The sequence below is a fragment of the Labrus mixtus genome, chromosome 4 (genome assembly GCF_963584025.1).
Source record: "Labrus mixtus chromosome 4, fLabMix1.1, whole genome shotgun sequence".
In the NCBI taxonomy this organism is placed as follows: Eukaryota; Metazoa; Chordata; class Actinopteri; order Labriformes; family Labridae; genus Labrus; species Labrus mixtus.
The window spans coordinates 22009402-22131297 of NC_083615.1; the positions used below are offsets into that span (position 1 = coordinate 22009402).

The 121896-nt window shown below is 40.1% G+C and overlaps 7 protein-coding genes across 7 annotated transcripts in view; 3 read left to right on the plus strand and 4 right to left on the minus strand.

Annotated features, from left to right (window-relative positions):
- LOC132973121 (cytosolic sulfotransferase 3-like) overlaps nucleotides 1-3541 on the minus strand; it is a 5108-nt gene extending 1567 nt beyond the window's left edge. Inside the window, exons 1-4 of the mRNA XM_061036379.1 lie at nucleotides 3349-3541; nucleotides 1704-1858; nucleotides 1467-1595; nucleotides 736-836 (exon numbers count right to left, since the gene is read on the minus strand). Coding sequence (XP_060892362.1) covers nucleotides 736-836; nucleotides 1467-1595; nucleotides 1704-1839 — 366 coding nt within the window. The 5' untranslated portion in view covers nucleotides 1840-1858; nucleotides 3349-3541. The remainder of the gene's footprint in view (nucleotides 1-735; nucleotides 837-1466; nucleotides 1596-1703; nucleotides 1859-3348) is intronic.
- An 8874-nt stretch (nucleotides 3542-12415) lies between these two features.
- On the minus strand, nucleotides 12416-13392 carry LOC132973606 (uncharacterized). The gene is made up of 3 exons (XM_061037152.1): nucleotides 13255-13392; nucleotides 13132-13187; nucleotides 12416-13054 (listed from the first exon to the last, which is right to left on the minus strand). Exons 1-3 carry the CDS (start codon nucleotides 13257-13259, stop codon nucleotides 12417-12419), a joined length of 699 nt encoding a protein of 232 aa, XP_060893135.1. The 5' UTR covers nucleotides 13260-13392; the 3' UTR covers nucleotide 12416.
- Nucleotides 13393-14278: 886 nt separating this feature from the next.
- On the plus strand, nucleotides 14279-38910 carry LOC132973122 (cryptochrome-2-like). The gene is made up of 14 exons (XM_061036380.1): nucleotides 14279-14591; nucleotides 17494-17602; nucleotides 24695-24837; nucleotides 29455-29639; nucleotides 30689-30777; nucleotides 31403-31543; nucleotides 31673-31798; nucleotides 32549-32734; nucleotides 32863-33014; nucleotides 33169-33371; nucleotides 34279-34359; nucleotides 34473-35008; nucleotides 36708-37274; nucleotides 37311-38910. The coding sequence occupies exons 1-12, from the start codon at nucleotides 14434-14436 to the stop codon at nucleotides 35000-35002; spliced, it is 2103 nt and encodes a 700-aa protein (XP_060892363.1). The 5' UTR covers nucleotides 14279-14433; the 3' UTR covers nucleotides 35003-35008; nucleotides 36708-37274; nucleotides 37311-38910.
- A 2383-nt stretch (nucleotides 38911-41293) lies between these two features.
- cmip (c-Maf inducing protein) lies at nucleotides 41294-83263 on the minus strand. Its single transcript, XM_061036382.1, has 21 exons — nucleotides 82262-83263; nucleotides 63450-63575; nucleotides 59989-60039; nucleotides 59189-59350; nucleotides 58476-58517; nucleotides 58046-58108; nucleotides 57847-57927; nucleotides 56424-56527; nucleotides 56034-56138; nucleotides 54527-54979; nucleotides 53004-53069; nucleotides 50607-50633; nucleotides 50461-50509; nucleotides 50233-50340; nucleotides 50005-50121; nucleotides 49016-49156; nucleotides 46816-46863; nucleotides 46534-46680; nucleotides 46326-46431; nucleotides 45605-45675; nucleotides 41294-45304 (listed from the first exon to the last, which is right to left on the minus strand). The coding sequence occupies exons 1-21, from the start codon at nucleotides 82580-82582 to the stop codon at nucleotides 45251-45253; spliced, it is 2442 nt and encodes an 813-aa protein (XP_060892365.1). The 5' UTR covers nucleotides 82583-83263; the 3' UTR covers nucleotides 41294-45250.
- A 9240-nt stretch (nucleotides 83264-92503) lies between these two features.
- gan (gigaxonin) lies at nucleotides 92504-106538 on the minus strand. The gene is made up of 13 exons (XM_061036383.1): nucleotides 105771-106538; nucleotides 104979-105165; nucleotides 104636-104750; nucleotides 102657-103007; nucleotides 102370-102438; nucleotides 102028-102179; nucleotides 101357-101478; nucleotides 100901-101013; nucleotides 99688-99837; nucleotides 98377-98513; nucleotides 96919-97053; nucleotides 94445-94554; nucleotides 92504-94344 (listed from the first exon to the last, which is right to left on the minus strand). The coding sequence occupies exons 1-13, from the start codon at nucleotides 105772-105774 to the stop codon at nucleotides 94172-94174; spliced, it is 1818 nt and encodes a 605-aa protein (XP_060892366.1). The 5' UTR covers nucleotides 105775-106538; the 3' UTR covers nucleotides 92504-94171.
- Nucleotides 106539-106591: 53 nt separating this feature from the next.
- acd (ACD shelterin complex subunit and telomerase recruitment factor) lies at nucleotides 106592-109278 on the plus strand. Its single transcript, XM_061036384.1, has 2 exons — nucleotides 106592-106675; nucleotides 106937-109278. Exon 2 carries the CDS (start codon nucleotides 106994-106996, stop codon nucleotides 108776-108778), a length of 1785 nt encoding a protein of 594 aa, XP_060892367.1. The 5' UTR covers nucleotides 106592-106675; nucleotides 106937-106993; the 3' UTR covers nucleotides 108779-109278.
- Nucleotides 109279-115024: 5746 nt separating this feature from the next.
- Nucleotides 115025-117285, plus strand: foxl1 (forkhead box L1). Its single transcript, XM_061036385.1, has one exon. It carries the CDS (start codon nucleotides 115238-115240, stop codon nucleotides 116402-116404), a length of 1167 nt encoding a protein of 388 aa, XP_060892368.1. The 5' UTR covers nucleotides 115025-115237; the 3' UTR covers nucleotides 116405-117285.
- The last annotated feature ends 4611 nt before the right edge of the window (nucleotides 117286-121896 follow it).

Here is a 121896-nt window from a genome sequence, read left to right on the forward strand (position 1 = left end):
CAGCACAGAGAGGGAGCGGGCTGTGCTAATGTGGCAAAGAGGAGAAGGAGGGGGATTATGGCCTGAAGTCATCAAGTAATAAAAAACTTGGTTTGATCATGAAGTCTGATGTTCCTCTACAGCTCTCTGATTATCGGAGAATATAAGGACTACGCTGCTGACTGGATTCTCTGTTAACACTGACATAAAGATCTGCGTGATTATCACCCAGATGCACATTACTAAACATCTGTCTCATTACTGCATTACATAATCATAAACTGTCATTAACTGGTCGCAGATCACAACTCCGCTGCACACAGCATGTGCAGACATGGATCATGCTTTACATTTGGATGTGCAGGGAACTTTAGATTGCATCCCATATGGATTCAGGGATGAAGTACAGACAGACAGATCCGGGTTATATCTCTTCTTCTCCTTTGCGATTCATCTGTATCTTTTCTTCACTGAATTATTGTAAAGAAAAACGGTTTGTGGATTACAGTACGACCCACTGTGTGATTGTTCCGTATTGATATATTTCGTATACACTACCTTACTGAATAATAACAGGCATTATCTATTATTTCCCTGCACACCTTACTTTATTCAATATACTACATCTTCACTTGTTGGAATGAAACAAGATTTTTTTTGTGGGATTGTTTTTTCACATTTCACCCTCATTTCACCCTTCTTCCAAAACTTTGCTAAGTCAGAACTTTGTGTTTCTGTGGCTGAAGATGTACTGACCCTGCAGTTCTGCTCCCAAAAAGACTTTGGCACAAACTGGATGGGGCAATGAGTTTTAATGAGCCGAGGAGAGGTTGGCAGCTGGTCTACTAGGTCTTTTCCTGTGACAAACAGAAAAAATGGAGCAGGCAAAATTCTTAAACTTTAAGATGCTCAAGAAGTATTTTTTGACTCATACAGCGTGATAAACATGATACCATGTTAGAAACATGGCACTAATAAGGGCCTGTGTCCACTAACTGCTTTTTTTTGCACTGGCAACACCTACAGCCTGAATTTCAATAGCACTTCTCACAAAATAGACTCATACACATCGTCATAGCCAGACTCCAGACTGACTAAGTGCCCCAAGCAAGGAAAATGTTGGGAGAATATCAAAAAGTTGACATTGGAAGTGCTGCATTTTTTAAAATTTTGATTGGTCAAAAAGGGAGAAGAAGAGATATTGATGAGCCTGTATTTAAAAAGTAAAAAAAAAAAAAAAATCAATCTGAGAGCGCTGTGATAAAAGAATAAAATTTACCCTAAAGGCATTTTTGGTTTAGGAGTTTTGTGCTAACAGCGTTGGTTTTGTGAAGAAAATGAGGCTGCCAGTGCAAAAAAGAGAAGAAAAGCACACTGGAAATAGGCTCTAAGAGAGACATGAAACCGTTTCATAAAATTATAAAGTGCATTTCCAACATCATATTTGAAAGCTATAAAATGCAAACGTGTTTGATTATTAGTTATACCTTTCTTTGAAGCCAGGCGGGCTATCTCCAGGAAAGGCACTCTTTCATAGATTGGGATGGATGTCTGACGCTCTGGAGCTGTTTGACCAAAAAACAGCAGGTCGAGGATGTAAGAGACCCATGTTGTTCCTGAAAGAAAGATGGAGGAGAGAGAGGAGAGTAAAACCCCATTTCCCCAAACCCTGTAAACTCATGTCATCTGATTCATAAAACACTTTCTGTCATTTGTGTACTGACCAGCTTTAGGATAAGTTGCAATAACTATGTCATCTGGCCTGGCCTGGAAGTTTTGAACGTTCTCCCAGTTGTTTGTGAAATAGTGGCTCATTGAGACTCCATGGAAATCAAACAGTTCTGGCCGAGGTGAATCCATCTTTTGTGTAAAGAGTAAACTATGTATACAAAAACATAAAATCAGAGAGTGGGAGAACTGATGAATGTAGCATGTTCAGTTTCAGACGCTGATTGTCTTAAAAGTAAGTAAGTATTCTTAGGAGTTTCATGCAAAGAATCTCACTCTAAAGATAAACACACTGTTCTGCCCTACAAAGGCAAACGGCAGTAACTTCAATTTTTTTTTAAATGAGTTTTTGTCATTTTTGGAACATTACAGATGTGCTTTATTATGTGGACAGATATCTTGAGTCAATTGTGTTGTTTTTTAGAAAATAGTAGGTTGTATTTGCCTTAACTTCCAAAAGCCCTGGAGAAACCAAGGCAGAGTCCAGTAACTTCACTCATCAGGGTCTTTGCCTTTGAACTGCAGCATTCTGGAATGCTCAAACTGAGTTAAGGTCTTCTGCCTTTGTTTTACTGCAGATCAAAGTGAAGTTACTGTTTTATTGCAGTGGAGTTAAGGTGTTATGCCTTTGTTTTAATATCTTCTGACACACACGGTAGCTTGACTAAAGTGTAGCAAAGAAATAGTGTTGGTTGTGTTATTTTAACCATGCAACCAAGTGAAATACAGTAACAAATGGAAGTTAATGCCTTTTGCCTTGGCATGACCCCGTATTATTGTACAGGCAATGCAAAGGCAGAGTACCTTAACTTTCAAATAAGGGTCAAAGGTCATGTTTGAGCTAAAGATTTTTATGAACATTAATAACCTCATTAAAAAGACAAAGAACTGCCACATTTCCAATATTCTGGCTGCAACTCATTTGGCTGGACAACAAAAAGATTTTAAAGTCATTTTTCTCAGTTCTACACTCTGGCGAGTTAAGGTCTTTTGCCTTTGTAGAGCCGTTGTTTTCACATATGCACTCTGGATAATATCTAGATATTTACAGGAGGACTTCTCCGGAGATTCTCCCGACCTAGCCATTCACGTATGCTCCTCACAGCGGGGGACTTTCCCTGTCAGAGGGGAGGGGGCGCGGGGGACAACGCGGAAGTAGCGGCCGAAGCAACAGAGTCCGCTACACACCGTTATAATGAGAATATTTGCCTTTATATCAATGCTATGTGTAGTCCAATGGAATGACAACATCAACAAAAGAGTGGAGAACAATATACTGACGAACAGAAAACAGAATGCAGCCGTTTAATTACGTGCACAGAGATCGTAGTGGTCGCGTGCAGACACTTTAGCCGGTCACTGTATATAAACGTCACTCTCTTTCTATTGGCTCAAGTTGAAATCTCCGGAGAATATGCTGCCGCGTTCAGACATCAGCTCCTCCGGATTATCTGTGGAAAAAATACTAGGGGTCTGGCCGGATAAACTCCGGGTAATATCGGAATAAAAAATTTGGCTGTTGCGTTCACACATACAGCTCCTCCTGGAAATCTCCGGAGTTTTTCAGGAGATTTCCATATGTGTGAAAAGGGTTTAGGGCAGTGTTGCTCTAAAAATTAATAGAAGAACTTAGAAACATACCTTGTGTGTGGATCAGACTGTCTGATCACTTGGGTCCCCTGAAAGGTCGCTGTATGAATCCAATCTATTATTATTATTATTATTTGTATTTCAGCAGACACTATTACGCTCTTCTCTTGCTCTTTTCCTGGAAAAAGCTGTCGTCCTTTCTCTCTCAACTCATTGCATAACCCTGGTTACACTGTAACTGTTGACTCAATTAGGCAACACTTTAGAAGAGTTGGGATATGGTCATGTTCACCACTCTGTGGAATCACCACCACCTCTTCTTTTAACAAATATCTGTTGGTGTTTTGGGAACTGAGGATACCTGCGAGTCATTTCAGAAAGAAGGGCCCTCTCCGAAAAGCCATAGTTCAGTATGTGGGAAATTTTCAGTAGGGGTTTTCAGTTGATTGAACCCTGGTGGTCATTTAGTGGGCATTTTTTGGGTCCAACTCAGTAAACTGAACATTTCAGCATGGATACTAACTTCCGGGTTTTGTGCAGTATGGTTTGGATGCATCCTTTCTGTTATGATCTTAAAAGGTTTTTACGTGGACCCAAAAGGAAGACCGGAAAACAGGGTGGTGGGTAAAAGGGGGTGTTTATTGAGGTGAGGCTGGTGAAGGCTGGTGAGGCTTGAATGACAGGCTTGAAAGAGAGGCTGGGTGGTGAGGCGCTGGAGCTCGTTGGTTGGAGGCACATGGTGTAGGCGGAAATAATCTGGCATCTTGGGAGACCAGGGTCTAAATGCTGCAGCTGGTGATTACAGATGATGATCAGGTGAGTGACTGCAGAGAGCTCCAGCAGCCAATAAGCCATGCCCAGCCTCTGAAAGAAAAAACATAGCACCAACCAAAAGCAGACCAGGAAAAATACACAAAAAATGTCCAATCAACACACTGGCTGCATCCGAATTGCCAAGTAGCTACTCAATCTGTCAGTAGGCAGTACCTACTGTCCGTGCTGTATACTGTTTAGTACCTACTGTTCAGTAGGCGTGCACAGTAGGCAGATATTTGTTCCTACTTCATCTGATTCATTCAGTCTGGAAGTGGCGTCAGGTGTTGGACAATTTGACAATGAGAAAAAATGTATCATATTTCTGCTCTATTTTCAGCTTAGTCTTTCACAGAGCAGTGATCCCCTTCCCATCTTTACTTCAGATCAACTCAGCCTGTGGGATGCTCTTTTAGCACCTAATCATGTGTACTGTTAATCTTATTGTGAGAGGGGCTTTCTTATAGCATTTCACAGCTTTTTCAGGCTGTTGTTGCTCCAGTCACAACTTTTTTGAAAGGTAGAGCTGGCAATTAATTCATAATGCATATTCATAATGTATTTTTATAGAAAATTTCATTTTCAGCATTTCATATGTTGTCTTTGTGCTATTTTTTATCAAATATGGGAATTTGATGGTCTACAAATCATCAAATTTTTTCTATTTATTTATTACACAACATCTCAACTTTTTAGGAAATGCAGTTGTAGATTTGAAGGTCTGTTCTTGCAATTTAAGAAAATATTTGTAAAAAATTTGTAAAGTAACCTACTTTTGCACAGATACATGAATATATAACAATATTTTTTATTCCATACCAGATTTGATGATAGTTAATTCCAACCAATCTAAATGTATTAGTTAGGACAGTAAGCATTTCACGAGGGCTGATGTTTAACAGCACTGGGACTGTGCTATGTGGCACTTCACCTCAGACACATTTTATGAAATTGCACGATCAGCACTCTCTTCCATCCTTCTTCTGCGCAGGTATCTCCCCAATCACTTGTTTGATCATGCTGCCATCTCCTGGACAAACCCAGGACAATAATGTGTCCAGAAATGTAAAAATTTTAAACTCAATGTCAGCCTCCTCATTTAACCCCAAATAACAACATGCTGTGTGCCCTGTGGCAGGCACTGATCAATAATTGGGAATTGTCCAGCAGTTTGCTTGGTTTGAACTAAAGCCATCTGGCATTATTTTTCTTTTTAATGTGTCACTGAATAAACTCCATAAATGTCTTCAGTTTTCTTCTTAGATTAAAACCTCTATTCTGGCAAACTGAGAACATTTAGGTCTGTAGTGGTCAGAGTGAACTTCCGGTTTCAAAAGAGTTCAGATCAAAATTCTTGGCCCGTTTTCAAATTACTTTTGTACAGAGACAGGAGAGGAAGTGTGGACGTGGGAGGAGGTCTGTGTGTATGTAAAAGGTCACATATTATGCAAAATACAATTTACCTTGGTTTATTTACGCCAATATGTGCCCCTAGTCTGTCTACAAACCCCCCACTTATGAGAAAAGTCCATCCTCTCCTTCTTTTGCCTGCTCCACTTTTCTGAAAATGTGTGCTCAAACAGGCCGTTTAGAGATTTCCCATTCATGACATCTCAAAGGGCAATAACCCCTCCCCCAGGTGGGTGACACTCCCACAGCTAGGTGTTTGTTCTGCACTCTGAATCTGGCCTTCTTAACGTTAACAATAGGGAATGGAGCGAGAAAGCCTGAGCCACCCAAACCCCTCCAGAGAGGGGGCGTGTTCGAACACAGCTCACTCGCATTTAAAACTACGGCCTTTAAATTTGAAAGGAAAAATGATTTGACCTTAATCGTAATTATCGATATCAAATGATATGACATTTTTAGTCCTGTACTGTAACCATTTGGTGGGGCTTCGTTATCAAAGTTCTCTTTTCAGCCCCTTGAACTACAAGATGGTGCCATTACATGTGTTGAAGATATGGCACTGGCCTTGAACCCAGGTGAAGAGTGATAACTGTTAAAAAACGGAGCCAAACTCGCATGCATCACAACCACAGCTGCCAGAATAATTGGTCTCCCCAGTCTAACAGAACTGAACAACAGGGCCATCAGATGCATTGGACCCTCAATAGAATAGAACATCACACACACGATTAACATCCACCTCAACCCACTTCCCTCAGGACCGAGGTACAGAGCACTGAGGTGCAGAAAGGCTCGCCTTGGGAAAAGCCTGATCCCTGCTGTTATTGCTGCCCTGAACAAAAGGCCTCTCTGAACAGAGTGGGAACTTTTGATTGTTTTTTTTTTTACTTTGTTTGTTCTTTACACCGTGTTTTGTGTATGTAATGTTCTTACAGAACATATGACCCAGGTTGGGTAGAAATTGAGAGGAATTCAACCAAAGTTGGCGTCTAAATTTGGTCTAGTGCCCTCTGGATCAGTTTTGTCCTACCAGTGCCCCCTAGAGGCAAGTAGGGATAGTATTAAACATTCAAATGGCCAAGAATTTCCCCTGCTGCCTTTTGAAGGCTACAGATTTCAAGCTAACTCTGAGTTTGCACCTGACCACAAGTAACATTACCATCTTGAGAGTCTAAAGATTTCTCATTAATCTCTGCTGCCAAGACCAGGTAACAGTCCAACAGCCATATGGTTCCAGGTACAACATCCAAGATTGACTGCCAGCAGCTTCAGGAAGGCTTGCCATGTACGTGGTTGAATTCTCAGCAATAGCTCTGGCATCCCGCATTCTAAAAAGAACTCCACAGAGTCAATGAAAAGAGGTCTGATACAGGAGACTGAGATGGCAACGTTTTTTACCCTACAAAAACTCCACCTTTTGGACTGTTGGAAGTGAAACGTTGTGATAATGAGTATTAGGGCTTTCGGACTTGCAGAAATCTCCTGATATTTGCAGGAGGAGCTGTATGTGTGAACGCAAACAACCAGATTTTTTGTTCAGACTTCATTCGTTGAGACCTTTTTCCCGCAGCAAGTCTGAGTGAGCTGATGTGAGAACGCGACAGGATTTTCTCCGGAGAACTCACCTCCAGCAAATGGGAGTGGGGAGTGACGTTTGTGACACTTTTTGATTTTACCATCAACAGTTGATGGGGGAAAAAAAGCAACATTACTTAGGATGAAATGAAGAATGGTTGGGGACCTTTGCAGAGGTTGGTATGGCTGTAAGCAAGCAACAGACTTTGGCCATTTAATGATGTGGCAGACTGTGGCCACTGAATATGTTTTAACACCATATTTATTTGCTCAAACATGTAGTTCTGATTATTTCATTAATCATTAAAAAAGTGTACTCTTAAATATATATTGTACACTGAAAAATTGTTGGACATACTTGTTGCTTCAATTGGTAATTAGCAATTGAATTAAGTTTTCAAGTTAGACTAATACAACTGGATTATGTTTGATGTAATTAACAATTTGATTTATTTCAAACAAACAATTTGCATTCATTGGAATTAAATCTAAATCGAATCAATTCAAATGATTTCAACTCAATAATTTGCTTTGGCTAAAAGTGAACTATTGCTCCTTTATAACTTAATAGTATGGTTTCAACAAAGGCTTTTTTATTGTTACCTTAGGGGTTCATTTTAATTTGAAATACTTACACAAAAATGACGTTGTCTAAAATAATAACAAAACACTTACATTGAAGTGTTTTTTTTATTATTTACTTAATGGTGACTGTAAGACTGCCACTTAACTGAACACTTATTTTAGTGATTTATTAGTGACACCAATCACATCGTCAGTCACTGTACACATCAATTCATCAATATATATAAATACACACTAAACACACTGTCAGTCCTTTGCTAACAAATCTATATATTTTTAGAATTTATCTCAAAAATTGTCTACAAAAAGAAAATATCAACTTCAATATGAATACAACTTTTACACAGAAAGCAGTTTAAAGTGATACTTTATGAAACTTGTTGTTTTTTAAGATGTAACCATCATATTTTTCTTTTAACCTGCCTCTCTGAATATGAACAGTTCATGCCTTCGTTCTGAAGGCTTGCTTTCTTACTGGGAGCTCTGAAGTCCTCCATACAGGTTTTGGACTTTTAGAGACATCTCATGCTGCTCCAGCTGTATGAGAATTTCCTGGAACACTTCAGAAGTGAAACAAATAGGTTTAGGATAGTCCAAATTAAGTCCATAAGAAGTCAAACCATAGCAGCAGGGCACAAGCAGAGGCTACTGAGGTTATTTCATGCAGCGGCTGAACAGCCTCAATGACAGAGCCAATCTTTAGATGGCTCCTGCAGTCCTTCCCCCTCCTTCCCAATGACAAAAATTGCCATCATGTTTTGCTCCAGGGACCTCTGACCATCATCTCCTACTGAGTCCTACAGACAAGTACATGAATAAGTTATAATAATGTATCATATACTGGTTGAAAATGTGGGAGTGCCCTCAATGACTTCTCGAGATTGAATAAATGTTGAACAAATTGGTTTGGGGGGGAAAATTAGCCTGTAATTTTAAACTTGGTAACGTATGTGAGATCTCATTTGGTCAAGCGAATTTACGTAATAATTAAATAACACATTGTAACAACTAAGGGGCCTTTTAATATTTGGAAGTAACACAGGTGATTTGATCACAAAATATAATTTGGTCTTGAATTAGATTGATTTCAAGAAAATGTCACTGGAAAGACATTGACGTGATGTCATGCACCAGAAACCTAAATTATTGACTTTCACTGAAATGACAATTGCAGTTTGAGGGTCTGAGTGACATCACCTTCTCCCAAGCCTTCTCTGAATCATTTAGGTGTTCATTGGCAAACTTCAGACGGCCCTGTACATGTGCCTTCTTGAGCAGGGGGACCTCGCAAGATGTAGGATTTCAGTCCATCACAGCATAGTGTGTTACCAATGGTTTTCTTGGTGACTGTGGTTTGTTGAGATCAATACCAAGCTCCTCCAGTGTAGTCCCACTGAATGACCACAAGTGTTCAGTCTACTAATACCCCTTTTAAAAACTCCATACTGAACTGTGGCTTTTCGGTAGGACTCAGAATTTGGGCACCACTTCAAAATGGGGTATTCACTGTGAACTATATAATGAGTGGTGAGTTATTTCAGACACAGCTAAAATGAAAAACATAACAGAATCACAAAGGAAAGGAGAAGATTTCAGCAAAGGTCTTCGTGAGACATAATATAACATGAAGTTCTCGTTCATAATTGTTTTTTAGCAAAGTTCCACTGCCACCATCCAGACTGTAAAGACTTGACAATAGGTTTTGTAATATGACTGTTTCACATCTATTTGTTCATGTGACATTTGACCGTTACACTGTCAGTTTTCTTTGTTCAGTGCTCAGGTAAGACAGCAGTATTGAATTCTCTGCTACCCCTTCTTAACAAGGAGGCAAATTAACTGTTCTTTACCACCAGGTGTTACCAATCAGCAATCCCTTCCCTCAGCAACTGAGAATCATTGAATCACAGCTCTGAGCTCACAGACACCACAGAGGGACTGTGAAAAGCTGAAGTTTTGATTTGCAGGTATCAAAAGCTTTTGGTTGACCGTCAATGTTTTATTTGTCAATCTGCAACATTGTTCCTGAAAAACCTTCTTGTTTTTTATGTTTTGCAGCCTCTTTGGAACAGTTGAGATATTTACTTTAACTGTATCCAGAATTGACTTTATAGCAGCAGAATGAGGTGAGTAAATGGCTGGTGTATTGTAATGTTTAAAACTATGTGGTGTTTATTTTTTATAAAGAAGTTTGGTGGATTTCATGTCTGCTGATTGGAAGAGTCACCTGTGGGAGAAGGTAAAATTTGTTGTCTCAAGTCCAATAATGATTAAAATTCTGTTGGTCTGAGATTAATTCTAGATAATGTGTTTTATCTTTTCCCTCTTCAGGCTCTGGGTCAGACAGTGTTGTACGAAAAAGGCCACTGTCCGCTGTTGTTTTTTTGGGGGATTCAGGAAGAGGGGAGAGTTCTGACCTGGGCAGTAGCTCCTCTATACCAAGTCTACACAACTAAAGCCCCAACATGGCTGAGGGTAAAATCAACATGTTGGTTATGGGGCTGAGGTCTACACCAGCCCTGAGATTGTTAAATATGGGGTTGCTTATGCACCTTCTCGGTATCCTCTCACTGCTCCAGGTGGCAGCTATGGCAGTAAATATGTTGGCGCTTACGAACCAGAGAGCTCGTACGGGTCTGTTTCTGCTCCTCGAGACGAGAACTGGAGCGGCTACAGACTACAGTGCAAGTGTTGGAGAGCCTCAGCCAGTGTTCAGTGACGTATCTGATCTGGAGCCAGTCTACTCCTTCAGTTCTCGTTCACGCTACCAGAGAGGAAGAGCAATGTTTGCTCAAACCCGCTACAGCCCAGGAGATCCTTTTCTCCCACCCATGCCAGTTTACAACCCCTCCCATGAAGACTGGTTCAAAGCAGTCCTGCTAAAGCTCCAACAAACAGAGGCTACTAATAAAACTCTAACTTGTGTGCCTGTTTCACTGACTAGTAGTTTTCTATTGCAGGTCCATGTTAGACTGTCTCACTGATTATTGCTGTTAATGCTTGCTTGAATACCAATAAATTGTTTTGTAATGACATCTGTTTCAGAAATTCCATCCTGTTAAAGCACACCTTACCATGGCCACTGAAGTCTGGTCTCTAACACAGGAAAAACAAATTCATGACATTGTTTTAAAATATGCAGAGGCTTAATTTGTATTGCAAGGACCTGTGCCACTTGAACAACCCTTGCTGCATTACTGGCATTAAAAAATAATGGCCCTCAGGACAACCTACTGGTTCCAAGCAGCCAAGGGCTAGAAAGTTCTGCCCACTCCTGGGCTTGTTCACTAATGTGAACAACAGTTAAATCAGAAAGTTATTGACTGCACTTATTTAATCCAAGAATTGGTTGCATAACAGAAATCCCCAACTAACTATTTCCATAACTCTGGGTCACAAATAAGGGGACATGTGATGCACCCCTTAGTCACACACAATGGAGCAATGTTCTAGTAACAACGAAGGGTAGAACAATAGCTTGCATATAAAGACAATTTAGTTGGAAGTATTCAAAAAGGAATGCTGCAAAGGTTTCTTGAAGTAGGTTGGCTGAGCAGTCTGTAAAGGTAATACAACCATTTTCCTCTAACTCGCTCCTTTTTTTGGTGTAAAACTGTCAAATTAGAACTCAATGTAGGCTAGATATAAATTAGAGATTGCTGTCTTTTATAGCTTGGATGCTCTAAATTGAATAGGGAAAGTCAAAGGGCAGTTTTTGTTTTGTAATTGAAAGTAACAGACTGTGTTCAGTGTAACTCCAGCTTTTTGCTGAGGGTTACAACCCTCTGGAGACTGCAGAAGAATTTGTTTGTAAAGTCTGTGTGCTGTTTTTGGATTAAGAGAAACACTGACACTTTAGTGACGTGTTAATACAGATTGTATTAGATCCCAAACATGACATTTTCCTTAGTGATTACATTGAAGTTTGGATGGTTTATTCAATCTTTAAGTTGCTTTCATTAATCTACTTTATATTAATGGAGGTTTGCCCCTTGATGGTGGCGAGTATATATACTGTACACAGGTTGATTGAAATTACAGTGGTTCCCTCCCATTATAGGATGACTTTGTCAGATACACTGAACCAACTCATTTCTGGGACAGTGAATGCCACCATAATACATTTACATGTCAGACCCTTAACCATAGATTTAATCTTGGAAATATGAAACATGAAGGCATGTGACAGTAATCGGTCCATGTGGGGAGACCATGAAATTCAGACAATACCTTACTGGGGAAACAATGAGTTCGCCTCAGTTGCAAATCAGACAGTACATTTTAGAACAGAGAGTCTTGGCCCAAAGTCATTCAGCACTTAATGCTGGCTACAAGAGCAAATGGCTTAACACCCCAAATGTTCAGTCACGTCTTTTACTGATGAAGATCATGCCAAAACAACCCAATTACAGAGGCAGTTAAGATCACTGGTAACAAAAACACTTTGAGCCAGACAGTTAGGGTTGTACTTTTCAGCTGATGGCAGCCCTATATAAAACCCATTTCTAGCTTGTTGCAATTTATTCAAATAATTCCCTTCAAGCTATTTGCAGTCAAGACATCTTACAAAGCCAGGTTTATGAAAGCCAGTTTATTGGCATATTATGATCACAAGGCAACAATGGGGAAATCGCCAAACTCAGATCTGTAAGGCAACAACACAGCAAGTTAACTTTGAGCAGATCGCAAATATAAGGAATCATAGTTATGTGAAATGAGTTGCATCTTACGAGAGTTCAGTTGCCTCCTTTGGGTGGAGCTTCAGCAGGACTGCCTTGCTTTGAACCAGTCTTCATGGGGGGGTTGTAAACTGGCATGGGTGGGAAGAAAGGATCTCCTGGGCTGTAGTGGGTTTGAACAAACGTCGCGCTTCCTCTCTGGTAGCGTGAACGAGAACTGAAGGAGTAGACTGGCTCCAGATCAGACACGTCACTTAACACTGGCTGAGGCTCTCCAACGTAGTCTATAGCAGATCCAGAGTCCCCGTTCTCATCTCCAGGAGCAGAAACAGACCCGTACGAGCCCTCTGGTTGATAAGAACCAGCAGCTTTACCACCATAGCTGCCACCTGGAGCACTACTCGCAGACCCATGGGAAGGTACATAAGCAACCCCATATTTAACCACCTCAGGGCCGGTGTAGACCTCAGCCGCATAATATCCACCACTGTTACCCTCAGCCGTTTTGGGGCTGTCGTAACCAGCTCTAGAGCCACTGTAGCTGCCTAGACCAGCACTGTAGACAGCCCGTGGGTTGAATTGACTTGGTAGAGACGAGCTGCTGCCCAGGTCAGAACTCTCCCCTCTTCCTGAAGCAGGAGCTGACAGTGGCATGTAGAGTGTGTCTGCTGGAGCACCAGTGTCCGGCTTGTAGACTAAAGGAGGAAAATGTTCACAATAAGGTTAATTGATAAAGTACAAGTCACTGTCTCAACATGGCAAGTCATCTTACCTTTATTTACAGGACTACAGGTGATGCTTCCAATCAGCAGACAAATCCACAACATCCTACAGACACGACTCGTGTTAGGTTTACATCGGACGAAAGATTTTGCCAAAGCAGTCAACTACTTACATCATTTTGGTGTGATAAATAGACAGCTTCTTGATATATCGGCACTGCGGCTTGACCTAAGAAACTGCAGATGAAATGCAACAAAATTAAAACAGTGCAGAGAGTTTACAAATAATGTCCTGCCACCAAAAATGAATAAAGTCATACCTGCTGCTGGAGATGTGTGTGTGTCTTCAAAGAGAGCAAAGCTGTGATACCTTCATTTGACTCAAAGCTGCTTTTAAAGTGTTCTCAAGAATCACTTAATTGGTGCTAATTATGAGCAGCTGTTCACATCACCCAATCAATTAGTGTTCTTTAGGCGTCGCCCTACTCAAACATTCTTTCACCTGTTTAACATTGTGACATGGATGTCATGAATCATAAAGGATTGGTACTCATAAGTTAAGATTGAACAGAAGAGGTTTGTGCGCCTTACGTGAATTTTGTCTGTTTGGAAAGTATGGCAAAAAATCAGAAGAATATGAGGCAATGGGAATTGGAACCAATTTGCTGCTGATTTAATTAAATCTGGGACACATTTAAGACTTGTTAAACATAACAAATTATGTTAGATTACTTTTTGTTGAGTGACTTTTAAAATGTTCACATAGAATCCAAAATAGTTGATAGCAGCTACTTTAATTACATCTTTCAATAATATGAATAAAGTTTTAATTTAAATATAAATTAACTCACATTATTACGTTTTACCTGGCTTTATTTTAAACTATATTTCAATCTTGGTAATTTTGGGAGAAAATTGTAACCAGAGGAGTAATGCCTAATTATAGTAGGAGGACAATTAATATAGATTTTATCAAATTTACAAAATTGCAATGCAATGAGAAATGTAAAAAAAACTCTGCCCCCAATAGGAAACGTGACATGGCTCCTCTCTACTGTACTGCGTTCTACCCTTTGTCAATAAACCAATCACCGTCCTTTTGGTTTTATAATTCATACTGACGTCTGACCATCCGTCCAATCAGCGATCACATACAGGGATAACAACACCTCACACTCACACGGGGACCTGTCCACGCCCCCTCAGTGTTGGTTTTCGTTTGACAGCCTGTGGAGTTTCTCGGGAGTCTCCTGAACTGTGACGGGTTTAGTCTGGATATTCGTGCGTTTGAGGCGTCATTTCAACCGATCTCTCAGGATTTTTCTGTTCTGATAATGGAATAAGAAGTCATCATGGTGGTGAATTCAGTGCACTGGTTTCGCAAAGGGCTGCGTTTGCATGATAATCCGGCGTTGCAGGAGGCCCTGAACGGAGCGGACACGGTGCGCTGTGTTTATATCCTGGACCCGTGGTTCGCTGGTGCCGCTAACGTGGGAATCAACCGATGGAGGTTTGTGATTTAATTCAATCTGGGACACATTTAAGACTCGTTAAACATAACAAGTGATGTTTACACAATTTGTCAGATGATTTTTTGTTGAAAACATTACCTAATAAACGAGCAATGCTTGATTTTAAGGCTTAGGCCTCCGCCCCACGCAGATAGCTAAAGCTAACTCTTTACGCTAACTCTTGGCAATATATACATTTAAACTATGTTAAGCCCAATACCAAAACACGAACAGCCTTTTGATATACTAAATAAATGAAAATTGTTCACAACTAGAAGATGGCCATGTTTTTATTAAAGTATTAGTGTGTACGCGTACTCTTGGCAAAGAGGTGAACTAGTAAACAAGCGTTAGATTTGTACTAAAGACGTAAATAATATTAGAAAGAACAAGTCCACAATGTTCACAACTTGAGGTGTTTAGTGCAAAATACCGAAAAATGGTGACGGTAGTAACACGCAAACCTCAGCTTCATTATTGCATTTTATGTAAGCAACCTGTAGGATTGTAATTATATAAAAACTGGATGGCGCAGTATGTTGTGGGCTGAAGGCTTCACTGTGTTTACATCTGCTGCTGACACGCAGAGACACACTGCACAGATGTCATGAATGGAGGTTTCTTTTAAAATGAAGGATTTCATGTAAAGCTTATGATCTGATAAACATTCCTGGTGAACATGAGGGATTAAATAAGGGCTTTTGATGGTATGATTTTAATCTGACAAATAAAGACGGCTTGATAATCGCCACGATCATTACGCATTCATTAATTTCACATTAGTAATGTATCAAATAACAATTTAATGGTTTTTTTTTTAAAGCTGACTTTTGCAACAAAAAAACCCCAGTGATCTAATGATACTTTGCAAAAAAGACTCAGAAGTGGTCTGTTTGTGACTGTGGACAACAAGGAGGGAGAACTACAGTCTTAAGAAGTCACTAGATGTTGTGTGAAGACACTTGAGAGTCTTGTTGTTGATCATTGTTAACAGATATCTGCAGAGGATTGTAGATAACAAATGCAGTTGTAGACTTTACCTCCCAAGCGTAACTCCATTCTTGCACCTCATGTTGTCATTTGGACTGTAAACAATGACCAACAGACCTAAGAAGTAGAGAAGCACCCATTGCAATTTCTGTGGCCTTTTGCAATTTTCTATTTTTACCTGGTTTGACCTGCTGATACAGATTTTCTTTCTTTATAGCACTACAATTGACAGCAAAAACAAATGATTTTTGGAACTCTAATGTAATGTAAATACATTTTTCTGTTCATAGTAAAACACTGACTGTGAAGTAACAGTTAATTCCCCCCAAAAATTAAAAACTCCAAAGTTTACATGAACTTTTCTCATTCTCACGCCAATCTAATCTCCACTGGAACATTTGGATTGTCAAACCCTTTGTTACCTGTATTCTCCTCTGTTTATATGCCATAATTTATGGTGCGAATGTTTTTTATATGTGTAGCCTAAAGTAAAACCAAACAAAGGTATTAAATTATCTTTTAAAATAAAACATGGATCACCTTCTCTGCATTACATTTTCACATTCTCGAAAGATTCAAACAGCCATAATAAAAAATCTTTGGCCCGATGTTTTTAATGTAACTCATTAATGTAACAAATGATAGAAGCAGAAGTATACTGCTTCACTCCCTTTGGCTGAATTCTCATGAAGAAATGATCAGTTTACAGACTCTTACCTGTCTGCCTCTGAGCGGTAAGAGTTTGTATCATGTTTATTTTTGTTAATTATCAATATTGATTGATAATATTTCCTACAAAGTGGTACTTCACTCTCATACACGGAGGTTGTATCATTTAAGTGTCCCTCCTTAGCTAAATAAAATGAAGGGGATTTTAATTAAATTCTATTTGAATCTGCTTGCTCCCAAATCCTGCCATTGACAGAGAGGTACTCTAAAGCCAAGAGGATCAACTGTTTATCCTCCTCATGTCAAACCTTTGATGGGCTCCTCACATCTACACTGCTGGTATCTTGTAATGTGTGTGACTGTCCATTACTGTTTGTATCGTGTTGCGCACGGCATGAAACGACTCGTGTGAGTGTGAAAACGGCACAAAATGGACTATATTTCTGAGGACCAGCAGGTCACTGGTCACGGCCGAGCGGGCTGAAAGTCAGCAGGTTCCAGTAACCCACTAATCTATTATACACCTTTGATCAGAAGCCATAAAACACAGGCCTAACTCTGTATTATTATTGTCTGACAAATAGATGTCAGATAAGGTTAATAAACTGTGAGTCCTTCTTGTCTGTTTGGATGAAAGGCTGATTGATAAATGCTTAAATTAATCAGTGTCTTAGTTTATTGTCACATTTGCCTCAGTAATATATGTCTGGATTGATTTCAGTTTTGGAGAATTAACAAAAATCAATCCACTGTTTAGTCCATGAATGAACCATTTTCTTCAAACCCAGTACAACTTGACCCTCACAGTTTGTCAATAGAAAATTGAGTTTTTCACATTGTGGTTTCAAACTTATAATTCTAAATATACCTATCCGCTGATTAACAGATTATGACAAGATTTCAGTCGATGACGATTAAATTGCTAAGTTGTGAATGAATGATGAAAGAGAGTCACAGGAAGCTAATTAGAAGGTGCACTAGTGTGACAGGTACTACAGATGGTTGAACCATCAACCCTGCTATGCGGCATTTCGTCCTCTGTGTGTTTAGCTGTATCATTCCTGACTCTGACATTCAGTTTATATTCATAACATCCAGTGTGTGTTGTTACACAGGTTTCAAATACTTTGCTATCTTATCACTGCTGAGAAACAACCAATACCTCACAGTTATTCATGCTGCTATGAAAGTGGGGGATATTTATTCATAAGGTACATTTCTCCTCTCTGTGTCTGTGTGCAGATTTCTGCTGGAGGCTCTGGAGGACCTGGACAACAGTCTGAGGAAACTCAACTCCAGATTGTTTGTAGTCAGAGGACAACCTACCGATGTTTTCCCGAGGCTTTTAAAGGTCTGTATTTCTGCCAAACACCTGTCTTCCCTTTGTCAGAGACCAAAACTGGAAACCACCCAGTAAACAACCAAGGTTCTGGACCAGGAAAACTGCACAGTTCTCCTTCTCTTTAGACAAAAAGCTTTATTTCTGATGACTGCTGCAAAAAACTGCAATCTGGGTAATAAGTTTCCAGCCTGGTGTTAGCAGCATCTGTTTGAAAGGTGCAGGTACATTTACTGCTTTTATTACGGATGTTTGGTAAATGTGGAACCGATATCATATTTCAAGTGTGGGCTATTTACTCATGTCATGTGAAATGTCTTTGGATTATAAAGCCTTTAATCATGCGTCCAAAATAGCCATCTTGCCTAGCAGCCAGCTAAAACCTTCTATAAAGCATTACACTTACACTGGAATGTAAAAAGCTCAGTTTCCTCCATCATTTCTGATGCCTTATGAAAAAGGAACAGAATCCTGTATAAAGTTGCTAAGGAGATGAGAATATTAAAGATGAGCTTCACTGAAGGGTTAATAACTCCTTTTTAGCTCTACCAGATACACAAGAACTGAAGAACATCCCCTTACATTGGAAAACCAACTTGCTCATAAACTGCCTGGTTTTACTGCATGTCCCAGCTTCTCACCCCTTACCATATCAACATCAAACATCCCCCTCTACCGCCTGTAAACCACCTGGGGGGGGGGTGCTCTCCTGAGGCAAGACATGATTTAACAAAATGATGCGGACAAAGCAACAGAGTCTGCTGTACAACGTTATAGGAGACATTATTTGCCTTTATATAAATGCTGTATGTAATTCATTAGAATCATTATATCAACTAAAGAGCAGAGAAGAACATACTGGAGAACATAAAACATAATGCAGCAGTTTAATTACATGCATGGAGATAGTAGCCGTCTCATGTATTGTCGTGCCCTGAATGCAGGGAATAATTGTCATTCCCCCTCCAACTCACTCGAGAATTGAATTCTCCTGATAATATCCTGCTGTGTTCTCACATAAGTTCCCTCTGACTTTCTACTGAAAATAATGATAGTAGGGGTGGGTGTATTAACGCCAGATAAAGTCCTAGGGGAAAAACTGGCTGTTTATGCGTTCACACATGCAGCTCACCCTGAAAACTTCAGGAGTTTTGTGCAAGTGTGAAAGCACTACAAGACTGTAGCCCTTACAACATCAATCAAGAAAATCCTTATTAACTCAGCCTGTTTGAGGCAGACATGGTTCCTCTTTGGTCTTCCTCTTTATTCTGTATAAAAGGAACAAAGCTGAAATGGGGATGATTGTTGTCAGCAGTGGAGGGAGTAGCTGTAATGAAGGGACAAGGCTGTGACACATTTGAGGGTGTGTCTGTGTTAGCAGACGTAGCAACAAGGAGTTGTTGGCTTCTACAGCAGTTTTTGATGAATCTTGAACAATAGCTCTGCAGTAGTTTTTTTTCAGGGTAGAAAATAAGAAAAGATTGCATAATAATGGACCTTCTTTATATAGTTACTGTTGGAATATAACCAAGACACAAAACTTTCCCCCACACAGTGGAAAACCACTGTCTGACCAACAAATTGAATTGGTTTACTGCAGGTTTGATACTCGCACATTCCTTTCCCCTCGCCCAGTCCAAAATGAAACAATAACCTACAACCTCTAGAATCCACTCACCCTTCTCCTCCCTATGTATCTGTTTGGAGTAGCCACATAACACGGATCACTGTTATTGTTGTAAAATGGTCTCCACGCCTAATAATTACGATCTTCAGCACAATAGAGGCTGGTGCAACTTTGTCCGAACCTTCTCAGGTCTTGTTTCAAATCCACCTTTGTCCCAGACCATACTGTGTAAAATCACACAATGAATGGGACAGCGATATGCTGCTATTGTTTGGTGCTAGAGCTGATGAAATGACAAGACTTCTTTATAAAATTACTGTAGGAAACCCTAAGAACAAGTCATTCTGTGCTCTCAATAAATGTTGATAATAAATCAATCTTGATGTGAATCATAGTTGAGGCTGGAATTAATAACAATCACAATTTTAAAATACTCCTATTTACTTTTTTAAAATGTTCCAAATTGAAGCCATAACAAATGCCATTGAAGTTCTTATATCGACAGAGGGAAATATTAATAGTTCTGCGATGAAACTATACTGTCCCAGATGTGATTTGGTTTATTATGTGCTCAAAGGGCATTCAAAAAACTGTTGGCTTAATAAACTAAAAGGTGTCACTGTAATTAAAATTATATTTTTACATATAGGCTATATTAATTACTTCATTTCATTCTAAAATGCTTTATTTCATTCATATCTTTTATTTATTGGAGACTCTTTTGGTTGAAGGATGCAGCATAAGTTTATTATTGTTATTTTTTTACAATGTTTAATTTAAAATGTTATTAAAAAGTAACCTGAACAGGTGTACAAGTCTGAACTGTCGATGCTGCACTTCGCCCAATGTGTAAAAAGGAAATTCTAAATGTTCCTAATAAAGAAAAAAAAAGTGTTGCATCAGGTCCCTTTACTGTACCAAACCGAAGCTTCAAAACGTTTTGTGTACCGTTACACCCCTAGAGAGAATTAAAGACAATGAATGGATTACATAGTGCCACAAAGGGAGGCTCTTTTTATGGCTGGCACAGAAGTTCACTGTCTTGACGGATCGCCCCATTATAATGCACAAACAACATCTCTACATGCTGTGAATGACTTAGACTGGGAGATGTGACCTGTGAGTTCATGATGATGCTGTGTGCTAAGGAGACAAACTTTTTGTAATGGGGATCTATGTGTTCATTATGCTGATAAGTTCTCGCCTTTTTTCGCGGTTTAAAAATGGACTTGAGTCTGGAGTGCAGCTCTGATATTCCACAGAATGATAGAGGATCAACAGGCTTCATTATCAAACAAATGTCAGTGTTTCCCCTACCATTATATTAGGGGGGCGGCCCCTTTTAAAAAAAAAAAAAAAAAAAATTAAGGTTTATTTTTGGCCTTTTTGTGCCTTTTTATTGTAGGGATAGGATAGTGGATAGAGTCAGAAATCAGGGAAAGAAGTCATTTAAGGATACCTTTCCGATAGAAAAGGACAGCTGTCAAGTAACACATGATCACCAAGATTCCTTCAAGTGTTTGTGTTGCCATGTCGGCTTGTCCCCAACCCCCCCCCCCCCCCCCCCCACGCTGTAAACCTAGGGGAAACACTGAATGTTAATATCACGTTCATCACTTCAGCCCCTAATCACTGGCCTTGTCGCTTTCTGCTGATTGGTAACAATTTGCTGGTGTCCCTTTGTGTACTGAGTCTGCGTCACGTTTTGTGTATCATTTAATTAAAGGTTTAATGAGCTTAATGATGCTCAGTTGAGATTTGAACGTGAGGTGAGAAAGTCATGGTTCATTTGAATGAAAAAAGATAAACACCTCAAAGTCTCCATTATAATCCCATGCATTAACCCATCAATACACCACAAGTACGTTAAGTGGATAGGATAGCCCTGCAGAAAATCTCCAAAACCTGGAGACCCATTCTTCAAACTATGAGGACCACCTAACCTGCATGGGATTAATTGAAAATCCCACTTTTTCACCCCTCACCTTCTACAACAGTGAACAAATGCCTGCCTTCACCAAACTCCCATACACCCCACCGTTATCTGTGAAGAGGATGTTTGTCAGCTTTATCGACGAGAACAAGATCTGGTGTTGTGCAAAATGAGCAGAAGGCTTGTCACCATCCTGCCTCCAGTCATTGCTGAACAGATGAGCTGACACTTTTCCACAGCCTGTTTAGAATGTCAATGCAGGGCCTTTATTCCACCTTCTTTGTACAAGTTACCAAGGCAGATGTTGTTCTGCCTTTCGATTGTGATGGAGAAATGAACCGAGCCTTGTTTACGTCTGTGTAAACAATAGAACCTACTGTATTCCTAAATACATCAAATGCTCTGTCACTCTACTTTTGTAGAAGAAAACATCACAGGATGAAATGACTGCTGCAGGCCAGTTGCACTGACATCTGCGGTCATGAAATCCCTTGAAAGTCATAGGCCCCTCTAAAGGACATCACAGGCGCTTACTGGACACCTATGAGTTTCCCTTTAAGGACAATTTTTTTCACTGATCTTGTTTTGGATTTCAAATCTGTGCTCTACATCATCAAACCTACACTCTACCCAGGACTTGTTTCTACACAGTCAGAAAACTGGCAGAAAATATGGCCCATGATGCATCACATCCTGTTACAAGTTCTCCCCTCTGGTAGGCACTACAGAGCCTTCAACGACGCAGGAACAGTTTTGCGCTCCGTTTTAATGAATGACACCAGTAACACTTTGTGAGGAACAATCCCTGCAAAATAATTCTAAAGCATCCTGTAATATTTATGGCACTTTAATTTGTGTTACCTTTGTGTGCTTCTTAACAAAGTTTGAATCAAAATGCTTATTTCACAGACGTACGACGACAAGGAGACATGTAGTTTTTGCCTCTGGGAGGCAGCAAGTTGCAAGAAAACATTGAATTATTTTGTTTAGCTTTTTAACTGAATGAGTTTTATTCTTTAGAAGTAGAGGTGGGATATGACCTCAGATTCATATCACTGTATTTTCATTTGCTTTTTCCAGTAACGGTTATTTCACAGTATTAAAAGGGACTGAGCATATGAAAACATTGACACGAAGAATAAGCCTGTTTGATGGGATATCTATCTCATCTCTTTGCATGAGACCGAAGAAAGATGCTTTTTAAAAGTCACTGTGCGTTAAGATCTCAGCAGCTTCTAACTGAATCTGTGTGGTTTTAAGTTAAGTTTCTCTCCTGCAGAGATGTTTTAAGCTACTTCCGAAAACCTCACATATGACTCTATCATAATAAAATCGTCTCTACTGCATGACAAGTGGGGACTTTTATTGTGAAAGATTTTGCGGGAATAGAATGTCTTAATGAATAAAGAGTTGACGGAGCTACAATTAGCAGAGATTTTCGACAGCGTTGTCGTCAATTTTTATTCTTTACAGCGCTCCTTTGACTGAGACACTGTGCACTTCTTATCATCATCTTGGACTTAATACAAGCAAGACATGAGTTGAAACACACCTTCAAGCAGGTAGACATGTTGGAATGGAGATGCAAATCTGTTCCTGCACAAAGCCTAAGTCAAAGCCCCAGACAGAGAGAAAGAGACGCACAGCAACAAGCTTAACACTAATGCTGAGTGTTGTTTGCTGAAACTGGGAGAGGAGAGAATACAAGTTCACCTGGTAGCTGTGCCACAATTCACTTTCATTGTAAACACTGACAGGACAAGGAGGAAAGGCCATTTAATCACTGTATGTGTGTGTGAGAGACCGCTGGCTCTGCTCAGGCAGGAGACCGGGGGTCTCAGTCTGAGACACAGTCACAAATCACTATTACATGCTACTTATTTATAGCATTATTTCATTACCAGCCACTGTGGCTTGTAGGTTGAGCAAGCAGTGTTGCCTTGTGTTTGTGGACTAAAACAAAACGTGTGGTTAAACTGGTGATGACGGTATGGCAAAAATCCATGTTGTGTTATGGATTAAGGAGCAAGATAGCTGAAAATGTCAGCACAGGCAAGCGTTCTGTTTACGTTTCTGGTCCTCTCTCTCTCTCTCTCTCTCTCTCTCTCTCTCTGTACTGCAAGTATCTAAGAAATACTGTAGAAAAATACATGTTGACCACTGACAGATTTGATACAGTTTTGTAAAAAAAAAATGGCTTAAATTGAGTATCCACCTCTTTATATAAATGTACATTTCCTACAGTGATTTGTTTTGAACCATTGACCGGCTCTATCTGTCTTCCAATAAGGTGCTGAAAACTTGAGTTATTTTTAAAGGAATTGCTTTCATTGCAACAAAATGACATTGTTAATGTTTGGCCTGCATGTCCACTGTTGCTAAACACATGCAACACCAGCAGCACACACTCTACAGAGTGTCATAGTTTGCATCCTAATGTTGCACTGAACTGAGAGCTGACGCTGACCCTGTTAACATTTATAACATTCCCTGATGAGATTTAGTTTCAGGCAGGGAGGAGCAATGAGGCACTCACCATGTCTATATAACAGCCTTTTACATAACACACCAGCAGTTCTTGATTATATGCTATAGACTGCAATAGTCTAGCTCTGCCAATAATGGAACATCTGGGTGTGAAAGTGTAGGCTTTACTGTGATGGACAAATGAATGTAGCACAATAAAGCTTTCCCTCCTTTGTCTTTCAACAGAATGACCTGGTACTGTTTGGTGTATGTTCAGGGGGCTATTAGATATACTGTGACCCTTTTAAAAAAAAAAATTCAAGCAGAGTAGTAATGATGAGGATTTTTTAAAAATAGCATTATCCACCATTTGTGTGTGTGTGTGTGTGTGTGTGTGTGTGTGTGTGTGTGTGTGTGTGTGTGTGTGTGTGTGTGTGTGTGTGTGTGTGTGTGTGTGTGTGTGTGTGTGTGTGTGTGTGTGTGTGTGTGTGTGTGTGTGTGTGTGTGTGTGTGTGTGTGTGTGTGTGTGTGTGTGTGTGTGTGTGTGTGTGTGTGTGTGTGTGTGTGTGTGTGTGTGTGTGTGTGTGTGTGTGTGTGTGTGTGTGTGTGTGTGTGTGTGTGTGTGTGTGTGTGTGTGTGTGTGTGTGTGTGTGTGTGTGTGTGTGTGTGTGTGTGTGTGTGTGTGTGTGTGTGTGTGTGTGTGTGTGTCACCGTTAAACTGAACATTTCTCAGTGATTACCTGAGACACCACAGAGGTGACCCTGACTTTGTAAAACACCTCTCTGTGTGTGTTTTTAGCTGCAGAGTGTTCACACACAGCAATACAGGAGCTACAGAATGGCATGCTGTTAATGTTTTATCTAGATATCATCTTTATCAGCAGCATTGAAATAAGCTATTTTAACTTCTAATGATGGATGATTAACTATTGGGGGATTTTTTTTAGTATGAATGTACTTGAATGGTACCATGATATACGTTTTTTTCATTGTGCGTGTCTCACTGCTCGGCTAACAATATCTTTCCTTCTCTTCCGGTCTCTTTTTGTTTTTGTTTTCTTCCCGTGCCCGGCTGAAGGAGTGGAAAGTGACCAGGCTGACATTTGAATATGACCCCGAGCCTTATGGGAAGGAGAGGGATGGAGCCATCATCAAAATGGCTCAGGAGTTTGGCGTGGAGACCCTCGTCAGAAACTCACACACCCTCTACAACCTGGACAGGTGCGTGAAAGCCAAACACACACAAAGTAGCCATTGTTCTTGAATGTTTTACACTCAACACTGAGATCAATAACGCACCCAAAGAATAAACTTTAGACAAAAATGTGTCAGGTACAATCATCAAGCTCTCGACTCAGAGTAAGTAGCACTTGTACTTTCATGGACATTTTTCATTGGCTCTCAGCTGACCAATACAAGCAGGGCTCTAAATAAGTGTTGTTATATTTTCCTGAGTTTAGCTTTGCAGTCTGTGTTTTTTTTTTCTTGGTGCACAGTGCAGAACAGACTGACTAACTGCTATTTCATGAAGTTTTGTTGATTCAGATACCAGAATAGGAAATGCCTCTGTTACAGAGAAACGTGGTGTTGGCTATCAATGAGTATGCCACTCATTTACTCATTTGAGCTTACAGATTTTTCACGAATCCTTTTTGAGGGATTGATTTGATAATAATTACACAGACTGTTTTAAGTTTATTTATGCTGTTGTTTGATCCGTCACAGTGAATATCAAGCTTGCATCAACAGTTGAGGCATACTTTACTAAAACCCATGGGTACATCCAAATTCAAATTTTGGTGTCACAGTAACAAAATAAAAGAATCAGTTGTTCTCGACTTTTTGTCGTGCACAGATAGAGGGGGGATGAGGTCATAATCCTGTTTCATTATGACCTCATGTTTTTACTGTTTAATAAAAACCAATGAAGCTCTTCTAATTCTTGTTTTTGTGCAGAAAACTTTCTGTCTTTGGTGTGACTTACTAAGACATGTACTTGAAAATGTACATTTGAGATGGTGTGAAAGTTTCCGAAAACAAGTGGGCTGCGGCCATTTTCTAGCTGTGAGAGATTGTTGTTAAACAAAAACCAACCACGATAGATTTCACATTATTTGCAAAACATACAAAATGTAACATACCAGACATGACCTTAAGGTTGTACAGATTTTAGGGACGTGACATATTTGAAGATGCACCATGAAATGACATCGGAAAGGAAAAAAGCATTGAGGCACTGTATGAACTATTACAACAGCTTTTCACTGTTCACCCTTTTGTGTGTTGACCTTTTGTTCAGCGTGTGGGAGGAGCATTGTCCGTACAAACTGGACAAGATTGTTAAACTAAGCAGAAAGATAACTGGGAAGTAAATGTGCAGCATTTCTTACCTGACAGACCAATACACCCTGAGATTAGCCAACAAGATGACAGCAGACCCTCTGCGCCCCCCTTTGGTCTGAGTGTGAACTCTTGACTTCAGGGCGCAAGTCCAGAATGCCCCGGATGAGGACTAAAAGAGGCATCACGTTGTTTGTACCAGCTGCTTAATAAGCTCTCATCATACACTATGAACATGGCACTCTGCACTTTATTGAACTTGTTATTGAAACCTAACCTAATCATGTGAAGTCATGTGAAGCTTTAATGCTGTGTAGGCTTTTGAAGTCTGTCGTTACTTGTATTGTTTTTTTAGGCTCTCTAATTCCCCTAGAGGCAATAAAGGTTTAATCAAATATGAAAATCACAAATCTGACCAAATATAGACTTTAAATAACTCTTAGAATATTACAAATATTGTATCCATGTTTCTACATTCAGAATTGTATTTATAAGTTTTGTGTTTACTAAAACGTTATGAATGAATGACAAAAAGGAACTTGATTCTCATGTGGCACAGACTCTAGGGATACAAAGGCACAAGAAATGAAACCATGATAACTGAAACAGCTGGTAGTTCAAGAGCTTTTAGTCATTCAAAAAAAAGTCAGAAGTCCACCTTATACAAGAAGATATTAGAATGATACATCTGTTACTACAGCATCACACACACAGCAGAGCCCTCCGGTGGTCATGTGATGTGACTGCAGGTCACACCCCTGTCCATGTGCTGTGACAGGGTGCCCGCATGAGTCAGATGGAAAGAAGTGCCAAAGGACTTTCCTCTTATAAAAACCCTCTCTGTGTCCTGTGCATGGAGGGCATTGGGACTGACAGTATTACAGCACCGTATTACACAAACAGCCTCGTAATATTCCAATTCATTATGTAAGAATACTGAACGAATGGATGAGGCAGCAGGAGGGAGCTTTGCTGTGTGTGTGTGTCTGTGTGTGTCTGTGTGTGTGTGTCTGTGTGTGTGTGTGTGCACGCTCTGGTGAACATGTGCCCAGCTTACCGGCCTCATACACAGTGGCCACAGTGAATTGACCAATAGGAAACCATCCTTGCTGTGAATCCACCAACCAAGGAGCGAGTACGGCCTCACAGATATAGAGTTGTACAAGGTAGAAATTATATATACAGAGCTTCACTTTCACTTGAAAAGGAGACAGAATGCTGAAATATTTTCCTTAAAGATGGACTCTTACAGCTTTAAGAGGTTTTTCTTTTAGCACGTACAGCTTGTTCACGTCAGTCTGTCTGGCCTTCCTGCTGTCCAACCCTTTAATCCAGGCGTATACTGATGTTATTCATACATGTTCACTGACAATTGCTTATGATCTCTAAACCCCTTGACTTAATTCTATGAACAACATCAGCTCAAAAATGCTTAACGATGTTTACAGGGCTGCAGAGGAATTATAGTTTATTGTGGAAAATGTGATAATGTAGATTTAAATATCATCTTTCCAAAGCAAAGAATCTCAGCAGACTTCAATAACAAACTAGTGAGACATAATAAAACTAATAAATGTTTTATTTCTCATGTGCTAACAGCTTTATCTGATCGTTTTAAAAGATACAAAGCAAAGTCTGCTGCAACTTGAACTCCTATTTCATGTGATTTTAAAATATGTACTATTCATTTATATTGATTTTTAACAACAATATCAGTATCCTGAAACACAAATGTCCAGGTTTAAATCATATTTATAAGACAGAGTTAGCTTCTTCAGCCAAGGGTTTCAGTTTCCCACACTGTGTATGATTTTGTTTTACTGTTACTGTGATCTTTTGACAGTTAAGGAAGTTTGATTTCTAGTACAGAGCTTGATAATAAGAACATTTGTTTTCTATGATGTTTCTATAATAAGTATTTAATCATAGTTTGATATAGTTTAGAGAGACCCTGCTATTGATTGATTGAAATCTCTATTTCAGAAATATAACAAAACTAGATCCATAAATAAATGTTAAAAGCTAAAAAAAAAAAAAAAAGAAACTAAACAACAATGTCAGCGTTCATATTCAACATACAAACGGTAAATGTCTGTAAGGGAGAAGAATGAAGGTCACACTGCAGATATCTTCCCTGTGTCTAAACCAGAGAGAACTCAAAACATGAATCATTCAAATGAAGTAGTTGTCTTGATCTCTTCTTCATTATACCTTTTGCAGTAACATATTTTTACAGTGTCTTGAACAGAATTAGGTTTTTGCTTTGCTGTCAGTTTGTTTTCAAGCTGTTCCACATATCTGAGGTGCATTGCTGGAACAGCGTCACCTGCTAAACCGTTGTGTGTAGCGCTCTTGCCGCGCTCTCTTCTCTGCTGCTGTGTGATGCTATTTTAAAGTATTTTATTAAAAAAATTTAAACTTTCCATCTCAAGATACGGAGTTGCAGCGCTTGTCCATTTGTCAGTTTTGGCTGAAGCAGCCAATAAAATCAAGTAGGAGGCTTTACCTCTGCTTTTTATGACATTATTCCCCCTCCTCGTCAAAAAGCAAAACAACAGCGAGTCGAGCTCTACATTTGCTCAAATCCATTCTTTCCCTCTTATTTTATTTGATCTCCCGTATGTGCTCGCAGACCTGCTCCACAGGCGCTCCCAGCTGATTTCCCCCTCAGATGCGCTCAGGCGTTTTTGCATCAGCCACACCTAATGCGACCTGTTTCTGTGTGATCAGGCCCTTACTCTTCATTGTACACAGCACACAGTTTCCTAATGTTATAGTTTCCCTTAAAGTTCTAACCCCCTCTCTGTTATTCACCATTTTTGAGTATTAGTTGGAAGTTACTCATGTCTTACTTTGTACATTATTTGTACTCTTAACTTCTACCAGATCTGTACATTTCAACACGTTTTATTTGAAGCTCTGGCTTTGGCAAAATAAAAGCTCTCATTTTGTTGAAGTGTTGAATGTTTGCATATGTGCTTGATTCTGTACAGCACGTTGTAATTTGAAGGCAAACAGTTGAAATGCAACATCAAGGTGTCGTTGTCTAATTAATTTATAATGTATCAATTAGTCGGCCACACTGCTCTCAGATGTATTTTTTAAGTGATGTTTTTTTGCCTTTATTAAATAGGACTGCTGAAGAGAGACAGGAAACATTGGGAGGAGAGGGTGGGTGTTGACAAAAAAAAAAAAAAAATCTATATATTTTTGGGGATTTTCCCCTGACAACACAAAAATAGATAATATTTTTCATCCCTCATGAATGTGTTTGTAAAAGTCTTGTAATGTACTAACTATTAGATTTTGTTCATTACCGGTACATTAATGAAAAAGAAAAAAATAAATACTGGCCTAACTGTACCTCCTCAAATACACCCGTATTGTTGATTTGTGTCACCAGATCTATAGTTCACAGATTGCTGCTGACAGAACCTACTCTAAACCTGTGTATAATATTTTGTCGCTACTTTTCTGTCTTCTTTGTGTTGGTCACAGGATAATAGAGATGAACAACAACAGTCCTCCTCTGACCTTTAAGCGCTTTCAGACCATTGTTAACAGACTGGAGTTACCCAGGAGACCTCTGCCTCCCATCAGCCAGCAGCAGATGGACAAATGTCACGCTAAGATAGCTGACAACCACGACCAGCTGTATGGTATACCTTCACTGGAAGAACTAGGTAACATGACAGTGTGTTTTTATGACCTATGTACACCTCATTGAGCATGCCTGGGTTTACTGAAGGGTCAACAAGGAGAATAATGGATTAGTCCATTCACTTGTAATTAGCTAGTGTCCAGCTTACAGCCTAGTCCACACATAGGCAGGTGTTTTTTTTTTTTAACAGAGGTTTTCCTCCTCCCTTTTAAAAAGAATAATCCCGTCCACATGAAAACGCAGACACGCACTGTTAACGGCTGTCATGAGCACGCCAAGTCGACAACGATGTCCTTGACGTCCGAAGATTTTCTCCCCATTCTCCTGCAAGGACCATTTAGTTTTCAAAGTTGTCCTACCAGATCTGTAATCCATTCAGGCGTCTCTGCTCGTCAACATAGTGGAAGAGAAACTGTGTATGTATATGTTAGCATGTACATGTACTTGTTACGTCTGCAATTGTAATCTCAAAAGTGGCAGGGTCGCACAATGACGTCAAATTGAGGAAAAAAACAGTGTTACAAAGCCCAAACTCAGTTTTACCATCTACACATAAACACCTTAAACAGAGTTTTCTATTGCGTTTTCAGTGACCTAAAATGCAGCTTGCGTGTGTACGAAAGGCCAAAACGCGTAAAAAAAGCTCCATCTTCAAAGATACCCTTCTACGTGTGGACTAGGCCTTGCTGTCCATACATTTTATCAGTCATATTAAATGTAGTACAAATGTATTTCTTTCCTCTTCTGTATAGTGATTCTATCCAGTTTAATAAATTCAACAGTCTGACCATTTGGTTCCACAGACGTCTCCCTTTACTACATGTGATTTGATGTTAAAATGACCGATAGGTTCAGAAAGTTGCTGAAATGCTCCTTTAACTCCTCAGTCAGCAACAGTAAAACAAACATCACCTCTCAGAGCGTACTGTATGTACCCGATCAGAGTCACATCACAAGTTCAAAGGGTTCTTTCTCCTAAGTTCTGACACATTCCTCCAGTAGTGACCTTCAAACACTACATTTTTAACACGTGGTGTTTTTGACCATGTCTCCTTGTCAATATGTGTCCAGGTTTCAGGACGGTGGGTTTATCTCCAGCTATCTGGCATGGAGGAGAGTCTGAGGCCTTAGACAGACTCAACAAACATCTGGACAAAAAGGTAAACAAGAAGCTGCTGTAACAAACCCTATGACCGCTCTGAATAACTGAACTGAAGATGCCACGTTTAAGTTTTGTTGTAAAGGGATGGGATAACGTACCGTTAATCCTTTTAAAGCCGAGTCTGTGTTTTCTTTACGACCCTTGTTGTTAATCTGCCTATTAATGCACGATAATTCAATCAGTGGGTTAGTCAATTAATGAACACATTTTCTTTAAAGCAATAATGCTCATCAACATTTCCAGGAGCACAAGGTTGCATTTTTGCATTTTGGGGCAGCAGTGACTCAGTTGGTAGAGTCAGTCTAAGGTTAGGGGTTTGATCCCCCGCTCCCGCGGCCACATGGGCAAGACACTTTACCCCAAGTTGCTCCCGCTGCTTTGTCGCGGCGTATGAACATGTATGCACATTATTAGTTACTTCTGGCCACTTTACATTGCAGCCTCTACCATCAGTGTGTGAATGTGTAGGTGTGACCTGCGCTGTAAAAGCACTTTGAGTAGTCTGAAGAATTAAAAGGTGCTGTACAAGCTCAATATCATTTCCCATTTTAAAGTGGTCCTGTTTTGTCGACTGATGGCTTAAAAACACAGAGAATCTTACTCACTATGTCTTTTATGTGCAGGTGTGGGTGGCCAATTTTGAGCACCCTCGGGTGAACATGTGTACTCTATATGCCAGTCCCACTGGCCTCAGCCCCTTCCTGCGCTTCGGCTGTCTGTCCTGCAGGGTTTTGTACTACAACCTCCGAGAACTCTACATGAAGGTAACTCACAGAGTCCAGTTTACATCACACACAGTTCTCAGTTCTCTCTTTGGAAATCAAATTCTGAATAAGAAGAAAATTATTATTATTTTTTTTTCTTTCCTTGTGCCTCTTTTTCTTCTCCATCAGCTGCGGAAGCGTTCCAGTCCTCCTCTGTCGCTGTTCGGCCAGTTGTTATGGAGAGAGTTCTTCTACACAGCTGCCACAAACAATCCCAACTTTGACCGCATGGATGGAAACCCCATCTGTGTACAGGTGAGCCTGAGCAACACTCAGGTCAAAAGAAGAAGCTCACTCTCATTAGAGCTCTGACCTGTAGATATGAGGCCAGATCTTCAATGAGGGGCTGGTTAAAGTTTCTTCAAGTAAATGGCGTATTTTAAATATATTCAATTCTGTGCACTGGTGAACTGAACCTTAAAGATCTTGGTTTTGGTGTTAGCCCCTAAATGTATTTGTCTTTCTATGTTTATAGGGTGTAACCCATGTAGCCTTTTAACATAATTTCTTTGTTTGTGTTGTCATAGTAACATTGTCTTGTTTTATGGATTCATAAGGATACCGGCAACCCTTGAACAAACCAATAATCTAGTTCTCAATAAATTTGACTCAACCAAAATGTTGCGAACAATGAGCAGTAGTAGAAACCCAAGTTCGACCTGCAACTCCTTTCTCCCAACTCTTATCTTCTCTATTTCCTACCAAAAAAAAAACCTGTGTTGGCTATGCTGGTATATTAGAAAAAAACAAGCATTGATGCTGACACACAATCTGCAGCCTTCTTTGTTCTGGGCAACAAATATTCAGTTTGATAGGCATCAAATTTCTCTGCAGGAAAAAATTCAGGAAGTTGGGCTCAAAGTTTCAAAAATGTGACGTGTTGTCTCCTTTCTGTTGTCACACATACACGATGTCTGTAGCTCTCTTGCTGTCTCTCTTCTTGTCTCATCTCTGCTATCCCTCTAAATATGTTTGTTTTCTTGCCGTTCACCTGTTAAATTGCAGATCCCTTGGGACCAGAACCCAGAGGCGCTGGCCAAGTGGGCTGAGGGCCGGACAGGTTTTCCCTGGATTGACGCCATCATGACTCAGCTAAGACAAGAGGGCTGGATCCACCACTTGGCCCGACATGCTGTGGCCTGTTTCCTCACCAGGGGCGACCTGTGGATCAGCTGGGAGAGCGGCATGAAGGTGCACACATCAGTTCCTCAAACACATCTTTGATTTTAAACCGTCTACTTTTGCAGAATGAAGGGCTTTTGGGCCAGCATTCATCATGACAGCATTCATCATGTAGAGGTGTGTGTGTGTTCCTCCAGGTGTTTGAGGAGCTGCTGCTTGATGCAGACTGGAGTGTAAACGCTGGCAGCTGGATGTGGCTGTCCTGCAGTGCCTTCTTCCAGCAGTTCTTCCACTGCTACTGTCCTGTCGGCTTTGGGAGGAGAACAGACCCATCAGGGGATTTCATCAGGTAGTCTTCACACCGGAGCTCCAACTGTAACACATTATTTCTCATGTTAAATATCTTCTTACTCAGGGTTGCTTCCTTCATGTTTTATCGTCTTGCAGCAAACCAAATCTAAGATCTAATGGTGTGGTCTTCTTTTATTTGACATATCGTGCAGGCATTACATCCCCATCTTGAAGGACTACCCAAACCGGTACATCTATGAGCCGTGGAACGCCCCCGATTCTGTGCAGAAGGCGGCAAACTGTGTGGTGGGAGTGCATTATCCCAAACCTATGATCAACCACGCAGAGTGCAGCAGGCTCAACATCGAGAGAATGAAACAAGTTTACCAGCAACTTTCCCATTACAGAGGGCTCAGTAAGTCAACGTGCCTACACTAAACTTCCCACTATTCACCAGCATATGTGGTTTCCATAACAACTACTGTTTTCAAGGGTTACGGTTAACCACGCTAAACACCACTACTTTCATTAGCAGTTTGTCCATTAGACAGACTATGGCCTAATAAAAATCAAACCAAGGCAGGACAAGCCAATCAAGTCCAAAAAACAGCCGTACAATGATTTTACAATCACTGTTTGATGTCTTTAAACTTCTTTTCAGAATTACCATTAGGTGGATGTCTTAGTCAGCAGTGCTAGTGAACTAGAGGCAGTACTAAACATCCCTGGACTCGCAATTTCCACATACTCCGTGTGCTCGGCGGTCCGTCAGCGCCAGGGGCGACCCTAGTCAGCGATTGTGTTTCCACAGCGAGCGCCGCAGTCCGTCTCAGTAGCGTGCCAGCAGCGCCACTACGCTCTGTTCCGTATCAAATACACAGCGAGTCTATTTTCGACGGAGTACGCTGCAGGCAGGCATCAAGCTGGACAGAAAGTCAGACAAGGTGTCCGGTCAATTTCAAAATAAAACAAAATACACAAACTCACGATCTTACTTTTCATCGCTTTATCAACATTACGTCAAAACAAAAACTTAATAATAATACAGTATGGGTGTTCTGGCTCCATTGTTTCATCCCTGCTGAGCCAGTCTCAGATACTTTTCTTTTCTTGTAACTCTCTAGACAGAATGATCAGTAGACATATTTCAGAAATGGAAATCATAGATTGATGATGGTAAATGGAACAAGTCTTTTACAGTAATGCCGTCAAATTTAGATCCAGAGGTGTTGTTTTTTTCACAGATACATTTATGCCGTGGTTACACCTAATAGTAAGTCGAGGATATTTGTCACAGCTGAGTGTGTGTGTATATGTCTCAGGTCTACTAGCATCAGTCCCAACAATCCAAGAAGAGGCAGAGCCACCAATGACTGACGAGTCACAGACCAGCAGTGGCCCTGGTAGGACTGAACACGGAAGCAAGATTTAATTTGATTTTCCCATTGAGGATCTAGAAAATGTTACCATGATTATTACTGTGATACATCTCAGTCAAACTCTGTTGTTTTCTTAGACTCTCCACCCAGAAGTCCTGCAGGCGCTGAAGCGGCCGGCTGCTCTACAGCTCCAGACTCCTCCACAGTCGCCTACGTCCCAAATGAAGACCTGGAAGATTTCGAGAACCAGACTCCTTGCACCTCCTCGACCACGTATCCTTCCGCAGCCATAACGTCGACATCGACATCTGCCTGCCTCCCTCCTTCCACTGCTACGCCTCCCTCCCCAGCTCAGAGTCCTCTATCCTGGTCCAAACCCTCCACCCCTTCCTCCTCATGTCCCTCATTACCCCCACCCCCCAGCCCAGCGACTACCCCAACTCAGACTTCGAGGAAAGACCTCAGCCGAAGAGTCCGGCGCAGCCAGAGGCAACGAGGGCGACTGTTCTGCACAGCAGCAGCAGCAGCAGCAAGGGAGGAAGAGAGGAGGTCAGAGGAGGAGAGAGAGGATGCGTGGGGGGAGGAGAAAATGGAGGAGGGCGTCGAGCAGGAGGAGGAGAGAATGGAGGATGAGACATGTGGAGAGACAAGAGGACATCAGCAGTGATACAAGGTAAGATTAACAGCATCTTGTTTCTAACAGCAAAGAAACATACAGTACATACAACATGGATGTCATTACTAAAACATGTATACTGTTGGCAGGATTTTACTGCTCTCAGTCTCAACAGTGAGGACAGTCATCTAGAGGCATCTAAAACTACCAAACATGTAGTTCCTTGTTTGCAGAAGAAATGTAGATCAAATGTAGGTTTTTTTTTTTTTAAACCTAAGGGTAATTTAAACCATTTTAAATCCTAATTCTTTTTATTTTTTCATCGTTTCAATTTAAAACTAAATAAGATGAAAAAGGAGTAAAAAGCTTGTTTTTTAATCAATTAATAAACATCAATTGAATCATCCTCTGAAACTCTTTTAGAACGTAAGCTGAACATTTGAACCTTTTACAATTAAAAAAGACAGCAGTGATACAATGATACAATGGACCTGCTGCATCTGTGGTAATCTTTATCTCACGACTGCATTGAGACTGCGACTGTTGATTTTGGACAGTCCTGTTAGGTTGTGTTAGCTCCTCCTATGTCAACATTAAACCTGAGGGCAGCAGGGTCCTTTATTACCTATATTAGGCTGCAGCGGCTCTATAATAGGTAAAGAAATGTTACAGCTGATAATGATTACTGTTCACTTTAATACAGGCTCCAGGGAGCTCTGCCTCTTCCTACTAACAATGTTTTGAGAATAACGGTTCTTCTGTACACACTTGAAAGCGGATACTTATGTATGGAAATTCAATAAAAATAAAATAGAAATAAATCGTGCAATAGAACAATAAATATTTTTCTTAACTGAAACTAGCATCATGTTTTCCCACATAATTGAAACAGTTAAAAATAGCGAACAAACATTTTGATAGCTCTCTGTTTTTCTGTTGCTTGTTTAGTGTTGAATAGAATCTGGCTGTGAGCAAACTTGACACCTCTTCAGTTTAAAACCAATTGCATGTAGGTCAGCGTTCTTCATGATTTCCATTTACTCTGTTTATGTACGCCCTGGAAAACACACACACACACACACACACACAGAGAGAGAGAAGGGGTTCCCAAACTTTTCAGGTCGTGACCCCCAAAATAAGGGTGACAGAAACTGGGGACCCCCCACTGTTCTTTAAGGTGGTTAGTTAGGTATATAACGTAGCGACAGCCACGCACACACTAATAAACCTATCCAAAAACTAGGAACACAAAATAATACAACAGCCTAAAAACAATAAAAATGTACACATTCATTTCACTTAATGATACTGTCTTATATGACATTGGACTACTTTTTTTATATTTACAAAAATGGGTAAAAATATATACTTATGCACTTTTAAATGATTTTTGATTTTTTTTATGGAAGGCATCTCGCGACCCCCCTCTTGGTGGCTGGCGACCCCCCTGGGGGTCCCAACCCCCACTTTGGGAACCACTGGTATAGTGGGTGTCCTTTTTAGACTGTTATCTGATAGCTCCCATACTACATTCAAGATGACCAGCCTGCCCTGCAGGTGGCCAAAACATCAAGCTGAATCTATCCAGCACAGACATCCTTTGGTATAACAGAGTATTACACTCTGTTTCATGACCAGGCATTTACTCTGCCAGCAAATGTAAGAAAAGCAATAAGAAATGTAACCCTCTGATGTTTGATAATCAGAGTACTTTGTGATTCCTGTTTAACTAAAACAGTGTTTTCTGCTTTTACAGGTGAGGTTGAAGAAACGTCCATTTCCAAATAACTGGACTCGCAAACAGAAACAAGAAACAGGTTTCTGGATACCTGGACGTCATAAATATATATATTTATATATATAGATATATATAAGCAGCATGTATACGACACAAGAGGAAACCGTACAAAAACATTTCACATATATTTATACAGTCGTCAAATAAATTATAGAACGACTGTAAATGATGAAAACCGATGCTTTTGTGAGGAAACAGAGACAGTCATTTTCCTCCAAAGTATTTGGAATGAGCAATCTTCTCTTGTACATTTCCACCCTGCAGTTCTTACACATTGAACCTGTGCATCATAGCGTTAGCAGCAGCACCTCCTCTTGCTTGTCTTCGTTCTCTCCTCAGAGATAAGGTGGTGCAGGAATGTCAGCCGTCCAAACACACCGCCCTGTCTCTACCCCACCCTCTCTTTAGGCTCCGCTGGTTAGTGTACAAATGAAACTCCAGGTCATTAAATAGAGCTGCATATTTTGACCATTTGCAGTAATTGTTTTATTAAAAATAATGAGATTTAAATAAGTTGTGGATGACGTCAGAACCGCACAGAGATGGTCTGAGAGACCAAAGGCGTGCTACTAAAAGGACGACAGTAACACTTCTACAGCTAAAGACTGATCAACTGACCTCACTTTTACATTGGAAGCCCCTTCAATGTACTGGTGTGTACATACCTGGCCTGCTTTATGGACCCCTCTTTCTACTCTTATTGGAAAACTGTGATGATTTGTTATTTAAAAAAAACACTTCTGTGCAAGGGATAAAGCAGGTCTTTGTGTCCATGTGGCCCTGATGATATGGAACCACATGAAAATAAAACACTAAAAAAAAAACTAAAAAAAACATGATTTAAATTCTACATTTTAATATGTCAATGAATGTTTTGGTAAAGATCTGATATTTTTGCTAGCAGAAATAAAGATGTTAATTAGTGAAAGGAAAAAAAAACATTTTTATATTCTGACTCATAAATCCCTTTTCTGTTTTGGAGCGTCACTACGAGAGTATAGCAAATTGCTATTGGTTGACACATTGTACATAAAAAAGGTAAGGTGAGACCTTCTGTGTGACCAGCTTTAATAAAACAAAACACAAATGTTTTTGCATTTGCCATAGTTTGCACTGGCAATTGGAAAGACGGCTTGTGTGAAATGAATGTAGAGAAAAGAAGTAGCGTGTTGTTCTCACCATATATTTATCAGTTTGTATATAAAATATGTAAAATCTGTCTGTTTTTACTAACGGTCTAATGGAGGAGGTTTCACAAAGGCTCATGTTGTTTCTGCCCTGATGTGTTGTACCAGAAGCATCCACTAGAGGGTGGTAGTTATTGCAAATTTGGCACGTGGCAGTGAAGGGTTAAGTGTACTGTAAAAATCCAAAACTGCAGGTTTTATTTTTTATTTTTTGTGAAAATGAATTTGAGTGCTTAATTTCTTTAAAGCCCCCCCCCCCCCATACAAAAGTGTCTTCTATACACTGCACATAATAACTTTGGTTTTTTTGAAGAAAAAAACCTACCCTACCAACCAAACGTGAGAGGACTAAAATAACCACACATTTTTTTTATTTTTTTTTTTTAATCTTTGAGAGGATTTTCTAATGAATCAGAGTTGTTTTTTTTATATATATAAAAATGACAATCAGTGTTTCATCCTCACTGTTTTTTTGGTTTTTTTTGACTGGTCTCTAACCCTGTGCAGAATAAGCAAGCCATAAAGTAGCAGTTGAACTTTGTGAAACCCCCTCAATATTGAATATTGCCTGGATGGGTCAATGCTTTCCCAAAGAGGGATCAAAGAATGTGGAGAGACAAACTCAGCCTATGCAGGTGTTGTACTGTTGCTGTTAAAGACAAGTTGGCACTGTGAGCTGTTTGAATCCTGACGACTTAAATTTTTTACAAATTTTACAAATCAGCAAGTTCAGCCTGCCTGGCTCTCAACTAGCTTAACCACATGTAATAAAACAAAAACCTCACACTTCCCAATTACCCAGAATGCAACACAAGCCCTGATCTTGTGTTTAGCTGCACATTCCGACTAACAACAGTACGACACTCAGCGGGGCCAGAGGTCTGTCTGAGAACTGTGGGCTCCATGGATATTTATTTGTTTTGTATTGTACAAAAAAGAATTTATTTTCATTAAAACTACTGGAGGAATTATGACTCGCAGTGTATTGTTGTCTTTCTTTTTTTGCTAGATATAAGTTCCATGATAGGTTAAAAACAAAGGAGCAACTACAGCCTTTACTTTTTCCTAAATGTAACCGATTGTATAAACCCTGCGAGGGATTTAACATGATGACATTTTTCTTAATCAAAAGTCTCAAAAAAGCAAAGAGTTTAAAGGCTCTCAGAGCACTTTGTGTTCCTTCTATATTAACCCAAAATAAGAGCAAATCCGTGGTTTGGATGGAAAAAAGACAAATCAAGTATTGAAGTGAACATATTACTGGTTCATACCGCCTAAAAGTGATGGAAAAAAAATCTACGTTTGTGAGGTTCTGAGCATGAGCATCCTAATGTCCATCCAACTGATTGTTAATACCTTTACTATACGTCATACTGGTGAACCAAGCCCAGCTCAGTGCATTGAACCAGTGGCTCCCGACCCTTTTTCCTTGTAGACCCCCTCTGCTTGTATTTAAGACAACTCCCAATCTCACCTGGACCAAAAAAAAAGATGCATTCTAAAAGTTCTATTTATGTCAGTGATAGGCCTACACACACAAGGTTACTGAAAGACTTTTGTATAAAAGATTCATTAAGTTTGTTCTCACGATTTTAGTGAAAATATGCTCATTTAAATGTGAATACCTCAGAGCAGACACAACCTTGCACCCCCCTTAGATCTTTGGACCCCACCCTTCCTACAGTGGCAAGGACCCCAGGATGGGAAACCAATAAGGCTTTAAACCATACAAGTCATTCCTCTCAGGTCATTATCCTGCTTTTTTTTGATACAGCCAGTGTCTTTGATAAATTTATATTAGGCAGAGTATGTTAAAGGCAGGGTTGGTAATTTTCCAAAACTAGCATGATTTTGAAAGTAGCATTCCCTCAGTGCTCCGTCAACACCCACCCCCTCCCCTCTCTGCTCCCTCAAAAGCCACGCCCCCTCACTTACATGCACGAACGCCGTTGCTCCAGAAGTGGACCTCAGCTCATCACTTGCATTGTGTAGAAATTACGACGTCTCATTCAAGTTAACTCACAGTATACACTCCGTCATCGAGTGTGGGCTATAGTGCACACAAGGGGTAGAGAACGAGCAGGGACACAGGGAGGCGTGATTGGTTCATCAAATTGGTACCTACCTTTACATGCTTACAACTGCTACAGGTGACAGATTTTCTTTGTTCCTTTTTCAGAGAACATGAGTTATTAATGTCTGTCAGGACCTAAAGAAAATTCAACCAAAATCTTAAAAAGTGAATCCAGAGAAAAATGACCAACCCTGCCTTTAACATGTTTGAAGAACACTGCATTAAATAAATATTTTCACATGATATTGTGTTTTTTCTGTTTCCTTTAGTAGATATCTGAGATTTTGCAAGTTTAAAGGTACTGCTGGGCTGTAAATCTAATGCATAACAGCTTTATATAAGGCATATATAGTCCTGACTTAAGATGGAAAATAGTATATGGTAAATGGACTTGAGCTTGTATGGTAGTATATCTTCTAGTCTTTTACACCACAGGTGACACGTACCAATTCACACAATGACAGAGGCAGAGGTTGCTATGTAAAGTGACCATCAGTATGAACTATTCATACACAAACTGCACAGTCACTGGAGGCATAAATCAGGATCCAAGTTGTAGTTAACCACTGGTTAATCATTCATTCATTCATTCATTCATTCAGCAGTTTTTCACAATTAACTGTGCTAGTTGTTTCCCCTTTTACAGATTTAAAGTGTTTATTTACAGGGAGCATTATTTGATATGGGACAAGGATGGTCTCTGCTCGGCAAAACGTGGACAATGATGTTATGAGAAGCCAAAGAACCATGTCAGCTGACAAGGTCCAAAATGTACTCTAGTCCGGCTTCTTGCTTGGTGATTCTCTTTTCTTTTTGAGCTTCATTTGTCACTTTAGCCTCAGACGTTGTATCAAACAGTACCAAGATAGGCTTACTGGTCTCTATTTAGCCAAAGGCTGGCGTCCTAACTAGTGCAGTTAAGCTGTACGCACTTCTCCCAAGATGACCACGGCCTGCTGCCAGAGTTACACAGTGCTGAAAGCAGTCGACCAGGGCGCTCTGTGACAACAGGAAAGACGCTATTCTCCCTGTTGAAAGTTATTGCACTATGTGATCGCCTCTGAATAAACTATTTTAAGGTAGGGTAAGTTAAATGTCATAGAAAGGGTCAAAACAATGGTTAAAAAATAAGATGTATTTAGTTTTCTTTTACCATCTGAAGTGTTTATCCAACAGAGCAGACATGATTCAAAACTGTGATTGTGATTACAAATGACTGATAACTGCTTACAAAGAAATGTGTCATGTAAAGAGAATCAAAAAGAACACTTGCCACACACAGCTGAAACATATTCACAGACAGTTTATTTTTAATTGAAATTATTTCACATCATAGTTGTTATTTTCCTGTTGAAGATCTTTTGTATTTTTATTACAACAGCCACAGAGCAGCAGCAGCAGCAATAATAATAATCCAGCAGGAGAAGCAGATCAATGCAGAAAAGGACTGAAAAAGAGAGAGTAACATGATGGGGTGCCCCTTTCCCAGCTGCCAAAACAGATTGAACAAGGACTTATGGGAAATCGATTTTTTGTTTTCAGTCTGTCAGATATGTCAGGTTGTGCTGCATCTGACCCTTTTCCTTCCATAACAACTGTTAAGACTCGACCACGGCTCTACATGACTGGGACACGGTAGAAACTCTTTACAGTTTGTGTGGGATAAAAAAAAAACATCAGAAAGATTCAAGACAAGAGGGAGGAGTCAGGATAGAAAGCAAAGCACAGTGAGCTCCACAGGATACGGAGACATGACAGAAAAGAGGAGGTGCTTCTATTCAACCATTAACATTTTCCACAGTTAGACAAACACCTTCCATCAGAACCTCAACGCGCTGGCCCATGGCTGGGTGAGTGGCAGCTCAACATGGCATTCGACTGGGGGATGAGTTCAAGGACGGCTGATCCCCAAGACTTACCAATTATCTTATGAGAATTTATAGATTGAATTTTGGGAAACATGTGCTTTAATGCTGAGTTTTATGAGAAGATTGATATCACTCCAATGCCTGTTCATCAAGTTTGAAGCTTTAGCAAGCTAGTTAGCTTAGCTTAGCATAAAGACTTGAAACAGAGTCACTCATTGGCGTGGCTATATTTCAAGGCAAGAACTGACAAACTGAAGTCTTGCTGTCATAACAAATTGTTTTTTTTTAATCTAAACAAATGATATATAATGTTGTTATAAGTGATATGTGTAGGAAGGTCTCTCTTGACCTCAGGAAAGCATCAGACAAGCCCCTAGTTTCTGGGCTTCGTGTTAAGCTAAGCTAAGTTTAGCTTCATTTAAAACACATGGACAATACAACGATATCAATCTTTTCATCTGACTCCCTCAGTAAAGAGGTAACGTGTTCCTCAAATTGAAAAACAAAAGGTAAACATCAGGGATGAAACAAAATGATAAAGGCCAGTCGGGTTGGTTCAGCTCTGTTCTGATTATCTGGCAGCGTTGGAACAACAATCCTTGAGGAAATATGAAATGTTTGCATTTTCTCAAATGGAAACGGGTCAGTCCTAAATGCTTAAATCCCAGATAGGGCAGCTTTAGTTGAAAGAACCAGCACTGGAACTGGCCTTTTTACAGAATCGTTATCGATCAGCTCCTAACAGCCTCGTCCAATAGGACCTCCCAAGGCTCACTGATAGATTCTGGCAACAACCAATCAGACAAAAGTTGAATGGGATCTTGTCAATTCAGTCCTTAACCTCATGCGATAGTGATCAAACCCCTTATCAAATTTCAAACCTTTTATAAAACAAAGTTACAAAAAAACATGACGCAGCCACATGTACATGCCAAAAAAAAATAAAACAAAGAAAAACAAAGAAACACATGTTTAAAGCGATCAAATGAAAGGAACTTAATCAGAATAATGAAAACACACTTTGTCAGATTACAGTGCACTTTGTGTGGGAAAAAGATAAATCAAAACAACAACACACACACACACACACACACACACACACATTACTGTAAGATGAAGGCAACACCAGCCTGCCGATAAGGGGGAACTGAGAGAAAATACAGAAAAGGGCGTAAGGATTCAAAAATGGTTCAAAGGTAGGAGGGAGGAGACAGCTATATACACTTGTATATACATCATACAGGATATGAAAGAGAGCACAAGGTCCTAAAGTCAGACCCAATGATGGCCGTATACGAACCGAGTCCACAGCCCAAACAGAAAACTGTCATGGCACCCAATAAATAGGAAACAAAGGGTCTCATAGCGGACGGCATCCTGTCTTCTGCTGCAGCTTCTGCCTCGATTCAACAAACATCCAGGGCTATCTGGACACAAATAAAAAAATAAAAAAATGGATGGATACAGTCAGAGCAAGGCTGACTGGAGAAAAGGGTGGACTTGTCTTGTGTTTTCTAAAGGGCCTCTGACACAAGACGAACAAACCCAAACCACATCTTAACAGAGAGGGGAAAAGAGGTCTGACAGTCTTGCAGTGTGTCAGGGCAGTTACCACATCAGATGAAATGTTGCCATAACAAATAAGCAACAGTTTGAGGGAATGTAGACGGGCAAATATGGGCGACGTGTGCCTTTTTTTCCAATCTTTTGTCCCTTTATCGCCACTGTGATCTAATATGTACATTAATTTGATGAGGATTATTCATCCATACAGCCTAAGAATGTCACCCATGTTTTTTATGGCGTTAATCTGTATACAGCAGAACTCTTAAAAACAGGTGTGGCGACAGATTAAAAAAAGTTGATTCATCCACAGTTCGACTAGAGGCACCGAGCCTATGACCTCAGCAGGTCAGAGATAGGATCCTTACAGTATCAGTGTCTCTCTCCACAGACAGGTCACGTGGGGTTTCCTCCAATCAGTACCAAAACTGTGCTCACGTTGGCCTCGTAAAACAAGTGTACAAAACAAAAACGACGATGTTTGGCAAGTGTCCTATCTTCTTTCCAAAAACAGATCCAACAAAAAAATAAAACCCTCTGCTGAGGATATGAAAATATGCACCTCTCAGCTGGTGATGGGTCTTGTTTGCAGGTCCACTTTAGAATTGCTGCAATTCACTTTGCAGGTCACTGTTGCCACCGTGGCATGGTGCACAAAGATCCATGTATGTACAGGCGGCCTTTTTTTTTTTTTTTAGTGGCTTCTTGTGTTGTTAGAAAAACAAAGACCTGTGTTCTTCATTACTGTCAGGACTTTAGCCAGAGGACAAGAGTAAGGGGGTTTAAAAGACATAAATTATAAATATCAGGCAGTCCCAGACCGCCCAGCTAATGCTACACAACTGTCCTATTAAATAGTATTACAAGATCATGTTCACTGAAAACTAAAGAACACATTTTGCTGTTCAACTTTCCTGCTGAGCTCCTGAAAGGGTTGTGAAATCTCATCACTGGGATTTTATCTTCATATCTGTTTGACATAGAAACACACATTATATGAAAGCACAGATATCTGGAAAAATATGTTCATTCAAGTTGATAAAAACCTTCTTTTTTTTTTCTCTTTTTTTTTTTCTCAATAATGAGGGTTAGGCACAACTCTTCTTTTCATGGAGGTAGGACCTCATTATTCCCAATGAAATATTTGATATTTGAAACAGAAAAAGAGTTAAGTGATTAACAGCTAAACGTGTCCCTTTTTTTTTTGAAAGCTACATTTTGATCAGAGACAAACTGGAATGTGAGCTGTTGTATCCAGCCTTCATCACAGGGACAGGAGAGTGAAAGAGAGGGCTCTGAGTGAACTGTCACTGTCTGAGTGAACTCAGAGGTGGGAGGGCAAACTCGTGAGAGAGTGGACTTAGAATATGAAAACTGAGAAACCATTTATAAAGGACAGGGCAAAGGACAGCAGACATAGATAAATAAGGGTCCCTTATGTCACAATAGAGTGGGTCCTTGCATGTTCTCTATTCATCTCAGTAAAAAGTAGGTCCTTGAACATCTGTGACAGAAGTAAGGGGAGCAAAGGTCAGGAGAGATCTCTCATTTAGAAAAAAGGTGACTGTGTCGCTGATTCCTTCCTGGTGATGATGTCATTACAGGGGGTTGGTGATGACGTCTGATGAGGTCTCAGTGTTAGAGATGTTCTGGTTACATCAGGCGGTCCTTCGACGCAGTTAAATCAGTTCTTGGTCTACTTTTGGTGGCGATGTCATGTATATGAGGCTGGCTGCATTGTATGCATATGTTGTTTTTTTTTTTGTATGTGTGTCCCGATATGTATAAGAGGTGTGTGTGCATGTTTGATCACCAGGCCTCCGTGTATCGAACATCAACATCCTTCAGGTTGGGCAGTTTGGCCTGCAAAGAAAACACACACCACATCAGCACATTGAAACATGAAGGTTAGCTTATCATTTCTATCCTAAGTTTCATGTTTTAATTCTAGAGATAGGACGGTGGATAGAGTCAGAAATCAGGGAGAGCCATACGCTTAAGCATCCGCTTTAAGGCATATTCAAAAACTCAAATTCAGCCGAAAAACTGAACTAGAATTCAGATTGTTGGATTTAAACTGAGAGAAGACGGTGCAACATTTGTTTTCATAATATTGATTTCATATTTATCTAAATGTTGAGAGGAATGGCCCTGCAGTTTTACCTTGAGGTCCTCGTAGGTGTCCGCTGTGAGCTTGGTACTGTTCATATTCAGACTGCAAAGACTCTTCATGGCTGAAAACGACAAGCAAAGACAATTAGCCACAACTAGCGCACACAATAATAATAATAATTAGCTGACATTTTGACTCTAAGCTTGTTACAATAACACCTTGTGACGGTCACTGCCTTACATTTAACCGTCAGTTAATTATATGTTTACCTTACTTGTTCCTAGAGGAATCAGCAAGCTAGATTCAGAGCACCTGGGCCTGTTACTCTCAGGGCATAAAAGCCCAAACCCCAGTGTGGCTCTGCTTCTCTCTCTCTCATTCCACCTGTACTCATCCCAACCATCACGTATGATGATCACGTAAGACCTTTCGGTCTTTGTTCAGTTTTGCTTCACAACATGCCACACTTCATTATTCCACACATGAGCCAGGTTATGACAAATAGGGGGCCGGTCCACTCTTTTCCCTTATCTGCTGTGACTTCTAATTAAGAAGAAGAATCTTCAAGCCATCTAACACGTTCTAATAATCCTCAGTATCTCCATCAAACAGAAGCCAAATCATAACACAAGTTATCTCAGGACACTTTACACAGAGAGATCGAAGTTATCGATCTTTGTTTTTGTTTGACCGGCCCAACGTGAATCCTCAATAAAAAACTGATTTCGAAAGAACCCAGGGAAAGGGATTGTTATGAGTGTGTTTTCTTACAGCTGAGAGCCAGCAGACCAGCATCAGTGACGGGAGTCTCACACAGGTTCAAAACCTGCAGACAGGCCAGATGCTCCGATAACAACCTCAACCCTGCATCTCCAAACTGAAGGAAGAAAAAAAAGAGTCACAAACATTAGCCACATTAGCCATAACGATTCATGAGACGACGTTTACCCATCACTAGTGTGTGTTCGTAAGTGTGTACCTGTGTGGACCAGAGGTTGAGCTGTTTCAGTGAAGGCAGCTTGATGAGCTGCTCGGCACAGGCACTGGTGACGTTGGTGAAGGCCAGGCTCAGGTTCTCCAAGTTCCCAAAAGAACCTGAACTCAACAGGCGGGCCAGGTCGGCATCCTAAGGCATGATGGGAATAAAGGATTCAGTACTGACACAGTTTTTTTTTTTTTTAAACATACTTTTTATAACTGAGGACGGGAAACATTAAAACTCCTTATATGTGTGTCAGTGAAAGCATCATCTTAATCTCACCGTGGACTTTGAGGGCAGAGTGAGTCGGGTGGGGCCGCCTTTCCTTTGCTGAAGAGAAAACAGACACACAAAAAAAAAAGATGGCGTCTGAGCTCAAAGCCTGGCAGAAACCTTTACAGACAGTAGATGGCGTGTGTGAGCAGCTGCAAACGGTGGTGGAAGTGGAACATGTGAGATCTAACACAGAACACTCTTTAATTGAAAGAAACTAGTTAAAAGCATGTCTTATTTGTATTTACATGAACTCTCTCACAAAGTTCAGATCAAGAATAACATGATAGAAAGCACGGAAACACTTTTATTTCCCCTGTCGAGTTGTTGACTTAATTCCCTGCATTCATAAAATCATTTGATACAGCAGAGAAGATTTAAATCAGACAAAAAAAAGGAAATAGTTTCACCTCTAATATCACTCTGATTGGTGAATTGAGGTCATGTGATTACTTTAAGTACCATTATATTAAAACATATAATTACTTCCACATTTAGCTTTAATTGTAAAACATACAGATTAGATAGAGTTCCAGTGTAAGTGCTGTATACGTCTCATTTCTGTACATACATAGGAATGAAAGGGTATCCAGCTAGAAAATAATTACATTCTGAACCGGACTTACTGTTAGAATAAATTAATTCCAAACATATTTCTGTACATGGTGGAGTGACTTTAATCATTTCTGGTTTATGTGTAAGTGTATGAATGGTGAGTCAGTGGGTGGACAGACAGCCATATAGATGAACAGCTCAGATCTGCAGACGGTCGAGTGGATGGTGACTCAGAGTGTGGAGCATGCAGACTGAGCTGAGAGCGCCAGACTCTTGTTACCGCTCTCATCTTAACCGCGCACACCACTAAATGATCTCAGGTACATTCTCACTCTCCAACGCTGGAGACGGATGTGGCTGCTTCAGGTCATTCATGTCAGAAATAATTGACCAAGTAAATAATTGGAGCGTCCATGTCTCAAAGAAATTTTTATTGGCAGATTCAAACTGCTGTTGAATGGCCCATTACAAGCGTTAAAGGAGGAAGTGGGTGAGGGTGTTGGTATAAATGTACTCTCATTTGAATCTTTGCCTCTGTACGTTTACTGGGTAAAACTGAATAGAGGGTTCTTCTTTTCATGCTAAAAAAAACTCAATACAAAAAAATGCCCTTTATTGCAAAGATGGAACTGATGCACTTCAGCAGAGCTGGATTTAAGATTCCTTAATTAGACCTTCCTGCAAAACTCATGTATGTATGACATGTGGTGTCTTCATTCTATGAAAACTCTTCATAAAATGGTAAACTGACTGATACCCTGCATGATCCCAAGTCAGGTCTGTGTTGTTTTTCTGTTTTGCTAAGTTTTTTTTCTTCCAACCTCAAATCTTCTTTGGAGAAGGGGAAGTCAAATATCAGTGTTGACTAGTAGCTTTGGACTGTTTTAACAAACGTCTTTCTGTCTGTAATCTTTTGTAATAGCGCTGTTTTTTTAATGTTAATTGTGTATATTTGTTCTATCTAAAGGGATGTTACAAAAAAAAGAAAAGAAAAAAGAACAATACTTTACATTCCTTGAGCCAGATAGACTTACATTGTTAAGCTTTAATTTATTAGATGTCAGTGTCTCTTTCAAGGATGCTTCAGCATGTGAGAAAAAGGAGCTCAGGTATTTTATCAAGAAATTACCACCAACAAATGTGCTGCAATCAAAACCCTTCTTTCCCTTGAACAATGAAAACTTTCTCTTTATGTGCCTGGTACACAGGGTTCCTCGTTGCCCTTTGTTTTCATCCCATCTTATGCATGCTTAGCTCCAAAACATTTTGTGCCTTTAACAACAGCAGCATGTTAGAATTGCGGACAGTCTAGTAGATCACATGCGTCACTGAGGACACAAGAATTTGTTCATAATGAGAAACTGGTGACTTGGTTTCTGTCCACTGAGCTAAACTCGACAAAAGTGTGGGCTGAGCTGGACGGGATGTTCCCAGCTCAGAACTGCAAGAACTGCAGGATTCCAAACAGTTCAGTATCACGTTAACTTCAGGCCTGAGTGTACCTTATAAAGTAATCTTTGTGTTTATACAGTATGTGTGTGTGTGTGTGTGTGTGTGTGTGTGTGTGTGTGTGTGTGTGTGTGTGTGTGTGTGTGTGTGTGTGTGTGTGTGTGTGTGTGTGTGTGTGTGTGTGTGTGTTGGGGCATGAACTCACCAGTTCTTTGAGCTCTCTCTGGCGGTCACAGAGCAGTTCGTACATACGCAGTCCCACCTGGGTGCTCTCCAGCGTGGAGATGATCTGCAGCTGTGTGTCTTTGTTCTCACTGATGTTGTACTCCAGCATCAGACACAGGATCTGTGTACACACACACACGCACACGCACACGCACACACACACACACACACGACAACTGATTTCAAATGCTTTATATCAGAAGAAGCTGCATAACCAAAACTACAGTAAAAGTTAAGGCAATACAAGTTAATAAGTGACTTAAGTTATGAGATTGTGCAATAAATTCATTTAAAACATTTTTTTTAATGTTTGAACATACAGCACATATTGAGCCCAAAACATTAAAAACATGAAAACTTAACACACTTACATTACACACTATTTACAAAACACTTTTTTTTCTTACTTGCTGACTTATCACTAGAATCTGTATGAACTAAAATGTAATTAAACTATGTAAGTAACAGCCTCTGTATTTTGGTTTACATTTAAGATTATTTTAAAAAGAACCATGGAAACAACTATGACCGCTGCTGTATTGTGGCTACTTGCTGCCGCAGCTAGGTTTCTACAAGTTTGACACCCGGCTCGACCTAACATGATGACATCATCAATGAGCCTCAGCCTTTACTTTGTTTTGCTAAAAAGTAGAGTTTTTATTCGAGCTGATTTTAGATGAATCAATCCTAAAGCAGGTCAATTCTAATTGGGTAAATAAGTGAAATAACCACAGAACATTAATCATGGAAATAATAGTTTATACAGCCCTCATTGTAACCATTGCTACATTATATTAATTCTAGGTCAACATTATTTCATGCTTCTGCTCAACAAGAACTGACTTATTTTTCAAAAGTGGAAGAACTAAAAGCCTGACATAAGACAAGGTACCATGTGTTAATGTACAAATAAGTGATAAAGAATAAAAGAGAATAATTAATAATACTAGAATAAAGAATCGCACAAACCTCCACCATGGTCTGGTTCCCGCGCAGGGCCAGCAGCATGCAGGGACCCAGCTTGTTCTCAGCCAGAGAGAGCAGGAACTTCTTCGTCTTATAGCACGAGCCCATCAAGATGTGAACCTGCAGGAGAGGAAGAGGAGGGCAGGGTCAAGGGTTGTAACAGCAGCGCACATTCACAGTTCATGCTGACTGTGTGAGTGTGTATGTGTATCTGTGTGTCCACACACTCACCATACTGGCAAACAGCTCTCCATCGTCATCACAGGCCACGCCCCCTGGACTGTAGAGCTGGAACCAGCCGTCTTTACCTGAACGCACACTGAGCAGGCAGGAGTGGACCTGAAAACACACACAGCTGACTTTGCTCTTGGTTCTTTACAACAACAACAAAAAAAACACAGTGTAATCTCTCATGCTGCTACAGGTCAAAAATGAGATCACGTGTAAACACACACTCACCTCCTGCCTTGGATCCTCTGCAAACCTCTGAATAACATATTTCAGTTCCCTGTTTAGACAGAAAGACATTAAGACATAATTAGCAGGTTGTTTTTCAAACCAGACTCCATCTGTGAAGAGCAGGGGTTCGATTTTGATTTACTTACTTTGTGAATTTGGCATGTGCAAGAGCCCTGGAGAGAGAGGAAGACACGTGGGATTTAACAACCAGAAACAGAAGAGACAAAAACCTCTCAGTAAAGAAAATAGATGTTAATGCATTCTTCTCTGTTCTGGGGGGTTCTCCTTTTGTACTGTTGTGATCAATTGATTTAATATTCTCTGTGCTCATTCAGCAAGGGAATGCAAAGCTAGTCATGACACAGAACTAAGATAATGAGTTAGGTGAGATCACTTCGTGTCCCCATTACGCCTCTGCAACATTCAGATTAAAGTAGAAACGTCACAGTGGCAAACATTTCACGGCTAGAAACGGCGGTCAGAAAAGGGCTTGTGACGGACTATTTCTTGGTGTGAAACAGTAAGAACCAACAAAGTAAACCTTGTAAACATTTTTTTCCTCATACAGCTGAAGCAAACAGACATTATAAGTGATCTTTAGAGGAGTCGGAGGGACAATTTTGGAGCCTGTCCTTATGCTAAGCTAGGCTAGCATATTTGCTAGTTACATGTGTAACTATGGCATGCAGTTGTAAGAGGCTATACCTGTTTGCTATAAAAGTTGTAGTATAAAGGCTCTAAAGCACTTTCCTGATCAGCTAACACGTGTACAGAATGTGTTTGTGTGTGTGTTTGTGTGCGCGCTGACATCACTCATTATATCCTCAGCTACAGGGTGCTGGGGAGTATTTTCGCCTTTCCTAATGACGCCTGAAGGCTTCAACCAGGCAACAGTGGCGCAGGTGAGCAACAGGTGTGACCCAGTGTTGGAGTAACAACAAGTGGTCGACCAGCCAACGCTAATGAAGCTCAGGGTCAGACTGGCAATTACAAAGACGGCTCAGGGCTGCGTAGAGCCAATTAACGCACGCTCTCTGTGGGGAGAAGAGCCACCCCCTCCAGGTCGAGCCCCCCTGGAGGCACGGGGAGGAACCTCACCGCTTCCGTATGGGTTTTGTTTCTTTAATGGGTTAGACACAATAAGTCCTTACGTCAGCAGCGAGGCCCCAGCAGGAGCCTCCTGGAAACATGAACACGTCCCCCTCAAGTGATGAGGAAGACGACATGCTAAGTGACATGAAGCATTTGGTGTCTGGTTATTGTAACAGTTTACATTGTGGTTTTTTTTTTTTGGCTGCACTGACGATTTTGGAAAGGAAAAAAAAAAAACTCTGTAACATTATTTCGACTGTCAGAAGACACTGAAACTGTCCCCAGATAAACAAAGCACAACTACAACTACTGCTGGTGCTACTTTTACATTTTTAGCAACTACTATTGTAATTCCTTACAATAATAGGCACTATAATATTCAACATACAAAGATATCTGATGAACTATTACTATGATTCTGTTGGGTATTTTTGTCTTATTGTTTCAATTTTATGTGAGCAACAAATATATGGTGGATGTGTAGTGGAGAAAAGCAGCTTTTCTCAAACACAGAGGTCTTTCCGTATGGGTTTTGTTTCTTTAATGGGTTTGACACAATCAAGTCCCACGTTCTTAGGTTTGGGAGAAAGTTATATTTGGAGCCCTATGAAGAACATTTTGGCATCAAAGTCCAAATATGGTTGCCTATGTCTATTAAGCCGGGACATACACTGTACAATTTCAGGCCGATTTTTGAGCCACATGGCTGATTTTGAAGCCGTGTCAAATATCAGCCCGATAGTGCATCGTGAGTCGTGCAGTGGAGGACGATGTTTTGGTCGTACGACTGCACACACTGGTACTGGTTCCTTATTGCAACTGGGTCAAACTGTCAGACAGCGTCTGAAAGCACCATAGTGACAACAAGAATGCCTGTTTGATGTCTCTTCCCCTCCTAACACAACAGATATGAAGAAGAGAAACGTTGTCAGGAAATAGCAGAGGACCGCCAGCTGACAGGGAATATTTGTTATGATTGAGCTTTTAAGTTAGCCTCTGTTTGTTGGTGATGCTCAGTGTGTGTTTGAGAGTGGGAGCATTTCTGATGGTGTGTATTTGAGCCGTGCATATGAGACGAGAGTAAAACACACAGATCTGAAGTCAGTCAGTGTGTTCTTAATTTGTCAGCTCATCTATTATTTTGCTTATTTTTTGTCAAACACTGAATACGCACTCTGCTCCCTACCTGGAAGGACACAACCTCTCAGCTCAGCTATTCCAAAACCTGTTTCTACATGTTTTGACCTTAAATATAGATATATAAAATAGACCCCGTTTGATGACTGATGTTTCTATCAACTCCTCTTTTATCTAATGCAAATGTTGGCAGCCAAGGCCTGAAGTAGAAACCAAATTCATCAAATTTGGGGGTCACCTGAATCACTTAAAAAAAATACTGGATCAATTCTACATACAAGGGTGAGCTGTGGTATGTCTGTGAGAATACTCACTCTTTAGGAAAGGGAATGGGCTGCAGCAGGCTGGCCAGAGCAGGTCTCCAGTCATCGTAGTCTGACCTGAGAGACATGACAAGAAAAAGAAAACAGGGATTAAGAAAGCGAGCACAACAATGTGGGCAGGAGGGTGTAGCCTGGATAAATGTTGCTGGAGAACAAAAAGACGGAAGAGTTGCTTCTATGAGCGAAACACGATCAGCATGAGAAGACGTGGACCTGCGGTGGTGATTTAACATAAACTGGAGCAGCATCAAATTACAGCTAGCTAAGTAACACAGTGCCTTTGTTACAAATTTTACAAGCTCACAGACACAACTGCTTTTAAGGCCATTCTGTGTGGTTACCGCACACACAGACAGACACACGTAACTGCTGCTCCACTTTCACACTGTGTGACATGAGCACCGCCGCTCATACATTCATTCATGAAGGACGGTTTAACCCATTCACTGAATGCTGCTTGTTTCAAACTAGGACATGACGTTTCAATCAGATGTAACTCGAACATGTATTTAATGTCTCATATCTGTTTATGAAACAGTATGAGGTAAGCCTGTGTGATCCTTACATGTGAAATCTACTCCCTGTGGATTTTATTTTGGGGGTTTGCCATTATTTAGAGATAGAACAGTTGATAGAGTTAGAAATTGCGGAAAGGAGCCAACCTGGGCCGCCTGCTTGGAGGACTACAGCCTCTGTACATGGGGTGCGCCTGCACTGGCCACTAAGCTACCGGTGCCCCCCTACTCCATGTTTTTTTTAAATGTAACCAACTTCTATAAAGTAGAGGGGATCTGTCCATGTTGAGGTCTTTGTATCATACTGTTCAATGTCCGTAGTCAATCACAAATAGTATGTTTACGAGGTTCTGCTCTGACTCTTTAATTAGCAGTCGTTCTTGGCAACTGTCTGGGTCCAAATGACACAATTCTTTACAGTGTAAGATGTTGATTTTCATGCTTGTTTCCCTACAGAGGTAGCCATTTGTTTTAGGATACAGCCTCAGTTTGCAGTCTGGAATATCCTTCTACCCCTCAGTTTGAAGCCTGAAACCCTTCAGATGATCAGTTCTTTTGTGTCATCTAAGACATTTATTTTTGAAGACAACAACTTTATGTAGAAGTACAATTTCAAAAATATCATCAATTAAAGTCCATCATGGTTTAAGGGGGTGACAGTGTTGTGCCAAATAATCTGTTTAGCAGCACTAACATTGACAGAGATGAGTTAAAGGTACAGTTTGACATTCTGACAGCCTTGTTTAAAGTCTTACCTACTGTAGGTTCATATTGAACTTATAAATGTTGTGAATGTTTAGGTTTTAGATTCAGAGGTATGTCAAGGACCTGTTTAGCCTAGCTTAGCACAAAGACAGTTGGGATGATGCTGCCACTCGTTCATGTCTTTATATAGAGTTTAAAGTCATACAGATCCTTCTACTTTATATGACTATTGTTAAACAAGTGCACCCATAAGGTGAACACTCTGCAAATTGACAGCTTTTCTTGTGAACTCACAGCATCTTGAGAATGAGGGCAAAGCACCCCAGCACGCGGTCGGCCTGCGCTGGCAGCTGGATGGACAGAGTGTTGACGGCCGGGCTGACCAGCAGACAGTCGATGAGGTTGGGTTCGCTGTCTCCACCCGACGGCCCACCCTTTCGCTTGGCGTTGGCCGAGTTGTTGTTTCTCTCCAGCTCCACCAGGATCTCGCTGGAGTTGACGACGGAGGGGGGAGGGGAGAGGGGCAGGGAGGGTGTCGGGGAGGAGATGGGGATGGAGGGTACAGAGTTTGAGGGGGCGGTAGGAGGTGGCTGAGGAGGACTTGGGTTGGCAGAGAGGGGGAGGAGGGTAGTGGGAGGCGGTGTGGGGGGCTCTGGGCGTAGCAGGCGGAGCGGCATCGGAGGCTTTCTGTCGTTCTGCTGCTGGCAGCCGTTTCTGATCTCCTTCAGGCTGGGGGAGTTGTCCCGACTGCAGGGAGGAAGTAGGGGTTACTAAATCACATGTAACCTCAATGCAGGGACATTAATTGTGGAAAAAAAAACTGGAAAGAAATTGCAGCGTGTTGACCGACACAAAAATAAGGAGGTGTGATGCACTGAGTCAGGTGAGATGCTGCTACAGTGACGGCTCCTTTGCGTGCCGGAGTTTTGGAAAAATGAGCTCAGAATGATCCTCTCTGGAGCGAGGGAAGCTAAGGAGACGACAGTAATGAGTTCAAATACATTACATCATTCATCTGCAGTCAACACCAAATCTCTGTGGAAAACATCCAAAGAGAGTCAGGAGCTCCCTCTGCTGCGTCAGCAACTCGAGGATGTGTACGAATGGGATAAGTTAATACTGATGAATACTTTACAAACAGTAGCCTCTGCCATCAGTGCGTGAATGTGGTGTGAGTGGGTGGGTGTGGCCTGCAATGTAAAAAGCACTTTGCGCAGTCACATAACTAGAAAAGTACTATAAAAGGCCATAAATTATTTATTGATTCATGGATTGAGTCTTTTTTTTCAAGCAAAATCAGCTTCCCAAACGTTCGATTTTGCTATTTTAATTTGAAGTGAAAATGTCCACCGGACCCCACCCAAATGAAACAAAAATGAAAAGTATAACTCTTTTGGAACACATGGAATATCTTTATGCAAACGGCAGGAATGAGGAGTCCTTTCTGTGAAGGAATCATTCAGTATCGGGGGCATTACGCTGCCTGTAATCATGTTCATGGGATGGCAGTAGTAGTATGGAAGTTGGTCTGGAAGCTGGAGAGGTGCGTGAGACGCATGTCCCCAAAAATAAGTGTAAACTCGAATTTCCCATCGGGGATTAATAAAGGATATCAAAATCAAAAACTGATCTGGATTCTCTTTGAACAAGCTTCAATTAATACATCTGCATTATACAACTAAGTCGCTTATATATATATTATATATATATAAGCACGTAGAATTTCATCACATCTACAACAGCAGAGTATTGTAAATATTGTTGCTGCATACGTGTGTCTGTGTGTGTGTGTGTGACTGACCTGTTGATGAACTCCTCGTAACAGGAATAAATGGCGGCGAGACACACAGCCACCAGGTTTGGCAGGACGCGTGGGTGGGGGCACTGCCCAGTCGGTCCATGCATACTGAAGTACACAAAGGTGTAGGTTAAAAACAAATCTGATCCCAACTGTCTGCTGAAGGTTCAGCTTCTGCCACTAAAAAATCATCAGCTTTGTGTACTGCGTCTGTCTTAAGGCAACATGTTATTTAGCTTTTTAGCCAGCAAAGAGGCTGGTGAGAAATAATGCTTCTTAACCAAGAGAACAAAATGCTATCATAATGATATGATGATTATATGTCTATATCTAATCAGACAGGGAATGAAGAATTTATAGGACATGTTTCCACATCACTCTCCAGTTTCTCACCTGTGAACAAACTTCTTGACAACCTCCATCCCAGCGTTCAACTCATTGAGAGCCAGGATGTACTCCTGAGTAAAGAGACGCAGTCGAGGGCACTTTCCAAAGTCCTGAAAAAAAGAGACACAAAAAACAAGTACAGATTATTAAAAAACAAAAAAGTAAAAAAGACCTGAACTAGAAGATTACATCCCGGAATGTGAAGGTTTGACCCCCGCTATTTGTTTGACAAAGTGAATTGAGATACTAGAGATACAATATATCTCACTAATAGAGCCCTTTATCATATCTTCAGGTGAATGTTACACCTAATTAATTAGATTTAATAAACGTCTGTATTCTGCTTTTATCTCTTTATAGAAGGATACACGATGACACAGACAAATTAACAGTTTAGGGAATCTTTTTGGCTGACAAATAGTCTACAGTACATGTACCAAGCTTTTGAATTGAAGCAAATGGTAAAAATTGGATATCAGATTAGAAATGGCACAAGGATACAAAAGGATACATTTCTCATCAATAAACAACTAGAATGATTGTCTAGCCACTGTATTGTAGTAAGTTGTTGTATTGGGAAAAGCAATGGGAGACTAGCCAAATGATTATTTATAGCTTTGTTTTCTCAGCCAGAGAAAAAGAAGGAAAGGTAAAAAAAAAAAAAAGACATAGCATGGCTTAGATATCCCTTCAAAAGAAAAAGGACTGGAAAAAGCCACTGTCCTTTTTCCAGGACATTATAGCCCCACTTCCACCAAGTAGTCCAGTTCATTTCAGTTTCGAACACATGTATTGTCATTTCTACTGTCAAAAGTTGGAAATGGTACCAAAAACCAATCTATACCATCCTTCTTTTTGCCACCCTTCTGTTGGGGTGCTGAGCGTACCAATTCGACCCTAAAGGGGGGAGTTAGACACACTGTTATCATTTGATTGGTCTAACAATCATCACTTCCCGTACAACAGCAGCAATATCGGACAAACACAAAACTTGACCTGTTCAAATATCCCATGGATTTTAAGAGAGTAATTTCAAGGCTGATTTTGATTCTTGCTAATAATGTCAGCGCATAGCACTGCCTCATGGACCATCTCGGAGGTGCAGACATTACTAGGGATCACTGTGTCGCCTTGTTCTTTGTTGAATTTATTGGCAGGCTACACTGTATCATTTTATCCTATACAACTTATTATTATTTAGTGAATTTGTGTCACAAATCGTGTATGATCTATGTTTGTAAAAAGTGGTCGTCGTGATCTTTTCGGTTAAATAAGTCCAAGCTGATGTTTTGGGAGAAATGCCAAAAAATTTGAAATAAAAATCACCAGGCATCAAAGGAGGAATAGGGAAGTGTGTGACCAGCCATCCATGAGACCTGATACTTGATTCCCATCACTACTACCAAACACTCTGTGCAGCAGTTCTCACCATGTTATGTTTGAGGATTCTCTGGACCACAGGAGTGAACACTTCAATCACAACCATCGACCGAGGGCGCTCCCGACAGTGCTGAAACACACACAGACACAAACAATATGCACTTTAAAATGTGAAAGATCATTAACCTACTTCTACAGAACTTCAGGTTCAGGGATGTTCTACTTATGACGACTGCTTTTGGACTCACCTTACAGAAGAACTCACACAGGTCAGGTGGTGGGTGGTTGTTTTCCAGGAGAGGAGCGATGGCCTAAATACACACAAACACACACAGATAGAAGAATATTTATCTCTATATTTCCTCTGGCTGGGAGCCATCATTGTAGCTGTTGGCTGGCAGGTGAAGGCGAGAGTTGTAAAAAAAAAAAAAAGAAAATCCCACAGGTGAGCTACACAAACATTACAGCATTGAACTCTTCTGTTTTCCACATGGTCATCGATAGAAACGATCAATAAAACACAAACACACAGGTGCAAAGTGAACAAATACAGGAGGTGAATCTATTTTTTCCTCATGTTTGAAGACCAAAACAACAAGAGGCGAGATCCACGTGTGTTAATAATTAACCAGCCCAACACCAGAAATCAATTTTAGTGAGAGTGAACTTCATACGCACCACAATGATGTTCTCATGATCCTGAGTGCTGAGATTAGAGTTCTGAGGAGAAGAAACAGAGGAATACAAAGACTTTGTTTTAGTCAAACAGTAATCACAGAACAATAACAAAAGGGGAAGCCAATGGTAGATTAACTTAGGGTTAAGGATAAGTATCATGTTTAGTTCAAGATAGGATTAGACTAAGGTTTGGTTTGGTTGTCACTACACAGTGCCACATCAACACTATCCAAACACCTACACTTGGCATGTGTTGCGTTAGATGAAGTCTTAGCAGCACCAGAGCAAACACAAAGACATATCCAAACATGACAATGAGATGTACAGACATGAGTCAGAACTGCAATTACATGAGGCAATCCTCGAGTGATGGGTTTTTTCTTTTTTCCTGAATTCCGGAATTCCGGAATCCTCAGAGGAGACAAGGCTGCGATTCTGACTCAAACTAAAAAGGACAAACTGTGTGACTTGAAGTTTGAAATGTTTTCTTTTTCTGCCTTTAACAATATTATTCATAGAGCATAATAACCCCCCAATATACCCTGATCAAAAAAGTGGTAGCAATAAAAAATCAATTTCCTACATTGTTAGATGGCTGGGTTTTGTCAGTGTTGTCTAGCATGTGGTGTAGTGGTAGATTTGGGTTCATATAAGGATCTTACCACTGAACAAACATTTCTATCTCTGTAGTGACCTTTTCAGTGTGTTGCTACCTCAGCCAGCAGGGTGGAGATGATGTGCAGCGGGGCCTGGTGGATGGACTCGTCCTGAAGAGGTGAGGTCAGAGCCATGTCTACCAGCGCTCGGATCTCCTTCAGAACCACGTCCCAGCGGCTCGGGTTGTTTAGGACTTTGCGGTACTTGTAAATCTTTTTCTGTAGCAAAAAGATGAATGTCACGTCATGGTCTCTGTAGCCACTGCATTCATTGTTCTGTAGACCAGCACTTCAACACAACAGTATTTTTCTTGTTTCAGATCACTATCTCTCAACTGCTACGTGGTTTGTCATGGAAAATATGCATTCTGAATGTTGCAGAGAACACTTTAGAACCGAGTATAGTTTACCACCTTTTGTATAAATGTGCAGCTTATTCGTTTATTTCCCCAAGAATCATTGTATTGTATGGAGGAAATAACTGGGAGAAATACTTAACCATACAGTAGGAAGTAACTATGACCTGTAGCACTCTGAACTAGCTCAGGCATACTTCCTGTGCAGCCTTATTTAGCTCAGTGAGCACCGCAGGGCTCTAGCACTGACAGGTTAAGAGGTCTGATCCTCATAAAAGGATAGTACAGTTCCATAAAATGACATCTAAGACTGTGAAAAGATCTGTAACACAAGAGATCCTCTGTTTTGTGTTTTAACAGGATCATTCTGTTACATTCTTTAATGTGCGTGGTTACCTGCTCATAGAGTGCGACAGTGTGTGTGTGGAGGGTTAAGCATGATGCTTTAATGAGACAGTGGAGACTGATCAATTAAGAGTTTAAGACAAACAGTAACCTTACCTTCCACTGAAGGGAGTGAAACCACTGGTCCCTTAAGTAGCTGTTTGCAGCCTGCCAAAACACAGAGAGACAGAGAGAGAGACAGAGAGAGAACACATACAGAGATACATGTTAAAGATTACTTTTCCCATAAAGGCAGGAAACATCGCTAACCAAAACTCTCTCTGTGTTTCAACATACGTTTTAAAGCTATCATTTGACAGATTTAGGACATTTTGTCACGATAAATCTGGATCTTACATTATCAGAAGTCGACCTTAGCTTTAGTAAGTGGCACCAACATATATTAATTAAGTTGAGCTTATTATTTGACGTCTTATTGAAAAAAATAAGTTAATTGTAAACTGAAAACCAACAGCAGGGCAAACAAATGTAGTTTTTCAAGCAAAAGACCAATTAGCTGAATAATGTGGCCATTCTTCCTGTTTGTTTGAACTTTTATCACATGTTTGACAGTAAATGACATAATCGCCATACAAATTAAGTGTGATGGCTTTGAGGTCTGTCTGGATGGGCTGTGTTGTAAGAAAATGAACAGAGTGTTCAGGAGCTCATTCATTGTTTTTAATGAAAAAACAAACAAGGGTTTCATGTCTGTGTAGCAACGTGAAGGAGAGTAAAACAGGAGAGTAAAACAGGAGAGTAAAACAGGAGAGTAAAACAGAGTCTCCTCGTTCTCATCTTTTTTTTTTTTTAAATGATGCCATAACTCTTGCCAACAAGCCTCTGTCCTAACATTGGAGAGAATCTGCCCTCATGAGTAACTAATTGACATAAAGAGTCACCTTTTGTCAACAATTACTCAGTAAGTCAATGACATCAGGCGCCCGCTGCTATTATTGAAAACCTAAAACAACTTGTGACTCGAGTTGGTTTATTATAGCTGCTATGGTAATGCATTGCAATCATTATGACAGACTAATAAAAAAAAACACATCATGGTTAGGGACAATTTGAACTATTAGAGCTCTTCACTGGTGATGAGGCCTTCGTTCATTAAAAAGAAACAATTATGAGTAAAACATAACTCCTATCCACTTAGTGTCTACCCCAGTTATTCCTTTCAACATTTCCTGTCTCTCTTCAGCTGTCCAATCAAATCCCCTCTTCAAAAAAAGGCTTCAGTATTTGGTTTCACAACATTAATTCTTTGCAGATGATGTCATTATGTTTCATGAGAATTAGAACATTTTAGGAAGCTGGGGCAGGGGGGGGGGCAGATCCTATCTGTGGTTTCTGAACAACAGGTTATGTAGGATGTGCCCAGGGTCCATGCAATATGCCAATATGTTACTGCTGCAAGAAGGTGTTTTTATGTACTGTATATGTGGAATTGTTACATGAAATGCTCTAAGTTTTGTATGATCTCTATTTATGTATTCATTCATTTTTATTCTCTTGTAACTGTTGGACAGAGTCCAAGAAAAATTTCCATTTGGGGACAATAAAGTATATCTTGATCTTGATCTTGGTAAAAGAGCTTTGAGTAGTCAGAAGACTAGAAAAGGAAAATATAAGCTCAAGTCCATTTAGCCTTGAAGTCCATTTACATACCAATCATTGCTATTCTGCAGCCTAATTTAAAGAACTTTAAAAACCTTGAGGTTGAACATAATCTGAGGTTGAAGCTTTTGAAAATACTCATAGTCATGGCAGCTGTTGCCTAAACCAGCAGGTTAGCAGACTGGGATTTCAGTGGCCGCTCGTTTTGGGGTATTCAGGTTGACCTCTCTAAACCTACACTGTATTGATATTTCCATGACATTAAGCTACATTTCTAATTGCCGTGTTCTTTCTCTAGCTGCAAAACCACACTGGGGTTTTGCACTTTTCTACGTCTTGTGCAGAAACTCTGCCTGATCTTGGTTTGTTGGTATGGAACCAGTGCCTGGCTGTGGTCCAAACAGCTGGCAGCAGGCATAAGCAAACACAGCTGAGGATGTGGGTATGCACTTCTGACCCCAACACTCATAATTGGTTGAAATGTGTATCAGAGGTAATTTGGCTAATGGTTAATCGTAGCAATTGTGTTCACTGAGTGCCTCTGGTTAATGAGAGAAAAATGAACATTTTCCAGGAGAGTTCAGCGGGTATTTATTGTACAGTGTCTTCACTCTAAAACATTACAGCCACCAAACTGAACAGCCAGAACTAACTACTATTCATTCATGCAATATTAGAAAATGAATGGTAAACATCAAAGTGGCTAAAGCACACTGAGAATGAACACCCAACTCTGTAGTATGGAGCTGCAGGTGAAAGCTTCCAAGCCTTACATTTCAAGATCAACTTTATATTGCTTTTGGCTTAGTTTTTTTTTTCTCTCACAACTCTCCCATGTAACTCAATAAATAAAAGCATATATGAGGCTGCTATTTCCACAACACAAGCTGTGTTTATGTATCGGGAACATCAACATCAGGAAGATCAGACCTTACCTGTCAGAACATCCTTGTGATATCACGCATCGACTATTGCAACTCTCTACTTGCAGGTCTTCCTACATGCACGATCAAACCCCTGCAGATGATACATAATGCAGCAGCACGACTGGTCTTCAACCTTCCTAAAAGAGCACATGTCACTCCGCTGTTCATCTTCTTACACTGGCTCCCAGTTACTGCTCGCATCAAATTTAAAACTCTGCTGCTCGCTTACAAAACAGCGACAAAAACGGCTCCTCATTACCTAAACTCTATAATCCAGGTCTACACTCCCTCCCGCCCACTACGCTCTGCCAATGAAAGGCGTCTGATCCAACCTTCACAACAGGGTTCTAAGACGCTGACTAGACTCTTCTCCTCTGTCGCCCCCTCTGTGGTGGAACAAACTTCCAAACTCCATTCGATCTGCATAGTCCATTTTGCACCTTTAATAAAAAGCTAAAGACTTTCATGAATACCTACGACCTTAATGATGGTAATGACGATGGTTTTGATATTATTGATGATGATGATGATGATGATGCTGATGATGATAGTAATGACGATGGTTTTGTTTGACGATGCCTGTCAGCACCTGTGTGTCCAATCGGACTCAAAGCTGATTGTTTGTCTTACTGACATTGTTTCCTTTTTTTCTGGTTCCTTGCTTGTGTTGTACTTACTCTCTGATGTACATCGCTTTGAATAAAAGCGCCTGCTAAGTGAATTGTAGAATTGTAGAATATAAATCAGACGCATCATGCCCATGCAAACTGGAGCCCCACCAGATATTTTTAAATCACAGATTCTGACACATCTTCATCTATCATTTATTATAAAATGTCGTCATGAAGAATACTACTTAAAGTTAGACATATTCTTCTACTTAATCTATATCATACCTCACAAATACTCCCAAAATACATTCAAGCTGTTGGTTTCCCTACATGTGTTACCAGTTAATCATAGAATTTCAACTTCAAATGATCTAGCTTTGTGTTAATGTGTCACTGTTTTCTGTTTTCTTTTCCAGGTTACCTGCAGCAGGACGGTGCCTCCGGGAAAGCTGAGCTGGACACAGTACTTGGGAGCATTGTCCCATGACAGGAGCTGCAGGTCCTCTATGGAGCTGTAGGACAATGACGCCTCCATGTAGCCAGTGGGCTGGAGAGGAGAGAGAAAACAAGAGGATATTATTCAGCCACTGTCTAACATTTACAGTACACACTGTATATTTAAAGAGAGCCAGAGGAGAAAAGAGAGTTATTTTACTGGCAGTCAACTGGAAAGACAAAAAGAAACATATCCTGGGCTAACCTGCCCTGATTAAACACAACGCCAAGCAAAACCTCCAAATACAGCAGAACGGCAAAGTACACATAATAATCTTTATCAGCTGTGGTGGTGTCACCCGAAGAAGTGAATATGTGCTGAAACCAAGTGGAAAATCAATTAAGCCAAAGCTATTTATCACACACATACACAAACATCACCTAGAAAGACATTGTTGATGTAGCTTTGAGTCGACACACACACAATCCTAGTGTGTGTGATGCAGAGCTCTAATCCCAGGCTCAGTATTGTCAGAGCTGGAAGCAGATGCAACTGAGTAACAGGCCACAACCTGTTTGCTCGTCTCAAAAATGATTACAGAAACGCTGACAAATGACCACAAGTTTCCGGGCTCAGGAACAGAAGAGTCTTTAGAGAGAAGGGGGGAGGGGGAGAAAGAAAAATAATATAAACAGATAAAAATAACAAGGCAGAGTGAAAGCCACAAGGAACCAAGTGTGTATATCTTGTAACCCCCAGGAGTTAGTTTGAAGAGAAATGGCTGGTTCCACAGTGTGTCTATAATAAGACACGCGCCTTTCCGTAATGCAGAAATTGCAATAAATGAATCACTGGTTGATTTCCCAGACATAAGCGTCACTACATGACTTCGTAGCAATTATTGCTGATGAGAGACTAACACTATGTCCACAAAAGTGGGCTCTGTGGACGTCATCTGCAGTGTTTCGGCAGCACTGCTTTCAGGGTATTCTACTTTCCATTTTTCTAAGGCAATTTTCATCAAGAAAACTAGTACTGACTTAGAGTAGGTGGAGTATTTTTGGATGATGGTTTGAGGCTTTTTTAAAAAAAAAAGAAACGTAAAAGCTCTCAGGGGGCCAAGGGGACGGGAAAGTGGAAGTTTCATCTGGATGCCGCATTCAAAGTTTTATGTTTTAAAGTATATCAGAAAATATTTGAAAGCATCTCCTTTAATTCAAGATTGCCATTCTCCTCAAATCAGTAAGACAGTTCAAAACAGACACATGGTGCGCAGGTAGCCTAGTGGTTAGTTTGTGCGCCCAGTGTACAGAGGCCATAGTTCCTCAAGCGGGCAGCCCGGGTTCGAATCCGACCTGTGGCTCCCTTCCCTCAGGAACACCTCCCACTCTCTCTCCCACATTTCTGACTCCATACACTGTACTATCTCTCCAGTAAAGGAATAAAAAGCCCCCAAATAAAAAAAGAAAACTAGACACGACAATAAAAACAAACCTGTTAAGAACCAATAACAAAGTTTATGATTTAAAAAATGTTATGCATTATTTTCAGGCCTTAATTGTGAACAAGAAAGAGATAGAGCTTTAAGAATAAAAGTGTCCAAAACAAAAAGTTGTCTTCTCTTTCTTTCAATTGTCTAGTTGGTGTATTTTGAAAGATTTCACAAGATCAACTAAACCAGAGACTGAGATTTTGAGGGCTCAACTAAATCTACAGAAGCTAATGAATTACATTTGAAGAAAGTCTGAATCTGTTTATTTTAATGACAGATTTGGCCTACTTTCATATCAGATGTAATTGTTCTTACACTCAGTGAATGTTAATAATAAATATAACTTTATGTGTATAGTACCAGGGGACAGCTGTGGCTCAGTTGGTAGAGTCGTAGAAAAGTACTATACAAGCTCAAGTCCATTTACCATTTAAGACCATTTACATACCAATCATTACATAATTCATTTACCTTTATGTTAGACCATGTTAGAGACATTGTCATCTGGTGATTACAGATGACAATGTTATGTTTATTCTGTGTTGGGGTTCCAGTGTTTCCCCTAGGTTTACAGCTTTTTTTTTATTGGGGGAGGTGGTGCGGGCAGATGGACGCCAACACTTGAAGGAATCTTGGTGTCCATGCGTTACTTTTAATGACAGCTGTCGGAAAGATATCTTTAAATGACTTCTTTCCCTGGTTTCCGACTCTATCCACTACCCTATCTCTACAATAAAGGCACAAAAAGCTCAAAAATAGATCTTTAAAAAAAAATATATATATATATTAATCTTGACCGTCAAGGGGGGGCGGGCCGCCCTCCTAATATAATGGTAGGGGAAACACAGGGTTCTGTTGTGACTCTTGACTGGGAAGAGGCAGAGACAATCAAACTGGGCCTTCACTTTCAACGAAGCCAATATTTACCAATTTACCATTAAACCCACGCTAACCATTTTCACAAGCTTCCCTGAGCGTACTCTTTCCATAAAGTTGTAATTTTATGTTATAGTTTAGAATTCATTTACATATTACACATAGAAGATGAATGCTTGTTAACAGTTTTTTCAGTGCTTGTTTTTAGGTAAATGAAAAGAAAATGCTGTCTCACTGTCAACTGTAGTTAATATACACTGTTTTATTAGTGCTTGGAAGCTATGGCATTCTTCATGCCATACTGATGTACAAGCATAACTCTCTCGTCTATGCAGTGTGCCATGTGTGTGAGATGTAGATGAGGAATTGAATTTGTGGCCAATGTGTGTTGTTTGTTCTGTTGTACTGTTTGAATTGTCTGGATGTGTGTTTGAAAATAAAATGTATAATACAAAAAATAAAATCTGTCCCCTTATTATCTGTCAAGCCTCTGATCTGTTGTCATATTATTACAATTTGTCAGCTTACCTACTGTGTTTACATTGTTTGCAAACCTTGACACAAGCTGTGTGAATACTGTGAAATGAATTTGTATGAAGCAAATTAAATACCATCGATACCATGTAAAAAATACTGATGTTACTGATACTGGTTTGATGATGTGCTACCCTTAATATGTGACTGTGACCATAATGTTCAAATGTTGGTAATATAAAAGATACAAACAGTTTAAATAGTAAACATCACATCTAGACGACCAATCACACGCTCTGTCAAGCTTTCATCAGCGTGTCAGTAAAAAAGGCCATCATTGTGGTACACTCTTTTCTTTTTCTTCTCCTGCGCACACACACCGTACACACATATGCACTCACAATCATGGCTCACTAGAAACACATGATGTTACACGGAGGCAGCAACAGTTCTGCCCTGCCGTTTCTCTGAAGACAGGTGGCTCCTTTTTTTTTTTCTCCTTCCAGCTCACATTCACTCAAATAGGCACCCCCCCTCCCACTCCCCCCCCCCCCAACACACAGGCTATTCCTTGCTTTACATCTCCCTCTGTGGGGTTTTCCCCCTACAAACACACAAACACATGGACATACACTCATACATGATTTTCATTACAGATATCATGAACAGCAAATATTGGTTCTGGACTAAATGTCTCATTTCCTTGAAACAGTAAACAGCCTGTCTGTCTTTGTCTCTCAGCCAGCCTGTCTCTGTCTATCCAAACTACCAAATAGGGTTTTTTCATTAAGCTCTAATTGGGTGCACGTGCCAAGCTAACGACTGGAAATAGTGTGCTAAAGAAGGAGATAAATGTGTTTCTTTTTTCTGAGCAGGCGGAGGTAGAGCAGAATGGAGACAAACAGGAGGAGCTTCAATTTTCTGATAACCAGCCTAGGTTACCATAGATACTCCATCCTGAACACAGGCAAGCAGGCAAGGAGAAGTAGACAAGGGAGGAATGATGGAAGAGAAGGGCGAAGAAAGGAGAAAATCAGGGAATATGGAAAGAAAGAATGATACGTGAACAGCTGATCATATTTCATCACTGCAGGCAACAATGAGACATAAACAAAGAAGAACAGCATTGTTCATTTGTCATGTTATTTTTCACTCATTGAGTAAAAAACCTTCATTCAGATTATCTTCAAAATATGGTATTTGAAAGATCTGACATTTGTAACACCGTGACACGGAGAATAGCAAAGAGAACTCCCATGATTCCCCGCTATAGCCTCAATGTCATCTTTTGTTATTATATATATATATATATATATATATATATGTACAGATGATATTAAAACAACTAGGTGGGATTACATAGCAGTGGTTATCACCGTCATCCCTCAGAAAGAAGGTTCCTGATTCACATCCCGGTTTGGCCATAAATGAAAAGCAAACTGTGTTGACAACGCAACTAAATTGTAAATATGTAAATACAAGTAAAGTAAGCTCAAAGATTACAAATACAACACAGATTTATCTCACCTCATTATCTCAAATTCTGTCATTTTAGATTTTTTTTTAAGGTTTATTTTTGGGATATTTATGTCATTATTAAGAGATAGGACAGTGGAAGGATAGGTAAATGGTAAATGGACGTGAGCTTGTATAGCGCATTTCTAGTCTTTTAACTCAAATTGCTTTTACACCACAGGTCACACTTACCCATTCACATCCATTCACACCCTGATGGCAGAGAATAAAGTGACCATCAGAAGTAACAAATTCCATTTACATTTAAGTGTCTTGCCCAAGGACCCATCGGACATGTGGCTGCAGGAGCTGGAGATCAAACCCCCAACCTTCTGGTTGTGAGACCACTCACTCTACCAACTGAGCCACAGCTGTCACCCTGGATAGAGTCAGAAATCGAGGGGAGGGAGTGTGGGGAATGACATGCAGGAAAGGAACCAAAGATCGGATTCGAACCCGGGCCGCCTGCTTGGGGGACTACAGCCTCCGTAAATGGGGTGTCTACGTTATCTGTGCCACGTTAACTTAAAAGTTTACGGCAGCTGGGACACAAACCATTTTAAGTAAAATATATATAGATATTTTTTTTACAGTGTACAGTGAATTACAGATTCCCCGTCCACTCCAATAAAGCAAGTATTTGTACTTTGGTACTGCCACAGTGCCAAACCTGAGGCTTTAAAACACCTGGAGCCACTGTTTTGGGTCCAAGGATCAAACATCACTTCACATGAAGTGTTGTGTACAACACTTTCTTTCTTTCTTCTGTTCCTTTTCCATGTTTCTCTTTTTGATTTATTTCCTTGTTTCCTCATCACCTTTGACGTGTGTTATTGTAATTTCTGTTCCTCTTGTACCTCTACATGTTCTTTACCTTATTCATTTCTCTCTCTCTTTTAGTCACATGTGTTTTGTTGTTCCTCATTTGCAACGACAATGACAGAAATACCTCAAATTAAAAAAGAAGCACAATCAGTGTATAAGCGATGTAACAAACAGAGCAGAATGAAAACGTTTCTTCAGAGACACTGTGGACATTAAGTGAAACCTCCTTCTGCAGCCACTGTGTTTGTTTGCATCACACTGAGTCACAACCACAAACCTCCTGTTCAACACAGATAGCATGTGGATAAGAGGGCATCTGGGTGCACATTTCTTCCCCTTCCTGTCATCAAGCAAACACTATCAGTTCACACCCTGTGTCCCATCGGTTTTATATTTACCAATAATCACACAACAGTAGCTTCCAAACAAAAGGAGGACATTCAGCAAGTGACCCAGATCTGGAGGGGCGTCAGAGGGGATTTGATCGCTTCATTTGTTCGAAGACCTTCGCTGGGACAAACTGATTGATCACACATCAGCATATAGGCACACTATTATTCCTGTTTAGGGACACAAACTGCAGGGCTCATGCGAAGCTGCAGGACTTTATAGAGTCACTTCCCTGAACGATAAGCTGCTCTACTTCTCCATTTTCGAAGGGGACAATCAAATTGCTGCTCATAAACCTCAGAGGAGAAAAACACATGGCTGACCTGCAGAACACTGTCAACAAGTCCTGCTGGCCTGCTATAAGAACAGCATACAGAGCACTTGTGTTGAGTTAGCTATGCAGGGCTTTGTGGTCTGATATTGTACATTTGGTGAACTTTCAGTTACGAGCGACTTCTGAAGTTCAACTATTCAAATTCTTGATGCACTCGATGAAGAATTCAAAGAAAGCTACCACAGACGTGTCATAACTGTTATCAAGATTTCATGCAGTAAAAAACCTCCCCTGTGATTAGTAGGTTAATATGTAAGGTATAGGCTACATTAGAACACAACTGCTAAATACAAGGTTTACATCTCAGGTCACCTGCTGCCACCATGACATACTGTATGTGTTCTCAAGAGTTGTTCTAATAGTTATACAGGTAATGTGTCTGAAAATGTCTTAAATGTGATATCAGCATTGCAGAGTACTCCTCACCCCAAATATTAGACTGTATCTGTTTGATTTAGCAGCCTACATTAGATACAGACCGATATCAGCCGACCGATAATATTGGCCGATATTAGCATATCATGTGACTATCGGCATCGGCTAATTGTATTACCGATACATACTGGTAAAAATGGGCTGGTAGGTTTATTAAATTTAAGTTAATAATTACATTTTTAATTTCTAAATTAGTGTTTCAGTGCACTGCTGTTATTCTGGCCAATACAGGCTTTTGTTCAACTGTAAAAAAAACAACAACTTTTTCCTCATAATAAATCTTGTCCACAAGAGTTTTTGCTGACAGTATATGAGGGGTCAACCCAATAAAAGTGATTGTACTGTATATCTATATAAGGAATATATCAGCCTACATATAAGTATCAGAATGTATTATCTCCTTTATATTGGTATCTGTATCGGCCCCAAAAAACCTATATCGGTCAGGCCTTAGCTACATAGCAATAATATGTATCATTGCTGGGACTAGAAATTGCATGATAATAGGAAAGAACATATTAGTCCAAAATGATTTTAAAAGCTGTTGTTTGTGTTTCATGTACATTTGTAGACATGTGTACCATCAACCCGCCGGGAGACTACAGATGGAAATTAGCCTACGCCAATAACCTGTCATATTCACCTGTTTATGTTAATGTGACTGCCCTATTTTAAATGAACAAACAAATACATACAGTTCAGGTTAACTATAATGTGACGATAGCAAACACACATTAGATGTACAGAGCAGTGCTAGTGGAACGTGTATCGCTAGCTGTCACCAATCAGTGTTTTCAAATCACACGTGTAAAGTCTCAATCTTATTTGATAACATTTAAAACAGGTATCAGAATAAAGCGGTTTCGTGTTAAAAATCAGGGCAATGCCAGGAATCACCTAGCCAACTGCTGATTTTAGTTTAGTTTATTCTAGGCGCATATTTGTTTGAAGGTTTGGACTCCGTCAGTTTACTGCGGGCTGTACAACAATGATAGCAGTCATATCACATTCATACAGGGTTGTTCAGAGCTGTTCAGTATACAGAGGTTTAAATTATATAATTGAATACTCAAGTCTAGATATCAGAATCTGTATGAGGAAGGACTCCAACACTACTGACTGATGGCCAGCTCTAATAACTGCACAAGTAGTAAACACTGTTAATCACTAAAACTGCAATGCCATTAATATTTCAGTCCATCTAGTTAAAAAAAGACTGAAAGAAGTATGTGTTTACTGGCTATGAGCCTGTCCCTGTAACTAGGTGGTTTATGGGTAATGTATGCTAGGGGAAGTTGTGGTTGATACTCGCTCTCAGTATGAGTGTGAACAGATCTGCAATGTATGTGAATAAAGTGACCCGGTTGGTAAAATATACTCTGTCTCTCCTCCTACTTTGAATGTCGAATTTACCCGGACTGCTTGTTACATAAACGAGCCAAGCAGCTGTCCTGTACCACGGTTAGGGACGACGAAGCAGATAAAAGGGGAACATAATGTCCTGTAGAGAACTACCCTTTTTCTTCTTCTTCTTCTTTGATACGTTCACTTAAAGTAGAATCTGTTCAACACATTCCCTTAAAAGCCTCATAAACTGATCAATACGGTTATAATTATAAAATGAAGAATTCTTTGAATATGTGGAAATACAAGTTGGAGGGCAAAATGAAATCAGCTTGAAATAAACTGCTGGAACTCGCCACATGAAAACAACAGCAAGAACAACAACAGCAACCAGCCACAAACGCAGGAACATTCTCAAAATAAACTAAAGTCTACAAGAAAAACAAGAAAAAAGAGCAGTGACAAGAAAAACCATCATTCCAATAATAAACAGGAGTGGCAGTATCACATCAGCTCAATACTCGAAACTACCTACATACACTGAATAAGAGAAGAACATTGTAAGCAGTTTTTTTTACTTCCAAATATAGAGTTTTAAATAAAGATATATTTCCCTGTCAGCTTTACCTTCTCCCGTTAACACTTTGTCATTTTTCTGGAGGTTGCTTGCAGAACCCCCCTTAACCGTCTCGCACGGGAGAAGGGGAAGCCGAGTTTGAATTTTAACATTATCCCAAATCAAGATCTGATTATCGAAACAGTGTACTGTACAAAACAGGCCTAAAAAACTGCCCTGCTGCGAGATGTAGTTGTTTCTTATTCAACAATTAGCATTGTGTCATGTTGCAGGAGTGCAAAAACAACACAATAAAAACAGAATAAAAATGTCTTGTAAAAGCAGAACTGAGTGAGCAGCATGTTCAACTTAAAGCACACAGTTTCTCAAAACTCGTACAGCTCTTATAACATGCTTCATTTCAGCCTTTAGAGTGTGGCTTAGAGAAAAGAGAAACTTCAAGATGGTACTTTTCTTTCATTAGTCTGCAAATCTGACATTCAGAGAGTGACTGCTCAAAGTTAGGCCACAGTTTCACTTCGCATTGTGTGTCCTATTGTGGTCTGACAGGACTAAATGTGGACGCGCCTTCAGACGTCATTGCAACTAGACTGGATCATTCATCACTCACAGTTCTCTTTTCACATCTGATATTAATATGAACAGTTTCTACTGGGTTCTGTTGATGAAGAATAATATGTATTCATCTGCTGACGTTATGAAATGTATCAGTTTCCATAAGTACTTACAAATTAAAAGTATTTTAAACAAATCTGCAGGATGTTTGGAGTTTTACTGACAGAAGCTTTAGGACACACAAACAAACAAACACACACACACACACACACACACACACACACACACACACACACACACACACACTCGCAAATACAACAAGTTCGAAATGTTAAAAATGTTTCTCTAAAAAAATTGAAAAGTGATTTCAAAGTCAGCCAATAAGAGGAGACCAGTGTTGACTTGGAGTTTTGGTTTTAATGCGTTGCACATGATGAGAGGCTGTCTCACATAATCAAGTTGAGGTTCCCACATGACGCCACAGTCTTTTTTTAAATGTATTTAACCCTCTCTGACTGTTCCAACTCATCACACTCCTACAGTTAAAAAGCTGCTGTGAATGATAGAAAAATGCCTTTTTGCTGCTCAGTTCACTGATTAATGGTACCTGGTTTGTTTCAAGGGGAAAGCCATCAATTTGTGGTTTTGCAGGGAGTTTTGTGCTCTTATGTGTGCTATTTCTTTGCTGGTTGCAGTGACTCCCTTTTTTTGGCCCGAGATATAGTTTCAGCTTTAGTACTTTGATGGGAATGCATCTGCCTTAAAGGATAATGTTGCAGCCGTTACATCCCAGTTCATGGCGGCTGGCTCAAGCGATTAACTGGAGAACTTTCAAAACGAGTTAAACGTGTCAGTCGTTTAGACTAGGAGGCGGAACAGCAGGTTAACTCTCGATACAAGATGATAAGATACGATACAATATGATACAATATGATACTCAATACGTGGCCCACGATCGAGATAATACCCTGATATATACATTCCAGGATGACTGACATTTTGCATTTTAAAGTGCATTTTAAAGTGCAAGATTATGGTAATTTTCCACTGCAATTTGGTGGAAGTTTCACCTCTTATCTTTCACCATCCTCCAACTTCCTTTCACCGCTCCTTCTTTGATCCCACTGTCAGCTACCTCTTTGGCCAATTAACCCCTGTTCACGACCCAATGAGACCCGGGAACATGCAAAAGCCTTAGTATCTCTGAAGACTTTATACAGTCACATACTCTTCATTCACCACTCACACACTGACACACACTACGAGTCAGAATGAGTCCATTCTAAATTTCATAAATTACTGTCATTCCCAACTGTAACTCAAATCTTTGCCTAATGGCTGCATTATTCAAACATAACTGGGAGTATCCATTATTTGTATGCGTACATGTAGTGCAGAATGTCCTGGAGTTCAGCCCAGAGCCTTTCAAAGCCCTTTGTGTGTGCATGTGTGTGTGCGTGTGTGCGTGTGCGTGTGTGTGTGCGTGTGTGTCCAAGATCACAGGTTGTTCTCGCTGCATGTTGTTTCTCTTCCCTTATTTTGCATTAAACCAATACTAATGTCAAGGTCTGGCAGCACATTTATCTCGCCCCTCTTCTGATTAGTGACGTGCAGCGCAATCAGCTAATTTGAGTCTAAACTCCAACAACAACATCGTCTGGTTCTGCATCAGCAAAGACACAAACACTCTTTATTCAGACATAGTGACAGATTCTACAGAGCAAAGTTCACTTTGATATCAAAGTCCTGCAGTTGAAGAGAGTTTATTGATTTTATGACCTTTACATCGTAATATCATCTCTTTTGAATACAGACAGAACATTTATATATATACATAACATGTTGAGTGGTTTTCTTTGCCTTTTAACAAACTGTAGCCAATCGAATAGCTTAGTCTTACCTGAGTTTGAAGCTAGCTGAGATAATGATTGGGGCCAGTTTTCAGACCACAACAGGAAGCCAAGCTAGTGCTACATACATTTATTTAATGGAAGTAGTGGAGTTAAAGCTTAACTGTAACACATATGTAACAGTGTGCCAAATGTGGCAGGAAGGACAGAAAGACAGCTGTTTCTTTCTTCCTGTTACAAACCACTGTGAACCTTTTGAGTAGTAAGCTAGCATTAGCAACATTCACTTGAAAGACTGGATGAATGCTGTTAGAGATTGGTGTTAGAAGGGTTGTTTTAGTTCCAATTAACACAAACTACTCCCCTTTTTGTTACCTGAGCCCTAAATGACACCAACATGATTCAAGTATATTCCAGAGTCTAATGCGCACTCAGTTTATCAGGACAATAAACAAGTTATTGTGAAATACAGAGCACCACATTGTGTAACTCAATGGGGAAGTTACTAAACGTGTCCATGATTAATGACATGTAAGTTTTGGTGCTGAAACAGGGTTAGAGTTTAAATGTAAAAAGATCTGAGAGGCTGATGATTACAGTGATACCTTTTAACTTTGGTTAGTGAAAATGGATTTAAAAGGCATTCTTACAATTCTTCTATTCTACAAATATGACATTTTTGCATTGCCCCATGTTCTTACTTAATAAAGGACCGGGGGATGTTTTCCACCACCAAATATAGACTTTCCTCTTATAACAATGATATTTAGTTGATAAAAAGAATTTTGACTTGATGACACTTGCCCAGAAAACCATGTTGTATTAACACAAAGTGGAAAGGTGGCTTCACAAATGTCCAATTGTGTTTGTGTGCATGCCCAATTAAAGAAATGCAAGAGGGTTTCTGATGTTTTGGCATAAACTGAAACTGCTCAGATGAATAGATAAGTGTAGCACTATTGACAGTGCACTCATACCACACAAGTGAACTGTAAGGTGATTCAAATCTTTTTAATTTTCCAAACATTAAAGATCATACATTGTCCTACCTGGCAGCAGCAAAATATACACGATATGCTGTTTTGTTCAGATTATTTTATCGCCTTTTACAGATAATAGATTATTCTTTCATTATTATTCTTTTAACCCCCTGAAAATATTAGAAACTAAAACTGACACTGGGTATTGCATTGATTCTAACAAGAAGAAGTATAATCATTAAACCACATGACCGATGGGTCATCTTTAAGGCCTGACCGATATGGGATTTTTTGTGGCCGACACCGATATCATATCGGGGAGGGGGAAAAAACGTTCCGATACATCTTTCTTAAATATATGTTCGATCTGTTGAGATAGGAAGATATAGATATACACATTTATTGCGTTGGTCTCTCAAATGCAGTCATCAAATGCTTGTTGACAAGATGGTCTCTCAACTGGAAAGTAACTGAGCATGTAGTTGCTATATGAAATCCATATAGGACACTCTTCTGGTGAAAGAAAACTGCTTGTGTAATCGAATGATACTCATATTAAATGCTATTTAGCTGGTGAATAAATCGAGTCATATCAGTGCATATCTGCAATGAAATTCCGATACTTGATATGCCGATATCTTCGGCTGGCCAATTAATGGGTCGGGCTCTAGTGCTCTTACATATTATTGGACACGTCAGGCGCCATTCGTGATCAGACAGCACTCAAGACTCCCTCATTGATTCCTTAATTATCCTGTCTCTCGCCTTGCTGCCGATAATTAGCCCTTCATGCTCATGACACGACCTGAATCCTTTCATCTCAGGCCTTTTGTGAGCCAGGCGTAACTCAGGAAGCATTTGCTTGCACTTCTTACGCAAATGTGAGAAAGGTTTGTGACTACAGTGGTGGCAGGCAGGTCTGTAAAGTGTGTCATTCATGAAAAGCATCTTCCATTTATATGTTAATTCCTCCTTAAATAGTCCAAAATCAAAGAAATTAGCTCCTGGATTTAGTGACATAGGCCTATTATTATTTTTCCAGAATAATCTATTTAGCAGGATTTAACAGTTTGCTTTAACCCGATTTTCTGAGATTTTGTAAGAGAAACTAATGATCCCTCTTGGCAACCACTCTCACTTTCACAAAGCTCTTTTCTCACAATCATCTCAGTAATTTGCCGTGCGTGGGGATGTTGTCGGAGACGCCGAGTCAACGCTCTTTGCCTCCTTGTTAGAAGAAGTGGTCTCTCTGTAAGAGAGCCGAGCAAACGGGTTGGCATTGTTCTTCTGCCCACATAACCACTCTGTTCGACATCGAGCACAACAACTCCTCTCAGGAAATGCACATTCATGCTTCACCCAGAATATAAAAAACCCTCTTCCTTATAGTTCAGCCTTCACAAAGAGAAGACTGTGACATCGTCGACAAGCCAACAAGAAGCAGGAGTGCTGGATAAGGCATGTCATCATCGAAGCACACAAGTTAAGATATTTTCCCGGATAAATCACCCACATGACTCTCAGACAAAAATTAATTAAATAATTATCATTTTTTATTTGTATGACTTCAGTCTATTTAGAATCAGTTTCCTTCCAAAACACAAAACAGACTCTGATTCACTAAAGGACATCTCGTCATGAAAAGAACATTTTGAGTCAAAGTTTTGACTCTGTATACAAAATGTCCACTTCTTAAAGCATTCTCTAAAGGGCTTTAAAGTGAATTGTAACCTTGCAGAACAACAGTTCCATTAGTCTCTGAGCGTTTAACAGGATAATTTATGACAGCAGGTCTCTGGCGGTCAGTGGCTGTTAGCTATTGGCTCTTTGAAGCAGGACAATAAAAGACCCTAATACAAGCATGTGAGATCCTTGGAAAGATAAAAGGACTATGTCGTTTCATCAAAAAATAAAACTCAGTTTTCAAGAAGTCTTTGATGTTAGCGTTCTCATATACCCACTTCATATAGACAGTAATCTTTACAAAATAAAAGTTCAGTCAGGGTTAATTAACTTACTTGTTCTTGGCTTACGCTTTCAATCACAAGTTTCTTTTGGAAAGGTTACTAAAGAAAGGTTACTAAAGGTTAGCAAGTGGTTGATCTCCCCAAAACAGAAGCTCCTTTCACACACTCACTGACTACACTCATAAAAAATTCCCAAAATTGTCCTGGTGGGCTGCCTGTGTGAACCATAGATTATTAATATTAATGGACGAAGCCTGAGTGACGTCAGCCCTCTGTTACTGTAGGGGGGTTCTTGAGGTTCATGGGCAGCAACCGCCATGCTGGAAATGTTGTCTCAGCCGAACTTTCAGGCGGAACTGAGGCGGGGTTTTAGCCTCTTGATGAAGCGTTACACCGCAGCCACCTGTCAGCCATGTCAGCTATGCGCCTAACTATGGATAACAAGTGTAGTTTTCAAAATCAAAACAGAGCTGTTTTTTAAAAAAATTGTCATTGGTTTCATTTTTCAAGACCGGAGGTTGCTGCTTGGTGTTAACATACACGGACAAATTTTTCATAGCAACTGATCCCAAGAACGATTTCCAAAAGAAGCTGGGGTAGGTTGATGTGTGACAGTCCAGGAATATTCAGGGAAATTCTAAATGGGCAAGCAGGCCGGGTGATAACAGGCTAGCTAGATAATATCAGGCTCTTTTTTGACTGTTATTTTTCTGTCATCGTTGCCCTAGTAACAGTCATCATAGCGTCAGACTCTTTCGTCAGCCATCTTGATTATGTCGTAAACATTACGCTGTGACTTCCACATCATCAAGTCAAGTCATGTCTTGCCTCCAGTGACCCTCCCTTGTGTCCAACAGGGACAATCTGCTGCTGTGAGGAACATATGTGAAAGAACTAAGAACTGTCAGTAGAAGACTGTCCTGAAACTTTGAAGAAATGTTCAGGGATGCAATGATTGAAAAGAGGCTTGAGTTGACTAAGTTGTTATTTGATGAAAATAGTGATTGGGAACCAAGTTTTCATTGGTTGGTCATTTGCAAAAAAAATAAAAAATCAAACTCCATTGTGGAGCTTTACCTTGTCATAAGTGCCTTCTATACGATGAAAGAGTAAGTAAGTTACAGTGGTTATCACATATAATCTTTATGGCAATGTAAAACTAACACCTGTTTGTGTAATAAGTTGTAGTCGTAGTATTAAGATAGTTAACAACTACTGTATGAGCATAGCTCAGGCTTACTGATATGTTCTATGAAACTGGTAGTGTCCCATCAATGGCCCAGAACTTAAAGGGTTAAAAAGCTAAGTATCAGTTAGTCTAATTTATTATTCTAGCTTCTCCTTTGGGATGGCCAGGGTAAAGTTGACAGGCGACATGGGAGGGATGATTTTATACGGAAATACTGTATCAAATATTAACTCTCCCTGCTGGTTATTCAGACTTATTCAGACCAATTTTCTGTAGGTTTATCATGGTCTAGTGTTTCCCTGTAGTGCAGTTTTAATTATGTTACTTAATACATTCTTTAGCACACAACAAAGAGACATTTAAATAATAAGGAAAAAATCTTTGATAACAAAAAACACAGCAGCAAATGTCAAAGGGAAAAGATGTGACACGAGTGCCCTAAGTAGAAGTAAGTTCAGCCTAATCCCTGCTCCAACAGAGATCATTTCCAGGCAGGCTCTGAGGGCTGCTGTTGACCGGCCAAAGTCCGTATACAGTCCCACATTACCACTGAAACGACAATTGATAAAGATTCCCTGATATTTTGAGTTCAAAGCACAAAACTTAAAACTGTGACAAAAAAAAATGGTAAAGGGGAACAGAATGAGCCCCAGGTCACCGAAAAGTGTTCATTGGATGTTAACTTGAACTGTGAAAGTTAACAAGTACACCAAATAGCCTGGTAAAGTAGTGTTTTAATCGATGTGTCTTGTGTTATGTGTTATAAAGAATCTATTGGAAACCGCAGAATGGGGAAATAATTGTTGAAAGCAGTGTCTCTCAGATGTGACTCAGGTGCCTGATATTTCCCATTAGGCATGATGAAACCGGTACAGGATCTGACTTAACACACGTACAGTAGCCCAGTCACTTCCATCAATGACTAAGAAGAAGTGCTGAGAACAGCGTCTTCTACTGCTCCAAGACCACAGTCTATTCTTTGGTTCCTTCACAACATTGTTGGTAGGCCTTCCATTAGTTACTTTAACTAACCCAACATATTGTGAAGACGGTTGGGGTTTGGATACATGTCTTCTACTCAAGCATGCTGCTTTGTTTAGTCCCTAAGACTGTATGTTAAAGGTGGATTCTACAGGTTTAGCATTTTAGCTTGTCAACATGTTGTTTTTTGACCATAATTGGATAATGGGGTGAAACTGGAAAGGAGCAAGAGATTAGAAACAAGCTTGATTAACAAGGTGTTCATGGTTTCTGTTCTCTTCACTGGGATGCTAATTGCAGCAACCAAAAAAATGGTTTTACGCAAAAAGTGACTAATGAAAAGAGTCAAAGCTAACTTGAACTCGAAGAATGTCTTTTAGTAGAACCAAAACAGAAAAATACATTTTCAGGTTCCCTGTTAGCAACTTATCAATCACAGTAGCTCACCAATTTAGCTACTTAGATGATGAACTTTAACCATGTCAGGATATTTAAACTTTTCATTGGGTGTATGGGTAAGGACTTTGCCATGACCCGATATTTGATTTCATAGGGACATTACAATTTAACATAGTTTCAACTCAGAGCATGAAACTGGTGCGCTGCACAGTTTACAACTATTGCTAATTTCCAACTCTTGTCCCTAGTTGGGCCTTTCAACAATGTATTCTGTCTGGTCTTTTTATCCTTGAATTCATATTGTAATGTTTTATGTATCTTGACACTGAATCCCCTGTCTGCACAACAAATTTACCTTTTTGGTTACCAATAAAGAAGATCTGAACCTTGAATTGTATATATAAAAGTATATGATTTTGCAAAGGTTAGTGTAATTTAAGTACAGTTCACTTTGTTTTCTACTTTGACAACCAATATTTATAAATCACCCAATGCATGGATATTTAAATGTATGTGTTCCAGTAATACGATTTAGATAAGAGAAAACATTAAAACCAATATTGATACATATGTAACAGCCTATAGAATCATCCAGCTGATCTATCAGTCAAGCTCAACGGAAAACAACTTTTTCTTAAAGTTATAGTGTAGAATTGTATGACAATGTTTACATTCAAATATCTAATTAATTAAAGTCGGTAAACATATTCTCTTTCTCAGGTCGGTTTCGCCTGTTCGTATTGACTACAGACAAAATAGATTTCGATTTCACCGAAAGGGAGGGAGGAAGTAGCAGAGAGAACTCCCATGATTCCTCGCTAGCCTCGACGTCATCTTTTGTTATTGTTTTGATTGAGAGCCCCCTGGCGGCGGATTTTACATTCTGTGCGTTTAAGTGAACAGTGTGGCCTCATGAAGCAGTGTGTTGTGTTTACAATGATGTTCAATCACCAGGAGGAAGCTTCCATTACTTAATGCTTCATGATCAAATGTTATCTTCTCAACCATAGATTCATTGATTGATAGTGTAGGCTACATCCTCTCAGGGTTCCGCTCACTTATATAATTTCAAGACCATGCTGACCTATGCAAGCAATGAAGGGCCAATGTTCACCAAAATGTATTTTAATGGTAAAAGCAGGATTAATGTATTCATGTATTCTCCAATAACTTAAATCAATATTTAGGTAATAAAATGCATAAATCCTCTGTAAAAAGCAAGTCAGCCAGATTCAGGTTGGTTTTCTTTGAACCACATCAACAAGTGTTTTCTGTCAAAAAAAAAAGGGTCTCCAAGACATTGCACACTGCAGAAAGCAGTTCAGCACACATATGTAGTGTGGGTGTGATAGGCAGACAACCAAAAAAGCCTCTAATAAGGTGTGTTGATACAACAATGGGGCCGGGCTTTATAGAAAATGTCAGTGTTGACAGTAACAGAAGAGGAAATAAAGGCCTTTGTTATTTTGGCATTATTCTGTAATTACACAAACATGACTTGTATTGTGCTTAATAATTACCTGGTGTCTATGATTCCTGTGAGCAAAGCTGAAAACCATGATAGCAATGAATCATGTTTCTTCCATGCATGCTACATGTATACAACTTGCATTCTTCTATTGTGCTGTTATTATCATGTTCTCAACAAAAAGCTGATTCATACAGCACTCATTTCGGTAGCAATCGGTATCAGGGAGAAGAAAATGGCAACAATATGAAGGCCTGTGTTGGTGTTGGACTGATGCACTGAGCAGGCCCAGCAGCTGATCAAGAGAACCTACAGGCTAGCAGAAACTATCCTCAATGGATTGTCACCACCAAACCCGAGCTGGTCTGTAAGATAATTGAGTAACAATTCAACCAAAACTATTGAACATTGGCAAAGTGTCCCCTCTCTCCATAAGACGGACAAAAAGTAAGACATGAACACTAGTTTGTTCTGTGGATGCAGGCTGCAGGAGTTCTTTTCGGGTGTCATGTCACACAGCAGGCTCCTGGACCCCGGCGGAGGGGTTTTATTTCCAGGCACTAACCAAGAAGATTTCTCCTGATGTATAATTCAAATTAAGATTTTGAACCCTGCTCAAAGCATCCTGGAGCCCAATACTGACCCATATAACACACACACACACACACACACACACACACACACACACACACTCCAGGAACCTTCACACCCAGGGGCCTTGTGCACCCCGGTGTCCAAACTACAGAGCCGTGGGTCACAGTGAAGATGTAGGCCTACTGCACACGGAAGTGATGAAGGGCATGAAGGTGCAGCCCACAACAACAGTGTTGCCGAACCTACCAGTAACAGTGTCTTCTTGAAAACTGCGTCAACAACAGACTGTGCGTAATCTCAGCGCACCTCTGCTGCGTCCAGACAAGAAAAGACAAACACCAAAGCTGCCTGAGGAATGTGAAGCAGCATATTATACAGCCCCACACACACACACACACACACACACACACACACACACACACACACACACACACACACACACACACACACACACACACACACACACACACACACACACACACACACACACACACACACACACACACACACACACACAGAGAGACACAAAGAGGAGGCCAGAGAGCGACTCACGGTGGCCGAGGTCAGGCTGCTGTCTGTGAGCGTGAGGTGGTGCGGCTCCCATCTTCGCAGAAACTTGGAGGTAAGGATCTTGCTGAGGAAGGTGCGGGGGTGTTTGACCACGCACACCTGGATGTCCCCCTCGTGGAGCAGCTTGTATCGCATGCCACTGCTGCTGCAGTGGTGCAGGGTCCTCTTGCACGGCCCTGCGCCCAGCTTGGTGTTATTATTCCCCTCCGACATCTCCCCCAGCAGAGGCTTGTTCTCCTCGCACTGATAAAACTGGTTATTGTGCAGCTCGTTGCCTCCGCCGCCGCCGCTGTTGAAATCCATAGTTCAGTAATCCAGCAGTTTATTTATTGATCCCAAATTTTACTCTCAGGCAAGATTTCGCAATTCAAAAATCCAACATGTATAAAAAAAATTAGGAAAGAGACAAGGTTGTTCGGACCGAGCTTAAGGGGGGAGTAAGTGGAGGGGGTACCTACCTACCTACCGCTATAACACGACCTCAGTAATAAAGACACGGCTTAAGACAGGCGCAGAAAAGACACCAATCAGCGCTTTACGGCAGGATATCCACGCGAGCGAGGGTTATAATGATACAGTGCAAATAAGCCACCATTTTCCTCCCAGTACAATACCCCATGAATTGTCTCCACAGTGCTCGTCTCGCCTCCCCCCCCCACCACCACCAGCAGCGAGCTATTCAATATGTTAGGGCCATGGCCTTATCCATTCCGTCCGCCCTGGTGCCAGACAGAATAATCCACACCGAGGAGCGCGTGGGAATCAGTAGAAAACGGGAGAAATATCCAATGGCGACGGCTCTAGGCTCCTCCGGTTGGTTTCGTGCTCATTACAGGGCTCACGGGCTCGGTTTCCTTTTATTCAGTCTTTTCCCCCTATCTCGGTGTGAAGGAGCCAGGACTCTCCGACAGCGGCGCACCGATTGGTCCCTGCACGTTCATGTGATACCGGACTGACGTCAATGGGGAGGCGAGCGGATGAGCCGTGTGTCTTTTGCGCTTGACTGTCTGCCGAGGGCGCACGCTCACCCCTCCCAACCTCCCTCCCTACTTCCCTCCCCTGCTCCTCTAACTCTCCTCCCCCCCCTCCTCCCCCCCCCCTCCCCCTCCCCCTCCCCCTGCGCAGGGAGGGCGCAGGGACTTGTATCCGCCACCTTTAGCCCTTTAATTTCCATAGAAATGATAAAGCTTCTCGACATGCGCGGGGGAAAGCTCTCCTAATCGTCATCTGACTAGCCAACGGCAGAAAGACTACTTATTTAAACAATGGCCTATACTATGTTATAGCCTATACCTAAAAGTACTTGACTGTAGTGTTGTTAGCATTTTTACCAAAGAAAAAGTTCTAAGGCATTGGAATGAATAAGGAGGCGATTTCAAGTAGCCCGAAGTTAAATAAATAGGCCCATTTGCAACATCACCAATGAGCCTATTATTTGGTCGTTTACTTGTCAAAAAGTTAACTTAAATATAACAACAATAAGTAAGCCTAGTTGTTGATTAGAATTTCGTGTCGTGGGAAAATAAACAAGTAGCCTACGAAAAACAGTGGAGGGAAATGATCGTCTTCAGTAGAATGGAAAAAAAAGCTAGAGCTCACAAGTGGCACTGCTTTTGCACTTTCAGTTTTTACTAATGTATCTCCTGGCAGTCACCATCCGGATCATTTTCCTTGGAAGCAGAGCTGAAGAATAGGAGGGAGGGAAGAACAGTCTGGTGACGTCACACACACTATTTACTGTAAGCTATCAGAGGCTACCACGTGAGATTAAGAAACAAGTTGAAACACAATACATTTATTGCAAGATTTATATCGACAAAAAGTTGCATTATTCATTTAATAAGTAAGTGTCCCTTTTAATTACAATCGATTGATTATCCTTATTTAGCTAACTAATCAATTGTTTGTTAAATACCACTATAACACAAGTCTGTGTGTAATGTAATGTATTGAACTGTTCCACTAAACTTTAATAACTATGTTTATCCAACAAAGCCACAGCTAGTTTAAAACATATGCCCCTATCCCAACCTGTTTATTCTCCCTTTACTTATAGAGGTTTTCATGCTACCCAGACAGAAAGAACCCCATTAAGCTGTGTGTATATGATCTATTCTGAAAACCACAATGAAGTGAAACTTGAATCATCGTCCATCGCAGCAGAAAGACTGACAGCAGCATCAAATCAGTCATTCAGCCATATTGTTGCGATATTAACGTCTCTTGTGGTTATAAGCTGACAACCAGTCTTATATTCTTCACATTTGGACCCTCTATACATTCAAAGGTTGGGACTGAGGCAGGCCGAGTTAGGATACAGAGTGAAGTACACCTTGCCACACCTTGCAGAGATTTATTGTCTATGTCATGGATACTTCAGCAGGGCGGATGTTGAACAATACAAGGCCCTGAAGTCATTCCTCCCACTGAAAGAACACTCATCCAGGGCTTGTGTTGCATTATTACTAAAATTCTTGCATACGCATACAAATTACAAATTAGCATGACTTTTTCTGGGAAGTTTCCATCTAATGACATGTCAACTCTGGTTTGATTTTGAAGCATTACAGTCATTACCTTGACTTTTAAGATGGCTCATTCAAGGGCTTGAATGACAAATGAACACAGAAAGATGGGAAATGTTGTTAATATGTGGACCACTGTGCTCCTCTGGATGACATGAAAAAGCTTAATTACAAGATTCACTCTTATTGCTTTTTTTACAAGATTTATTTTTGGGATTTGTGTGCCTTTATTTGGGACAGTGGATAGAGTCCAAAATCAGGGAGAGAGAGAGTGGGGAGTAACATGCGGGAAAGGGGTCACAGGTCGGATTTGAACCTGGGTCGTCTTCTTGGACGACTATAGCCTCCGTACATTGGGCACGCACACTAACCACTGCCCCACCAGCGCCCCTCTTATTGCTTTTCTTAACACACTATTGCTTAGCCACATTGTGATCTTTTGTACCGTATGTGGATCCTATGATTGAAACCTGGAACTGTTTAATACATTTTGAGTAATCGGATATTGAAGAAGTATTTATTAAAGCTGTGTAATGGCGTTGTGTCCAGTGGCTTTAAACATCAACAGGTTCTTAGTTGAGAATCGTAGATGTTGGAAGAGCAGTGTGTTGTGTTAAGGGTCTGAAAGAGAACTGTACAAAGTTTGTGTTTTAACAAAACTATAACATCAGAGTATTTAACAGAAGAGACTGTGTTTTTTTTTTGATTGCATGGAGGTTACATCTTGAGTATCTAATAGTATCACAGTGACTTATCACATTTTGGATCAAGTAGTAATAGTGTACATTTAATAATTGTCCAAAATGTGAAGACACGCATTAAATCATTACAGGTGTTTAAGTTTTCATTTCACTTTTTGTTCCTTTTTGTTTGGAGTATGGTTGCTTGTTGTGTAATGAAATGCATTGGTACGGAGGCCCAAGGTGATCAATATTTAAAGGACGAATATGAAAGATATTTACTGAATTTAATCATAAGATGAACTTACTATATCATCAGACATTAAAGAAAACATGATATTTTGAAGTGCTGGCTCCTCTGACAACAACACAGCAGCCAGTATGTCCTTTTTAGTTTCAATACCGGTGTGGAATTCGTCTGTATTTGTTCTGACCAGAGAGGCCTCCCCACAAGGACGATTTGGACGCCCCTCGGTTTTCCAGACAAACGGCAAACCAACAGCTTTTGCAACGATGAAAGCGGGCAAGCGAACTGGCTCACATATAACTGATTCTTCCCGACCTAAAAAGCCTCTGCATTTTTCTAAAACGCATCCATGACCAGAAACGTGGAAAAACTAGGATAGATATTGGAGATGCTTTTGAAAAACAGAGAGGTGCGAACACATAAAGGTTTCAAGACCGATGCAGAGCTGCTAAACACTGAAGCTTCAACGTACACTACGCAACATGACTACCTGCGTGCACCTCGACTCTCAGCTCTCTCCAATGTTTTAAATGTGGACTGCAGTTCCCATTTTAAAAGCTTTGGTCAGTTATGATAGCTATTTGAATATGGTTTGTAGCATAATTTTCTTATCATTAAAATTTCACCAAATGCTTAACCAAACAACCCAAACGTTTAGTGTTATCAGTTCACCACTCTCTATGTGTCATCCATTTGAAGCTCTTTTTTCTTTCTCACACAAGACTCATGTTCATTTGTTTTTTTGGTTAAGTTAATGAAAACCTTTTTGGTTATAATAAGAAAAGACATGGTATGGAAATGTAGCATTTACTCTTTGTTTCACACAAAACTCAAACCTCAGTCTCCTGGGTGATATTCTTGTGTTGTTTGATCAACTTTTCACCACCAACTGCTACCCTGGACTTCAGAAGCAAAATAAATGAACAGACTGACGTAATCTCAGAAGGGTTTTCTTCAAACCTGCAGGAAGTATCACTCAGCATCCGTCTGTAACAAACTGAGGGCACTAAAGGCCAAAGGTGGTTTATATTTGATACGCACAAAGGAATACATCATCAGTCAGAGGCAGGTGGAAAAAGTTGTGTTAGATGACATCAGGGTTTTGAAACTCTCAGAGGAGTGAGTTACTCAGAGCGGAGCAGCAAAGTGCAACAGTCTGTACTGAATGGAAATGACTGGCAACAGAGGCCGCATGCATCCCAATGGTCCCGCCTCTCAACAACAACCAACTCAGATGTCCCCTGTGAGATGTCCACATGTTCCCACAGGGACATCCAGCTGTTCCCCAAAGATCCTCTTTATTTCTGTTCCTCCCACCATCACCCGTTAGTGGGGGAGTCCTTCCTGCCGCAGGACCACCGGCAGCCAGTGTTGTTGTGGAGACAAGTTTCAACACGCCGAGCGGCTCGCCAGCAGACTGTCTTCTGTTGAGTCCACAGAGTATGTTACAGTCCCTGGAAAGAAAGAAATGCAGAATGTACAGCATGTGTCTTACAGGCAGACAGATGTATTCATCAGGCAATAATGCAAATAACGTGACATATCTAACATTGAATCTGTGCTGGAAACCAATCACAAAAATAGTTTAAAAGAATCACTTCCTGTTTTTGGAATATAAAAATGTATTTCCTTAGTAAGCTAAAACTCGACCTTTACATACATTCATTTCAAACACTGTATGAAAACAGCAAAGCTGTAATTAATCAATAATTAATTAATTTTCTTTAATAGCTATATTTTTTTGCATCCAGTGGTTTTTACCACTCATCACCTGAAGAATTGATATGCGTGCGTGTGCTGACTTTGTTCTGGTAATCACTTGAAGCCAACATTTCATTCATGATATCATACATCATAGACTTTTGCAATAGACTGTTGTTTGATATATTAATGTGTTTAAACAAATCAAACTTAATAATCAGGTTTTTACATAAACATAGACAGACCTGGTAATATTTTATTACATACTGTCGGCTATCATTTATAAAAACTGATACAATGACTGAAGCACTTACTTCATAGTATTAGGGGCTCAGTGGGCGAATTAATTTAAGGACTACATGTTGTCAAATGATATCTGTTGCTCCAGACAGTTAGACAGGTGGTCAATTCACATGAGCGGTCAGCTAGCCTCCTGTGTGTGTGTGTGTGTGTGTGTGTGTGTGTGTGTGTGTGTGTGTGTATATGTGTGTATATGTGTGTATATGTGTATATATGTGTGTGTGTGTGTTTGGAAAAGTGTGTTAAAGTAAAGTGCTTGACAACTTGTTTTGAATCAGGTCATTATAAAATCATTTAAGGGTAATTCTACAGAAACGTCCACTCTTGGGGTTACAGAATGTCTTAAAAGTGTATTAATTATTATTTTTAAATTATCACTTAAAATTAGTCCATATTATCACATAACTTACAGGCTTCAAGACTTTGCATAAATGAAAGCTTACTATTTTTTTTTTGCGTTTATTTAAAGATTGCATGTCTCGTCCTTTTGTCACTGGTGTTACCTCCTAAGCAACATTTAAATGTTTTTATAAAATAAAATGTTGTATTTCATCTAGCATAATAGTCAGAGTCACAGAAGAATAATGGTAATACAACAGATTAGGGGATTCTCTTTTATTTATTTCAAAAATGGTTTGTTTAAAGTGTGGCTTCATACTGATGGTTAATTTTTGTAATGTAACACCATGTGACATTAACACCAGTGACTCATTCTGATGAAGTCTAGTTTTATTTTGAAGAAGACAATGTTATTTAACTTCAAAAAGTGAGCATGAGAGTTTGAGACAAGCAGAGACTTTTCTTTTCTATATTATCTTCTGAGTTTTCTCCATGATATGACTGAATCCTGCAGCTGACTGTTGATCACATCTAATCAGTCCAATCACTGAGTTACTTTAATAAACAATCAGCATGTGAAAGATCAGCTTTTTCTTTATCAGCCAAACAGTTTCCCTGTGTAAACTTAGTTCTGTACCAAATTCAGGGTGTGTCATGTCATGAAGGTCTGAACTGAATTATGGAGCAGACATACAGCTTAAAATGTTTACATCTGACCACGTCAATAAAACTACGTTTATATTTACCTATTACTTGTTCGGGATATTGAAGGTTCACAGAGGATGTTTTAAGGTAGGGTTCACTTCTTAACCTGAGCAAATTTCAGTTCATTAAAAAGCTACCATAAATAATGGCTTCTTGCCAGAGTTACAGAGAACAGCTTTGAGGAGTAAATATCTATTTGTGTCTCAGCACACACATTGTATGAATGTATTCTGTGCAAAACAATGCCTTTGCTTTTGGTCTGAACACACCTTAATAGTCAGATTGCGAAAGTTTAAAGCCTGATTTTTGTCACATAGGTTCAACATGTGCATATTATTATTTATCTCTTAAGTGTTGAATCGATGCCTCATTAAGTCATTTTTTGATTTTGGTAAATTTTATAGGAGAAAATAAAACCATTTAAAAAGCATTAGACAATAGAGATGATTCAGTGCATTGTTGTTATAGAATAGATGGAATTATCATAACCTTAAATGTAACATGTTATTCAAAATACACTTTTTCATGTTTTTCTGTGAGAAATTGAGAATTATGAGAAAAGTCCATCCTCTCCGTCTTTTGCCTGCTCCACTTTTCAGATTGAAACTAAATATTTCTCTTAGTCATCCGTCAGTCTCGAACTCCGAAAAAGCAACAACAAACCAAAAAACCAGAAACACATGCATGGGACACAAAGTTGACCACTGTGGTGTTTCAGTCCTTTGACATAAATGAATGACACTCATGAGCACCATTTGACTAAACTTCCTCATGCAGCAGTTATAAAAGAACAAACTGAAACTGTAGGTTCACCCCTCCCCCCCTTCTTACACAACATTGGTTAAAGTTAAGACAATTATTTTCACTTTGGACTGCTGTTATTTTCCATTCTTAGTATTTCCTCTTCTTCCACCAATCACATTACAGACAGTCATGAGGTGTTTATAGAGAACAAGTGCGTTTAGGATACAGGGCTTCTCTGAAACTTCATGTTATATTTACTGTAAATGATCGGACGCTATGGAACGTGTCTGTCTGTCTGTACCAAAATAAGGAAGCACATTATTCACAGCCTCAGCTGATTAGTCCTGTGGCTTTAAAGAGCTCCAGGAAATCCTTTATTTCTGCGTGAGTCATAACAGTGTGAACTTAGTGTATGAGACTGTGTTTGTTAAAATGCACTTTTGAACCGGGTGTGGCAATAATTACTTTTTCATAAAGTGCAATAAATTGTAAATCAATGTTCCTTGATTGTTGATCATTAATCCAATTTAAACAATGATTCTGATGTCCACAAACAATTTGAAAACTGGTTAGAATGAGGTAGAAATCAACTTGGGGTCTAATGACAGAAAAGCCAAAAAGGACGAGATATTCCCTGCAACAGAACACGTTTCTTTAGATTTATGATTACACAGGCTTACATGCTTTGCTGTTTTCATACAGTGTTTGAAATGAATGTAAGAATGTCAGTGATTATCTACTACATTCATTTTTGTGATTCAATGCGGAAATTACTAAACTTAGCATACAAGTCTGAGCCTCCACTTTTTAAAAACATTGCTCTAGAGCTCTTCCAAGGTTAGAAAAAACTCTACAAGGTCCACTAAAAGGGGGATTTGGGAACCGTCATTATTTTATGAGTAATGCCTTATTAAGGCAGCGATAGACCAGAAACGTAAATATTTTCTGGTTAAGAATTTGAGGATCCTTAGCAGTGAAGAGTCCATTTCTGTCTGTATCTATTACACAATGAAATCCACTTTTAACTCATGGAAGTGTCATGTTGCTGTATCACTTTTATTTGCGTCTCTGTAAAAGCCACTTGATAATTTTTTGTTTGTTTGTTGTCACACTGGCGTTGGTAAGCGTTGGCGCTATACAAATGAGCTTGTATAGAGCTTTTCTAGTCTTCTAAGTACCCAAAGTGCTTTTTACACAGCAGGTCACACTTAGAAGTGTCAATCAGTATTAATGCATCCCATTCATACACATTTATATGCAGAAAGAAAAAGGTGGCAGGAAGAGTCTGGGAACCAAAGGTCTAGGAAAAGTTGCCTGTCTCTCAGCTGCTGGCTGAAGCCTTTTACTGAAGCAATCATCACATTTTGTCTCCATTAGTCATTTGAACCCACATTCAAGATACAGTCATTCCCTTTAACTTTAGGGAGATGACTTCAGAAAAGAATCCTTCCACAAGTAAAAATGATTTATTTACTATTTATTTACTTCTTCTTCTGATGCTATTCATGGTGACAATTATGTGTTATCACCTTCAAGGTCACATATTATACTTCTTTTCAAAAAGTCTAAATACATCTCAGAGCTCTCCAAAACATGTCTCTTGGGTTTTTACCGCGTTGGCTTTTTGGATGTACTTTTGTCTTATTACTGTCTTGTTCTGCCTTACCGCAAAACCAATCGCCATTCAGGGACAAATAAAGTGGAAGTTGAGTTGAGCTGATATCTGAGATCTGATCCTGTATTTGATCATGCCTATAAACTCTATTTCAGCCCTGTTCAGAACAGGCTGTTTCTGTGTCTGTAGCTTTAAATGCGAGTGAGCTGTGTCTGACCACGCCCCCTCTCTGGAAGCGCTTAGGTGGCTCTGGCTTTCTCGCTCCATGCCCTATTCTTTACAGTGAGAAGGCAGACTCAGAGGACAGATCAAACACCTAGCTGTGGGAGTGTCTCTCACCTGGGGGAGGGGTTACTGCCCTTTGCGATGTCATGAAGGGAATATTTCCAAATGGCCTGTTTGAGCACACATTTTCTGTAAAGTGGAGCAGGGAGAAGACGGAGAGGATGGACTTTTCAGATAATTGTGGGGTTTGTAGACAGACTGGGGACACATATTAGTGTTTGAACAACATGTTTAAGTGTTTGGAATAATTTTTGAGACCTTTAAAAAAAGTTGATCAAAGTGCAACATTCAGTCAGTGATGTTTGAACTACTGATGAAGTGATGTGAGACGGGGAAACGGATGCAGACTAGGAATTGTGCACCTGAACATTGAATGTTTATTGTTAAATCAAGGAGTTTAAATGTTTCACTTTACACTCAAACTGAAGAGCTAGATTAAGTTGCTTTGTTTGCTTAGATTACGATACAAAACTGTGTGTTTACATAACCAAAACCTGCTTACTTACATAGTCATTATAGACGGGATACACTACACTGATACCAACTGCTAATGCAGCAGTTTTCCTACTACAATGAATATATTTCTACAGCATCAGAATGACAGGATGATAATACAAGTATGTTTAGGTGTTGTATGATTTATTTCCTTTTAAGATGAGCACACATTTTAACAATTTCAAGACATCTTTAATAGTCCTTTACCACACATAGGGTTGATCTTCGTTAGTGTTCTAATGTGTGACATGATAACATGAGAGAGAGAGGGGGAATGATGGTGTCGGCTGTGTATTCACCGCCCTGGGCTGAGGACAGACAGCAGCAGCTGTAACTCACACAGAACAAACGGGGTCAGGATGCCAAAAGTGTTCTGACTGGAAAGCCAGGTCAGAGGTCACAGAGGCAGCAACACATCCTGCAATTCAAGAGTTACACTCACACAGACGTCTATTTCTGACCAGGCAGAGCCCACACATCTCGGCCAACGACAAAAAAGTGACGATCAGATAAAGCGCTTGTGCTCGACGGTGCAAACATTCACATGATGCAAAACATTCTGGGACATAATCATGACTTTGATGTATCTATAATTTTATATTTTCTTTATTTCAGTAACTGGTTTTCTACACTTATTTATGGTTATTTTGTTGCATAGCTTAGCGGGGTTTTTACAGGAAGAATAAACATGACAGCAGATGAGAGGTTTCATGTGACAGTCGTGTGATTCTGTCAACAATCACATTGACACATGTGAGAAAAAATGTGGTGAAACAACATCAGGCAGCCAAATGAGAGCAAAGACAAAACCAGACAAGTCTTTGTAATTAAATGATAAATAGTTACACAGTGTGCTCATCCTCTGGGTCTACACTCTTTGTGTTTGTGTTCAGTTTTGGTAATCCCAGTGGTACCTCTTATGCCTTCGCTCGTTTTTTCCCCCTGCACACGTGTAATTACAGTTTTTATGCCTTCTTTCTAACAGTCAAACATTTCCCTCATTGAGAATTGTTGCCAAGGAAACTGTAAACAAAGGATGTTTCTGCAGTTTATCACTTCGTCTGACACCTACTCTGTGGCAGCAGTTTCAGACATGAAAAATAACTACATAGAATAAGTTTATCTTTATACTGTTGGTGTCGTTTGCTTTTGTAGCTCCTATAGACGTCAATATTCATTTAAACTCCTACAGCTGCTGTAGGAATGCATGAAGAAATGTCATTATTGACAATCCGAAAACCAAATTTTCACAACGCAACTTCTTCTACAAACCTACCAAACAGAACACAACCTAAAGTGATGCAGAATAAGGCAGCTGACACAACTTTGTCCCTTTCAGAATAAAGCTCCAAATTAAAACAAGTTCCTATGCTTTGGCTGTAGCTTCTTATAGACACAGACGCATGATGCTAGTTGTAACAATTCATTGCACAGTCCGACTCCTCTCAAGATCTGTTCTTTATCGGCAGACTGAGATTGTGACGCAGTTTTCTCGCACAGTATTATAGGCAATGATCCTCTTTGATCAGAGTTACTTTGAAGTGTGCCGAGGCTTTGTGCCTTCATTGTTGTTGCATTGCATTCTGGCCCATACCAAGAATTGTAGCAGTAAATAAAGGAGGGATAGTATTTTGCCTCGTGCAGACGGTTTCTTCACATGTATAAATAATGGAAAAAAAACATACCCTTGCTCTTTGATTTGAAGGGACTAACACAAAGGTCTCACCTCCCACAGAACTATCTGTTAACATAGCAGAAACATTTCCTCCACTTGAATCTCCCCTCCAGTGTGATCATGTGGGCTACAAGTTATAACAAGGAAAACAAACACCATCTCAAAACTTAATACAGCAGAACTTAAAGCAGATTGCGACACAGCAGTATGAATCATGATCCCTGCTGTGATTAATTAGTCGTTTTCAGTGTTAAATCCCTCATAAGGCAAAAGATCACCAGTAAACAGAAGAAATGAGCATCCGTTAAAGTGAAAGACAAAAAATAAAAATGTCTTAAAAAATAAGAAATTGCATTAAAAAAATCCCATAAAACCTTCGATGTTTAAAAACATGTTTGGATGAGCTGCTGCCCCGTCTTCATTCTAAAACCTGAACAGACAGTTCCCCATCTTTAAGTCTAAAAAAATTAAAACATACTAGTGTTCTTCAAATCCCTCAACCCAATCCTGCAGCTGGCAGACCGTTTCAGTGTGCAAAGGTGGAGTGCAGAGTGATACCGAGCCACCGCCTGTTGTTCACGTCATATTCTGATCCTGAATATGCCCTGGCTCAGCTGAAGGCGGAACAGGCGACAGTTGGCGAGGCGCAGGGCTGCGCATGCTGTTTTGGACATGTCAGAGGGTAACATGGGTTTAGTGCGATGCCACGTCCCGCTGCTGCGCCGAAACTCCCGGATGTAGTCGAAGCTCGTTCCTGAACAAGCAGCACACACCAACATTACACGTTTATAACACTTATGATTCCAAAAGATAACTTGTCCATTTTGCTGTTTTTTTTTTTTTTTTTAACTGACCCGTGTCGAGATCTCCCACCACATAGACGCTGGCTCCAATGGGCACAGCACCGTACACAAAGGATGAACTGGTCTGAACACACAGGCTCTGGTCGTCCAGGAACATCCACCTGTACACATTACAGCCACAACAGATATGGAAATCAGAAAAAAAATCAAACATACAAACAACAACAAACTCAAAATAATACCAAGAAACACAAACAAACGTGTTTTCAAGTAGACTTCTATTCTTGATCCGTTTCTTGATTTTTCCATGTCAAACTAGAGTTACTGCCTAGAGTTTGTACGCCTCCCTCCATTAATTCATCAAGTTTCAGTTCACATTTATTTTAAGCCCCCAAACCCTCAGCATACACATCAGCACATAAACATATGTCAATATATGCACTAACAATTCTGTCAGTCCAAAAAACTGGAAAAACGAACAAGCGGCTTTTACAGAGGAAGTCATTAAAAGTGATGCAGCAACATGAAAGTTCACAGTTTTTAAGATGTAACAGTCAATGCTTTAAAACAGACTTTCTGAAGGTGAACAACTATCTAAAAAAATTATCAAGATCTTCTTTAAGCTTTTTATTTCTTTAAAGTTTTTATTTCTAATAATTTCAGTGACTCGTGCAGGCTTGTTTTGTGCTACAGATCTTCTTAAGTCAGGTTCAGCAGTGAGATTGTCAGCCTTCGTTCATTTTCAATGTCCAGCTCTGATCTGTGTTTCGTGTTGATTGATCGGCTGCAGGTGAACCTCTCTCACACACAGTTATGTGGCTAAAGGAAGGAGTGTGGCTCTCTTCATTAGCAGCCATTGTACGGGTGAATCGGAGGGTGAAGTATGACTTGTCACTCACAACAACTAAAACAAAGACAAGGAAATATAATGTCTGCTGGAGATTCATTGTCTGCCTTAAGTTTACCTGGATGTCCTCTCAATAAACATGCCATGCTTTGCTTGCAGTACAAAATGGTGTGCATTGTTTTTGAAGACCTGTTTTTAACTTCAGGTCCTATCTAGAGGGTGCAGGCCCAACTTTGGGAATCACTTCCTTAACGTTTGACAATCAGAATCTAATCTCTTCATCAGAGAGTTTTGTTGGACGTTTGTGACAAACTGAAGATATTCCCTCCAGGTATTCCTCAGATATCAACCCGTCTCTGTTTGTACAGCGCCAACTCATAACAAATGTAATCTCAAGACACTTTACAAGACCGTACTCTTTATTATGTTAACTTCAGAGACCCATCATGAATCCACCACGAGCACAGCACTTAGTAACATTTAGCAAAGCTACAGTGGCAAAGTGCTTTTTATCAGGCAGAAACCTCGAGCAGAGCCAGACTCATGTTGAACAGCCATCTACTGCAACTGTGTTGGGCTTAGAAAGCTCAAATTAGAGCGATGGGACAATTCTGGTGTATTTACCAGATATCGGGCTGAAGGCTCAGATCCACGTCACAGATTAAGAAAGATTGTTGGGGACTTTAAACATTCTCAATTTGCACAGTCTCACTTTCAAGACATTCAGACTGTAAAGCAAGAAGTGACCACAAATCATCTCCATCAAGACGTACAGACGAGATGGAACAGTTCCTTTTATATAATCAAAAGTACAATTCTCTGCTACCTGTGTGTTTGTGAAGCCAGCACAATTCAATGCAACGCTGGGTTCACTACAGCTTTGTGTAGCCTTACACATAATACCAACAACAACGATTACAATATTAATCATGACTAAAAAAATAAGTATCGAACCGTTACTATGTATCAGAATCGAAAAAAAAGTGAATCTGTGCATCTCTAGTTAAAATAACCATATCAATTGTTTAATTATGGTCAAATGTCGCCACCCATGACAAATACACAGTTTAAAGGATCCAACTTTTGTGTTCACATGAACTTGACCTTTGAAAACAAAGTTTGAATCAGTTCATCCCTGAGTGCCCTAAGTGGACATCTTTGTCAAATCTGATGGTTTCCTCTTCCAGGTTTTCCTTTTGGGTTGGATGATTTGACAACATGAAACATAAAACCTGCTGCTAGCATAAACATGTAGCACAGAATTCTGTTTATATTAAGCAAACCACATGTTCAGGTATTTGATTACAACCCATATTCCTCCTATGGAACACCTTGTTTGTGATGTTTTTGGGTTTCCACCAAATCAAAGGAAGAAAATGTTTTGTCACATATTGTAGTGTCAGCATGTTTGAGAATATGGAGAAGAATATCTGTTAGGATTCTCCTGAAGTGTGTGTGATGCTACCCAAATTCAAAATCAGGGAGGATTTTAAAACTCCTGCAGTGTGAGCCAGTACTAACAATGTTATCCATTCCAAATCATACAGAACATTTCCTTGAGTTTGTTTAATTCCAAAAGAAAACTCTGGTAAGAACTGATTTACATATTTATAGAACCTGACAAGACCTTAAAATAGTTCATTAAGAAATCCTTCAGAAGCAGTCTTTTCACACTGACCTCCTCATCTCGTCATGGTAGAACTCAGACTTGCAGGTCGTCATCTGTCTTTGCTCGGGGTTCTCGTTCTCTTGGCTTCGTACGCCACCGAACACATAGAGCTCCTGGCTAACGCCACACGCCACCGAACCAAACCTGAAAGTAAAGAAAGTAACAAAGACGTCACCAGATGATTACACTGGCTGCAAAGAGGCCTGACTCTACACAAGTCTTTAGTGTAAATGTAGCCTCCTTCTTTAATTCTTACTTCTGTTCTGTAAGCATGTTCCTAATGATTTGAGTCTTCTTCAGTACTGCATGATATTCATTTCACATATACACTTCTGAAAATATCTGGATGATTTCAGGAGGACTGCTCCAGACATTCTCCTGACCTGGCTGTTACTCACAGCGGAGAACAACATACTGACGAGAGAAAACATAATGTAGGCGTTTTAATGACGTGCAGAGGGAGATCTTGGCGGCCGCGTGCATACAGTCTATGTAATGACTCCAGTTCCCCGTATATAAACGTCACCGCCCTCTCCTAATGGCTCGAGGAGAATTGCCCACTCGGACTTGCTTAAGAAAAAAATACTAGGGATCTGGCAGGAGAAACTCCGAGTGAAGTCCGAGTGAATGACGTGGCTGTTAGCGTTCACATACAGCTGCTCCTGGAAATATCAGGAGTTTTTCAGCTAAGATAAAGTCCTAGCACCTAGCATAGCTGTCTTCTCCTCCAGATCAATCCAATTCAATTTTTATTTGTAAAGCGTCAACTCATAACAAGTGTTATCTCGAGACACTTTACAAAAAGCAGGTAAAAAGACCTTACTTATTGCTATATTACAAAGACCCGGCCTATCCATCATGAGCACTTAAGCAAAGCAGCAAAAGTTACAGAGGTAAGAAAAAAAAGATAAATAAACACCGAACGCCAGGCTTGGAAAATGGCTGTCCACAAAACCAATGGGAGATTTTTTTATTCCTCTTAAGTAAAGTAAATGATGATATCTTTACATAAAAAAAATATCTTGGTGCTATATTTATGTTCACTATCAACTATCAACCCGTTTATTCAAGTGGTCGGGGATCCCTGATACATAACAGAAGATCTATACAAAGTGAAGGCTGATCGTTACATATTCGTTCACTTCAGCTATGACTAACAAAGGTGTAATATATGACTCAACATCCTTAGTTCAACCACTTTGTTTTGAGCAACATCTTGGTGTCAGTATGGGGGCGTCTCAAACTGAAACTAAACTGACAACGAGCATCACCATGGAGGATGGTTTCACTTACTGTTAGAAATACAAACCAGAACAATGTGAAGTTTTACAGGCTGAAGTTAGAGGTTTGAAGTGTTTGATGTGTTTATTATGTGACTAAGATATCGTCAATGGAGAAGATAATGAGATCATAATGACTTCTCGTTCTTTTGTCCTGGTCGTCAATAATCAGACATGTTGTGTTTACCTTCTCTCTTTCAGAGGACAGAGGCCGGTCCAGTGCTGCGTTTTGGGATCAAAGGCTTCAACAGAGTCAAACAGCTTCCCGTAGGATCCCCCACCGATGGCATAGATCTTCTTATTCATAGAGGCGTAGCAGCCGACCTGACATAGAAGATAGACACGACTTTACACCTCACAGCATTTAAAGGGGGGCGGTTCAGTTTGAAAAATGAATTATCAAAAGTACTGTCTGATTATTGGAGACAGGTTAAGAAGAAGAAAAAGACATACTTTATTCATCAGTTTTTTTTTTCACTCCGTAGTTGATCTTGCTACATATGAACAGGCAAGGAATACACACACGAGTTCTGATGGCCCAGGACGCGCTCTACATAGCTGCTGTAGTTTAATTGTTATGTGCATTTTACTCTATACAGACAAAGATGATGGTGTGTGGCAACAACAAAATAAGAAGACAAAAAAGGTCCATTTTTATCTTAGGGGCCTTTAACGTTTTTTCAATAAAATCTTAGACAAGGGGCTTCAGACATGCAATGAAAAAACAGAAAATGAAATGGTAACATGAAGGTCTGAAGCTCAGACTACAAGATAATTGGGCCGATTTGAGCGGGCTTCTTAACGACCCAGCCGATTATCTTCCCAGATTATCTTGTAGTGTGAGCGGTATAAAGATCCATTTTTAACATCCCTGTTATAAATCGTCCCTGATTTATAACATGTTCGATATTGAGAATTTAATGTCATGAAGAGTCTGGTAGAAGTCGTGTGTGACTACAATAACCGCGAGAGACAAAGGTGGACAGTAATAAGTGACAGTAGTGGGGACCAGGAGCAGGACGCAACCCACAGAGGTGTGCAGGACAACTTTAATGCATCCGACAGTTTCAATCTTACCAACAGCTCTCACTGAAGAACAGACTATCCATGCTGTCCGCGTCTCCCCAGCCCATTTCTTTACTTTTTTCCTCCTTACTCAAAGCATTATAATCGCAAATGTAACTGCCGGCTCCATTGTTGGCATGAGGTCACAGTGAAGGGGTGTTCCTCCGCCATGCACGATAATCTCAGTAAAATCTCGTAGAAGCCTACTGCATATGATGTGCAAATGATTTTCACATCTTGTAGTGTGTGCATCTTGAGATCATGGAGAAGAATATGTGTTAAGATTCTCCTTATGTGTGTGTTCAAAATGTGTCCACTCACACACTTACAATAAGCGTATAACTGTGCCAAGACAATAACATGTCTCACTCAGTAACTGCATGCTTCTGTTTTTATTGTTTTGTGAGTGTATTATTTGTTCGAGTGTGGTTACCTTGCGGATCATGGTCATACTAGTGGTCATTCTCCAGGTATTGAAGTGAGGGTCAAACACTTCTACGGTGACCAGCTCTGATTCTTCATTCTCTCCTCCGAGGACGTAGATAAGACCGTCCAGCTCGACCACACCGAAGCTATGACGAGCCTATGAGGAGCGGAACAAATGATGATCAAACCAAAGCAGTGTGCCACACACGACTGAATACACATCAGCCCTCCGTGCTCGAACGCTCCTTTCAGGTGTGTGATAGATTCAATCACACTATGAGCACAGGTCATCAAGCACAAGCTCTATAAGGAGGTTCAAAAGCTTTTACACTGAAAAACTAGAGAACCTTGGGAAAAAAATAAATACAAAGGTTTTTTTCTACATGATTAAAATGTAAAGTTTACTGTAATCTAATGCAAATCTAGTATTTTAATGTTATAGTTATATGATGATTTACCTGACACTTATCTTTTTTTTAAGGTTTATCTTTGGGCTTTTTGCCTTTATTTTAGAGATGGGACAGTGGGTGGAGTCAGAAATTGGGGGGTAGAGAGAGTTAGGAATGATATGCAGAAAAGAAGCCCGTCAGTGGCTATTACCACATGGAAATGCTGACTCCACCTAACTTTTAGTCAATCTAGTAACAGACAAAAAGGTGGAGGTGGGGTTTGGCCTTTAGCCTCCTGGTAAACAGCTACCATACACCCACCTGTCAGTCAACTAACTTGAGCAAATGTATGCATAACTTTTATCCTTATGACTGTCATAACGAATCATACAGTTATAGTCACCTGTAGAGTTTTTAACCAACAGAGAAATTAGCTATTAATACCAAAGCTGTTTTTGTTCCAGGCATTTAATGGGTTAAATTTTGCTGAAACATTGGGCGTTTTAACATGTTGTTAACATGGGCATTATAGGGATTCTTAGTTTTTAGAGCCAGCTTTAAGTGGATACTGGAGGAACTGCAGCTTTTTTCACTTCCGCATTAGGTTTAATTTTTAAACTGGAGGTTTCTGTTTGGTCTGAACAGCCAACAAAATGAACCCGTTTTGTAGCGCTGCTGACACCTGGTGGTCATGAAGGGAAATAATCAAAAAGACCATGTTTTGCTTCATGGCGTCAGAAACATTCTTCATATGATGGACTGCTCGTTTTCTTGTTCATTATACAGGAAGACTGAACCGAGGGAGGCATTGAAAGCTGATAGCATGTTTACCTGCAGCATGGTGTTTATCGGGCTCCAGGTGTTGGAATCAGGGTCATATTTCTCTCCACTCTCCAGCACTGTGTTGTGTTCATCTGTTCCGCCTATCACGAACAGAAAACCCTCTAAAAAAAAAACCATGAAACTAAATGTTATTAAAGACAAACATATTCCTGGAACAGTCATCTTTACAGTTCTGCTTTACAGAAATACTTGTCTTTTTAAACCTGGACAAATAACTTACATAATTTGGGGTCTGAATTACTATCTGACTTTTTGCTGCCATCAGCTAAAGCATTTAAAGAAACAATTTCAAAACTTTTCATAGCTTTAAATCATATAGACGTTTCACGTGTAAAAACAGAACCCAGGTTAAAAAATAACAAGAGTTGCCCCTGATGTCCGACTACAAGATTCATGCATTAAAGATGTGCTTCATCATTTTTCAGGCCTAAGCCCAGCACTGACCAGCAGCAACCACCCCGTGGCTGACGCGTGCGACGCTCATTGGCTGCAGCTCGATCCAGGCCTGTCTGTTGGTGTCGTAGAGCGGACACATGCAGCGTGTCAGAGCAATGGGCTTCCTGGTCCTGCAGACAAAAAAAAAATAGAAGACAAGGAAGATATGAGCCAAGTGTGTCATGTAGGCAAAGATTTGTAGACACATTTCAACGATTTATACTTTTTCTGATCTGTATTGGAAGTGCTTGTACTTGATGTCTTTAACTTTTTGAAATGTTTTCATACCAAAGATGTTCTTGACATTGACACTCCTCAGGGTTACCCACAAAACCTCAGTAGACTGTCGGTCATGTTTGTACATTAGAGCTCTCCCCTGATGATACAACAGAAACAATGATGATGGGGGCGCTGGTGGTCGCAGTGGTTAGTGCGGGCGCCCGATGTATGAAGGCTATGATCCTCCATGCGAGTGGCCCGGGTTCGAATCCCACCTGTGGCTCCTTTCCCGCATGTCATTCCCTACTCTCTCTCCCTGATTTGCAACTCTATCGACCGTCCTATCTCTCCAATAAAATAAAAAAAAAAGCCCAAAAATAAATCTTAAAAAAAGAAGAAAAGAAATAATGACGATGAATACAAAGATCTATTCCAAATAGAATATAAAAACAGTGACTCACTTGCGATCCTCTCCTCCGGCGATAACGATACACTCTGAGTAACCTCTGGGTTTGAAGGCAGCGAGCATAGCCTCTCCCTGCAGCGGCCCATCACTCAGCACAGACTGACAGTAATCTCTGATCACCTCCCTCATCAGCGGCTCCCCCATGGCCTGATGGGATACCATGAAACACACAATGTGGTTAGCTCCTGGGAAAGCCAGAAGAGTTTTTGCCTCAAAGACAGGAAGGCCTTTTTTGTAGACTGGACATTGACGAGATTAGATTGTGTTTCATGCGCTGCTGCTACTACGACTATAACACTAACATTTGAATCTATAGAGCTTTTCATAGTTTCTCTACCTGCTCTCTCAGGTAGCTCAGGTCGAGGCCCTGCAGCCACACTGCAGACATCACTTCCTTCATGTGGACCTGCAAACACAGATCGCACAAAATTAATTTAGTGTTGTTTGGAACAGAATGAAAGCTTGCAGAATACATAGCATAAATTATGACTCCGTATGTGAGGGACTTGTCCTGATTTACCGTTAAAATGGAATTTAATCCAACAAATTGACCTTTTTCTTTGCCTCTTTTTCATGAAAGCTACTACTCATCTCCACACTGAACCTAAACCTGGCATCACCCACCTTGCGATCCTCGGGGTCATGAGCCAACCATCTCACAACAGCCTCCAGCACGTGCTTCTCGTTGCCCACGTTCAGCTTCTCCATAGCCAGCACCTCACAGAGCCGGTCATGGGACAGCTCCCTGAACTCCTCGGTATGCGCTACGTCACCAAAATGTGTCTGCAGGAACTCAGTGGCGGCGTAGTGGACGTGGTAGAGGCAGTAGTGCAGAGAGAAGAGGCGGATGCCGATGCAGTTCTCTGCTGTGATGCAGCTCTCTAAGAACTGGCAGCACAGGGCCTTGAGGTCCGTCATGAGGAGCAGGTCGGACGCCTGAACCATGTCCTGGATGGTTTCTTCGCTTAAAGTGATCTGAGTGTGAAGGACAGACAAACACATGATTCATTCCTTTTTAAAATCCATGAAACAATTACTAGTTCTTTACAGATTTACAAAAGAAAAAAAGAAAATACAATATTAAGGAAACAGTAAAGTGCCATTCAGGGTCCAGACAAGATGCAACTTTTATAAACCAGATAACACAGAGGAACAACTTTTACTGATTAGATCTGCCCTCACAGAGACGGACTGGGGAAACTTCAGGGGAGTTGTTTCATTCATGTATTTATCAAGCACTGGTGTCCATGATGGTTGTGTACAGTCATGATCTTTAGAAAGAGTTTAGTGGGAATATTTGGCGTGAGTTTTGTATAATTAGATGTGGAGTCGTCTCAGTGTTGTACAAGGATAGTCTCAGCGGAGCTAGTCCAGTGTTTGTTGAAAACATCTGTGCTTTTAAGACAATTTAGACACTCCATGTTTGAAATGTCTGAAAAAAACACAAGCAAGCACAAACTGTGACATCTTAATGGGTGACCATCTTAAAAAAATGTGAAGTCAAATTTCAGTGTGGACGGGCCACAGCACTGTCTGACCCAAACCACTGAAAAATACTACAATACAGAAGTGCATGAGAGTAATTAAGGATTTTTGAGCAGTTAGAAAAGTAGTAGGGCTGTCTTGCATTAAAGTGAAGTGTTTGAAATAATCAGAATAGAGTGTAAAATTACACTCAATATTTTAATTTTCAAAGTTAAAAGAACAAGTTTTTTGTTTTTTTTTACCCGGATGAGTTCCTCATACAACCCAATAAAAAAAAAAAGAAAATCCCTTTAAAGAGGAATTCTTTTATTTTGAATGTTGTGCTCTTAGATTAAATATTTAGTAAGACTTAATGACTAACTAAGTACTTTTGGGGATTGTTCCAGTAGATCCCTTCAAACTGCCTTAACGACCTTTGTGTCTACAATTCATCTTTAAGAAATTTGTGAGAGGACACAGGTACTATCACATTGTTATTGTAAGAGTGAGGCAATATTAAAAAGGATACCTATGGAGACACAAATCTTTCTTTTTTTAATGGAAGAATCATTTTATTTAAACCATAAACACATTTTTGAAATCTCTCGCTCTCCTTTGAACCGACGCCACCTGAGTCCACAGAAGGAAAACAACAGAACACTGGAGTTTATGGTCTACTCCTGCCAAGTTAGTTTGTTGTGTTACCTTGTTGTGTTGGATCAGAGCTTTCCCTCAGAAAGCAGATGTAAAACACTGACCAATAATTCAGTGGTAGATTAGAAACTCCCATGTTCTGTCAGGTAAAAATACCTTTTTATTGTCACTGATGCCAGGTGGCTTAGAAGAGAAAGGGTTAAACAGGTGCTTCTGGTTATGGAAATGATCTTTGCTTAACAGAAAGGTCTATCTCTGACAGGATCGTTTCTTCTATATCAGACTCTTTAAAGTGGCAAAACCCAAAGCATTGTAATGGAGCACTTTGATGAGCACATTCATCGTGAAGGGGACAGAGTCATCTACTGGGGCCGTTCCAAAATGTTTTGTACCTTTTAGTCTTTTGACCACAGCATATGTAAAATATAGAGCTCAGTTCATTTTTTTTAAATACAGGAATCCACCATTAAAGTTTCTTTACTTACTTCACCACTGAAGATGTAGTCCAAAATATGTTTCATTATAGACATGGAGACCCCCTGCAGCTCAATTCTGTATGTAGACCCGTCTTCCTTTGGAGGATTGTAGTTGAGTTTGGTCCTAGCATAAAATCAATTAAAAAGTGAATATAAAGATTTAAACTAGAAACCTGAAGTATTTTCTAATATAATGCAGGACCGAATCAGATGTGAAAATGGACAGAAAACATCAACAAACAATATCAAATGCATGGTTGGGTTGTATTCTAGCAGGTATTCTATGACTTGTATGATTTAATGATTGTGCTGAATGATCAGAGCATATAGATACACTGACACATGTTCTGACCTGATGTAAGGGCTAGCAGCAGCCAGGATGTTCTTCTGGACCGGAAGCTCCTCTCCATCCACCACCAGCACTGCATCGTGGAAACTTTGCTCTTGCCAGAAGATTCGAAGGACCCTGAGGAGTTTCTGGGAATGTTGTGGGTCTGAAACCCTCGAGCCAGGGTCACTTGATCCTGACAGAGGCATGTCTACATTTGATTTCAAACAAATTAAAAAAGGAGGTTATCCTTCAATTTGGCAGGCAAAAAAAAAAAAAAAAAACAGAAGACAAAATTTATGTTGAATTTATGAAAATAACTTAGCTACTCATTCACATGCGTTACTGACACAACACAGAGCAAGCAATGATTTGTGTTTACAATATTTAAACGATGTTAAGTAACTTCTTAGTATATCACCTGTCTTCAGAATATGGTGGGAACAACGATTTGTCTTAAAATTCTTCTACTGACAAGTTTCAACATGAAGTTTGGAGAAGCTGATGAAGAACATTGAAAGGCTAAATAAAGCCTAAGGCTATAATAGCAATTCAGCCGTCGACTACTGCAGTACTTTTCATAACGACGACTAACATTGTCACTAGCTTTGTCTTTATTTACAATTATGCAGTGTCGTTGTTTTATTAGCTCACATTGGTCTAGTTTATTAAGCTTAATGACACGCAATTGGGTAAAGCTAGAAGATACCAATGTAGTAGGCGTCAGCTCTGCACTGCGTGTTTACAATGGTTATTACTTGTTACGTCATGTTTTACGTATCAAATGTTTAAGTTGATACTTTATTAGTTACTTACCCATAGATAACGAATTGCGCACTTCTTTTCTTTAAAGCTTGGGCTGCAGGCTGAACCATTTACCTTTCAGAACAACATGAATCATTCCATGAGAGAATGTTGTAAGTGGACGTGAAGAAGTGTGTTCACGGTAAAAGATAATATGGTAAATACCCACTTCAGTGATGACACGTTATTTCTTGAGGCAACTATCAATTGCTATTGACAGGTATTTTCATACAAGAAAGCTACTTGAATCAGCACTCTTATAATAAACAGCTACTTAAATAGCTTAACTATTGAATGGTTGAGAACAAGTTTATTTATTCGTGATGTATTGTAGAAATCATGCAGCCCCTAAACGCATCATAGGCTAGGCGGAAGGTGTGCACGGAAGGTGTGTTCCAATACTTTTGGTGCACTTTGTGTACAAAGAGAATCGTTGACAAATAACTAACGCAACAAATAACAACAAAGTTTTATGAACAACGTGTGTCTAAGTTGTCTGTAAAACTAAGCCAAACTCCGTTTTTTATTGCCCCGATAGCGATAAATTGTACAGAAGTGAGATTTAAAACGAAGCGGAACGGTATCCCAACCCAACCTGCTAGCATAATGTGCTCGAGCACAGTCCATGCATAAAACCAAAATAGTATTTCCTGTGGGAGAAAATAAAATGTTGATTTTTTTTTTGTTTTTAGTTATATGTCAACGTAAATTAATGAATCATTTAATAATGTTTTCAACCTCAGTTATTTATTCGTATGCATATTATTTTCTTCGAAAGTAAATCAAAGATTATAATAGTGGAGCTTTAAATTTGAAGGGAATTCGTCTTCCGTCATTTCCTTTTCCTCTCACTTGAAAAAAACTGTCAGCGCCATAACTTCAGATTTATATTTAGTTGTTTCTACTCGGGATTAAAGGTACTTTACATGGTTACTTTTTCGAGCTACGCTAAGATTATGTTGTTAAAAGGGGAAAAATAACAGCTGTAAAATAAAATGTGAGGTAAATCCATAGACTGTTAATATGAGTAAATGTGATCGTAGCATAGATTATCAATCGTACAGTCGGTCAAGCAAGTTTTGCGTTTAGCTACGAGATTATTGAAGAGTCATGTTAAGACAATAAAATAGTTTTGATAAGGGTTCAAATAGTTGATAACTTGTGTTTATCTATTCTAGCTCTCGCTGTGATGTTGTGATAGATGAACCACTCAGCTTCCGTTTAAAACTACAAACATGTCACGATCTACCCGGAATAAACTTTCTCCATGGATAGAGAGTCTGATCCTGAGCTGTGGCTGTCCGGATGGAAGCAGCAGCAGCAGCAGCAGTGGCCGGTTGAAGGCTCATGTCATCGGGGTGGGTCAGATGTCTCTGTCCCAGGCTCAGGGCTCTGAAGGTCCAACAGGGCTGCTGTTCCTGTCTGACGGAGTGCTCATGATCCCGGCCATCCTCACCGCATCCGCTTGGGAGCAACTTCAGGATCAGGAGGAGCGGGAGTGTTTCACCAGCCTGCTCAACCACACGGTGTGCATTCAGAAGTACACGTTGCAGTTTCACATGGCCCCCGAGCAGACGAAATGCAGATTCTTCCTGTCAGTAGGAGAGCTGGCGACAACTGCAGCGGGTCCGGTTAAAAAAAACACCCCTTGCAGCACAACCCTGCCCTCAGTCAGACAGAAGGTCAGTGAGACATGGAGGACTCTTCTGGGCCAGGAGGGACAGGAATCCCAAAGCCAGTGCGGGTTTGACCTGACTGAGCTGCTGGGGGAGTGGCAGCACGACTGTCTGCAGTCTGTGCTGGAGGAGGTCAAGGAGAAGCTACTGACAGCAAGCTATCCAGCGAACCCACAGCCCTCCACCTCAACTTTTACCTCATCACTGACCTGCCCAGACACACACTCCGCTACAAGCTGGGATGTTGACAGGGTCAGATACAAGAAAGAGAAATGTTTCACCGTTCCCATGAATTGTCTTCTCATCCCCGAGGACGGGGCTCAACAGCTGCGAACACCTCTGGATGTTGCGAGTAGGCTTTCTGCGGCATTGGGCGACGGATCCACAGATTTACCACGAGTCTGCGAGACGGCAGGGCCTTCTGCTGATGAAGCAGATTGGCGAATAGAAGATCCGGCACACGTGCAAGTAAATTGTGAGGCAAGAGAGAACTCGCCGCTTCATGTGGAGGACAAAGAGCTGGATGAGGATATGATCACGAGGTTGAATGAAAGTGAAATCAGACCTTTAGCCAACCCTTGGGACATGTTTTCTCCACCAGGTGAAACCTCCTCTTCAGCTGATGCGTCCCCAGAACCGGAACCCCACCCACATGTCCCCATTTTAACAAGCACGCAACTTCCGGTCCAAAGCACGAAGGAATCCCAGCAGACATCAGAGCAGAGCAGCAAAGGAGAGCGCAGTGAGCTCCTGCCGTACCAGAAGCCTCCAAGCTCGACTAATCCCCCTGACACTGTCAGCGCTCCTGCTCCAACATCTGTCAGTCCACCAGAACCCTTTGCCAGACCGGCAAACCTGTTTCCTGCCACAGACGAACCCTGCATTGGTGTGTCAAAACCCAATCTTTCATCTGTAGAGCAAGAAAGCCAGCTTTTTGAAGAGGAGGTGGTGGAGACTGTAGAGAGAAAGTGTAGAAAGGCAAAGAGAAAGAGAAATGAGCCCTCAGAAGAAGCACAAGCCTCAGTCCAGGAGGAGGAGGAGGAGGAACTTCAGATCAGTGGGAGTCCTCCATCTTGGCTCTTTGACTCTATGAATGGCTCGGGGCCCGAAGAGGACAGCAGTCACCCACAGGTCCAAACGGCATCGAGGAAGACTTCCGCTGTTCACAGAGATGGCAAGCTGTTCGCTTACTCGTACCAAGTATCTGGAAAGAATCTACAGGACTTCAGTAGATTTAAAATATCTGATTGGTTACTCAACTGGGCGGCAAAGTATCTTGTTACTCCAAGACAGACAGATGAGTCCACACGACACGTCAGCAACCTCAAATCAAACATCGTCTGACAGGACTGAGGTCACTCCACTTTAGTTTCAAAATGTTGTTAGAAAGTTCAGCTGGTCTGTCGTTTCTGCAGCTGCTGTTTTCAGCTCGATGGATGACACATTACACAACACAATGGTGCGTTTAAAATTGGGCCCTATTTTTCATATTTGGGGTCGAAATGACTAATGCATACAAAAAGTAATGAAATGGTTTCCGGAGGTTGCTTCAGCTGTCGACCCCCGAAACATGCTTTTATAACTGTAACATCATTTTTGGGAGCTGTTCAAACAGTTTGTTTACCTTATTAGTCATTGAGACCCCAACATGTGCCAAAAATAGGACCCAGGGGAAAAATCCCCTTCTCTGTCCCAGAGCTGCTAATATTTAGTCTGTTTTGTACTAGTTTTTATTACAAGATTTTAGGTATGAAGTTTGTAGAAACAAAAAAAACGTTACATGTTCACTGTAAAAAGTTGTTCACTATTCCAGTTGAAATAAACGTACTAATATTTTGATCATGTTTTGTTGTATTGCTGACCTCGTCTTTTGACTGTAATTGTGAAAAATGTGAATTAGGGTTGGCCAACAAGGGTTGGCTAAAGAAAGAGAAACACACGCATACAAACAAGGGGGGGAGCTGTGGTACGGTACAGTTTTGCCAGCAGACTAAAACAGGAAACAAACTAACATAAAGAAAAACAAAACAAATAAAAAAAAGTAAGTAGCTAAGAATGAAAACTAGAAAGAGTAAAAAATCAAATCACTAAAGCCCTTTTTTGACCAATGGTCCCCGGAACTACAGTAAATGTTCTCGGGGCTTCTCTTTAAGGAAAACTTGTTAAACGTGTGATCGCAGGAGTTGAGATGAGACCAAGGAAGACATTTCTACAACTTTTTATTTTTAAGTGAGAAGACTTCAGCATTCAAAGTTATGAAACTGAAATGAAAAATTTACTTTTCAGGTGATTTTAAATGGATTACAATTATTTATAGTATGAAGTTGATGATGAATGAAAAAGTGAATTTAAACAAAATTCCTCTCATATGTTACTTTATTTGATCACATGGGAGTGTTTGAACTCAGCAGTATCACGTGTTGAAGTAAAGCATTCCTCTGTGTGGCCAGCAGGTGTCATTAGACACCACATTGAAACTTAAGGTGGGTTAGGGCATGTGACCAGTTCAAGTACTGAAGTGTAATTAAAGTGGAAAAAGCCGCTCTGATTTACATTACTTATATGATGTAATGAAACTAATCCAGTCATATCCCCACACATTTTGAACAAATAAACACGCTGCTTTTAAAAACCAGAACATTTATACAAGTTTAATAATTACCGTGGGTTACACCTTTATTTTATAAATACATTTGTTTATATGTTGAAATAGTAATTGTTAAAAGAAGATTGATTAATGCCAAACGATCTCATAAACAGAAAACACTGTTTTCACTATAGGGATCAATGAACTGTCTGAACATCAAGAAACTGCTACATAGAAGCTGTAAGCCACTGCTGCTGCTGGAAGCTGCTCGATGATGAAATGGAATATTATGGCACGGCCAAAACTTAGAGAAACTTCTTAAACAAACCTGAAAAAGACTAAAGTGCTTTAGCCAAAGAGGCTGAGGGCAGAAACACTTTGCAAGACAAAACATCATATCCAAAGCTGGAAATAGAAATCAAATGCATTTAAACAGTTAAGAATACATTCTTTGTTTTATTGATAGATGTAGATCTCACGGCCCCCCTATGAAGATACAGATATTTTCTGGAGAAAAACAGTCACATCATCCTGCAACACTGACTTTTCTGTTAATAATGCTGCATCCAAGGCTTGTCTTTATTCATGTATTTACACTAAGTACAATATGTGCAGTGTAATGTATGTGTCAGTTCATATGTGCCTGTATTTAAGTCTGTATCTGTTCATTTGCTTTTACTTATTTGACTTGAACAATGTATGGAGAAAAAAAGTATATTCAACTCTTGAAACATGTCTTGAGTGAGTCTTTAGTGGAACAGGCTGAGGAACACACTGAATATCCACGAGTTAAATCTTTTAACATATTTAAAGTAGAGCATACAAAGACATAAACAGAGCTGTGAGTTCTAATATTGACATTTGACAGTTTGGGGAGGTATGGATGAGCCCACTGCCTGTCAGGTCATGTTTTACCTGAAGGTATTATTGAGGTGGGAGAAAGGAAAAAAACATTTATTTAGTTTTTTGCTCGGATTTTCTGGTTGGTAGGCCTACTGTTTGGTAAATCTACCAGTGGATCTGAAATAATCTACTTTTCCCCCTTTGATTCATAAACACTGGATATTGCAGTATAACGTATTTCTTGATAGTGATGATGTTGGACACATTTGTATTTAAAGTCTTTGATAAGTGGTTATTAGCCAATAGGCCTACGTGTCTGTTGAACTGGCTGGTAGATGAGCATATTTGCACTTAGTAAGTGTTTTCTGCAGAATGGATAGAAAGAACATTTGAGCAGTTGCACTTAAAAATGTCAAAAGTGACTTGCTCTGGCCTTGTCTAAAAACGTGCATGTTACTTAGTTTTATTTGCAAATGAATCACCGTCTGCTGAGAGAGAAACAGAGAAAAAAAGAGCAACTTTTGAGTTTATCTACTGAAAGCTCCGAAGGCCCTAATGTAATCAGCAGCCAGCTGTGCGCACTTGTAAAGTTGTTATAATCCTCCTTTGACCTATAAACAGGAAAATACAGAATATAAAGCATCATGCTCACATCTACAAATAATACACTATCCATGTTGTCCTTGTAAGGCAATACAGTCCTGAGCGCTTGCTGCTGCTTCTCAAAGAGAGAGAGAGAGAATGAGTTTCTTTTTGTACAACTTTGATACAATCAGAAATATAATCTGTTCAATGAGCAGAGTCCATGTCCGTTAGATATGGCTCCTTCAGAGTGAGAGAGCATGTGTAGAAAGCAAGAACGAGGTCAGTAATTCATTTAAATATGTATCATTTCAGGAGAAAATTAGAACGTCCTACATGGGAAGCAAAGTCTGGTCTCACCAACCAAAGTCTGGTAATGAATGATTATCAATGGAATGGGTTTGCCAGGCAATTTCCAAGTTGCATTAGGGAAAACTTCGTCAATAGCTTTAATAATAAACAGGATTCATTCAAAGGTAAAGTCTTTCCAGGAATGTCTACAAGAGTGAAAATACATTTTCATACATATTTTGCCGGTTCACTATCCGGCAGACTTCCCCAAGATTTAAATCGAGATTATTTTCCAGCACGATCCAGATGTAAATTTGAAAGAAGAAAACCTCAAAGGTAGCCATTTAGCTGTCTCTTGGAGGAAAAAGGGACCATATGTGGATGAGATGTTGGATACACATTGCAAAGCCTCTTAGACTTGATCGACAGGTTATTGCAGTAGCTACATGTCAATCACAGGTAGGCCCACCCTAAAGCATGCCACGTGTTATGATTGATTCTTCAGTGTGGCTCTGTTGGCAGAGTCGGTCTCTCAACCCGGAAGGTTAGGGGTTCGATCCTTAGCTACTTCAACCACATGTCGGCTGTGTCATTGGAAGTGTTCTAGTCAAGACCACACTAATCGAGACCAAGACATACCTAAGACCAGAGTGCTCCGATACCGTGACAAGACCAAGACATTCAGGGATTGAGACCAAGTCAAGCCCCAGACCAAGGCAGGGCGAGACCGAGACAAGACCAAGACCATAAATATCACTGAAAAATCATCATCTTGTGTGCAGGGGGCGTTTCACTCACTTAGACTGTAACATCGGGAAGACTGCCGCCATAACCAGGGGGATAAATATAAAACTACAAATGAATTGAAGTTATTTGTTGTTGTAGAAAGTGGCATTTTCCTTCTTATCACAGTAATGATGGAGAAACATAGCCTGTCATGGTCTTGACTGGTCTTGATTCAAAACTGACCAACAGACCGTGTAAAAGTGCTTTTGATTCCGAGATGAGACCGAGACCTTCAAAAAGTGGTCCAGAGACCGGTCTTGAGACCAAGACCGATTTCAAGTACTACAACACTAGACCTTGGGCAAGACACTTATCCTCTGGCGCATGAATGTGTATAAATGGGACTAATTATTCTAATGGACACTTTACACAGCAACCTCTGCCATCAGTGTGTGGATGTGGGTGTGAATAGGTGTGACCTGCGGTGTAAAAGCGCTTAGTATAATCAGAAGACTACAAAAAAGTTTATTTACCATTTACTAAAGAGGAAATCAATGAAATGAACATCAAGCTGTGATGATGAAGGCTTGATACGAGCAAATGAGATCATAAATGAATTTGTAAATTGTTTACTGAGATAATTTAATCAAGTAAAAGGAAGGATCATTTTTTCATAGACTTCTTTATAATCAGTTGCCTGCTGCTCTTTAGAGGAAATTCAGGTTGAAGAAATGTTTGCATTGGTTTCACTTCTGATGAAAGCAGCAACATCCACGTCTTCTATTCCGAGGGAGCAATCCTTCAGTGTTGACAGAACTGATGAATAAAAAATATCAAAAGACTAGAGTACAAATCATAACGCCCTGTGATAAAGCATGAACATGAAAGAACTGCTTTTACACTTTTGTCTGTGAATATTCTAATTTTAAATCTGTTCACTCTGACTTGATTTGTTTGCATTAATTATTCAGGTGGTTAATAAATCTGTTTACTCAATTATACATGATATGCAGGTAACTGTTACTTGGCTGAAATAATAATTATCTCAGTTTTTTTTAAAGCTGACATTACTGATATAATAAATAATGTTTACATATTACAACATGTTGGAAGGAATAGGGATAACATGCATGTTTAGTTATCACCCCTTTTTGTGTAAGTTTATACATTTTGAACAGACATAATCCAGAGTTAGAAACATGTAACCACACAGGTCATTTCCTTAGTTTATATTTTGTGGGTTGAGGTTTTTTTTTTTTTCACTTTGAAGGATTTATTTTATTTTAATAAGCTTGAATTTGATTGTAGTCAATGGAAAAGAGTATTACAGACAGACATAATAGAAATCAGGAGGAGAAGATTGTTTTGATTTAATGTTTTAGAGGAAAGATGGAAATGTTGTTTATAAAATGTTTTCATTAACTTTTCTCTGATAATATTTCGTCTTTAGTTTTCTATCCATGTCAAGAGAAATAAATTAATATTCAACTTTCAGACTCTGGTTGGATAAAAGGAATGGATAAAAAGTGAAATGTTTGATGTCATCAAGGTGGATATTACTTTTGACTCTCATTTGAGCTGTCTGTGTTTGTTTGTTTTTTAGTAAAATGAGACATTTAAAGATGCAGCAGTGTCGTTCTTTTCAATCCTGTGGCCCCAGGGAGACACTGAGGAGGCATCGCTATGGTGCACCTAAAGGGACAAAAAATAGCATGGGAGTAATCGCGATTAAAAACACGAATGCATTAATGCTAATTGATCCCGATGAACTAGTTAATGCGGACAGCCCTAAAATATACATTTATTATATACATTTTATAAATGGAATTAAATAAATAAATAATGGAAGATGGGCGATATATCTAGTCATTCTATTTCTAGCCCTCATTCACTTCGCTTAAAGTAGGCTATTTACAAAAAGGGTATAAATGTAACTAAATAATATTAAAGGATGGACTAAAAGACTGGAATTGAATTCATTTGAACTTCGTGCTTCTTTTCCTATAAAGCTTTCATATGAGGAAACTTTAAACTTGCACAAGCAAACTTTCCGTTTTTTAGGCATATTACAATTCTCTTGTATTTTGTCAGTCATCTCAAATGTACTGTTTTCTTTTAGATACTTTCAATAAAAGTGAAGAGATGATTACGATCAAATCCGTTCCTATACACCCAAACAAGTACTTCTGTATTCATTAAGTGTAACTAGAGTGAAGAAAATGGTCTGACATGGATTGAAAAAAAACCAGTTTTAGTTATTTTCCCTGTTATACACTTTGTTTTCGTTTGAGAGAACCCACAGCAACTCCCAGAAAGACTCCGCACTGTTTGCTTGTTCTCTCTGTGTGAGCAACCCTCCGCGTCAGGGGTGGACGTGATATTTCAAACAGCACATCAGTGCGTTTATGTATTGGGTGCCCGGAAATTTTTCCAAATAAACACAGCTTGATTCGACCTGGGTGGGCAGACTTATCAAGCGACTAATTCTGTAAACAGATGAGGGAATAACCCTGCGTCTTATTGGCTGCTGGGCCGACGGGGGGAGCATGAGGGAGTTTCAGCGCAATGAAATTTTAATTAATGTGGGTGGGCTGAGAACACCACCGACTGTTTATGATGGACAATTTATTTCCCAGTGCAAAGTCAACATAACACAGCAAACGTACAACAATTATTAACATTTTGTGGGGCCCTCATGAGGCCGTGCAGTCAGTCAGCGGTGGAGAGGAGCTCCGGGAGCAGCCGCAGCTTTCCCCGGGACACACTCCGGCGTCATGACTCTCTACCACAGCCGCCTGCCCTCAATCGGAGTGCCCTCCCCGGCTCTTGGCCTCACCGGGCCTCCGCTGATATACCTGTACGGAGGAGACAGCGGAGGGGTTGTGCCCGCCGGCCTGAGCTTCTTGCCGACCCGTCAAGAGCCTCCGCAGAAGCCTCCCTACAGCTATATCGCGCTCATCGCCATGGCCATCAAGAGCGCGCCGGAGCAGCGCGCGACGCTCAGCGGCATCTACCAGTTCATCATGGACCGGTTCCCCTTTTATCACGACAACAAGCAGGGATGGCAGAACTCCATTCGCCACAACTTGTCTTTGAATGACTGCTTCATCAAAGTGCCCAGAGAGAAGGGCCGACCCGGTAAGGGCAGCTACTGGACGCTGGACACCAAGTGTCTGGACATGTTTGAGAACGGGAACTACCGCCGGAGGAAAAGGAAGGCGAGGAGCCAGCAGGAGTCTCTGGACCCCAAAGCAGCTGGACACAAGCGCAATAAAGGCCCGGGGCCACCCAGGGACCCTCAGTCCTCTCTTAACCCTCAGACCGGCTCTCGGCAGCCAGAGGTGCCGTTGAGACAGACTGCGGAGAGGTTGGAGAAATCAACAGACGCAAAAACTGTTCTTGTCGACTGTAACCATTTGGATTACCCGCAAAGTCCTCCGTCACATAGACTTAAAGTGTCCCGCAACCCAGACATCCCTGCGTCCACAGGAAGGAGGCCTGACGCCCCCCTGCCCGAGCAATTTCCCACTCCGGTTTGGGTTGAGAGTGCGCGTCTCCCGGGCGCGTCCCTCCGCATGGAGCCGGAGGAGAGGAGGTCAGCTTTCAGCTGGAGAGAGAGAGAGAGAGGTCCGCTCTGTGCCGTCAGCCGCCCAGGAAACAAACATGTGACTGCACCTGTTCTGGACAAGCCGAAAGGAAATGTCCCACTCAAGGACAAATTGAAATGTTTTAGCATTGAAAGTATCTTATCGAGAAATGAGGACGGAATGCGCGACAGCGTCCTCGATGTATCAGCGGAGACATGCGCAGAGCGCCAGAGTCCTGCTCTATGTTCCCCTCTGGTCCTTGATGCTAGACCGCATCAGCTGTACCAGATGGGTTTACCCTTTTGCTCATATCTGTCAGTCTCCTACCCCGAAAAAGTCCTCCAGTTTAAATAAAGAATGAAGGTCTTTATGTGTAATTTACGCACAGATGCGTAAATGTTAAAAATCTATAATAAAGATTGCATGATGAATGATTCTCAGACAAGTTACTGCTTTGTTCTTTTCAGAAACTCTGCCTTCCAAGGTATTACCGGGTTCATCAAACACTGAAAGACAGCAGCGAGGCTTTTATTACGCATGCGTAATTGTCAGGTTTGTGGTTATGTTCACCATTACTCTTCAACAACTGTTAGGCTACTCCTTTAAATTCACGTCAGAGCAATTTCATGCTTACAGCAACAAAGTTATAAATATAAGGATATTGTGTCTTAAAATATAGAGATCGATTACATACACAGCACTTCTCTCTTTATCATCATGACAAAAACGCTTCTACAGATTTGCATAATTCAGTGGATGAGAATATATTGTATTGCATGAGATGGAATGAAACGCTACTTTGTGTTCCACTTTGTCCTGAATTTCAAGTGTTAATGAGGACTAGCAGGCTTTGATTGTGAGTGTTTTCCGTTTTTCCTTTGTCATGCATCCCAGATTTGGTGGTAAGAAAAACAAATTCAAAGCAGTGTTTTTCAAAATGAAGGGCCCCTGTCCCAACAATTATTTTTCATCAGCTATACAAGTGAGATGTTTTCTGATTAAATGTTATTGGCTGCTTTGACTTTCTTTTATGTAGCATCTTAAATACAATATCCAAACATGGAACTCAGGGGACAACATCTTATCATGTCTGTGTTTAGGGGTCCAGGATCTGAGAAAAGTTGATGATTTGGTGACTGTACGCAGATAGGAGGAGTAATTTATGGAGTTCAGATTACTTTCTTGCCACTGTAAAATATGAAATGAATGATAAAAAAATCTCTTTTCAAACATAACATTTAATGTGCTTTTTCAGGAATAACACCTTTAACAACATGTACACATTTAAAGGTATACACACGCATAATCAAAAACAAAGCAAAATAAGAGCCGAAGACAACAGAATACAATAAAAAAAAAAATCATCCTTTACAATTCTTACAGCTTTTGTGGAGATTAATATTATACGTTTTTATGCATTACTTCATTTCAACAACATTCTGTAGGAAAAACAAGCCCAGAGACATTTTCACAGTTTGGTAGCTACCAAAACTAACGACTCCTGGATTCTACAGAAACAAATGGACCAAAAAGTTCTAAAGCATTCGAGATTCACTAAAGAACAGAGAACATGTGTAAAGTGTTACTAAACGAGTGAAGAGTTGGCTCCTTAGCCTTTTCTTTGAGGAGCAGCACTGTGGAGTATCTAAATAACTTAAAGATGACTAAATGTGAGACTTAAGGTGACCTCTTCACAGATTCTGGATTTATTTGCATTTTACTCAAATATCAGACCGACACAAACTTAGGGAACACAGAGAGTACTTAAATGTGTCATTACATAAAAGTTAGCTGTGTCGCAACTGCCTTGAAAACAGGTTAATCAGTAAGGTTAACTTGATTAATCAGTAAATTAAGTCATTGGATTTGAAGAAAATAAAAACAGAGACTCAATTTAAGGTTTACTCAGGAGAACCCAATCACAATTTGCGTCCCTCCTCAGAAGAGGGTTTTGTGCAGGGAGGTAACATGCAGTTATTATTTTATTTTTATTGTCAAATTTCTGTTTCCCAGGTAAAAAATAAAAGTTAAAATCAGTAAGTTGAAAAAAAGGCTGGGTTTCTTACACAGTTCATTATTAAAATAAAGAAAGCAAGAAACTTATATATAACTTATATACATATATATATATATATATATATATATATATGTATATATATACATATATATATAAATATAACTTAAATTATCATTATTACCGGCCCAAAGAACCCCCCAAAAAAGCCTCTTGAATAATCTGTATATATTTGTTTGATGTGGAGCCATGGATATATTCAAATCAATGCATTAAAACTAAAGGCTATCACCTTTGCTAATACAAAATAAGAAATTATTTCTGAGTTCTTTTTACAGAATTTACTCTTCGACATTATCTGTTCATATGTTAAAAAGAGAAAAGATGACTGAGAAAGCATGCTGTACTGGTCAGCGTTGATCCCACAGCTTTAGATTTCTGATGATTGTAGTTTAAAGTTTTATAATCTCATTAAGAAAATTTATTATATTTTCTATTATATAAAGGATAAAAACAGAAGCTTGAATCAGGCCAATTGCTCAAACAATTCAAACTGTTAATAAGAAGTATCTTGTCTGTAAATGTAAGTATAACTGGCCTTGGTTTCTGATGCTCCCAACACGTGGTCACTAAACACCCCGTACTGAAAACTAGAGTGATTCCAATAAAGATACTGTAAAGGAAATGCAACTGACACAGCCCAATGAGTGAGATTAGATATCCAAGAGTACGCCAGTCTCTGAACTAATCCAATACAGCTATTTATTAACACCAGAAAATATAATCTCCAAAACAGCAGCCTCCACAGGAAGCTCGTCCGTGCAGCCACCACATACAGTATGCACGGTTCTTGCTGCCGTCTACAGCGACTGTTTTAGAAGAAAAAGTTATTTCAGATAATTTATCTAATGATGATAACAAACAGAGAGGAGAATTCAATGTTCACCAGAGCAACACTGAATAATACTGTTTCACATTCAAAATCAGTTTTTCCCTCTGAAGCATCCCAACGCAGAGAGGCTGGAGGCTAGGCTGCTGCTAAAGTTAGCTTAGGTGTTGATTATTGGTGCTACATTTGTTATCAGGCAAGAATTCCTTCAGTGATCATTCACAAGATTTTTAAGATTGCCCAAATTATAAATAGAGATGAAATAAGTAAATATGTTTCAGCCAAAAGTAACAACAGCCCTTTATCAGGATATTTAAGCCCCCTTTGACTGAATTCTTTTTTTGAAAATGTGTTTGAAATACATTTAAAAGTGGAGTCAGTAGAAATGTTTGTTGCAGCTTGTAAACACCGCATCCAAACTGGGCCCCTCCTCCTGGGCGCTCACTGTTGGATGCATAGCTTGTACCGACACTGCAAGCTACCGCACGCTAGCACCTGTGTTTGTCATTTCCCTGTCCAACAGTAAGCAGACAAACTGCGTGTCCGCGGGTAAAAGCCAACCCAAGGTTCACCCTCATTTCAGATCAAGCCTTATCTGCAGTGTCGTTTCACCTCACTGCGATCATCATTTCTCTACTTTGACACTACAGTCATGTCCACAATATTTTCCAATGTGATTGCTGAATTCTATCCACTCTGAAACTCACCTGTGCACTGTCATTGGCTGGGGCAAATGCACCAGCTTCCCACCTGGAAACGTACAGAGTCAACCAAAACAAAACCTCAAAATCCAGGAAAAGGAGAGGATCTTTGCAGACACATTTACTACCACACATGTATGGGGGCCCATAAGTGGTTGAGTGGCTATACTTCTGTATAAGTCTATATTTTATTTTTTAAGAAAAAGCTGCTGACTGTACCTTTTAAAAAAGGAAGGTAGATATTCTGTTATTAGTGAGTAAAATGTCAAATCTGGAATAAAAATGTAGATTAAAAGCATTCTACGTGTTTAAAGTTATTCATGGTCACATTTTCCGGCCCAGGACTGAAGTATCTTGAACCCTGGGCCTCCATTGTCTCTAAGTTGCACATGCACATTAGCTCCTCTTCAATACAAGATAAAGGAGCTTCGAGGTGTTCAAGACATTCAAGACAATATGGACGCTATGACTGACTGTCAAGCTCGACATTAAAAAGAGAAGTGCGATGTCATTCATTCTATATATGTATTTCTATATGTTTTACAGCATTTGTTGTAGAAAATAAAAGTAATCATAACAAATACACTGCTAGTGTTATTATTATCTTTATTTCTTTGTTATTCTGGACTGAGCTGGTCTCAGACTTTGGCTGGGATCAGAAGAGGTCAGAGGTCAGATCAAAGGTCAGCTGTCAGACAATCCAACTTTGTGAATGTTAATGTGAGCTATCGATCAGATGAGGCTCATCAGATGATTCAAGCAGAGTCGTATTTTCAGATATTAGAATCAGTCTCATAGAGAAAAACTGTCCGAACATCTTAATGACCTTTGGTAGAGTCACTTTAAAACGTCTCGCCCTTGTGATCTCCTCTCTTCAGCCCTCTGTTTATATCTGATGAGATCTGATGGCACTGAAAGCTCGAAATGTTCCTTTCTGCAGACTGACACCTGCATGAAATCAAAGCGCTCTGCTGACAGCATCATTACAAACACAGAGCAGCCGGCTCTAAATATAGGCCTGAAGCCCGCACACACGTTCGTACTGAGAGAGCCGCAGTGTGCGAGGCCGGCGCTCTGCACATCAGGAATGTTTGTTGAAATAAATAAACGTCCCCACATTTGAGGAGAGGAACACACAATCACAAGCATTTCCTGTGTATAGGATTCTTTTGGTCGGACGTGTAAATAAAACATGTTGAGAGGGGAAAGAGCAGATGAGAGGAGAAGTGAGAAATATCCATTTATGTTTGGGTGAGTTTGGGACTAACTCATGAAGAGCTGTAACTCTGCTCCATCGACTCTTCATCCTCCAGTGATCTCCAAAGTCGTCTGAGAGCTAATGGATAAATATTGGTGATGAGATTTAGTCTGGATAGTAAAAGTTGCTCCTTAGAAAGCGACAGACAAAAAGAGAAATCCTCTTTGTTTGTTATCTGACTAAATAAACGTTTGCAGTCACAGACCTTAAACGTATACAGCAAGCTTCAGTTTAGTCTCTATGTTTTTCTGCTGGATTCTGAATAATTTCACTACTTCATTTGTCACAAACAGACGACTTGTGTAAAATGAAGTCTGAAATTGTCTGGGCCCTCGTTCAATCAGGATTTTGCTCTTTATCTGCTTTTAGGTTCAAATGTTTTTATGTAAATTATCCTCCCTCTAAGGTCTGTTTAGAAGATCATTCTTATGCACTCTTTGCAACTTCCTAAAAAAAAAAGGTGTGGTTTCGGGGCGCAGATAGCCTAGTGGTTAGTGCGCACGCCCCATGTTCAGAGGCTGTAGTACTGCAAGCAGGCGGCCCGGGCTGGAATCCAACCTGCGGCTCCTTGTCATTCCCCACTCTTTCTCCCCCAATTTCCAACTCTGTCTACTGTCCTTCCTAAAATAAAGGCACAAAAAGGCCAACAACAAATCTCATAAAAAGGTTTTTCTTTTAAAACTTTTCTCAATCGACAATGTCTTGCTGTATGTCTCCTTGAAAAACTTAATAAAATAAGTTATCACCTGATGCTTGAATTCCAGGATTTCAATCTGAAAGCGAGTTTGTTGTTGGTTGGGCTACTACTTTTAAATTATTTAAAATATCTCTTATAGGAAAGTGTTCACTTGCACACTACTTTACAGAAAAAGTAAAGAAGGAACTTTCATCACAACCACATTCTCCTCGACTGTCTCATCCTCGCTCTCAGCAAATAAGAATGAAACAGAAACAGAAAGAGATCGCTCAGTGATTGATTAAAGA

Excerpts from the sequence above, each read along its gene's own strand:
- LOC132973606 (XM_061037152.1), bottom strand. Across the intron at positions 13,055-13,131 it reads CTGTAGTCCTGTAAATAAAG|TCTACAAGCCGGACACTGGT; the intron begins GTAAGATGACTT and ends TTCCTCCTTTAG.
- LOC132973122 (XM_061036380.1), top strand. The coding sequence starts at position 14,434 with ATGGTGGTGAATTCAGTGCACTGGTTTCGCAAAGGGCTGCGTTTGCAT. Across the intron at positions 29,640-30,688 it reads ACCTTCACTGGAAGAACTAG|GTTTCAGGACGGTGGGTTTA; the intron begins GTAACATGACAG and ends ATATGTGTCCAG. Across the intron at positions 32,735-32,862 it reads GCTGGGAGAGCGGCATGAAG|GTGTTTGAGGAGCTGCTGCT; the intron begins GTGCACACATCA and ends GTGTTCCTCCAG.
- cmip (XM_061036382.1), bottom strand. The coding sequence starts at position 82,582 with ATGGATTTCAACAGCGGCGGCGGCGGAGGCAACGAGCTGCACAATAAC. Across the intron at positions 57,928-58,045 it reads TGTGTGAGTTCTTCTGTAAG|CACTGTCGGGAGCGCCCTCG; the intron begins GTGAGTCCAAAA and ends TGTGTGTTTCAG. Across the intron at positions 53,070-54,526 it reads GCCCTCATTCTCAAGATGCT|GTCAGACTACGATGACTGGA; the intron begins GTGAGTTCACAA and ends CATGTCTCTCAG.
- gan (XM_061036383.1), bottom strand. Across the intron at positions 103,008-104,635 it reads ACTACATCTTCAGTGGTGAA|ATCACTTTAAGCGAAGAAAC; the intron begins GTAAGTAAAGAA and ends CTTCACACTCAG. Across the intron at positions 94,345-94,444 it reads GGTGGGAGATCTCGACACGG|GAACGAGCTTCGACTACATC; the intron begins GTCAGTTAAAAA and ends CTGCTTGTTCAG.
- acd (XM_061036384.1), top strand. The coding sequence starts at position 106,994 with ATGTCACGATCTACCCGGAATAAACTTTCTCCATGGATAGAGAGTCTG.
- foxl1 (XM_061036385.1), top strand. The coding sequence starts at position 115,238 with ATGACTCTCTACCACAGCCGCCTGCCCTCAATCGGAGTGCCCTCCCCG.